This window comes from Rhamphochromis longiceps, linkage group LG4 (genome assembly GCF_057381845.1).
Source record: "Rhamphochromis longiceps isolate RC_006_pf linkage group LG4, R_longiceps_female_GT1.1, whole genome shotgun sequence".
In the NCBI taxonomy this organism is placed as follows: domain Eukaryota; kingdom Metazoa; phylum Chordata; class Actinopteri; order Cichliformes; family Cichlidae; genus Rhamphochromis; species Rhamphochromis longiceps.
In genome coordinates this window covers 20,230,079-20,374,257 of record NC_140560.1, presented here as the reverse complement: position 1 = coordinate 20,374,257, position 144,179 = coordinate 20,230,079, and the positions used below count along the sequence as shown (strand labels likewise).

At 40.5% G+C, this 144,179-nt stretch overlaps 7 protein-coding genes and 1 pseudogene across 16 annotated transcripts; 3 read left to right on the top strand and 5 right to left on the bottom strand.

The window, feature by feature from the left end:
* Positions 1–19,798: 19,798 nt before the first annotated feature.
* Positions 19,799–25,532, bottom strand: LOC146671468 (somatostatin receptor type 5-like). Of its 2 annotated transcripts, XM_085403672.1 has the most exons (5): positions 25,249–25,532; positions 23,161–23,640; positions 22,938–23,085; positions 22,486–22,824; positions 19,799–21,232 (listed from the first exon to the last, which is right to left on the bottom strand). In XM_085403672.1, exons 2-5 carry the CDS (start codon positions 23,601–23,603, stop codon positions 21,158–21,160), a joined length of 1,005 nt encoding a protein of 334 aa, XP_085259798.1. In that variant the 5' UTR covers positions 23,604–23,640; positions 25,249–25,532; the 3' UTR covers positions 19,799–21,157. The 2 variants fall into 2 exon arrangements, with proteins under 2 accessions (XP_085259798.1, XP_085259797.1); XM_085403671.1 differs by having other exon boundaries at positions 19,800–21,232; positions 22,938–23,640.
* Positions 25,533–34,427: 8,895 nt separating this feature from the next.
* Positions 34,428–37,292, bottom strand: LOC146671467 (myeloid-associated differentiation marker homolog). Its single transcript, XM_085405178.1, has one exon. It carries the CDS (start codon positions 37,134–37,136, stop codon positions 36,273–36,275), a length of 864 nt encoding a protein of 287 aa, XP_085261304.1. The 5' UTR covers positions 37,137–37,292; the 3' UTR covers positions 34,428–36,272.
* A 1,959-nt stretch (positions 37,293–39,251) lies between these two features.
* Positions 39,252–40,487, bottom strand: LOC146671466 (myeloid-associated differentiation marker). The gene is made up of 2 exons (XM_085405177.1): positions 40,221–40,487; positions 39,252–39,812 (listed from the first exon to the last, which is right to left on the bottom strand). The coding sequence occupies exons 1-2, from the start codon at positions 40,485–40,487 to the stop codon at positions 39,252–39,254; spliced, it is 828 nt and encodes a 275-aa protein (XP_085261303.1).
* Positions 40,488–53,941: 13,454 nt separating this feature from the next.
* Positions 53,942–59,740, top strand: LOC146671465 (lipopolysaccharide-induced tumor necrosis factor-alpha factor homolog). Of its 2 annotated transcripts, none has more exons than XM_085403670.1 (5): positions 53,942–54,192; positions 57,293–57,551; positions 57,770–57,811; positions 58,867–59,029; positions 59,125–59,204. In XM_085403670.1, the coding sequence occupies exons 2-4, from the start codon at positions 57,314–57,316 to the stop codon at positions 59,013–59,015; spliced, it is 429 nt and encodes a 142-aa protein (XP_085259796.1). In that variant the 5' UTR covers positions 53,942–54,192; positions 57,293–57,313; the 3' UTR covers positions 59,016–59,029; positions 59,125–59,204. The 2 variants fall into 2 exon arrangements, with proteins under 2 accessions (XP_085259796.1, XP_085259795.1); XM_085403669.1 differs by having other exon boundaries at positions 53,955–54,192; positions 58,867–59,011; positions 59,125–59,740.
* Positions 59,741–64,729: 4,989 nt separating this feature from the next.
* Positions 64,730–77,290, bottom strand: LOC146671464 (interferon-induced protein 44-like). The gene is made up of 7 exons (XM_085405345.1): positions 77,281–77,290; positions 76,867–76,897; positions 75,955–76,156; positions 75,686–75,829; positions 69,001–69,172; positions 65,433–65,533; positions 64,730–65,327 (listed from the first exon to the last, which is right to left on the bottom strand). Exons 1-7 carry the CDS (start codon positions 77,288–77,290, stop codon positions 65,160–65,162), a joined length of 828 nt encoding a protein of 275 aa, XP_085261471.1. The 3' UTR covers positions 64,730–65,159.
* Positions 77,291–80,691: 3,401 nt separating this feature from the next.
* Positions 80,692–82,741, top strand: LOC146671463 (interferon-induced protein 44-like; annotated as a pseudogene).
* Positions 82,742–102,446: 19,705 nt separating this feature from the next.
* On the bottom strand, positions 102,447–104,419 carry LOC146671462 (interferon-induced protein 44-like). Its single transcript, XM_085405175.1, has 6 exons — positions 104,392–104,419; positions 104,007–104,205; positions 103,473–103,619; positions 103,049–103,220; positions 102,848–102,948; positions 102,447–102,723 (listed from the first exon to the last, which is right to left on the bottom strand). The coding sequence occupies exons 1-6, from the start codon at positions 104,400–104,402 to the stop codon at positions 102,553–102,555; spliced, it is 801 nt and encodes a 266-aa protein (XP_085261301.1). The 5' UTR covers positions 104,403–104,419; the 3' UTR covers positions 102,447–102,552.
* A 5,756-nt stretch (positions 104,420–110,175) lies between these two features.
* On the top strand, positions 110,176–135,359 carry spag9a (sperm associated antigen 9a). 8 transcript variants are annotated; one of them, XM_085403664.1, is made up of 31 exons: positions 110,176–110,678; positions 114,134–114,254; positions 116,234–116,304; positions 116,401–116,489; positions 116,611–116,761; positions 118,805–118,891; positions 119,895–120,030; positions 120,155–120,248; positions 120,346–120,467; positions 121,434–121,448; positions 121,731–121,788; positions 123,698–123,850; positions 124,103–124,154; positions 124,255–124,385; positions 124,541–124,597; positions 126,164–126,325; positions 126,452–126,581; positions 126,838–126,927; positions 127,029–127,145; positions 127,255–127,441; positions 127,521–127,736; positions 127,816–128,035; positions 128,317–128,433; positions 128,674–128,754; positions 128,870–128,937; positions 129,120–129,271; positions 129,424–129,595; positions 129,855–129,968; positions 131,354–131,536; positions 131,854–131,991; positions 133,189–135,359. In XM_085403664.1, the coding sequence occupies exons 1-31, from the start codon at positions 110,379–110,381 to the stop codon at positions 133,305–133,307; spliced, it is 3,903 nt and encodes a 1,300-aa protein (XP_085259790.1). In that variant the 5' UTR covers positions 110,176–110,378; the 3' UTR covers positions 133,308–135,359. The 8 variants fall into 8 exon arrangements, with proteins under 8 accessions (XP_085259790.1, XP_085259788.1, XP_085259786.1 ...); XM_085403662.1 differs by having other exon boundaries at positions 118,802–118,891; positions 129,123–129,271; XM_085403660.1 differs by having other exon boundaries at positions 118,802–118,891.
* The last annotated feature ends 8,820 nt before the right edge of the window (positions 135,360–144,179 follow it).

Below are 144,179 nucleotides of genomic sequence, written 5' to 3'. Positions count from 1 at the left end.
CTTTTTATGCACATACTTTGCATTGTTAAAACCCAACATTGTAAAAAAGGCACTAAATGTCATGAAAAGAAAGTAGACATGCGTCATGCTGGTTAACAAACTATCCTGGGTTTTTTGCTTTACACGGAAGGATGTGCTTTCTCGCAAGGCCAGAGTCTTCCCCAGAATCGTGCTGTTAATGGAAATTAATGGTGCACCTCACTCGGTTCTGACTGGGCGAAATGAAATACCCCCACAAAAACCCGACCAGTGGACCTGCAGGTGTGTTCACTTAGTGAGAACCCCATGTGATTTCTGCTGTATTGCAGTGTCTTTTAGCGGTGCAAAATAATAGCGGAACAAACCATTCCTGTAATTCCTGTCAAAGTTTGGAAGGACCTCTGGGATTTGTCTGTTTCTGAGTATAGTTGAAGTTATGTGTGTATGAAAGATCACATTTACTTGTGCTTAGTCGTTCGTGGCTGATTTTTCTTAGAATCAGCAGAGAGCAAAAAACACTTCTAGTGTACTGTGCACTGTTTTCTGTTTAATAACAATACTGTTTAGCATATGACATTGAAGGAGCTAGAACAAAAGCTGCATGACTGCAAAACTTTTTGTGTGTGTTCACCCTCACAAGTTACCACAAAGCAAGTTGTCAGTAAAAACACAGCAGAATAAGGGCTAAGCAGTGAGGTAAAAAGTTTCTTAAAGAAGTGTCAAGTGTGGAGGCTGTGGAGCAGAAAAGAGTTAGACACTCATATGTATATCTTAGAGGAGGTTATGAAGTGGTCAAGCAATTTTTTTTATTAGATGTGTTACTTTAAAATCCTTAGATCATTGCCATAATGAGTTCATATTTTAAATGTAAAACAGACTATGGATAACAAAGGTGTTCTGTGGTGCAGTGGTTTGCAAGATCATGAAATTTGCATGATCTCTCTTTGCATGTGTGGGGGAAAAAAGTCTGAAGGCATGGCTTTTAGATTAATTGGTGACTGGCTGCTGATTTGAGTATGTTATCCCTGTGATGAACTGTTAACCTGTCCACGGGTGTACCCCGTCTCTCAATCTGTGAAAGCTGGGATAGGCTGAAGCTACCCAGTCCATTTAGAGCCCATCACTAAAATGCTGATTTTCTCCTTGAGGTACCTCGTTGGGCTTTATAACAACCTCATTCACTTTTGCATTTATAATTACTGAAATGTTTTTGGGTTGAGATCAGGTCACTGACTTGGCTGCTGAAGAATATCTGATTTATTAGCCCCGAGAAACTCTTTTGCAGTATATTTTGGGCCATTAACCGTTTCCATTGTTAAGCCCTGTCTGATCAGTTTTGCAGCTTTTGGCAGAATGTGACAGAGTATAGACGAGTAAACACGACTGTTCATCCTACTACTTCTGTCTGCAGTCACATCATCAATAAACACAAATGACACTAATGACCCAGTTCCAAAGGCAGTCATACATGTCCATGCAATAACATTACGAAGACCCAACTCATCCGCTGGATGGGCAGGTGGGGGGACGGGCGGGCAGCATGGACACCCAAGTTTGTGAATGTGAAAACCCGAGAACAAGGTGACGTAAGATTTTGAAATCCATATCATAGGTATATCTGCTAAAACCCCACATGTGTTTGAATCTCAGTGACCTCTAACTCAAGGTCAGAGGTCAAATTTTCTGAAAATCTTTTGAATGCAATAACTCAAGCAGGAAGTCACCTAGGATTTCAAATTGATATACAATGGTGTATATCAATGCCAATAACAAATCTGATATATAATATAAATGAACTGTGGTGTATTCAATTTTGAATACACGTAGACATTGAGGGCTAGCAGGAGGGACTATGCGCTTACCTGCTGCTCTCTGGCAGGTAGCTCCATGCCCTCCTGGGTTTTAAATGCACCTTAGAACACACATGCATCAACACTACAATGAGCGGGTGGAGGGAGGTTTGGAGTCTTCTCTCACCCCCGTTCTCTGCGGCCTGCTGGAGCGGGGGGGCTAGGAGGAGTTGGTCGTCCGACTGCGGTCTGGAGTGTGGGGCCTCCCTGCTGCTGCGGAGTCGGGGCGGTCTGCCTCTCCCCACCACAGGGAAAAGGGTAACACCACCTGGGTCTGGGTGCAGTTCCCCCCTCCAGGGGCAAGGGTACCTAGACCCGGTTCGTAGAGTACGCTTGGGGAGTGTGATCGTGTGTACAGCGTCTCTTTATGTCTGTCTCCACGTTGGTTGAGTGTGGAGTAAGTGCATATGAGAGCATGAGGGTGGGAATGGATGTTTGTGTCTGTGTGTGCCTGTATGTCTGTGTCTATATGTCAGGTTGGGTATCAGACGCCACCTCTCTGGGGACATCTCAGGCCCTCCAAGGTTTGGAGGCCTATCTCCACCCACCACCACTTCCCCTGCCAGTGGCGGACTTCCTCAGGTGTCGGTGTGTTGGTGGTTCTTTGTGTGTGAGGGTGGGCGTCCGGGTACACACCGGCTCACTCCTTGGCGGCCGCTTATCGGGGCCTGGAGCCTGGGGCTCGCTCGGGCCACTTCGGAGGTGGGGTGCCCCCGGCCTCTCGGCCTGGGGCTCGGTCACTCAGGCACAGCTGGCTGCCGGCGCGTCACTGCAACTCCCCCTGGCTTCTGCTCTGCGGCTGCTGAGTGAGCCCTCATCTGGGACTCTCTCCTCAGCTCTTACTGGGACAGTGGCGCGGCTGCCCCTCTGTTGGTCTTCCTTGGTCTCTTGTGTTCTGGGGGCCTCTGGATGTCTGGAGTTTTGATCTCCTCCATACCTGCTTCATACCCTGGAGGACGGGGCTGTGGCTCCCCACACTCCCTAGCAGATCGTTACATGGAGAAACCTTTGGAATGCAAGCATGCTGATCCACACAGGTATGCACACAGGTGTACACACGGGTATTCACAGACGTGGACTACAGCTTTCTTGGCTGCTGCCTCAAAGCACATTGTGCGCTGTCTATCTTGCGTGCTGCACAATATCGTTTATTACTTAGTATCTACTGATAGCTACTGCTAGCTAGTTTATTGTGATGGTGCCGTTTTTTTTTATTATGTTGCTCTTTGTTGTTTGCTTTCTCTTCTGTTTTTTTTCTCCATACAGGTGACCCAGGTGTTTTGTTTGTTTGTCTGTTTTTCTTTCTTTCTTCTCCCCCTTCTCACCGTCTCTTCTCCCCTTTGGTTTTCTTTCTCTCCCTCTCTTTCTTTCATTCTTTCTCCCTGTCCTATCCCCCAGTCATGTCTGTCCCGTTTGTAGCAACTGAAAATAAAATAAATTCATAATTATAATAAAGGTCAATCAAATGGACCAATATGGCAAGGCCATGATGATCCACTTGGTAAAATAAATCCGCTTGGCATCTTTCTTGGCCTTAAGACAACAATTCTGATGGCTAAAGATCCAAACGGGACACACAAAAAAATAAAAATAAAAATAAAAAAATAAAAAAATAAAAAAATAAATGAACTGTGGTGTATCACATCTTTGTTGGTAAGTTCAGTTTCTCTAGCCACACCCAGGTCTAATTACTGCCACACCTGTTCTCTATAACAAATTACTTAACTACGACCTGCCTGACAAAGTGGAGAAGACTAAAAGATCGTCAAAAGCCAGATGTCATGCAGTGATTCAAGGAAATTGAGGAACAAATAAGAAACAAATTAAATGAGCTCTCTCAGTATGGAAAAGGTTATAAAGCCATTTCTTAAGCTGTGGGACTCCAGTGAACCACAGTGAGAACCATTATCCACAAATGACAAAAACATGGAACAGTGGTGAACCTTCCCAGGAGTGGCAGGCCGACCAAAATTACCCCAAGAGTGCAGTGATGACTCATCCAGGAGGTCACAACAGAGCCCAGAACAACATCCAAAGAACTGCAGGCCTCACTTCCCTCAGTTAAGGTCAGAGTTCATGACGCTAACAAAAGAAAGACACTGGGGAAAAATGGCCTGTGTGACAGATTTCCAAGACGAAAACCGCTGCTGAGCAAAAGGAACATAACTTTTGGTAAAACAGTCTGTAGGCTGACAAGAGAAGAACTGAACTTTTGGAAGGTGTATGTCTCGTTATATCTGGCGTAAAAGTAAAACAGCATTTCAGAAAAGGAACAGCAAATATGGTGGTGGCAGTGGGATGGTCTGAGGCTGTTTAGCTGCCTCAGGACCTGGAAAATCATGAATTCTGCTGTCTACCAAAACATCCTGAAGGAGAATGGATCCGTTAGTGACCTCAAGCTGAAGCGCACTTGGGTTCTGCAATACAACAATGATCCAAAAAACACCAACAAGTCCAAGAAAAACTAAATGAAGAGTTTGGAGTGGCCTAGTCAAAGTCCTGACTTGAGTCTGATCGCGATGCTGTGGCACGGCCTTAAAAAGGTGGTTCATGTTGGAAACCCTCTAATGTGGCTGAATTACAACAATTCTACAAAGATGAGTGGACCAAAATTCCTCCACAGAGCTCTAAAAGAGTTAGCTGCTTGATTGCAGTTTTTGCTGCTAACGATGGCCCAACTAGTTATTAGGTTTCTTATTGAGAACAGGTGCCCCCTTTCCGACAGGAGATCAGAAAGGGGGCAAACACTTCTTCGCACGACAGTATGTGCATCTACTAGGGGGCTTAGGGGCAGCACTTGTGGCCGTCAGTGATTTTATTCTTTATTTTATTTTAATTATTCTCAGTAATTCAGGTCCCTGATCAGTTGGGAGCAGAGATGGGCAGTAAGTAACGCGTTACTTGTAACGTGTTACTGTAATCCGATTACTTTCTTCAGGTAACGAGTAAAGTAAGGGATTACTATTGCAAAAACGGTAATTAGATTACCGTTACTTCACCGTAGGAACGCTGCGTTACTGCGTTACTAAAACCGTGATTTTTTGTGAGAATGTCTCACGACAGTGACGTAAGCGAGTGGGACGTTCGTGGCAACAGCTGTGTGCAGATCAACAATGGATCATATACAGTGGGGCAAAAAAGTATTTAGTCAGCCACCGATTGTGCAAGTTCCCCCACCTAAAATGATGACAGAGGTCAGTAATTTGCACCAGAGGTACACTTCAACTGTGAGAGACAGAATGTGAAAAAAAAATCCATGAATCCACATGGTAGGATTTGTAAAGAATTTATTCGTAAATCAGGGTGGAAAATAAGTATTTGGTCAATAACAAAAATACAACTCAATACTTTGTAACATAACCTTTGTTGGCAATAACAGAGGTCAAACGTTTACTATAGGTCTTTACCAGGTTTGCACACACAGTAGCTGGTATTTTGGCCCATTCCTCCATGCAGATCTTCTCGAGAGCAGTGATGTTTTGGGGCTGTCGCCGAGCAACACGGACTTTCAACTCCCGCCACAGATTTTCTATGGGGTTGAGGTCTGGAGACTGGCTAGGCCACTCCAGGACTTTCAAATGCTTCTTACGGAGCCACTCCTTTGTTGCCCGGGCGGTGTGTTTTGGATCATTGTCATGTTGGAAGACCCAGCCTCGTTTCATCTTCAAAGTTCTCACTGATGGAAGGAGGTTTTGGCTCAAAATCTCACGATACATGGCCCCATTCATTCTGTCCTTAACACGGATCAGTCGTCCTGTCCCCTTGGCAGAAAAACAGCCCCATAGCATGATGTTTCCACCCCCATGCTTCACAGTAGGTATGGTGTTCTTGGGATGCAACTCAGTATTCTTCTTCCTCCAAACACGACGAGTTGAGTTTATACCGAAAAGTTCTACTTTGGTTCCATCTGACCACATGACATTCTCCCAATCCTCTGCTGTATCATCCATGTGCTCTCTGGCAAACTTCAGACGGGCCTGGACATGCACTGGCTTCAGCAGCGGAACACGTCTGGCACTGCGGGATTTGATTCCCTGCCGTTGTAGTGTGTTACTGATGGTGACCTTTGTTACTTTGGTCCCAGCTCTCTGCAGGTCATTCACCAGGTCCCCCCGTGTGGTTCTGGGATCTTTGCTCACCGTTCTCATGATCATTTTGACCCCACGGGATGAGATCTTGCGTGGAGCCCCAGATCGAGGGAGATTATCAGTGGTCTTGTATGTCTTCCATTTTCTGATGATTGCTCCCACAGTTGATTTTTTCACACCAAGCTGCTTGCCTATTGTAGATTCACTCTTCCCAGTCTGGTGCAGGTCTACAATACTTTTCCTGGTGTCCTTCGAAAGCTCTTTGGTCTTGGCCATGGCGGAGTTTGGAGTCTGACTGTTTGAGGCTGTGGACAGGTGTCTTTTATACAGATGATGAGTTCAAACAGGTGCCATTCATACAGGTAACGAGTGGGGGACAGAAAAGCTTCTTACAGAAGACGTTACAGGTCTGTGAGAGCCAGAGATTTTCCTTGTTTGAGGTGACCAAATACTTATTTTCCACCCTAATTTACGAATAAATTCTTTACAAATCCTACCATGTGAATTCATGGATTTTTTTTTCACATTCTGTCTCTCACAGTTGAAGTGTACCTCTGGTGCAAATTACTGACCTCTGTCATCATTTTAAGTGGGGGAACTTGCACAATCGGTGGCTGACTAAATACTTTTTTGCCCCACTGTATCGAGTGCAGGAGAGAGTATGAGCGTGCAGCGTTTAAAGCGTGGAAGTACTGACCTTACTTTGACTTTGATTCCATAAAAAGTGACAAAAACATTAGTGTCCGTTGTGCGTGGGAAGAAACCCCCTAAACTTCCAAGCAAGCTACCACGTAATGGGAAATTCACAGAGAAACTCGCGGATTCTTCCACTGACCGCTGCGGCACACCTGCACCAGAGCACACCTCCGCCTACCCCACTCCTGCTTTACAGGTGAAAATAGAGCAACAGGACCGCTGAGTCTTTGATTTTATTTATTTTCTGCTGTTTTTTACTTGCATCTATTTGAAATAGTGAGTGTAAACACAAAAGAATATTTTATTTTATGTGCTGGAATGTGCAGAAAATAGTTTTAAATGTTAAACTAATTTCTTCAGAGAGAGTTGCATATAATTAAATTTTTGCTTGATGCATAAAGTTAAAAGATTTTAAACAAGTTTAAAAAAAAGAGACCTTTCCATTTGATTACATTTTATATGATGGATTATGCAGAAAAAGTAGAATTGGGCTGAAAGATCTATCACTTTATCACCTATTCAGGTTGTAAATCATGTTTTAAAAAAGTAACTAAGTAACTAAGTAATTAATTACTTTTGAAAATAAGTAATCATTAAAGTAACGGAATTACTTTTTTGGGGAAGTAATCAGTAATTAGTTACTGATTACTTTTTTCAAGTAACTTGACCAACACTGGTCTGGAGGGAGGTCACTCACTAAGATTGTGCACCCTCTCTTGAAAAACAAGAGTGAACTGAGAGTGCAAATAGGTCACCCAAGTCATCCAGGTCTGCCAAACTCTGTGGGAGCTTTTTCTGTTTAACATAACGACACATCTTTTGGGAAAGATTTACACCGTGGACTTGGACTACATCAGTTTGGGACTGCGGCTGTTCAAACACCAACATGCGTCTAAAGAATATCTAAAACCTTATGATTACTAAGAAATTTTAATGATTCCAGGTACATTAAAATTTGTTTATGGATTTATACCTCCTCTTTCCGTGAAATGAAACTACCTGAACAGATAGCTGTAACAGATCCCTTTTATAGAGGCGATATGTAAACAGTGTAACGATGAAAACGTAGTCATTTATAGTTTCGAACCTATGAGGAATATCTTTCACATCTCTTTTATTGAGTTTCGGCTCACTTCTGGCCACCTTCATCTTTAATATTTTGGTCTATGTTCACTCTTACCACATTGTTTTTGACTACAAAATGCTACGATTGTAATAATAATAATAAAAAAAACCCTCAAAGAACAGCTGGAAGCTTAGCAATCATTGACCATTCAACCCCATGTTTTGTGTTGAAAGGCTCACTGTCAGCGGTGCTGAGATCCTTCAGCTGGAAACAAAAGCAGACACAATAACAGATTAGAAATTTAATTAATAAGGCAACACAAAACCCTGGTTTGTAAATGTTCTGGCCTCAGGACTGGCTTTGGGCTAGAGAACTGCGTAAAATATGTATTGATTATAATTTTAAGGTTTATCGACAATGCCAGAAACTGAAAGAGAGCACAAAACTGATATTTGCAATTCATGGACTGGAAAACATTTAACTGTGCTGCCAAAAGCACATGCCGTACTGAGCATTTGTATGCTGAGATTAAACTACTACTAAATGCTTGGACGTGTCCTTGTTTTGAACCATCTGTACACCTGTCAACATGGGCACATTTTCAGCAACCATGACTGCTGAATTCCACTGATAATTTGTGTTATGTATGCAGATGTTTGCTGGTATTCTCTGTTATTTTACTGTTATTTTAACTGCTGGTCTGTCTGGTAGCAGCTTTTGGGCTTTAGTAGACATACATACTTAGATTGGCATACCTTTTTTGACCCACATTTGAAAATTTTAGTATTCTTTACCTGATTGTGACACACAAACACCGACTGTGTTACTATACACCAAATTTTCTCCTGTGTGAAACTGGAAAATGACTCTAAGCTTAATTTTCTTTGGGAAAGTCTGCAAAATCTGCAAAGTGATAGATATTTTTATATCTTGTATTCTATGTGCACCATGCTTCTCTTTTGAATTCTTCTGCACACCTTTCTTTGTTGTCTTCCATCAAGGTCAAGGAAAGGTGTTTAGGAAAAGGAGATGGGAGGTGATTTTTTAGATACTGGCCTTTTTAACACATTTGCCAAGAAAAAAGCTGGACCAATAAAAGGAAAAGATTAAAATGAGCAAATAAACGCAAAGAAGGGAGAGAATGGAGACAATAAAAGTTCTTATGGCGGATAAATCTTTGTTTGATGTTGGGTTAAAAAAAAAAGGTAAGCGATAGAACAAATGAAGTGCTTGATGGTAACTTCCAAGCATGGCGAAGGAAGTGTGATGAGATTTCTTGGTGTTGAAGTTTTGATCCATTTTGCAAGCCACACCATACCCTGTAAACTCCACCGAATTTGACCCAGTGTGTTTCTATAACATCACAATGACTCAAGTGTAGCTCTAATGTGTTTAGAGAAGAAGCAGTCTATAACAGCGTTTCCATTTGATTTTGACCGAGCAGCTGCAGAAACATCTTGAAGTAGTGCCAAACAAATCCTACTTGTGGCAGGTCAGAGGTCTGCCAGACTGTTATTGCTGCAAACGGAATATTTAATGACAGGCGTAAGAATGTTGATGTGCATGGATCACATTACATCTGTGTGAAGTTTCGAAGCGAGGAAACATGATTGTGCTTTACTTTGGTAGTATTCTTTTTTACTTTGCAGCACCCCTGCAGCTCTGGCAACATTTGCTTTTGGAAAGGATCTTCTGGAAGCTCTCCTTGAAGTTTTTACTGAGGAAAGCATAAAGACCTGGTTTTGACAGGAGCTGACATACAGTGGAGCAAAAAAGTATTTGGCAGCCACCGACTGTGCAAGTTGTCCCACTATCCTCCACTCATTACCTGTATTAATGGATTCTGTTTGAACTTGATATCTGTATAAAGGAGACCTGTCCACAACCTCAAACAGTCAGACTTTATCCTCCATCATGGCCAAGACAGAGAGCTGTCTAAGGACACCAGGGACAAGATTGTACACCTGCACAAGACTCGGATGAGCCAGTCCACAACAGGCAAGCAGCTTGGTGAGAAGAGATCGACTGTTGGAGCAGTTATTAGAAAATGGAACAAACTCACAATCTCCCTCAACTTGGAGCTCCATGCAAGATGTCACCTCGTGGGGTACAAATGATCTTGAGAACGGTGAGGAAACAGCCCAAAATTACACAGGTGGGACTGGTCAATGACCTGAAGAGAGCTGGGAACACAGTAACAAAGTTTTCTATTAGTAACACACTATATTGTCATGGCATAAAATCCTGCAGCACTTGAAACGTTCCCGTGCTTAAGACACCACACGTCCAGGCCCATCTAAAGTTTACCAGAGACCATCTGGATGATTCAGAGGAGGACTGGGAGTATGTCACGTGGTCAGATAAAACTAAAATAAAAGTCTTTGGTATAAATGCCACTTGCTGTGTTTGGGAAGAATGCTGAGTTGCATCCCAAGAACACCATACCCACTGTGAAGCATAGGGGTGGAAACATGCTTTGGGGCTGCTTTTCTGCAAAGGCAGGAACACTGATCTGCAATAAGGAAAGGATGAATGAGGCCATGTATTGTAAGATTTTTGGTAAAATCCTCCTTCCATCAGTGAGAGCACTGAAGGTGAAAAGTGGCTGGATCTTCCAGTATGAGAATGATCCCAAACACACCACCCAGGCAACATAGGAGTGGCTACGTAAAAAGCATTTCTAGATTTTGGAGTGGCCTAGCTAGTATCCAGACGTCAACCCAATAGAGAACCTGTGGAGGGAGTTGAAAGTCCCTGTTGCCCAGCGACAGCCCACATCATGGCTCTTGAGCAGATCTGCATGACAGAATGGGCCAAAATACCAGCTGCAGTGTGTGCAAACCTGGTGAAGACCTACAGGAAATGTCTGACTGCCAACCAAGGTTATATTACAAAGTACTGAGGTCAACTTTTGTTATTGACCAAATACTTATTTTCTACACCATTATGCAAATAAATTCTTTAAAAATCATTCAATGTGATATCCTGGATTTCTTTTTAACATTCTGTCTCTCACTGTTGAAGTGAACCTATGCTGAAAATCGCAAACCTCTCTCATATTTTTAAGTGGGACAACTTGCACGATTGGCGGCTGTCAAATATTTTTTGTCCCACTGTAGGTGAGGATGGCCATGGAAAAGTTGATATCTATTCTTTTTTCAGGGATGATATGAATCATGTTGACAATGCTGAAAGTAAAAAAAAATACAAATCAAAAAAGTACAAACACCTGCACAAAAGTCACCACCAGGAGTGTCACCTTACACTTAGATCTAATCTGCCTAGTCAAGCCTGTATGTGCACATGCTGAGCTCACCTGAAAGTAAAATTTTAACACGAAAGTTTAATGAGGGCAGAATTTCAGTGGAAAAATCATTTTTGAACAACTCAGTCTATGCCACTTGTTATCTTCACCAACTTTGGTTTTAACACTGCGAAGAGGATAAATGATGAATAGGACGTGATCGATGCTCATCAGTGTCAGGGAAAAGGTGGAGGTGAACTGGCTCATAGCAGTCATGCTGATCTTGCAGATGCGACTCGAAATGGCCAATAGGAAAGCACGCTATTGGTCCTTATGAAGAGAATCCCCAGAATGTAGAGTTCAGGATGTAAATGTTGGTTGCTGTGTTCATTTTTGCATATCGGGCCATCACGTAGATGGCCAGTGTGTTACCCAGAAAACCCACGATGAAGACGATGGTGTGGATGATGATGATGACCTAAACGGTAGCAGCATACAGCAGGTGTTTGAGAAACTGTCAGGAGTAAAGCTGTAAGTGGAAGAGATGCTGACGTTCTCAGATATCCCACTGTAGTCCTCGATTTCACCTCCGCTGAGGTCATGCCAGAAAAAGTCTCAAAAGAGAAAATGACAGAGTTGTACAATTACTATACCACAAACGCAAATCATCCCATAAAATGTTTTCACAGCAGGAATTTATCTGCTGCAGATGCATTTGCAGTGCTGTTAACAGTCTGTGTGTCACGGCTGGGGCAGCAGTCGTGTGGTGGAATGAAGGAGGACCCAAGATGCAGATGGCAGTGGAGATGCGAGTGGAGATTTATTTACAGTGAAAATAACAAAGGTGGGGGCAGAACTGAACATAACCCTAAACTGGGAAAAACTAACAAACAAACCTGAAAAACATAAGGACAGCGGGAGATGTACAGAGGTGGCAGATGAAGAATGCTGGGCAGAGAGAGATGTGGAAAAATACAGAGTAAATGTTGAATAGCACAGAAGACTCACAGAGAAACACAGACGACACGACGAGGAGCACAGGCAGACACGCAATATAAATACACACACCAGGTAATTAGGAAATGGCACACAGGAGGGGACACAGCTGGAACTAATGGGCATAACGAGACACAGACCTATAAAGTAAAACAGGAAACTCACAAACTGTTTCACGAACAGAACACGGAGGAAGGACACAGGTAGGGATAATAGAACACTAAACACACAACTCAAACCCTAAGAACAAAAACAAAACAGCAGAAACTGGAAAATAATAACAATAAACTCAAAGCACTGGGTCAACGACCCGGGATCATGACACTGTGTGCTTTCTATGAGGGCATACATGAAGTCTGCATACATGACAGTCGCTCTCTAGCTGTAAATGTACCAGAATATTATTAATACTACTTGCACACTGGTGCACATGATAGAGAGTAAAGTTCTGTTTGTGCACCTCTGCTGCTGCAGTGCATATATGAAAAGAGCTATAGTTTATTATATTGTGGAGGATTTACTATTCTGTAAGTTTCTGCTTTAGGAACTCCATTTTTGCTGCCCTTTGGATCACAGAGAATTACCATATGTAGAGAGCGCTGATTTCCTCATATTTACCAGGAGAAACTCTCCTGTGAATTGTTTGGGCATGTGGCCAACATGCTATTTCTTTTAATGGGAGGCTGCGCTTTGGAAGAGGATGACATTAGTTGAGCAGGCTTTGTGTGCTGCTACTGTCACTGGATTAGATTTCCATAATGGAATAACAGAGAGAATAAGACAACTAAGTGGCAAGTAACCCCTGTTGAAAGATGAACCATCTGGCATCTCATTCTGCAATATTGAACACTGAACAAGAGGAAATGCACATGAAGAATCCTGAATGCGCTCAGGATCACTGCTGTTCACATCTTTTCCCTGCTGCCATAAAAAAATGACCACTTTATCATGTCCCGTGTAACTGAACAGGCAGCATTCACCGTATTCAGCACAAGTGTTAAGTCTTTTAACACAACTGTTCTGCATGCAAAAGGATGACAAAATAATCAAAACATTTTATTAAGAAGAGTTTATCATTTGCATTCTTTACTTCAGCTTATAAAAAACACTAGATGGAAAGTTCGTTTGAAGTCAAAGTAAGCGAGGGAACATAGATCTCTGCAGGAATATTCCGTCCAAGCATGTTTGAGGTGCAATACCCAAATCAAATAATTCAGACTCGGAGTACCAAATGTTAAAAATGAGCACATATTCTAGTCACAGACAAAGCAAAACAGATAAATAATTTAACCAATCTTTAAGATATATTTAGATTTGGAGTATTCTCTGGACAGAAGAGAGGAACATATTCAAAGAAGGTCAGGAGAGGTTGACAAAGAAAAAGTGGAAAAGTCAGGGAGACGAAAAAGTAGACAGGAGTAATGGGAGACTAGGTGGCAAATGGAAAGGAAAAGACTTGTAGTCATTTGTCTGTGAAGCTGGACACTAAGGCAGGACAGAAGGACTTGTACTGACTGGGTAGGCATAGAATGAGCTATGAAGGATGTGCAGCAGGTCAGGGTGATTAAGCACAGCGATGGAAATGTACTAATGAGTTAAGAGAGGCTGTTGAGAAGGTGGAAAGAGTGCTTTGATGAGCCTATGAATAAAGAAAATGTCAGAGAAAGGAAGATAGATGTAGGAAAGTTAGTGAATTAGGAAATGCAGAGCATTAGTGAGGAGGAAGTGAGGGCAGCTATGAAGAAGATGGAGAGTGGAAAGGTAGTTAGTCCAGATAACATACCAGGGGAAGTGTGGAAATGTTTAGGAGAGAAGAAAGTGGGACGTCAAACTACTTGTCAAACCAAATAGTTTGATTCCTGGAGAATCAGAGAGAATGCCTGAGGAATGGAGAAGAATTGCACCGGCACAGATTTTCAAGAATAAGAGTGGTGTGCAGAGCTGCTGACAAGACAGAAGGAAAGGTGATGAGCATGATGCTATGGGAAAGAGCTGCCAAGATATGTTTGAGGAGAACGGCTACAATTAGCAAGCAGCATGGCTTTATGCAGAGAAAGAGCACTGTAGATGTGATGTTTGCTTTGAGAGTGTTGATGGAGAGTTATAGAGAAGGTTAGAAGGAGCAGCACTGAGTCTGTGTGGATCTGGAGAAAGCTTAGGGTGCTAAGAGCTGTGGCACGGCATGATGTTGGAAAGGTGGCATGAGTTGTTCAAGGTGGGGGTGCGACTACATCACAGATTGGCTCCTTCCTGTTTGTTGTGGTGATGAAGAGGTTGACAGATGAGGTCAAGTAGGAGTCTGTCGATTAAGATGACATTGTGATTGGTAATGAGAGCAGATGGAAAAAGGCCTGGAGAGGTGCGGGCTTGTTCTTTAGAGAAGAGGAATATTTATGGACAGTGATTTCTGCACGTGTTCCTGAGCCTGTGCATTGATTTCCACAACAGAATTGTTGGGTCGAAAATTTTGAATCTAACATGATAACCTTATCCAGCCAATGATATAGAGATCCACCCTTTTAGATCCAATTAAAATCAAATCATTTAAAAAGATTCTCTGGAAAAGAGTAGAATCTTGAAACAGAGCTTATTAAACAGTCATATAAACAGCAAAACACCGAACAACAAGACGACACATAGCAAAGCAAGCAAAGACAGAGACAGAGACAGGAAAAAGCTGGTGGGGGTATATCTGACCTGTCTTTTATAGGGCCCGTACCCTCTTTTTATCGTTCTTCATCACCTTTTAGTACTTTTGACAGTTTCAGGGCCAAAGTGAGTTCAAAAGTTTAAACAGTAGAAGCGTCTCCCTTACCACTCATAAGAGATTTTTTTTTTCTCCCCATAGATCCTAAATCTTGCTAACGAGGTTTTTTTTTTACAACTTTGGGCTGTTTGGACTGTTATACCATGTGCATCGTCTGAGGGGCCAATGTCGACTATCTGTATGTCATAACCTGCCACCACGCTCCATAAAACTGTCAGAAGTTACATAGTAGCTTTACTTGTTAAATTCCAGAGCAAACAGTGTGCATCAACAGGCTCTCATGCAACATGTGGCACAGCCTCATGACTCATTCCACTAGTGGGCACACCTATGATACAAATGTGGATAATACTTTACCTAAATTAATGGGTCTTATGCACTTTGATAATACAAGTTAGATGCTTAGCATGGTAATCCTGTTATATAACACACTCCAGCATGGATATCCAGTGTGTACAAGCCTCATCAAAAACCGACATGATTTTATAATATGTATCCTGAAAAAAAATCCACAACGAAATCATGGCTGTTTTTAATAAAATGCTGTCTGAGTGCCCAAAGATCACAGAAATCTATACTGATTTTTGACCTTGTCTTGAATCTTTTCACGATATTATCCAATTCAACTCAATTGTATTTATACAGCATCAAATCACAACAGCAGTCACCTCAAGTGCTTTATATTGTAAATAATAATACACAGTGTTGGGAAGGTTACTTTTAAAATGTATCATACATCAGGTTACAGAACACACGGCCCAAAATGTAGCTTGTAACGTATTCCGTTAAGTTACTTAACAGTAACTTAAAGGTAACTATTAGCTGAGGTTAATTCATAGACCCCAGACTGTTAGACTTGTGGGGGCAAAAAAGTATTTAGTCAGCCACCGATTGTGCAAGTTCCCCCACCTAAAATGATGACAGAGGTCAGTAATTTGCACCAGAGGTACACTTCAACTGTGAGAGACAGAATGTGAAAAAAAAATCCATGAATCCACATGGTAGGATTTGTAAAGAATTTATTCGTAAATTAGGGTGGAAAATAAGTATTTGGTCACCTCAAACAAGGAAAATCTCTGGCTCTCACAGACCTGTAACGTCTTCTGTAAGACACTTTTCTGTCCCCCACTCGTTACCTGTATGAATGGCACCTGTTTGAACTCATCATCTGTATAAAAGACACCTGTCCACAGCCTCAAACAGTCAGACTCCAAACTCCGCCATGGCCAAGACCAAAGAGCTTTCGAAGGACACCAGGAAAAGTATTGTAGACCTGCACCAGACTGGGAAGAGTGAATCTACAATAGGCAAGCAGCTTGGTGTGAAAGAATCAACTGTGGGAGCAATCCTCAGAAAATGGAAGACATACAAGACCACTGATAATCTCCCTCGATCTGGGGCTCCACGCAAGATCTCATCCCGTGGGGTCAAAATGATCATGAGAACGGTGAGCAAAGATCCCAGAACCACACGGGGGGACCTGGTGAATGACCTGCAGAGAGCTGGGACCAAAGTAACAAAGGTCACCATCAGTAACACACTACAACGGCAGGGAATCAAATCCCGCAGTGCCAGACGTGTTCCGCTGCTGAAGCCAGTGCATGTCCAGGCCCGTCTGAAGTTTGCCAGAGAGCACATGGATGATACAGCAGAGGATTGGGAGAATGTCATGTGGTCAGATGAAACCAAAGTAGAACTTTTTGGTATAAACTCAACTCGTCGTGTTTGGAGGAAGAAGAATACTGAGTTGCATCCCAAGAACACCATACCTACTGTGAGGCATGGGGGTGGAAACATCATGCTATGGGGCTGTTTTTCTGCCAAGGGGACAGGACGACTGATCCGTGTTAAGGACAGAATGAATGGGGCCATGTATCGTGAGATTTTGAGCCAAAACCTACTTCCATCAGTGAGAACTTTGAAGATGAAACGAGGCTGGGTCTTCCAACATGACAATGATCCAAAACACACCGCCCGGGAAACAAAGGAGTGGCTCCGTAAGAAGCATTTGAAAGTCCTGGAGTGGCCTAGCCAGTCTCCAGACCTCAACCCCATAGAAAATCTGTGGCGGGAGTTGAAAGTCCGTGTTGCTCGGCGACAGCCCCAAAACATCACTGCTCTCGAGAAGATCTGCATGGAGGAATGGGCCAAAATACCAGCTACTGTGTGTGCAAACCTGGTAAAGACCTATAGTAAACGTTTGACCTCTGTTATTGCCAACAAAGGTTATGTTACAAAGTATTGAGTTGTATTTTTGTTATTGACCAAATACTTATTTTCCACCCTGATTTACGAATAAATTCTTTACAAATCCTACCATGTGGATTCATGGATTTTTTTTTCACATTCTGTCTCTCACAGTTGAAGTGTACCTCTGGTGCAAATTACTGACCTCTGTCATCATTTTAGGTGGGGGAACTTGCACAATCGGTGGCTGACTAAATACTTTTTTGCCCCACTGTATGTGTCATTCTGAAAGGTATTGCTTTCAGAACTGCAAATGATTATTTGCAGCTAGGAGGTTGTAATGCAGTCTTCAGTAATAGTAATAAATTGCACAGCAATAGTACATTGAAGAAACAAGGTAGTTGCAGTAGGTCAATGCTAGTTTCTTTTTTTTTTTTTTTTTTTTTTTTTTTTTAAAAGAACTGGCATCCAGATGTTTCTTTAGGTTGGAGTCTTTTGACACCGAGAGCAGCTTGATTGCTGGCAAACAGAGTTTGCATTGCACAGTCAGATTTCTTGACAGCGCCTCTTATTGCTTGTTTTGTTTGGGTTTCTAGCAATGCGTGGAATTACCAAAATTAGAGCGGGGATAGCCCAACACATGAAGCAGGAAAAGACCGCTGTGTAATCCATTTATTTCAACAAAGTAACTGGATTCTAATTATCACCTATTTAAACAGTAACTGTAACAGAATACAGTTACCCATATTTTGTATTTTGAATACATAATGCCGGTACATGTATTCCGTTACTCCCTAACACTGATAATACATACAGAGAAAAACATAACAATCATATGACCCTCTATGAGCAAGCTCAGGGAGGGGCGGGGCCATCTGCCACAACCGGTTGGGTTGGGGTGAGGAGAGGAAGACAGTGTTGTCAATTTTATGTTCAGGGACATTATTCTGAAATTTATTACGCAATTTAGAAATGAATTATTATTATTATTATTATTATTATTATTATTATTATTATTATTATTATTAATAATAATAATAATAATAATAATAGTAATAATAGTAATAATAGTAATAATAATAGTAATAATAATTCATTTTTTCAGATTGGTGACTGTTCATTTTTACATTTTCTCTGCCTCTCAAAGAAGCGCTTTTTATACCCCATCATATTCCTAAGTTGACATGTTATCAATTAACCCAACAACCTCCAGCTGTTTCTTTTTAGTACCTCTTAGAGGTCCAGTGTTTTTCAAAATGAGCTAATATTTCCACAAAATATGATAATGTCTCAAACTAAACATCTGATACATTTTCTATGCAAATCAATCCTCTCTGTTTGTATTTACACTTTAGTCAGAGTCTTAATTTTTTTTGGAACTGGGGTTTGATGCAAAGCTTCACTGAAACATGGTCCAAAACACAGAAGTGACATGCAGCCCGCAGTATGCTGTTGAGAAAACAAACACTTCCATCACCCATTCCCTTCAGGTTGCACTGGGACTGACATTTTTCCAAGTCTTAAAAACCACTTTAAATGTTCATATTAATGGCTGAATAATTAGAATTTAGAATATCAACCTTTCTGACATTATTTTTGCTTTTGCATGATTTTCTTACACTTCTTAGATTGACAGAGAATAAAATCCTTTCCTGAAATGATGAGACGGTTTTTTAGCACCTTTGACACCCTGTCAGTGTTAATGTGGGGATATTATGTGGTTGTTAATGTCATTGCGTCTTTGTATGTGAAAACCCTGCCCAACATTTGTATAATCCTCCTTCCTGTTAAACATAAAATACACTTTCAACAGGTTTAAGGTGCTGAAAACATTCTTAGGAGATTTTGGTCCATATTGACTTGACATCCAAAGGTGCTTATTGTCAACTTCAAGACACTGGTTTGAGGTGGTTTGATCTTTATGACACGGTGTGTCATCCTGCTGGAAGCAGCCATCAAAAGACTGGTACATTGCAGTCATGAAGTGGTCAGCATTAATACTCATGTAGGCTTCGGTGTTTAAAATTTCTCAGTGAGCTAATATCCCCTCTACTATTACACCACGACCACCACCAGCCTGAACTGTAAAAACAAGGTAGGATGGAACCATGTTTATTGTTTATGCCAAAAGTCGCAGTAGAAACTCATCAGACCAGACAACGTTCTTAAAATCTTCTGTTATCCAGTTTTGATGAGCCTGTTTCAACCTGTAGACTCAGTTTGCTGTTCTTAGCTGAAAAGACCTGGCACCTAGCATGGTCTTCTGCTGCTGTGGACCATCTGTTGATGCTGTTTTGCATACCTTTGGTGCAATGAGTTATTTGAGTTACCATTACCTCTCACAATAACAAGCCCGCTTTCTCTTTCTCTGACCATTCTCCGTTAAGCTTGGAGATGGTTATGTGGGAAAGTCCCAGCAGTTTCTGGAATACTCAGTTGGTGGCTGTCTGGTACCAACAACTGCGGTACATTCAAAGTCACCTTTCTTCCTCATTCTGATGCTCTGTTTGAACTTCAGCAGGTTATCTTGCATGTTTATGTGTCTAAATCCACTGAACTGCTGCAGTGTGATTGCCTAATTAGATAATTGTGTTAAGGAATTTAGCAGGTGAACAGGTGTGCCTGCCAAGAGGCCCAGTGAATGCACATATCACAACTGTGCACTTATAATACATCCTGCTGTGTGTCAGCCCCATTCCATATCTACAAATTAGAGAATATACAAACATGTTGCTACTTTAGAAATATTAGATACTTTGTTTTGATGTATGCATTTTATATGTCTAACAGCTCTCATACCAGTGTTTACTTACTATTTGACCATTTTCCTTCATAAGAAAAATGAGACAGCTACTCCCCTTTTACTACTCCTATGAATGGAAGGAATAATGCATAAAAATATTAACATTTACTATCAGATTCAATGGGAACGTGCTGAAACATACATCTGCTTTTATTTAAAAAAACATACAATCACAGTTAGTGGAATAAATGTACATATAATGCAACTTTGTAATATATATATATATATATATTACATATATATACAATTAATTTTGTTTAGTTAGTTACTGTTCTTACTGTCTTGGAGCAACTGTGACCATGGAGATGCAGAGTAACAGACGTCACCGTTTATTAATGGTCAAAGTAGCTTCACTATTTTTTTCCTTCGTATAGGTGACCCATATACAACACATTTAACTTTCATATGCATAACAAACTCAAATTCACTCGTCTTTTCATAATTCACAGTGCTTTGAACACAAAAAAATTCCCTTGTTCCATTCTCACCTGTAAGGCTTTCACAAGTCCACCTGGATTTTTAACCAAGCTCAAAGTCACGACTGGTCACATGCTTTTTGCTTGACTCATGTTACAAATATAAGACGGGTAAGTGCTGCTCAGCAGGTTTGTCCACCAGGTTGAGAATGCTGCTTTACTTCCCCGTGTTGTCCACTCCAGTCTGTCAGACTGACTTTAATATGTCCCAAAAAACCTGTCACATGAAAATCCACCGTAACAGTCATGACCATTCAGCCAGCTTTACATCAATCAACAAGACAGTCACAAGTCTAGTAACAGCAGTACAAACCGAATACTGTAAATTCACAAATTAAAGAACGAACAGTGTCTGAGATAAAGCGGTACAATAGGAGCCCGGGTCAAAGATGGCGTGAATGTAAGGCTAATACCTGATACATGAATATACGTTCAATCTAACGTCATTAAAATGTATACCGGTATTTCCACAGAACTGATTAACTACTTTGTTATACACAGTTTATTTCTAAAGGAATGCTTTCACTTTTCAAAAAAATTAACCTAATTTTCTTTTAAGCTGAGCACTAAAAGACCCCTCTTGTTTTTATCACAGTTACTTCAACACAGAAAAGAGTATGATAGTTGTTTAGTCCCAAATGCGCTCAGTAAGGTAAAGTCAGTACTTTCACTGAAATGCACATTTGACTGAATTAACAGGTAACAGCACCATGACAAGCTAATAGAGGTGAGAAAGCATGGGGTCTAATAATGCAAATTGAAAATTTTCAGCATTTTGTAATCTGATGACGTTTTCTACGTCATCATGACATAAACTTATGCCTTGTATAACACAGTCAGTCTAGTACAAAGTCCATAAAAAATATGCTGCAATGACTTCTTTTTACTCCTTTGAATGTTCCACTCAGGAAGAAATGATCATTAATAAAGGCAGGTTATTAAATGACAAGGGAGAAAGCATCCAGGTTCCATGTGGTATCAAAACAGTACATAGTGGATCAGCAGTCATTGGCCATTCACCACATTTTTTGTATTGAGAGGCTCACTGTGAGCGGTCCTGAGATCCTTCAGCTGGACGGACTATGGAGACAAAAGCAGGCACAATACTGGATTAGAGATGCAGTAAATGCAGCAATGGAAAACATATACATATAGATCTGGATCTGGGTAAGTATTATTACAATTTTCAGACTTATTCAAAAGTACAAGCTGATATTTGCAATTCAGAGACAGGAAGGCATTTAGTTGTGTTGACACATTCACATGCGCTAAAAAAAGTGCTCAGAAGTTTAGTGTTTCTAGGAAATGCCATTATCTTGAAAGATCTCAACACATATCTGGGCAGGAATGCAGAGGCATATTTTCAGAACTAATCTGTATTCCAGTGAAGGATTGCGTTACTCAATAATATTTCTACTTAATTTTAGCTTGTTTAAAGTGTAACTGATCATTAGACTAACCCTCAAATAAGCCTCTTCAACTTCTTCTTACTCAATGAAATAGAGATATAACGCTTGTTATGAGCTAGCTCTAACCAGACTAGAAATACAAGTGGAGGGTAAGGGTTCACGGGTAACCAAGAGAACAACATCAATATCTCCACTTTGAAGAAACATGCCTCACAAGTTCAGATGAAATGGTACCTGCATGAAAAATGCCCGAGTGTCAATGGTAAACATGTGTTTCTTGGCCTTTCTTGGATTCTGGCCTTCGAAGCAGAGTTGGCAGAAAAGCCACATCAATTAAAAGGAACCGCTTGAGACGCACAAATGTACACAATGTGCAGATGAAGACTGTAAAAATAGCTTGTTTCAGGGCTGTTGTGAGTGTTTTATATATGTTGAGAAAAGAAAAAAAAAGGAAAAGAAAATCTACCCATTTTTCTTTGCTAATCCAATTCATGGCTGCAAGTGCCATGGGAGGTAGACCCTGGATAGGTTGCAGGACCAATACAGAAAGACAGATAACCATTCATGTTCACATTTACACGTGCAGCCAATTTATAAAAGCCAATTGTCCTTGCATGCATGTTTTTGCACTGTGGGAGGAAGCTGGAGTATGTGGAGAGCAACCACGTAGGCACCGTGAGAACATGCACGGATTTAACACCCAGGACTGTCTAGTGCTAACCAGCCAATGCAACCTGTAAGCTGCGGACAATAACCTAAAATACAGCTGTAATCTATGCAAAAACTTTGCACCTAATTGGATCAATAAAAAGGGTTAGGTGACCCCCCGCCACCGCCACCACCACCCCTTCAAGTGTTAGTGTCTTACTGTTCCTATTAAAACTTTGCACAAATGCTGTATGAGAAAACAGGATATTGGTTTACCTTGGTATCATTCTGTCTACCCTGCAGCACCTGTGCAGCTCTGGCAACATTTGCTTTCTGAAAGCAGAGCACTTTCTGGAAGCTCTCTTTGAAGTTTTTGGAGAGGAAAGCATAAAGAAACGGGTTGGCACAGGAGTTGACGTAGGTGAGGATGACCACGGAAAAGTAGATGTCCATACTGTGCTCAGGGATGATATGAATCAGGTTGACAATGTTGGTGGTGTAAAAGGGAAGCCAACAAAATACAAAGACCAGCACGATGATGACCACCATGCGTGTCACCTTGCGCTCGGATTTGCGCCGCTTAGTCAGGCCTGCACGTTCACGTGCTGACCTCACCTGAAAAGGAAAATTAAAAGAAAGTTTTAATGAGAGCGTGAGAGCAGAATCTCAGCAGAATAACAAAAAAATATATTAGCTAAGTCACAGGGTGCTTTTATTTGTCACTTTACCTTAATGACAATGAAGAGGTAGCAGAGGCAGACAACAATCAGAGGACCAAAGAAGCTCAGGATAGAGGTGTAGAGGATGAAGACAGCAGACCACACATCATGTGGTTCAGGCCAGCTCATGTTGCAGGTCTTAAAGTCCTCCTGTACACTTGAGAAGATGATGACTGGCAGAACAATCAGGAATGACACAACCCAGACTATGCAACTAGTTATCTTCGCCAACCTTGGTTTCCGCCATTTAACACTGCGAACAGGATAAACCACGAAAAGGAAGCGATCGATGCTCATCAGTGTCAGGGAAAAGGTGGATGCAAACTGGCTCATAGCATCAGCAGTCATGCTGATCTTGCAGACAGCTTCTCCAAATGGCCAATAGGAAAGCACGCTGTTGGTCCCTATGAAGGGAATCCCCAGAATGTAGAGTTCATCCGCCACAGCTAAGTTCAGGATGTAAATGTTAGTTGCTGTGTTCATTTTTGCATAGCGGGCCATCACGTAGATGGCCAGTGTGTTACCCAGAAAACCCACGATGAAGACGATGGTGTGGATGATGACAATGACCTTGTTAAACGGTAGCAGCATGGTGGTGTTTGAGAAACTGTCCGCAGTAAAGTTGTAAGTGGAAGAGATGCTGACATTCTCAAATATCCCACTGTAGTCCTCCATCTTCAAGGAGGTAGAGCTGATGTCCACTGGAGTTATGCTAGAAAAAGTCACAAAAGAGAAAAAGACAGAGTTGTACAATTATTATACCACAAACCTAAATCACCCCGTAAATGTTTTCACTGCTGCAAATGCATTTGCAGTGCTGTTAACAATCTGTGTGCTTTCTATGAGGTTGTTATCTGGATAGAGAGTTCAGAAGTCTGCATACATGACAGTCACTCTCTAGCCATAAATGTACCAGAATATTATTAATGCTACTTGCACACTGGTGCACACTGACACGGTAGTGAGTAAAGTTCTGTTTGTGCACCTCTGCTGCTGCAGTGCATATGAAAAGAGCTATAGTTTATTATATTGTGGAGGATTTACTATTCTGTAGGTTTCTGCTTTAGGAACTCTATTTTTGCTGCCCTTTGGATCACAGAGAATCAGCAACATATGGGGAGAGCACCGATTTCTTCATATTTACCAGGAGAAACTCTCCAGTGAATACTCTGAGTGAGAGAGAGAGTAAAGAAAATGCCTCCCAAGGCTCTTGAGTTCACTTCTTCTCACATATGCTCACTGCTGCAATCAAAACAGTTGCCACTTCACCAGAACAGGCAGCCGTGATCATCATTTTATGTGTTGTGGCCAGCACAAGCATTACGTATTTGATTACATTCGCTTTTTATATTAAAGAAAAAGGACATGATAATCTATATTGCATTTTCACAGATCTAGGAGGATTCTTCCCTTTGGTTTAACCCCCCCCCCCCAACCTTTAAGTGAGATTTTTTAATGTATATTTGTTTGAGGCGCTAAACTAAACCAAAACGATGTAATTCAAATGAGAGATATTTTCAAAAGCTGGTACAGATGCAAAGCTCAAAGCAAAACTGCAGACTAACTTCAGCTGAACCAATTCATCAGACATAAAGAGAGTAAAAAGTGGCAAAAACAATCAACTTTCTTCTCCTATTTACAGCTTCTACCTTTTTTTTATGTTGTTGTTGCTGTTAAAAACACCCCAAAACCTTCAAACTGGTATTCTGTTTCATGTTGGCATCTCAAAGTTGCCCCCAGGCGCCATAAACGTGTCACACGATGTAAAACAACAAAGAGTAATGATGGCAACGACCAAAGCAGCCAGCATTCTAATAGTTAATAATCCGCGCACTTGTAGTAACTGCTCCTTCGGTAGCTCACTTAAATAATCTTATAACTGCCTGTTGTCGGGCGTTCCCAGCTGAAGCTGTGAAAATTTGTTGCACAAATAAATAGTGTGACGTAAATATTAACCGAAACACGCTGAAAAACAAAGGAGTGACGCGCAGCCCGCAGTATAATGTTGAGAAAACAAAATATGTCCAGCCCCTGAGCCTTCAGGCTGCTTTAAGCTTGCCATTTTTGTTTTCCACCATAGCCCCCAGTTAAGGGAGACAGTTTAACCGTTCATATTCATATTCAATAAACGAAATCAACTAAACTACTACTTTCATAAATAAAACTTTAAGGCTTCTTGAACATTTTTCTAAGCATGACAACGTATTTTTGCCCACTTTTGGTAAATATTAGTTAAACTATTAAAATACCTCTTCGAATATTCTTTAAACTCAGTCTAAGTTAACATGTAATTCATGTCCAAGCATTTGCTTCCACCAACCTGTGCGCTCCCGTGCGCCTCTCCACGACCCAGCGCGTCTTAGGCACTCATGCGCTTTTGGAAACGCCAACGCTCCTTTCACAATTTCTTTTAAACAGGAAGCATCTCACTTGACTTCTCATTTTGTGCCATCTTCCCGAAGTCTCCGTGGTCCAGTCTCCATAACCAGCCACGCCAAGACTGCTGTTATCTTCGCCTCCCCACGATTTTCCTCAAGCTTCTTCTAGAGAAGAAAACCCAGTGTGCGGAGAGATGCTCTCCTGCAATGATGAGAAGGTCTTGTAGTATCCACGACTCACTGTGAGTGTTAATGTGTGGGGAAACTTCGTCCCGCCTTCGGATGAGGAAGCCCCACCCACGAGGTCAGTTGTTGGTATAAAAGCATGCATTACAGCCCTCCTTTCCTTTAATTTTTTACTGCGACTTTTATTGCCGCCCTTTAGGTTAATGATAACATGACACTTTTACCATTATTGTGAAAATAGTGGAGGGAGATGGAGCAGTGCCAAGCTCCAGCCAGAGGAATAAATTACCTTGATGGTGGCCTTGGGCACCTGAGATATTAGAGCAAAAGGAAAAGGGAAGGAAAGTGGAAGGGAGGGTGAGGGTGCACTTTTGAGGAAGACATTTGATGATAATTGTGTGGGAAAGCTGCCTAATTTCAAGCAATTAGTTTCATGTTGTTGTCATCCAGGTCAGTGCAGCGTTAACACACACACACACACACACACACACACACACACACACACACACACACACACACACACACACACACACACACACACACACACCACATATGCAGGCAGAGTGCGCTTGCAGAGGCACACTCACACAATGCCCCGCTCATGTCATTAGTGTCGTGTCTGTATCAGGCTAAAACACCACACAGGGACATCAGTGACTTCTCACAGTTTGAAAGGTCCAGTTCACTGGTTCAAACCAGATCAACTGTTTATAAGTAAACACTGCCGGACAGGTGTGCACAGAGGCTTGCCCTGAAGGGACAGGTGGTGTGTAGGGGCATTTAGGATACCAGGATAATGATAAGGCTCATTTATACTAAGCTCTCACCAATGCAGGCTCATGGGTTCAAATTTTATACAGCCAACGTTTTTGTTTTTGTTTAGTTTTTCCAGAACTAAAGAGCTTCACAAATGCTTTTTACTTTATAGAAAACTAAACAAATGAAAAGTTGCTAAACTGGTCTGTAACTATTAACAGCAGGACTATTAAAGAGGAGCTCAAATACAGTTTAGATGTCTAAACTGTGGCTCCAGCCAAAATCTGGTGCAGTGAAGGTTAGAATAAAGTCAGCATACCAGACATTTCTAAACTTCTCCTCAGAGACTGCATTAGCTGCTAGAAGAAAACACCTGGATCTTTCATCCAGCTGCATTGTTCTTACTGAGGGATGCAGATTTATTCTGTCTTTTTGTCGAAGGAACGCTCTTTGCATTCCTTCTGTTCTTTATAAAACTGTGTAATAACTCTTCTTTCTGTTACAGGTGAACACGTAAGATTACACACACGTATTTCCGCATCATATGCAGACCAAATTTAATGCTAACCAAATAATCACACTATCATTTGAACTATGGCAAACTGTTGTCATGTATTGAAACAAACCAAATTAACCCAGTTTACTATATGTTAAACTTTGACTCTCTCCTTCAAGGTCAATAGATTTGAAGGTCAAAATTATTATGATGTCATACAGAGCTGTTATAAACTGTGTTTCTTACTGCCATATTTTGTATTGACAACATGTAAGCATGTAGAGAATGATATCTAGAGATTCTAAATATCACATTATAGGAGACATGATGTCACGTTTGACCTCTGACCTTCCAACATCTGTCATGCTATTCTTATATGTCACTACACTACAAACTTCTTAGTGTATGTTTAAAGAGCACACATACACACAATACAGTACTACTGCTCAAAGAGTGAGCTGCCTTGGCAGTGGTTTGCACTCTCGTAGTGCTTTCTTTTTCATTTAATTTAATTTAATTTAGTTTTTCTGTATTATACATGTCATTTACTCATGAAAGCATCTTTTTTCCCTTCATTAAACGATGAATGATCTATGAATTAGGGTTGATCTGATATCCTCGTGTTGGTGTTGTTCCCAGATCATCATACTAAATGTTGTTCCAGGATCAACATTGCAAGTGACCAATCAGAATGTTGTGACGTCATACTCTTGCGACTTCGGGAAAAAACGGCGTAAAACAAAAAACTGTACTAAAGCTGCGTGAAACCGCCTCTGTCCGCCGATCAACGGACCCTGACCCTGACCCTAACCGTAACCCTTTAATAAACGGTAAGCAAAATTGATATTGTCCTTGCAACATTGGAATTTCATAAATGCACGAATGGCTTGGCGCGCAAAAGAATAACGTCACAACAATGTGATTGGTCACTTGCAATGTTGAACCTGGAACAAAATTTTCATGATGGTCTGGGAACAACACCAACACGAGGATATCAGATCATCCATGAATAAGCCTGCATTAGAAACATGAGAAAGCATTTTCTTTCATGAGTAAATTCACGGTCCAATAACGGCTTCATGTAGAAAATATAAAAATGTTGAAATGCAGTTGGAAGTGAAGCATAACGGTTTCCTTTCTTCTTGATCTCTGCCTTTCTTTTCTCATACGAGTCACTGTGGCTTACAGCGGTTGTCATGCCCCCTGCCTTTCCATATCAAGCCTTCTCTCTGTGGGCACTGAGATGATATCAGAGCGGTGTCTGTCACTGACTTTGTCTGGCCGACGGCAAAAAGCTGGCAGAGATCGATGAGAGAACTACTTCTAGGTAAATGGAGCGATACTTATGTGCTTGGAACTGGAGGAGCTCTTGACCCAGCTAAATCAATACTGAACCTCTGGTTATAAAGAGGAGACAGAGGGGATGAGTGAAAGAAAGAGGAAGACAGAAGAGAGAGATTAATCAGATGATGTCCAAAGTGGGGATTGTGTGTCTATGTGTTGACAGATCTATGTGTTTAACTCCCTCTAAAATCACCTTGGCAGAGCTAAAAACAGCTAAAATTCACAGAATCTGAAGTGAGCTAGCTATTTAGAGTGACCTTCTTGACATACAGCACCCAGGGGTAAGAGTTTTGTTTATTATCTTGTGATCTGATTACATCACAGTGCAGTCATGTCATAAGCTTTTATGCAAGTTTAATTAAATTGTATTATAGAAACTGGCCTGTGCCTAGTGGTAGGAGACACGACAATCTTGATCCAACAAAAAAAGCCTGCATTTATTTACTTTCTGCTTCAACTTAAAAGTGATTTAAGAGTGATCACCAGGCCACCTGTGCGCATTTACCTTTGTTACAATGAAGGCAAATAATGAGGCTGTTTGCTTCTACACAGACTTCAAATGGAGCCGATGGCTGTGGTGACCTTAACGTGCACGGTGTTAGCATGTGGGGACAAGCATCGTGCTAAAAGCTAACAAGGTTTACCTGGATTCAAGCAACCCCTTTGTCAAATGTGTGCCAAGATGAGAGTTTTAACAAACATTTTATAATTTGGCACGTTCCCTGCTAGTTTAAAACCACCCGCAAGGCTAAAGTATCTCGCTAATGTGAAAAGCTGCAGTATTTGCAGTTATTACGGCACTTCCTGGACTTTACACTTCAATGAGGCAGTTCCTGATTTAAACAGATTTAGTGTAATTCAATGAAATGCCGAAGCTGTTTGTTATTGAAATATATATATATATATATATATATATATATATATATATATATATATATATATATTCAAAAAATATCTGAAAGGAGAAGTATTACACAACAGAGGAACAATTTGATTCAATTATTTTCTTTTATAAGACAGTGCTTAATGGCTCAGGGTGTTTGTGGAGTAACAGCTTCCCCTAGTGGGATTTCAATATTATTCTAATAACCATGCACACTTTTTTTAAGGCCATCAGATATCAGTCATTCATAAAGGCCTTTTCTTTTAATAAAATACTTCAACATATCTATGCAGAGATGGGTTCATCCACTCATCCAATTTATTAACAACTTTTCTACTGCAGGGTCATGGTTTGAAAGTGATCAGTGATTAAAAAGATAAAGATAGTTTAGTTAAATTATAATTTTTTTGACAAAACTGATGCATTTTTATGTTATACAATCAAAAGTACACCATCACTCTGAGGATTTATTACATGTTTTTGTCTGTATTTGCATGTCACATCACTGACAAAAAACAAGTTCATAAATCATTTGACATAAAGACAGAGTTAAGTTAAAGTAACTTTACCTTGAACTTAACTCAAGTTATGGCCTATTCAGTGTTATTTATACCTCGCCAAATCACAACAGCAGTCGCCTCAAGATGCTTTATATTGTAAGGTTGACCCTACAATAATACATACAGAGAAAAACCCAACAATCATATAGAATAGAATATAATTAAACTTTATTGTCATTGCACATGTCACAAGTACAAGGCAATGAAATGCAGTTTGCATCCATCCAGAAAGTGCTTTAGCAACAATATAGATATATTACAAAATATATATTAACAATAATTTAGATATATAAATATATTACAAAAATGGGTCTATTATTGTTACAATGTACATGGTATGAAGGTATATTATGAATATGCTATAACTATAAGTATGTACAGGCTGTAGTGAGTGTTCAAGCTATGTACAAGATATAAATGTGAAACTATAGAGAAATATGAAATATGAACTATACAAGTTATAAACAGTTGTGGGACTATAATTATTGTATTGTATAGAATGATTGTCTATACAGCATTGACAGTAGTGCAGTTTAGATCAGTGAGATATGTGGATAATTTCTACAGTGGTTATATAAAGTGCTAGTGGTTGTGAGTGGTGGTTCAGGCCATGTTATTATTGTGTGTATGAGGGTACAGTTGGCCATTTGTTTGTTTTTGCTCAAGTGTGTGTGTGTTCAGTTATTGGTGGTTGTTGGTGTGTGTATGTTCAGTCCATGAGTTTAATGTGGGTCCAATGTCAGGAAGCAGAGTGACCTCCTATGAGCAAGGACTTTGGTGAAAGTAGGAAGGAAAAACTCCCTTTTAACAGGAAGATACCTGCAGCAGAACCAGGCTCAGGGAGGGGCGGCCATCTCTCACAACCGGTTGGGGTGAGGGGAGGAAGACAGGATAACATTGTCTCTGTCCACGGTGCAGTGGGTTAGTAATAAAGTAGTTTTATATATGATATGAGCCAGAGCTGAAGTTTTGGGGAAGTTTGAATATTTTATGATCAAAGATAAGACCTGTTTTACTACTACTACTACCAGTTTAAGCACTAAAATTTACTACTGGTTTCACTTATTAAAATAAACATCTTCCATGAAGTGGACAGTGTAGTGATATTTATTAAATTCTGTAGCTCATAACATCACCTTCTTCCACTGCTTGTCAACCACTCAGGCGTCAAACCCTATATTTTTTCGAGCCTTTACAAATCGCATAGTTTGAGAGGATCTGAACACAGGTCCATGTTCCCTTTCTCATTATGCTAATAATAGCAGTGCTTAATATTCCTTCTAACAAAAGCCCCTTTATACTTTACCCTGAAGGGCAAATTAGAGGAGTTAATTAGGAAAGACTGAAAGGCTAGATTGTATTATCAAAATAAGCCAGTTTGACAATGATAATTATAACTTGTCGGGACACTAGTTTTGGATGCAACAACCAATTTCTAAAACGAGACATGTCTCTAAGCATTTAGGCATCGTTTGGCTTTTACTGGAGAGACAGTGTCAGCCTGCATTCATCTTTCCCCCTGGAGAATTGAAGGATCTACACAAAAAGGAAGCAGCTCAGAATAACCTCTGCAGAGAGGTGTGTATGTAAGAGAGAAATATTAAATGAATGAATAAGCCATGGCTAAACTGAACTGACTCAAGTTGTTTAACAAAATACACGAGTCTGTGTTCCCCGACATTTTAAAGACCTGCACAGAAGTGTCTCCAAATCTGCTTTAAAAAGAAGTAAATGACTTGCATTTGGTTTTTCTTTTATATAGAGATTGTTTTTTGTACACTTTAGTTGTGGTATTTGATTTACAGTCACCTGCCTTTAATTTGATGTACACATTAATTTGTTGTTTATCAAAAATATCTAATCAGCCAATCACATGGCAGCAAATCGGTACATTTAGAAATGCAGATGTGGTCAAGAAAGCCTTTCAAACTGAGCATCAGAATGGGGAAGAAAGGTGATTTAAGTGACTTTGAGTTTGATGTCCTGGGACTTTCTACACAACCATCTCTTGAGTTTGCTGAGAAGTCTGAAAAAGAGGAAATATCCAATGAGCTGCATTTCACTGCACAAAAAGGCCAAATTGATGCCAGAGGTCAAAGCAGAATGGGCAAACTGCTCTGAGCTCATAGGAAGGCAACAATAAGTTAAAAATCTAGTTGTATGCAGACGAGCAACTGTGAAGCATATAGGCTACAGCAGCAGAAGACCACACAAGGTGCCACACCTCGAAGGTAAGGGGTTTCATGTTGGTACAACCAACATGAGCCATCCCATGTTGCACCTATAATTCAGGTTGTTGTTGTTGGTGTAGTATAGAGGATATTAGCGCACTCTGGGCCATTTAGTACCAGTTGCAGATTGTTTAAATGCCACAAGTACCTGAGTATTATTGCTGATCATGTAGATCAGCATTCCAAGCCCTTTTGGGATGTGGTGGTGTGATTTTTATTATGTATGTACAGCTGACAAATCTGCAGCAACTATGTGATCCTGTCATGCTGGTATGGCAGCTTGTTGAATATGACATGTGTTGTAAAGGTACAAGCTGAAAGCACAACTAATAAAGCAGCAGGTGGGTGTAGTTATTATTCTCATGTTTCAGTCTTATTAAAGCTCTATGTTTTTGTGATTTCAAAAGTGCTGCAGAAATAGTATTTCTTTTATATTTGGTGATAATTATTAAGGAGGTAAACAATGATGTCTGAATTTAACTGTATAAATGAAGCAGCTTTGAAAGCAAGTTAAAGGGAACAATTGAGGTTGCGCCCGTGGAAAGGTTTTGCTTTTCAGTGTTTGATGAATGTACTGCAGGTTGGTATGAAAGGAAAGGAGCACGTGTCCCCTCTAACAAAACCCTTTAAAAAGCAGAGTCAGTTGACGTTAAGATGAGTAATTCCCAACAATAAAATTCAGTCATACTATCCACATGTTATCATTAGCAAACGTTCAGGCTGACTTTCTGCTTTGACTCTGGGGTGGTCTGCACGTTCATCCCTTTCCTCTCCAGGACAGGAAGCCTCTCATCTGCTGCTCTGATGGTCTTTCCTTTCTCTTTCCTGTCAGATGCACCTACCTCTGGCGCTTCTTACCTCTTTTTTCAAGGACCTCTTTTGAAACACAGATTACCGTGTTTTTTTCACATCTAGTTGGGAACATAATTCAATAAATCACATAACAATTCGGTCTAGAAAGTTCAGCATGGGGACAAATGAATTTCTGTGCTATTTTCTGAACAACACTGTGACGGCCGCATAGCAGTGATTGATCTGAATATTGCTCGGTGATGATGTGACGAAGAATATGCCTCACGCGAACACATACACACACACGGGTTTACACAAATTTGCCACAATCAAATCTACCAGCTGGGCCATGTTACTTGCACACGAATAACTGGGTTAGCATAATTTTATTGCTGACATGCTGACATAGAGTAGGCCTGGATTTTTTGCTTAAAATTAATGTACGGCCTAAACCCTGTGCGTAGATTAGTTTTCTCTGTGGCTGTACCAGTGCCTGTATTTATCACATACCATTTGGTTTGTGATGTGTGGTTCAGATTGTTCTGCCTTGTTAGTCCCAGAATGAAATATTCTTGCAATAGCATGCCCTACGAGATTAGCTGGACATACAGATCACCAGTTGCATTAAACATACATGCTGTGTTAACTCACACTGCTGACTTTCAGCCTTCTTTCACAGCCAGAATCCCTGATTTTGAACAGTCACATGCACGCTGACGGACGATCAGTCGACCTCTATCTCAAGCTGAATATACTCATCAAGCCTCCAGATGTTTTTTTTCAATCTGACTTTTTTAAACGTGTCTCCTCAGTGCTGATAAACAGAGAACATTTCTTGTGTTGTGTAGTTGGATTTTGGCTGTGCATGTGGTAAAATGACTGCATTTTGAATCTGCAGCTGCAGTCTCTTTGGACACATGAGACAAAAAAAATGAAGAAAGGAAAAAAAAAAAAATACCTGCATGAAGATACAGCAACTGCTTTTTTTAAGCATCAAATATGTGCCTTGAGTAGTCTTCAGTTCAATATTTTGGCCATAAATTTAAATATAATTTAATTCAGCTTCCATTCAGTTCACTTCGGTTGTATTTATTCATTTAGTTCTAATTCACAAAACACTGACTTTATAATGTGAGGTAAAGATCTTACAATATTAGGTCAAGGAGAAGTTTATTAGGAGAACTCAAATCCCTTAGCAGCTGCATTTGGTGAAACTAGAGAAGAAGAAGTCAAAGGAGCTTGCAAAGAAAAGCGTCTGGACTTCTTTAAGTTGCTTGAAGACGTTTCGCCTCTCATCCGAGAAGCTTCTTCAGTTCTAAGGTCAAATGGTGGAGAGTCCCAGATATAAACCTAGTGGGAGTGTCCCCCCACAGAGGGACAAAAGGACCCCCTGATGATCCTCTAATCGCCTGAGCCACACCCAGTTTCCCACCTTGGCTCAGGCGATTAGAGGATCATCAGGGGGTCCTATTTTTTATGTGTTCACTGTGCACTCTGCGCACTATAAGGCTTCTTAAACTGAAACTGTTTGTTTCATTTTTCAAAATAATAATTCAGCTTAAGATTGTGTTAAACTCTTTTGCATTATGTTTTCTATGGTAGTTTTGTACTTTAATAATTGAACAGTTGCTTTATGTTATCAACAATTCTTTGTTCTCTTCCGTATTACTTTAGTATTCCAACTAAAAGTTAGAACTAGTTAATGATTACCACTAACTCTGCTGGTATTTAATGAGCAAACACACAGGGAGAAAGCGTTGGTTGATTTAACCACACTAAACGTAACACCTCTTTACATAGATGCTTTGAATAGTAAATACAGTCACAAAATACATTTTACTGCAACTCCTTTTAATAAGGAAGGCACATTTTGGATGTATTGTACAGTGTACTTTTTCATACCTCTTTTCCCCCCTGAAGTGGAAGAAACTCGTGAACTGTTGATCGTGAGTTGTCCATTCGGTAATCTAAATCAAAGCACACCTTACAGAATCCAATTTACTGTCACGTCTGGCATATATAGACGATTTACTTAAATGTGGTCTTTCCTTCTGACAGACTGACATGAGAAGAAAAGCTAAATTTCCATGCTTCACTTACTCTATTTGACCCAAGCTCACTCACACAGATTGGTATACCGGGCAGCACAATACTTTTGGGATTACATGTAAGATCTGGATGAAGCTGTTTTAAAAGAATTAACTGAGGTTCTACTTTTTGCTTCCTGGCTTTCCAGGCCTGCCCAGCACATCTCTAAAGAAGAAAGAAAGGGGGGAAAAAAGAAAGAAAACACCTTCCAACAAATCCAACTTCATTTTCTTTTTTGGCTTTCCCACGTATCCCACCAAGGTCTGGAAATTTCTTGCCGTCTCACTGCTGTCTCTGCTTCATCTCCACCTTTAGAAAAAAAACAAATGTCCCTGTATTTCTCTCATTTCTTCCAGCCCCATCTCAGTGACAGGTCTGTTTGCCTTTCAGTGTTTATATTTTCCTGTTTGTGTTGCACACTAAGGATTTTGGTTTTATTATATATTTATCTGCAACACTGGCTTGACATTTAGGGAACAAAATGTGGTCTTTATTATATAATTCAGGTGACCACACCCGAATAGCAGAAAGTCTGGGAACATGGAAACAGTTGTTATTAACTGGATCTAAAAGATGAACATACATGTCAATGTCACGCATTGGTTTGTAGATTACTATTGTTGAAACTAGGACACGTTCATTTTTAGGTAGTTCAGCACAAACAAAATAATACTAGACTTTTGCTTTCACTTTTCAATGCAGGATACTTGGTTCTACATGAAGGTAGCAATATCGACCTTCACCTTCGAAGGAGATACCGTTATCTAAATGTCGATCTGACTGTACTGGCATTTATATTGGCCAGTAAATGAAAATTAAAAAGTAACCAAGGGACTGGAGAAGCACTCATGCAGCACGAGTCTTCATGCCGAGAACTTTGACCGGCAGAGGGCATTCAGTAACTTTCTTGTTGGCAACAGGAAAGTTGCCACAAACACAACAACCAGCTGACTGGCCAGAATGTAAACAAGTATATAAACTACAAACAGCAAATGTGCAGTTATTGGCTGAAATCTGTTTACATTTATTTCATCCAATGTTGGATATCAGACTTTTTAAATCAGCAGATATCGGTATCGGCCTAAACAAATAACATATCAGTCAGGCTTTACGCTAATACTCAAGAGTGCATCAATAACATTTTGCTCTTGGCCTTCTTTTTTTTTTTGAAAAATAACCACCGTGTTTATTATACAGCGAAATGTCAACTGTCAAACTCTTCCTTTCATCAGAAAGTTGTGACACCGTCAAGTAAAAAGATGAATGTGAACACACCCACCTTTATTTGGCATATAATTTGACTACACGACGCAGCAGAGCTATAGATGACCTCAACATTATTACCTGTACTGTTCGATCACCTGAGGATCCAAAGTTCCCCTCAGATATTTGTTTTGTTTTTAGATCTTACGACAGTGATACCACAGATCTAATCATTAACTGAGTATGTTTTGGTACTTTACATTTCTTTTATGCAGTTATTTAAGACAGCACTTTAGATTATAATAGACTATATTGGATTCGTTATTTGGTCAGCAGCTGTATAACACAAGTTTATAAAAAATTGAAACACTTTTATAACCTTGTTCTATTAAGAGTGATGCAAACACAGAGCATGTTTTGTTTCATATTAGTCTTCACGATTCATGATGCAGAACACAAGACGTATGGAGTACACAGCGTCCAGGGTGTAAACAATAAAGTTAAAGATTGTCATGAAGGTGACCACCACCAGCTTATCCCAGGGACAGAAGTGACCACAGTTAGGGGGTCTTTGTTTGTTGTTAGAGAAACTGTAGAGTGGCCAGATCACCATAGCTGTCGTGTACATCACTGCTGCCAAAATGTTATAGACAATCACCACCATGTCGAAGGAGATCGGCAAGTAGGAGGTCAGCTGTGCGAGGGTGAGCAGGATTATGATGATGGAAAAGATAAAACACAAGGAATACACAGCCACACACCACTGGATTCCTGAATTACCAGTGTACTGGCCTTGATCCAGGGATACAAAGATGAGACAGGCAATGAAGGTCTCCAGCATCTTCATTATCCCCGGCAGCGTGGAGAGGAACCCGCTGGTTTCCCCACGAGGATAAAGGCGTGTTAAGACCACCTCACCTGCATATGTGGCGAAACAAACCCAGGAGACCACGGAGGCACCGATAGCACGGTGGCAGGTTTTGCAAGTGAAAAAAGTGGGGTAGATGATGGAGACGATCAGGCACATGAGGCTCGCAAGCATTGCAAAAGCGGTAGTGAAGTCATCCCAGGCGAAAGGTACTTTGCTGTTGACGGTGGTGAACTCCAGGATGACAATCAGCAACGTGAAGAAGAAGCAGAAGCACCAAGTGAACATGCACCACGCCCAGTAGGAAGATGAATTAGCTCCTGCCGCTCCCGCCAGGCTAAAACACATGCAAGTGAGGATAGCTGCCATTATTCGCATGATCCCCACTGGCTGGGTAAGGGATCGGACATCTACATTCACCATGTCTGGACAGGATGAGTGTCTTTGACCTTAAAAAAAAAAAGTATTCTTTGATTTTCCAAGTCAGTTTACTGTACTCAGTGTACAGCAAGCCTTTGACTTTGAAACCAGCTTAAATGATAGCAGCTAAAGATGTCCATGAAGGCAAAGACCAGAGCAGGTGTGTTCTTTGAAACAGAAACGCAAGTGGTGGTGCACATTCACTCAGAGCATCCTGGGCTTATCTGAGCTGTTTATGACCCCTGTTTCACGCCATTGATTGGATACTCATGAGCGTTATCATGTTAGCCTCGCAACCCACACTGGACTCTGGTCTTTGGCACAAACCCAGCTCAGTACAGCATAGTGATGGGGTGTAGGTCATATCCTAGAAATAAATGCGTTTTTTCCTGTAGTTTTGTTGACTTGATTTATTGCTTCTGTGTAGTTAAAAGAGAGCAATTTGGGACACTAAATTATGTTATTGAGCTTTTAAATTTCAGGCACTGAAGACACTGACCTGAGTTCCCTCCATGGTGCATCCGTGTGAGTGTTAGCATGAAAGCTACAAAAGGTGCTATAGAATGAAGAGCTTGTACGAATGTGTGTGAAAGGTTGGATAAATGAGGGTTAGAATAGATAATAAGTACTGTTATATAAGTACTATTCCATTTACACTAACACATTGGACATCATATGATTCATTTCCTTAAACATTCATGGAATATTTAAAATGTAAGAAAACCTTAAACAAACCACAAAACAAAGAAGCAGAGAAAAGTGTACATTTATAAGAATACATTTAAAAGAACACACAATCACTACGGTACTTTAACACACATTAAATCTGCAGATGCAGAATGTGGATGTGACCCATGTGGTCTCTTCCTCTCCAGTTTTTCCATTTTGTAGCTTTTTCCTTTTTTAAAAAACAAAAACAAAATCTCTCATTGCTCACAAAACTACATGATGGGTGAAAGGTTACGCTTCAACCATATATGCTAGTGGTTATCAGTTTTATTACTTATACTCTGATAAGCAAACTGGGCTAACCTTGAGCAACTGCTTTTATGGTTCGAATGGTCTGTTAAAAGAAAACTAAAATGGAAAAGTACTTATCCTGTACTCTCCCTTTAAGTAATAGATTTACTAAGGAAAATTTTTATTTTGTGACACTGAGTGAAGGTGTGCTTCATCTTTAAAAACTTTAAAATATTTATAAAAATAATGTTTTATTACTGTTTGGACAAAATCCAAATACAACCAGTTTAAACTGTGCATTTTTCACTGTTTACTGAAAGAATAACCAGAACCATTGTAGACTAATCAAACAGCAAAGTCGTCACTGATTATTGTTCCAACTGGCTTTAGAGCTTTGGATTGAATAAATAAACCTAAATAAACCTGTTCTGGCAGTAAACGTCCAGTAATTCTTTTCCTGTGTAAACACACATGAGGAGCCGTTCGACAGCTCAGCTCATCATCAGCAGTTAAATCATTAGGACAAAACAAAGCAGCTTCTTTCTTTAACAGCTAAAGACTGCCTTTTAAAAAAACTACAAGAAGAAAAAACTTTCTTAAATCTGCTCTTTTTTTGTTCTCTTTCACTTACTCCATGCCCATAATCAAAAAAAGGGAGTGGAGTTGTTAGCTCAAAACCCATAGCTGTGTGTATTGCAGGATATGCACACTTGGACACACCTTTGCAAACATTCTCAAAGGGGAGTTCATTATTTAACCCTGAAACCATGAAAGTGGTATTTATTTAAGATTTACTTATCATACTTTATTACCGAGGTGCTAAAACAACCATATGGGTATGTAGGCTTGTTCAATAACGTTCAGTAACCACAATGACTGGATTTTAGTGTTCTTTATCAGGGTGAGATTTGTAAGAAACTATACTGAATGAGTTTCCTACTCGGTACTTTTACAGGCTCATAAACCTGAATAAAAAAAACCCTGAATCAACCACAGCTACGTTAACGCTTCAAAAAATGCAAAATCGTGTTTAAAAAAAGCTACTCTAATTAATATGAAATCTGCAGTAAAAGAATGACATAAACCATCATAAAAATAACTATCATACAATCAATCAATCAATCAATGAAAGATAAGTTCAAGCTGACTTTTTGCAACCTATGTTCTGCTGACGAAGAAGACGAGCTTAAACGAGTAAACTGTATCCACAATGTAAGCAATGAGGTTCAAGCAGGTCATCACAGTAATGACTATGTAAAAATCATTGGTGCGTAAATTGTTCCTAAAGCTGTAAAATGGCCAAATGACCACAGCTGTGAAGTACATCAGCACTGCCAGCACATTGCACACCGTCAAGACTTTGTCGAAGGGCGCAGGGAAGAGAGACAGCAGGCGGCCGATGGTAAAAATGATGACGAGGAGGGCAAAAATGAAGCAGATGGAGTAGACGGCAACGCACCACTGGAGCCCCGGGAAGATAGAGTAAAAGGTGAAGTCCAAACAGATGAAGATGATGCAGGCCACAAAGGCCTCTAAAACCTTGAGGAGGCCTGGGACTGTGGAAAGGAATCCACTGATCTCACCAGGTTTGGCCCGAGTTAGCCCCACCTCAACGGCGTAGAGGATGAAGGCCAAGCAGGTCGTGACACTGGCACCAATACCTCTGCCGCAGCTAGAGCAGACGAAGAAATATGGATAGATAACAGCTGCTGTGAACATCTGTGTGAAAGAAAGGGTGGAATTTTTTTTTACTCAGAGTTGATTTTGACTGATTTCTTGTGTGTCACTCCGTTTAACTAGTTATAGATTATTGATAAAGCTGCAAAAAAATAAAGCTCTACCATGGGACTTTTAAACTCATCATTTAGGGTGTTGATATGTCTATCTCTAAAAACATAGTTAATCTGCCTCTTATTTTTCATGAAGTAGTTTAATTGTACTTAAAGTAGTTTGAGCCGTATGAAACCTTTAAATTTAAGTTCAGCTTAAAACACTTTTATTTTCTTCAAGTCTCAGTGGCAGTGATCATGAAGAAAGCTGGCTAGTCCTTCATACAACCTGCAGCAATAGCTATAGCAAGAACAGACAAATGACATTAGAGTTTAAAAAATAAAAATCGACACATACCATCAGGGTAGCCAACATGGCAAATGCAGCAGTGAAGTCATCCCAGGAGATGGGCAGCTTTGTATTTAGAGTTGTCAGTTCCAGGAGGAGCACGAGGAAGGTGATGCAGAAGCAGAAACACCAGCTGAACATGCACCAGGCCCAGAAGGACACAGAAATGTGGCCCAGTGATGCCACCAGGCTGAAGGAGATGCAGGTTAAGACCACTGCCAGTATCCTTAAAATGCCCACCGGTGCTGTGAGTGTCTTGAAGTCCACCGTAACCATGCTGACTGTAAGCCGTTAGACAGATTACAGCTGGATCGATCGTTAATTTAGCACCTCTTCTATTTCTCTCACTTCAAAATTATTATTATGCTATGTAGAAGCTGTTTGGTTTCTGTCTCAGCAGAAATGCTGTCGAATGTAACTGAAGGTATGTGGAAACTGCGGCCGCTCCCTCATTGCATCCCATCCAAAGCTGCAGAAATGTATGACATTCACATTTCCTTATCACTGTAGAAGGGTTGGTTTATTGACTAAGCTGTTAGGTATAACAGGAACAACACCTGCTGACACAGGACTCAGACTTCTCTAGTCACCCTATTGTTCATCCATTACGAATTCTAAATTAGTGGCATGTTCAGGCCTTTACAGCTTAAATCTGTTAATATGTTACAAGAAGCTGAGGAAATGGTCCTTAGCAACATGGTATATTGTTTTATCTACAGATGTAAAGTAGGATTATTTCAAAGAAATATGAATTAGTTGCTTTATATTGTGAAAAAAAACTTCTGTTTATCTGAATAATTTAAAAAAAGATCCGAGTTACTATACAAATTATTTAACATTTTAACGTGGACAGTACTTATAGCCTGTGGATGCAGTCAGTGTTCAGTAATGTTGTTCATCGGTTAGTGAAGTCCCAGCTTGAAGCCTCGAGTTTTGCATCGGCATCTAAGGGTTTGGAAACAGAATGTTATGAATGGTCTGTACCAAAATCAGGAACAGAGGGACAGCACACTACAGTACAAAAAACCCCACCCCCCATAACACATGCAAGTCATTATCTAGCAACACTAAACAGGACCATAAGTCACTGAACAAACATCATGCTGCACCAGAAAAAGAACAGCAAGTAGAGACTGAGACCTCTTTCTACAATTGTAAGATAAATAACCCTTTAATGCCAAGTGCCCCCCCCCCCCCCCCCACCACCACCTTTTAAAGCAATAAATTGCATTAACTTCTGGATATAGCAAATATAATACAAGTTAAAACTCATATATGCAAATTAAAAAAAGTGGCTAGTCAAGAAAATGTTAATTAAAAGAAAAAGAACTTCCTGTCAATTCAAGTTTTACAGGGTTAAAGTTTAGATTGTTTTAATAGGGTTTATGAAGTGAGCTTCAACACAGTCAAACTTATTTCTATTATAAACTAGAGATGGACCGATCCGATATTACGTATCGGTATCGGTCCGATACTGACCTAAATTACTGGATCGGATATCGGAGAAAAATAAAAAATGTAATCCGATCCATTAAATATCACGAAAGCACCTCACAAAACTTGCAACACGCCGTAACTCACCTCAGAACGTTAGCACGTCGGAGCAGTATGCATCACGTGATAGAGCGGCTGTGGCATGCGGGACCTGTCAGTGGTCTGGATAGCATTTGGAGCTTCGCTAGCAACCCGGCATTTCATCTCCGACAAAGTTATCCCCGAGAGAAGTAAAGCAAGTGTGTAAGTCCATCTCTGAATGTTTGTAAAGCATTCCTGCGTTAAGCTTAACAAACGACTGCCTCTTCTTGCTGCTACTTCAATCATGAAACTGCTTAACGATCAGCTGATCGGCTTTTCTGTCTGGAGTACGTCTCTCTTGTTTGCTTTTGGCCCACTTTGCACCAGAAAGAGGAAACCAGCGGCTGAACAACAGCAGCACGTTTAAGCTTGATCAGCTGTTGTTAGAATTTATTTAATATTACTTTCTACTCCAGGATCTTTTTCTACGTAGCTGACGGCTGGTAACTGTGCAGGGGCGGATCTAGCAAAGTTTAGCCAGGGGGGCCGATAGGGCATTAACAGGGAAAAGGGGGCACAAAGACATACTTTTCTTTCTTATTCTCATTTAAAATGTCGAGCTTTTAATAAATAATTATCTGACAGCCAAAGTTTTAATTTGATGCAAAATGAATAGAAGTCCATTACTGTATATAGTAACTATTAAGTCTAATATATATATATATATATATATATACCCTAGTAAGCTATAGTACTTTTTCCTTTGTGAAGGTACCATCTGTGCAATCTGCAATTTTGTTGAAGAAAGATGTTGAATCTATTTAATATTTCTTGAAAAATAATTGATTTCTGTGCATTTTTTTTTCCACACTGCATCAAATTAAGGTTGATTACGTCGATTAAGCATCATGAGGTGGAGCGTGAGGGGTGGTTCCCTATTTTTTATTTATTTATTTTTGTTGTTGCTGGGAGTTGGAACCCTATTAGTTAGGTTGCTTAATATTAGGGGTGCAACGATATTCGTATCGATATTGAACCGTTCGATACAGTGCTTTCAGTTCGGTACGCATATGTATCGAACAATACAACATTTGTAATTTATTTTATCAACTTTCCTTCTGACGATGCTGTCTGTGTGGAGCACTCAGTGAATCTGCGTTCGACTACTCCGCCTAGGCTGCACTGTCGACCCTAGGCGGAGCAGTCGAACGCAGATTCACTGAGCGCTCAACACAGACAGCATCGTCAGAAGGAAGAGCGCAGGGCAAGCTAGCAAGACAGAAGTTAAGCTCTCCTTGCAACATGGACGTTCCCCACTTTCATTCAGATCTGGCGTTTGGAATTATTTTGGTTTTCATGTGACGTATGACCCTGAAGGTAAGCGAGTCATGGACTAAAGTAAAACAGTATGTTGGATGCGCCATGCAATGCTCAATTACATGGGTGGGAACTAGTGTGTTAGCGCAGTTAGCTCGTTAACGTGTTGGCCGTCTAGCCCCATGCACGGGGCGATCGGCGGTAGCTCGTTAACGGAGATTTGCCGTGTTGTGGCGTTAAGGTCATTTCAACGAGATTAACCTGAAAGCACTAGTGGGAACACGACGAATATGACTGCACATTTACGCCGACATCATCCTAGTGCAAAGACAAGTGGAAGCAGAAAAAAAACAAGCAAGCATGCTACTAACTTTAGCCGAGTCATTTAGACAGCTGTTAGCACATGATTCTCCTTATGCTGCTGAGAATATAGCCCAGAAGAAGCGGATAGTATAGCTTTTATTTTGGAAAGAGGCATTTCTCTGTAATAAACTCTCTTTTCCAAAGATGAGTGATTCCTCAATCAGATACAGGGCTCGCAAAATCGCTAGCCCGACGTCCTGGGGCTAGCGATTTTTTTCAGACGGGCTACCCTGCCCGTCGGGCTATTGTAGGAAGGAAAAATATATGTCAATGCTTTTGCATTCTTTCAGAAATGTAGCTGGGTAATTATGTCATTGGCATCGGTGAGCCACTGTCAATATGTGATATATTGAAATCGCGTTTGAATTTGCGCTTGTTTTTTTGCTTTCACTTTGCAATCGTGCGAACTGTGTATAGAGAGCGACAGCACTGATCTGTGAGTGATGATAATTTGTGCACCAATTCCTCTGACATCGTCTTATTAATCGTTAGCTTACTATGCAAACATGACAAGTGAAATCTCCTGCAGCAAGCTTAAACATGTGAGAGGTTGATCGCGCAGAGAATCGCTGAGCTTATGTGAGTGCGTGTGTAAAAGCAGCAGGATTTATATTTGACTACGATGACCTGGATGACTGAGAACCTTCACAGACAGATATATATTTTAGTTCTGCTGAGCCAAATAAGACAGGTCAGGGTGAAGAAGTGACAGCCAAAGAAAAGCTTACCACAAAACGGAGAAGTTATGACAAATCAGACTATAAGGCAAAAAGAAAGTGCAGCTTTATGGTTTCATGGACAAAAGAATTTCTGTGGCTGCAATATGACGAGCTAAATAACCAGGGGTGCACATAAGTGGTCCGCAGGTGCGCATTCGCTGTCAAAATAAAAAACGCGCACAAGGGTTAGAGTTAAATTTAAAAACTGTACTTTTGAGTTAAAATATATATTTATAATTTTAATAAATGACAAATTAAAAAGGCATGAACATTTTATTTTGTATCGAAAAAATATCGAACCGTGACACCAAAGTATCGAACCGAACCGAACCGTGAATTTTGTGTATCGTTGCACCCCTACTTAATATATATGCTAAGTACTCTTTAAAATACCAGAATAGGGAGGATGGTGTAGGTTTAAGTTTATTAGATTGATCAGTATTGCTGAACTATGAAATATTTTTTTTGGATACAGGTATAACAGAATAGCTTTAGTGTAGTTGTTGTTTTAAACTTGAGTATGAACTTATACAAAATGCAGCAAGATATTTAAAAAACAGTTTTGTTGATTAAAAAACACTATATCGGATTCATATCGGTATCGGCAGATATCCAAATTTATGATATTGGTATCGGTATCGGACATAAAAAAGTGGTATCGTGCCATCTCTATTATAAACACAGTCTCCCCCTGTTGGCACTGAGAAAGAGCTTAAGCCAATTTCATATAAGCTTCATTTTCCACAGCCAGAGAAAACATCCATCTTTATATACAGTCTATGGGTAAAACAGCGGAGACTTAAGTCTGTGAAGGTTCTCAGTCATCCAGGTCATCGTAGTCAGAGGAGCTTGCAAAGAAAAGCGTCTGGACTTCGTAATCACATGAGCCAAGGTGTGAAACTGGGTGTCGGTCCCAATCAGCCAGGGTTTCGGGTGAGCTCATTGTGAAACCTGGCCCCACCTTATCATGCGAATTCCTGAGGTCAGATGGCCCAGGATGTGAGTGGGCGTTAAGGCGTCTGGGGAGGGATCTCAGAACTGGATTATAGATGGCAGACAGTTGGTGTTGTAAACCACCGCCTCTGTTCAAAGATGGTCGCTCACAGTGGACGTAGATGGCTTAAGTGGAGACTTAACTAATCCTATAAAACCTTAATTATTTAACTGATAACAAAAATGTTAGAAGCTGATGTTGCTTATTTTGATTATTTTTGTGCTTTTGAATTCATTTGTGCTGCTTATGTAGCTCACAAGCAACTCAGTTTTCAGTAGAAATTAAGAGGATAAATAGAAACCCGGTGTGGATAATTAGATGCCTGTATTATCTGATCTCCAGATAGAGCACCTCTATAAAAGCAGAGATTTTGTTGCTAGTCTGGAGCAATGCCATATCACAGACTTCTCTGGACTAAATAGATATGAAAGGGTTTCCAGGAAAAAGCCTCTTCTCTCTAAAAACAACATGGCAGCTCAGATTAAGTCTGTAAAGTTTTAAATGAACAAACCATAAAGATACTGGTACAATGTCCTTTGGACAGATGTGACCAAAGTGGAGATGTATAGCCATGCACAGCGAAACATTTGGAAAAAGCAAACATAGCATATCAGCACTACAGCAGCTCCTCATACCAGCTGTTAGGCACGGTGGTGGAGCGGTCATGATTTTGGCTTGTTTTGTGGCTAAAGAACCTGGGCAGCTTGCATTCATTGAGTTGTGAGGTCATCTACCAACAGTTAAAACTTGCCCATAATGCAACAGGGCAATGATCACAAGCACAGCAGCAAATCTACAACAAAATGTCTGAAAAAGGAAAGAATCAAGGTTCTGCAATGGTCGAGTCAAAGACGAGACCTCAGCCTGACTGAAATGCTGCGGTGGGACCTTCAGAGAGCCGTGCCTGCAAAATTCAACAAAGTTGTAACGAAGAGAGGGGCAAAGTTCCTCCATGATGCGGGACACTAATTAGTCATACTGAAAGTGACTTAAATTTATTGCTGCTAAAGGTTGTTCTACAAGCTACTGGTTCATGGGGAGCTCAGGACTGCACAGAGTCCTGTGAAAAAACATGTTTTCACAGGATTGTAGATGAAAGATTTTATGGATCAACTTTTGTGTTGAAATAGTGTAGGATTGGCACAGAGCTATTATTTTAACTCTGACTCATCCCTTAAATATTTGGGAAAGTGTTCTGAATACTACATAACCCCATCGATTCAGTTCTCACTCCCTTATAATAATCTATTACAACAACTATACTTTATAACTAAGGTTACAGAGTATTTCACTTTACATGGGACAGCACTATTTTATGATTTTACCCCCCACTGATCATCCTGAGACACTGCTCCAAATTTCCATTGGCTCTAGTTTACAAAAGTCAACACATACAACTCTCACAAGAAATGTGTGGCTGAGAGAGAGATCCCTACTGATGACAGAACAGAACAGAGGCTACAATAACAGCTAATCGTTTTATCAGATACTGGAGCACACATTTAAAACAAATATCACATAACAACATAATAACAAACTTTAGCTTTGATTTTTCCATTAAACAATCAGTGTGTAAACTGGTCCCTCACACGATTGATATTAAACTTATAACTTACAAACTTCATTTGTTTATTTTAATGCCAGATATGTGAAAAGATGACCTCTTACTCTTGTAATGCGCACCAGACAGAATCCTGGCCCCACAATAAGCATCTTAGAAATGGGAGAAATGCTGAATACAAAGTTTATTCCTCTAAAAATAGAGGAAATAGAGCAATAGAAAACTATTTGAAATAAAAATAATTATATAATAATATGGAATTGTGCTGATAAGAGAGACTTTCCAAGCATGGCCACTTAGGCCCCAACAGGAAAGATAACTTGACTTCTTTGTCTTTATCAGGTCACTTTTGCTTAAAATTGCATACGCAGTAGTACAAGCTACTATGAACGCTGATTAAACTGAGACCTGAACTTGGCCTACATCCTTAAACCTGCGGCTTTTCCAATGCACAGCCGGAGTACTTTAGCGACAGCAAAAAAAGTGTGATTGTTTAAAAATGGATGTGGAAGCAACCCTGTGACTTGAGTGTATTTATCATTGTTCTCAATAAAAAAAAATCCCCCCAAAACCAGAACTCTGAATGACAGAGTAACTGAGCTAAAGACGACATCTGCACAAAATGATACATACACACCCAAATACATTACTCCAAGTAAACAGTTTCTCATTCACAGTTAGCCTACCCAGACTGCAGGAAGTTTCAGTCTGAGATGACAGCTCACAGCATGACAATAGAACAAAAACCAATGAAAATGAAGGCCAAACATGTAGCAACAAGAATGATCGCTGGGTCAAGTTAGGTCGCAGCATTCCCACTATTCACCACTTATCATTGAAAAGCACCCAGGGGTACGGTCATAGGCCACAAAGTCCTCAAATGTTCTCAAAATGGAAAAAGACACAAATCACTGGGGATTTTGTTAAATGTTAGTTTCTAGAGATGTTGGAGGAAACAATATCAAGCTCTGTGAAACTGTGTCAGTGTGGCTTTTGAAAAATGTGCAGCTTAAACCAATCACTGCCAGCCATGTACCAAGCGCAGGCAAATAAACCCCAACACCCACCCAGTGTGTGTTTGTATTAGACGTGTGAGTGAGGGGAAGGAAGAGGAACCACAAGCTCATTTGTTCTTAGAACAGAAACAAACACTTATGCTTGCCGTCCATTGAGTCCCATGGTTGGGCCTGAGTTCTGAGATCACAAACGTGGACACAAATCTGTGCAAACGTTCCCTGGGAGTTGCCTCCTGCCCTGCTCTGCTGTTGATGGATGCTGTAATCCTAAATTAACCTTGGTGTCAAGAGTGTTTGTCTGAACATATACTTAAGTAAAGGAACACAACACTATTTTTCTAATTTTGTTTGACATATTTTCCATTTATGTTTTTTGTATGTATGAAAGTATTTGGACTGTAATTGATCTTACTTTGTTTAAAACTGGAGCAATTTCCATCTGTAGCTCAATTTGATGACTAAACCTTTCCAACACTGTTTTATGATCTGTACACTATAATATTTTAATAGAGCTCTTATCTGCTTTTTTACCTGGGGAGATAAGTTAGTATTGTGAAAATATGCACTGAATGAAGTAACATAGTGGTTTACACATTCACCTAAAAAGAAAAAGATCACTGATTTAACCCCAGGGTGAGACATAAATACCTTCTGGGTTGAATCTGATGAAGAAAAGAAAATCACATTTAGTGAACAGGTTCACTTTGCAAGATTTCCTGTGTGATTATGACAGACACTATGAATCAGTTGTTGCAACACGGGTGGAAGTTAAAGGGGTTAAATTCACTTTTCCCTCAGAATAATATATACTATGCCCTAACTTTCAGTAAGTAAATTAAAATAAAATAAAGTAAAACAAGGCATTATTTTTTTGTCTTTATTTTCAATCACAAACAAGCTGCAGCTACTTGCTCATTGTTAAACTGTCCAGGATTTGATTTCAGTGCAAAAATGTGAAACACTTGCCACATTCAGTAGTGATGTGCGGATTGATCCTGAAATATCGATTCCTCCGATACCAGTCATTTACATATCGATATTTTAATGTGAGAATTGATTCTAGAACATACAGTGGCTTGCAAAAGTATTCGCCCCCCTTGAACTTTTCCACATTTTGTCACATTACAGCCACAAATATGAATCAATTTTATTGGAATTCCACGTGAAAGACCAACACAAAGTGGTGTACACGTGAGAAGTGGAACGAAAATCATACATGATTCCAAACATTTTTTACAAATAAATAACTGAAAAGTGGGGTGTGCTTAATTATTCAGCCCCCTGAGTCAATACTTTGTAGAACCACCTTTTGCTGCAATTACAGCTGCCAGTCTTTTAGGGCAGTGGTCCCCAACCCCCGGGCCTCGGACTGGTACCGGTCCGTGAGTCGTTTGGTACTGGGCCACGAGAGTTGAGGCTCAGGTGTGAAATGTATGGTTTTCAGGGTTTTTATCGGTTTTCAGCGTTATTTTGTTATCGTTTTTATTGTTAACTCGGTATTCCTGGGTCTTTTCATGTGTGTTATGAATAAATCTTCTTTTTTACGGTACCGGTACTAGTTTTATTTTGTTGTATTTATCTGCGACACCTTACAGGCCGGTCCGTGAAAATATTGTTGGGCATGAACCGGTCCGTGGCGCGAAAAAGGTTGGGGACCGCTGTTTCAGGGTATGTCTCTACCAGCTTTGCACAGAGTAGTGATGGGTCGTTCGCGAACGAAATGGCTCTTAGAGCCGACTCTTTGACGTGAACGACGCGAGCCGGCTCCTTATCGCGAGCCGTCACGTGGGTTTTTTTTTTTTTTTTTCTTTCTCTCAGCCTCTCTCTCGCACTTTTTTTCCGCTTCACTCTGCACGCGAGCCTTGTGCTTTACGCTGGGCAGAGGGGGGAGGGGCGGTAGTTACACTCAGTAGCACAGGAACAGAGCCAGAGAGAGAGAAAGAGAGGCAGGGACAACAACATTAGAAAGGTATAGTAATCATCCACAACTATTTTCGGTTGCAGATGATAAAGGATTGAGAAAGTTTATTCATGCAGGTCCATATGACAGAGAATATGCATGTTCTTTTAGTTTTCATATTATAATTTATATTTAATTGTGTTGTGGTTTGCAGTGTTTTGTGTTCTTTTCACTTTAAATTTGTGAAAGGAAAAAGCTGAAAATTTAAATAGTTAAAACTTGAAATGTGAATAGTTGATTTTTGTATTATATGATTTATTTATTACATTTTATGTGGAGTGAATAAATAAAAGTATATTTACGGTGGCCCCTAGAGACAAAGCACATACAAACTTCAAATCACGTACGAACTCTGAAGCATGTACAAACTCCAAAACACGTAAAAACACGTACAAACTCCAAAACACGTAAAAACTCCAAAACACGTAAAAACACGTACAAACTCCGAAGCACGTAAAAACTCAGAAGCATATAAAAACTCAGAAGCACATAAAAACTCAAAACACGTACAAAAGACAACAGAAGTGCTCCAGGATGCTGGGCGCAGTGTTGAGCCTTTGTTATCTTGTGGCTACACAAGCCAGCAAGTACCAACGACCGGATTTGGTGTGTGGTAATAACAGGTAAATGAACTTTTTTTTTAAATTATTTGAATATATATATGAGTGCCTGTGTATAAATACACAAACAATACACACATGCTTTCAATTGTGTAATTTAAGTGATCTAGTAGCTCTGCTTTGGAAGTTCAGTTCATGCTAGAAATGTGTTTTGGAGTTTGTACGTGTTTTGTCTCTAGGGGCCACCGCATATATTTATATATAAACATATATAAATAAAACCACTTTTTACGTTAGTAATTCCTTTTGTGCATAATTTTATATTATTGTTAATAATAAATTAATTAAAGCAACAAAACAACCTGAAGAGCCGGTTCGGAGCCGAAAGAGCCGGCTCTTTTTAGTGAGCCGAACCGAAAGAGCCGGCTCTCTAAAAAGAGCCGGAAATCCCATCACTAGCACAGAGACTGAAATCCTTGCCCATTCTTCTTTGCAAAACAGCTCCAGCTCAGTCAGATTAGATGGACAGCGTCTGTGAACAGCAGTTTTCAGATCTTGCCACAGATTCTCGATTGGATTTAGATCTGGACTTTGACTGGGCCATTCTAACACATGGATATGTTTTGTTTTAAACCATCCCACTGTTGCCCTGGCTTTACGTTTAGGGTCGTTGTCCTGCTGGAAGGTGAACCTCGGCCCCAGTCTCAAGTCTTTTGCAGACTCCAAGAGGTTTTCTTCCAAGATTGCCCTGTATTTGGCTCCATCCATCTTCTCATGAACTCTGACCAGCTTCCTTTCCCTGCTGAAGAGAAGCACCCCCAGAGCATGATGCTGCCACCACCATGTTTGACAGTGGGGATGGTGTGTTCAGAGTGATGTGCAGTGTTAGTTTTCCACCACACATAGCGTTTTGCATTTTGGCCAAAAAGTTCCATTTTGGTCTCATCTGACCAGAGCACCTTCTTCCACATGTTTGCTGTGTCCCCCACATGGCTTGTGGCAAACTGCAAACAGGACTTCTTATGGTTTTCTGTTAACAATGGCTTTCTTCTTGCCACTCTTCCATAAAGGCCAACTTTGTGCAGTGCCTGACTAATAGTTGTCCTATGGACAGATTCCCCCACCTGAGCTGTAGATCTCTGCAGCTCGTCCAGAGTCACCATGGGCCTCTTGGCTGCATGTCTGATCAGCGCTCTCCTTGTTCGGCCTGTGAGTTTAGGTGGACGGCCTTGTCTTGGTAGGTTTACAGTTGTGCCATACTCCTTCCATTTCTGAATGACCGCTTGAACAGTGTTCCGTGGGATGTTCAAGGCTTGGGAAATCTTTTTTTTTGTGTCATGTATAATTTTCGTTCCACTTCTCACGTGTACACCACTTTGTGTTGGTCTTTCACGTGGAAATCCAATAAAATTGATTCATATTTGTGGCTGTAATGTGACAAAATGTGGAAAAGTTCAAGGGGGGTGAATACTTTTGCAAGCCACTGTATGTTCTAGAATCGATTCTCACAGTAAAATATCGATATTTTAGTAATTTCGGGTAAATTTGTAGTTTATCATTAACAGGAACACAGTGGGAAGAACCTATTTCATTCGGATTGTCTACATTAGAAGGAACTACTACTACTAGTCATGTGCGAAATACGGCTGTATAAATGTGTCGCAGCCTCTGGCGTGCGCACTCAGAACAATGACTGAGCGTAACTGGAGTTATGTGCATATTTTACATCCACAGACGTGGTTTGCAAGAAAGTGAGGTGTTGTGGCAACACCACAAATTTGTCAAACACCTCAGAGTAAATCATATCACAGAACATGACGAGCGTATGTTGAGGCGAACTGAAGAGGAGGAGTGGACAGAGACAGGTGCTGCTAGGGTGAGACACACGTCTCTCACGGAGTCCTTTAGTGCTGCAGGCAGGCAAGGTGTTCAAATAGTGCACAAATTCAAGTTTTTTATTTCTATATGATGAATTCTGCATTATTAAGTGATAAGAACAAGTAATCTGATGTCCTGTAATCATTATGACGCTATAACTTGAGATACAATAAATAAAATAAGTTTTTGTACAAAGTATCGGTATCGGATCAGTATCGTCGATACCACCCTGAATTTTACTTGGTATCGGATCGGAAAGGAAATTAGTGGTGTTGCACATCACTAACATTCAGACCAGTAGCGCTAGATTAGATTGTCCTATACATGTCTGGCTCCTCGCACTTTTTTTCTTTTTTTAAAAAAGCAAATGTTTACTCCTTTGTTACTTTATGAATATATATTTGTATGACCATTGTAAATGGATCATATGTAAATGTGAGCTTGAAAGCTTGGCTGTCTCTATGTGTTAGCCCTGTAACAGACTGGTGCCCTGTGCAGGGTGTACCCCGCCTTTTACTCTCCAACAGCTAGGATAGGTTCCAGCTCACCTGTGGCCCTGAGTAATGAAGGAAATGAATGGATGGACTTCAAGATTAGCATATAATACAGTCTACAGTATGCAAACCTTTGTTTATGGTCAATGAACAATCATTGTTCTGCTTAAAGCAATCTAGTGCTGTCTGATGGCACGAAACAGGAACATTTCTTATATTAAAGCCTGATATCACACTAGTTTTAAGCCTGGAATTGATTCCCAAGAAATACCAATCTATGTTGCAATTACCGGATGCTTGAGATACTCTTTGTGTGCTGGCGCACTCTCCAGTCTGAAGGATGCTTGAACTGCTCCCTAAGTTTAGAGGAAATAAAAAACAGTGTTGCAACACTGGAATTACGCTGACCTCTAGTGGTCGTAAATTGAAAGCAGACACTGGTCAGGCCGGCTGCACTCATACTCGGACACTGCAGTGTCTTCCAGAAGTGATGAGTAATGGTATTGTAACAGTCCCGTGAACCTCTCAGTGTCCTTTCCTGAATATCGCAAGACCTTGGTGTGTCAAAGTGATGTGTTTAGAGGGCAAATGGAAGCAATCACAAAAATGTGGAAGTAAACGTACAACACTCATGCAGGAAATGAGAAACAAATATTCATGTAAAAGCACGTAGCACCTGAGAGGAAAGTGGATATATAATAGAATAGCAGGCATTTATATAGCTGCTATTCTATTATTCAGTACAACATTATTTCTTGTATTGTAAATCTGGTTGAGCACATTTTTGTCAGCACATTCAAACTGTTTTGGAAGACTGAGAATGTCCTTACGAAATTCAGTTTTCTCATTGTGCTTCTAAAGAGCAAGGCTGGATGTGAAAGAAAATATGGCCACATAAGTTTTCATTTACTGAGTTCACTGAGGAAGTCAAAACCACAGGAAACCACAGATGTAGGCAAAAAAAAACAAGAATACAGAAACCAAAAGCTGTACCATGCATTGATTGGTTTACGCTACCAAAGTCTAAGAAAATAACAAAACAAAAACGGTTCACATGAAAATAAATCTTGTTTCTTGATCTCCAGATGTTAAGTGAGATGATTCATGCTGTTATCGGACTCTATGCGTGCGTAGTTTTTTTAAACACGTAGGCAGGGCTGTAGACACAGGCTAAAACTGATAAGATGAATTGTGGTAAACAAGGAACACTTTATTCTCAGCAGCGGGACACACTCTCCCTGTCTTTTCATATTTGTGCTCACATATATCTTATGGCTGTGCTTTTTATGGGTTGTTTAAACAATAACTGAGCGAACAGGGAAATGCTTTTCTTCATTTCTTCTTCTTCTGACACACCCAGTTACATATGAGGGGAGGAGGGAGCGAACGGGGAAACAGAGAGTGAAGACTAACAGATCCACAGCTCAAAAGCCTTCCAAAGCTGACTGAGGAAATACGCTTCTTCTCCGTTGGTTTACAAGATTTTGTAGCAGTCGTGTCCATCGGTACTCTGTATGGACCTTCCTGTTGTGGTTTTACTGTGTTTCCTCTTCAGGCACTGACAGAGAGCTCCAGGAAAAAACTTTTTTTTGGTGAGATAAGAGGTAAGTTAATGTTGTTTTACGTTTGCTGTCAAATAAGGATGAGTTTCTTCCTGGTTCATAGTTAGACTGCCTGTTTTTTTATGTACTTTTGTAGAACAGAAATGGAAAAAAAGGTATTTCTTCTGTAGTTATGCTTCATAGCTTCATCAACACTAACGCTTATTCAGAAAGAACATTCAAACAAAACTGGATGAGGTGCACAGGGTGTGCTCAGGGGAATGACAGCGCCTCATTAGTTTATGTGGTTTGTAGCTCTCTGTAATTGATTTAGGATGGATTTAGAGCAAGATACAGAAAGGCTTGGTTGGACTGACTGGGCCTCTTTCCTACCACACTGACCAGCCCACGGTACACAATGTAGGCTCTGTATTATAAAAAGAGACTAAGACCAGTAATCTGTAGTCAATGTACAACAGGACTCAAACTGAGTAAAGTGCATTCAAACCAGATTGCATCATGTCTCACAAACTAAGTAAATGTGTTACACAGTAGCATAGCTTCGTTATTGTTACTTTCCTGTTTGGTACTTCAGTTCATTTCAGCTCTGTGTAGATGTGGATTAAGATTTAATTTTTAAAATACAAAACACTGTCGAAGTTAAAACCACAAAAAACAACAACAACAACAAAAAAACCCCACACCAACTATATGAGCAACCCGTCTTAGTTGAGTTTTTTTCATAGTATTTTATATAAAATTGTAACATTCAGGAAGAACATTTTTGGAGCCACTTTACTTGAACCCTTGAATAACACTTAGTAAATATTACTTTTTTATCATTAAGGTATTTGCTTATGTTGGAGAGAGTATTTCTTTGTTATTAGTACTTCAGATGACTGCGCTATATATACAGTGCTATGGAAAAGTATTTACCCACTTCCTGATTTCTTATTTTTGTGCATATTTGTCACATTTACATGTTTCAGATCATTAAACACATTTTAATATTAGACAGATATAACTTTTAAAGTAATGACTTTGTTTATAAAGGGAATAAAGTTCTTCAAAACTACCTGCGCCTGTATGAATAAGCTGTCTGATGATGTGAAATAGGCTAAAACCCCTCAAAAAGCAACACATCGTGCCATGAAACAGTCATCTTTCGGTCTGGGTTACAAAGCAATTTCTAAGGCTTGAAGACTTTGGAACCATTTTCCACAAACGGAGAAAACTTGGAACAGTGGTGAACCTTCCCAGGAGTGGTTGAGTGCATTGAAGACTCATCCAGGAGGTCACAAAATAACCTAGCACAGCATCTAAAGAACTGCTGGTCTCACTCATCTCAGTTAAAGTCAGAGTTCATGATTCAACAATAAGAAAGAGATAGGGTAAAAATGGCACCCATGGGAGAGTTCAAGGAGAAAACCTCTCCTGACCAAAAAGAACATGAAGTCTCGTCTCAGATTTGCCAAGAAACATGTTGATGATCCTCGAGACTTATGGGAAATATCATATTTCACACCAAGAGTCAAACTTGTTGGTGGTAGTGTGGTGGTGTGAGGCTGTTTTTCTGCATCAGAAGGACTTGCTGTAATTGATGGAAACACGAATTCTGCTCTCTACCAGAAAATCCTAAAGGAGAATTTCCAGTTCAGCTCATAGGCTGAAGCTCTAGACAATAAAGATTATTGCCCAGTCTAGTCAAAGTCCAGACTTTGTTGAGTTGAGATCCTTTGGTGTGGCCTAAACAGGCTATTCATTTTAGAAACCTTCCAATGAGGCTAAATTAAAACAATTGTGCTTAGAAGAGTGGGCCAAAATTTCTCCACAGTGCTGTAAAAGACTCAGTTCAGGTTATCTCAAATGCTTGATTGCAGTTCCTGCTGCCAAGGGCGGCACAACCATTTGTTAGGTTAATGGGGCAGTTACTTTTCATACAGAACCACAATTTTACTTAATCTTTTTTTCAGGAGTTACTATGATAAGTTTCAACTAGAGATGGACCGATCCGATATTACGTATCAGTCCGATACTGACCTACATTACTGGATCGGATATCGGAGAGAAATAAAGAATGTAATCCGATCCTTTAAATATCAAAAAAGCACCTCACAAAACTTGCAACACTGGCGTGACTCAGCTCATAACCGTAGCACGTGGGAGCAGTGTGCTCACGTGATAGAGGCTGTGTGTATTTGTAGCCTCACTACCAAACCAGCATTTCATCTCCGAGGAAGTGATCCCCGAGAGAAGTAGAGCAAGTGTGTAAGTTCATCTCTGAATGTTTGTAAAGCATTCCCGCGTTAAGCTTAACAACGATATATGGAGCGACTGCCTCTTCTCTCTCCCTCCCCTTCCTGCTGCTACCTCACTCATGAAACTGATCAATGATCAGCTGATCGGCTTTTCTGTCGCAAGTTCGTCTCTCTTGCTTGTTTTTGGCCCACTTCGTGCCAGAAAGAGGAAACCAGCGGCTGAACAACAGCAGCACGCTTAACCTTGATAAGCTGTAGTTCTAATTTATTTAATATTACTTTCTACACCAGGATCCTTTTCTACGTAGCTGACGGCTGGTAACTGTGCAGGGGCGGATCTAGCATTATATTAAATATTAAATATTTATAATATAAACTGCAGAAAAACTACAAACCCCCCCCCCCCCCCCCCCCCCCCCCCGCCCCCGCCCCCGCCCCCAAAAGAGTGTGAATCTTGGATTTCTGTCTACGTATCTAAGCCACTGCAATTGTGTTGAGTTGAGTTGAATACTTGTGGTTACAGATTGGAGGGCCTCTTAACATATTTTTTGTGCTACACTGGGTAATGAGCTCAGTATCTGAGCAATAGTCAGATACTAACCTCATAAACCATTAGAAGGATATCAACCACTGGAAATATTTATGTGATGCTGTGGTTAGCTTTTAAAAAGCTTTAGCTCACACCAACATCTGCTAATGTTTCCTCTGAAACCATATAACTGGTTGTCACACACAAACCTTTGAATAAACAAATGCAATTAATATTTTGCCTCCTGTTTGCATTGGACAAAGCAAATTACAAGTTCCTCGTCACTCATTGAAAGTGACACAAATCTCAAATACTGTGTTGCAGTGCCAGAAAACTTAGATCAATACGTCTTAAGTTTTTATTTGTACTTATTCAGTTTCAGTTTACATTTCTGAAGATGGAAAAAGGATATCCACCACAGGAATCAGCTCCACCTTACCCCGGCCCACCCTTGGACTATGGACAAGGAATGCCTCAGCCAGGGACGTATCCTCAGCCAGGGACGTATCCTCAGCCAGGGACGTATCCTCAACCAGGGACGTATCCTCAACCAGGGACGTACCCTCAACCAGGGACATACCCTCAACCAGGGATGTACCCTCAGCCAGCACCTTCTCCTCCAGGATATCAGCCAGGTCTGTGTCTGCACTCACAAATTATTCCTGCTTTTTATACCAAAATATTCTAATAAACCTTTGTTGTTATGTGTTTGCTTAAATACACAAATGAAAGAGATTAAAGATTAAAGAGATAAATTATAGAGTGACAGTTCTCTTCAAACAGTATAGTAAAGTACTTATTTACGTATGTATATTCGTCCCTGTTGTGATGACTTGTGTACTTTGTTTAACAGGCGGTGTCTTTGCTCCTGCACCGGGTGCACCTGTCACAACAGGTGAGGCAACCTGATCCTGTAAAGTACACCTACGTGTCTTTGTATGATTTCTCAGAACTCTTGCATGCAAATATGCATCATGGGAAAATAAAAACATTAAAAGGTTAAAGTGTAACTTCTCACAGCTGTTAAAAAGCTGTTAAAAAAAATGAATGTGCATCTGCTCCAGCGTGTAAAGTGAACAGAGCTGCCTCTGTAGACACTGGCTGAAATTCTTGGTCTCATATCAAACTGATCTGAAGAATAGGCTTGTTTGTAGCCTCTCTACAGGGAAAAGCAATTGTTCAGAGTTCACCCCATGTGCAGTCACATCCTGAGTCCTGCCTTTTGAAATAGATGCATAAGAATTCACTCCAAAGCCACATTTGTGTGTTAAACACATGTAAAACATTAACTATGTCACAGTTGTACAGTTATATACTACTACTAATACCAGTAGTCTTCTAGACTATATTACTGGTCTATGCTGTGCTGGACATCTGCTACTAGAAACCTTAGTGCTTGAATGGCTCATTACTTTAAAATACAAGACAACAGAAAGGCTTTGAAAAAAAAGCCCCTTTCCACCCACAACTTACTACTGCAACCACTACTGCTTGCTACTTGCACCCTCCAGTGGTGATGTCGAGTCTTAGCTGTTGATACAAGGCAAGGATGGGGAACACATTTCCACTGACTTAAGTAATGCAAGTGAAGGGTCACACACTTGACGAATGATTTGAAACCACACTGGGTTTGGTTATAGTTAAGTAATAGGAGCAGGCCAGCTGCAGGAAGTTGGCTTGAGATCAATCAACATAAGGTGGCTCCTTATGGAAGTTTTGAGGGTTGTTTGGTTTTCCTTTGCAGGAGAGTTCTGGTCATCAGCCTGCATCTTGCAAATGTCTGCTGCAAGATGCAACAGACATGAGATCCTCACTGCCAGTTTGATAGTCAGTTTAAAGCCAGTCTATGAAGCTCGACTGTGCTTTGAATTTTAAAATGGAAACAAAGGTTAATAGAAATAATAGGAATAAACACCTTTATTCTGTGTTTTACACATTTCTGTTCCTCAGTGACTAACATTGTAGTAACACCGAGGCTACAGGATGTTCCTGGACAAACTGTGTGTCCTCACTGCCACCAGGCAGTGATCACCAGGACACAACACACCCCGGGCCTGCTGACGTGGGCTATTTGTGGAGGCCTCGTCTTCTTTGGGTAAATACAACCATTTAGGTAGAGGATTTTCAAGCTAAAACTCTAAAAGAGCTGAGACACATATTTGATCTTAAGAAAACCTTAACATTACAAGTGCTTTTTTCCACCTACAGGTGCTTTCTTTGCTGCTGTATCCCATTCTGCGTTGATTCCTGTCAAGATGTGGAGCACCACTGTTCATCCTGTGGCAGAGTCATCTACGTTTATAAGCGAATGTGAATCTTTTGATGACTCTTACCCACTTGACTATGACAGAAATCAGTGGAAGATTTGTAAATCAAGAGATTCAAGCCAAACAACATACCAATAAATACTTTTATCAGGTGCATGTTGTAGTTATGAGTTTTTCTCCTTTGCTCAGATGTGAATCTGGGCAGTTGCTCATGCTGTAATTCTGTATTTAGACATGATATTATTTTGAGATAAATAAATATTGAGTTTATACACCAGATACATTTGTAACATTACAAATACAAAAATTAAATCTGTAAATACTAATAGATTATATTTTTTTCATAAACTTCTTTGTATGTTTTTATCATATAATTTTATGCCACTGATTACACGATATTTTATATGTATCATCTTTATTGTTTGTTTTCTCTTAGTATACCTAGTTTTGTATTGCAATACTTCTAATGCGCTTTGAATTACTTAGACACCCAAACTCTTAAACTTATTTCCAAATTATTTCTGTGTAACCAGCAAAACTCGGACAATAAAGGAATATCCTTGGAATATTGTTTTGTGGTAATTAAATGCACAGATAAATGAGTGTGGTTAGGAGGCTAATTTCATCATTGATCTGATGTTGGAATCATCCTGAAAAAACAACATGATTTTGTTTTGTTTGACTGCGGTTTGACTGTGTGATTAAGTGTCTGTCTGACACATAACACACACGATTAATGAATAAACAAACAGATTAACTAATTAACTGATTTTCAATTTTGCACTTTCGTTTGAAGGTATGTTAAATTTTTTAATTAACTTGTGAGAAAAGGGCTAGGGTTACAAAGCCAAGGAATTTTCATTTTGATTATGTTTTTTGTTGTTCTTCATGTAGTTCTTCAGCTTCTGACATATTTTTTTAAATGTTTATCCCCATGTCATCAACAAGCTTCTGGAATAATTCTGCTAATTTGACCAGAATTGGAGGAGTTCAGATAAACTTGTTCGTTTCTAAAAAGGTTGGCTTAGGTCGGGGCTTTGGGAAGAACATTCCAGAAGTTTAATGTCAGCCTTTTTTATCCATTTCAAAAACAATGTTGGCTTGTGTCTGGGATCAATGTCCTTGGAAGATCCAAGTTTCAACTGTTGATTTGAGGTGAAGTTGAGGTTGTCTTCCTTCTTTGTTAATCAATCTACTTTGTCTTCAATCTACAATGTATCACTACCACAGGCAGCAAAAAGCCTGAGCATGATGCTACCACCGCTGTGTTTGACAAACACTGTGGTAAACTTGTCCATGTGGGCAGCTGCAAATTTAAGTCGAGCTTGCAGTTATCAGTTTTTGTCTTGTTTTGTAAAGTCATTAAAGTAATTAATAACTTAAAAAATTCAAAGGTTTGTTATGTACAATCATTCCACCCCAGAGAAAACACCAGCTAGAACCATCTGAAGTAGTTCTAGTGGTAATATGAGCATTGCGAGCTGTAAGTCCTCCAATGGCTCCAGTAGATTCCAGGTACAACACTGGAGGTCTCTGTCCAGAAGAGTGCAGTCACAGAATAGCTAAGATACTGTGCAGAAATGTAGGGAGCTTAAGGTCGACACACTCACACACACACACACACACACACACACACACACACACACACACACACACACACACACACACACACACACACACACACACACACACACACACACAAAACCTTGTGAAAGTTTTAGATATAATCCCACGGCATGCTGGATGCTGTAGAGAGAGAATCCCAGGGTGTGTTGTGACAACATGTAAAGCACATGGAGGAAGATAAGGGAAAATACATTTTAAATAAAATGTGACATGAAAATAGAAAATCTTTCTGTGTAGTTGTCAACAAAAAAAGAGCAGCTCAAACATTTATTTTAGAGAGAAGCAAAAGGCATACACAGCTGAGTAGTTTCCCCTGGTACATTGTTTGAGGTAAGGAGGCTGAAAAATGTTCAGTACAACTTCCTGTTTTTTTCTTGAGCTTAATTAGTTTTAATTAATTAATTTTTATGACATTGAAACCATCTATAATGGTTGTAACTAGTTACTTCTCTTTAGTGTTGCATGTTTTTCTGCCTGGAGATGAGGGTTAGTAGCATTAGTTGGTCTACATGTTGTGGAGATGTTGCCAGCGGCCCTTTTCAAAAAGAATATTTGTGCCTATGTAGGTGTAGGTGCTGTAATATTGTGCTTTGTTGTAGCTATGGGAGGACAGAGCTCTCAACCTGATGACTCCTTGTCTTCTAAGAGTAAGACGTTTAAAACGGAGAATCAAGTTTAAGCTTTACAAAAACAACTGGGAAACATTGCACAGTTAATGTTCTTTATGTATTTTGTTAGATTTAGAAAATGAATGGCGGAAACTAGAATGAAGATGAATGTGTGCTGATGTTCAGTGTTTGCTTTTTGGCTTCATGGACTAAAACTACAAATGATTACCTTCTGCAATCAGTCACCATTACCCTTGTTCTGAACTGCGTCTGTACTGTAACTATAAAGTATCTGCATCACTAGCTTATTTGGCTTTAACACCGCAAATGTTCTTCCACAAATAGAAAAGAGAATGATCTACAGTACATAAATACATACCAGCCTCATAACAGTGAGATCCAGTATCTCAGAATTCTTCTTTATGGACCCACTGGTTCTGGAAAGTCCAGCCTCATCAACTCGGTTGATGATGCTTTACGAGGCAGAACGATCAGCCGAGCTCTGGCCAACGCAGCTCCTCAGGAAAACTTCCCGAAAACAGTACGTGCCAGTTTTGAACCAAGTTTGTATTTCATGCGCTGTAAGTGTTTAGCTAAGCTGTGATGAAACTAGTCAGCATATGGGTTTCTCTATCAGCCTTGGCTGGCCTTTTAGTAATAAGCAATGACTTTGCACAGTATAGGTGCTCAAATGTCATCCTAACAGATTTATTATCAACTGTATCATTGCAGACCTCACCCAGCCTATCAGAGCCTTCTCCCCTGTCATCAATCTACACTGTGCTAGAGACTAAAGGGAAATATGTTAAAAAAAAAGTGAGGAGGCAGTATTATTATTATTATTATTGTTGTTGTTGTTGTTGTTGTTATTATTGTAACTTCATTTATATGGCACTTTTCAAAACAGAATTACAGGTGCTTAACAGTTCAAATAAAAGCCAGAGATTGAAAATAAGTGTACATGTTAAAACATACAGACATGTAATCAGCCATAATGACAAACATTCATTCCAACATACATGCATACACACATGCATGACTGCAAACTAAGGCCAAAAATGATCAAATATATATAAAAATTAGTTTTTAGCAATTTCCTAAAACAAATAACAGAGTCGGCCTGATTGACTGAGAAAGGATGTTTCACAGTTTCAGTAAATAGGCCACAGGCTGACTGCAGGCAAGTGGAAACCAGAAGTGGTGGATGGAAGAGCTAAGTCGGGTTGGTGCGGCAACAGGGTGATCCAGCAGGAAGGAGCCGGAGATGGGACGATAAAGCAGGTTGTGGTTTTTAGAAGACATATAAACTTGAGAAACTCTGCTACAAGAGACTTATCTCCACTCCTGCAAATAAGCAGAAGCAACACACACACACACACACACACACACACACACACACACACACACACACACACACACACACACACACACACACACACACACAGTAGATGGTGACTGGGAGAGAGAGAGAGAACCACTCAAGGTCAAAGTGGAACAAGGTCATGCTGATTCAGGATCAGTTATTCAGGGCGAGTGAAGTGCTGGCGTGACACTGATTTTCAGTTTGGAGTTCAGTTTCACTGACTTATCTATTTGTACTTTTAGGAAACAGCCTTATTTAAGCCTCAGTTTATTGAATCACAATACCAACTGCCTTATGGTCTCCGCTGATAAGGTGACTTATTTACCGTAACAGCTAAACATTTCTCTTTTACAGTACACAACTTTCATCTAAATCTAACCATAAAATTCTGATTATTAGGCTTTAACATAATAATTCTTCTTCTCTGAACAGCGACAAAGAGAATAATCTCCAGTGCTCAAAGAATTACTTACCTGATAAAAATGAGCTCTAGAGCCTGAATTTTTCCTGGACCCGAGCTGGACCCAAGTCCAGCTTCACTGACTTGTTGACTCGTTGACCCTCTTTTATGAAGAAGAGCGACCACTCACTTCTTGGTGGATGCAACGTTTTGGGATATTGTCTCTTTTAAAGCATGTGTTAATTCTGAGTGTGATTTAATCAAGCGCGTGTATTTCATACATGAATAAAGTCTCACTGTGCCACATTATGGCAAAAATCGGTATATGTTTACCTATGAAACCTTCCAGTGCTTTTACCCTGTATGATTTTTCACTGATGAACTGTTTAAAAGTAGAATTTGTTCATTCCCACTAGACTCTCTCCTCTGTACACTATAAAATGACCCATTGCAGTGACGTCTCTGTAGATGAGCCTATCGGACGTGCTACGCAGCAATCTCTCCACCGTGTCCTGGTTCTGCCCCCAGGCTTCCTCCCAGTGGGACAAACCCAGAACACCCCCCCAGGAGACATCCTTGTGCCTGAACCACCTCTCTGGTTTCCCTGAAACCATATTCAGTCAGCTGAAGATAATTTAAGGGTTTTTGTTTCGGAGTCTTTATTTGACAAAAGTAGAGTTAAGCAGATAAGAGCATGGGGGGAGATGCAATCCCACACAAAAGGACTTCATTAAATTTGATGTATGATGTACTCAGTGAGTACTAAGGGAGTCCCATACATAATTTAGCTCAGCTAAATGTACAATTAGATTATGAACAGTCACACGAATGACTTAAAAAAAATCAAATGGAAAAACAAATTTTGTGTACAACTTTAACTTCTATAGGTTGTCTTTCTTCAGTGAAGGCTTGGAGAGTCCCGAATCAGAATATTGTAGTCTTTCTCTATAAATAACAAACTCAGACAAAAATACTTAACAAGTATTTTTACTTCAGAAGCTAGGATGATCTAATAGATGAGTAAAATAAAGGAAGTCCAACCTCAAACCCTACTGAAAGGCACCAACCAGATGGTGGACCTTCTTGCTGTGTGGCAACAGTGTTAACCACCATGCCACCGTGCTGGCCCAAGAGTGAAAATGTCATCCATATAGTTATTTCTTTCTTTCATTCTTTCTAATACAGTGAATGACTGTTGGAGATGACTCTATTGTAACTAATGTATGAAACTAATATAGATGCAAATCCATTATCTAACATGTTTGAAAAATTGGTATCAGGGAGCTAGTAGAGCTAGTGGCCATGCTCCCCGTTCATGTTGAAAGGATGCAGCTGACATGGAGCTATCTGATCAAATGGTTAAAGGTTTTTCCTGGCACACCCAGCAGGGAGCAGTGTGAGATCGCCTAGGAGGAACTGGAAAATATTTCTGGGAAAGATCTGGACTAAAGGTCACACCCACAATGTCCTGGAGTAAAGCCTAGTCCTGAAACACAATGACTCTATTCACACAATTTGAAAACTTTTCTTTTTTTTTTTAATCTGAGTTTTTAAGTTAGTAAAAAAAATACAAAAGAAGTGGAAACCGTAGTGGCAAAACAGACACAGATAAAAACAATTGAGACAATCACACTGGGGAGGAAGTAAAATCAAGCAGAAGACACTGGTGACTTGTGCTATGGGAAAAACATGACGAGGTCAAACACACAATACAGACTGAAAACAATACAGTTTTTGCATAAAAGCAGTGGTGTGATGTGTATGAGAGGAAAGGCACTGTAGACTAATGTATTATTAAAAGTTTGTGCATTAAGTCAGTGAGATAGGAAAAGAGTTGCTACATATTAATGAACTTTAGCCTATTTGAAGCCAGGAAAGAAAGCTGACTGTGAAAATTAACAGACAGTCTAGGTATAAAACGTGCGACTGAATAAATATTCAGTCTGATGTTTAAATGAAATGTTTCATTTTCTCATGTCTCAGTCATTCAAGTGGCTGAGATAGTCTTCTCCAAAGACAATCATCTGTTTCAGTGCACACAGGATGTGAGCATCAGTGGCATCATTTGTATTGATTTCTGAACTGTAGTTCTTCACAAGAAAGATGCTGTTCACTGGGAGGCCCAGAAGCTGGCTAAATTTGTAGACCTGAGTGTTGAAAAGATTTCAGTGATTCAGTAACTGTAAAAAGATTTCAGTGCTAAATTTAGAAAATATAACTGAAAAAGTGCATTCAAAATTGATAAAATTTACCTGTTCCTTCAGGTGGTCACTCTTGTAGATGTTGTTCACATTCTTTTTTGCCTTGGGACAGGCGTCATCAACTTTAGTGAGAATAGCCAGCTGGGGAATTTCTGTTAATGCAAAAACGTAATCACTTTATAAACATTTGTTTTTCTCCCTCTTTTTTGCTGCATATCCCATAAATTTATTTATATATATATATATATATATATATATATATATATATATATATATATATATATATATATATATATATATATATATATATATATAAACACCCAGCACCTAGTGCTCCGATTACCACGGGGACCACCGTTACCTTCACCCTCCACATCCTCTCGAGCTCTTCTCTGAGCCCTTGGTATTTCTCCAGCTTCTCGTGTTCCTTCTTCCTGATATTGCTGTCATTCGGAACCGCTACATCGATCACTACGGCCGTCTTCTTCTGTTTGTCTACCACCACTATGTCCGGTTGGTTAGCCACCACCATTTTGTCCGTCTGTATCTGGAAGTCCTTGGTGGTTGCAGCCTTTCTAGCGGCCTCTTCATGGTTCCCATTCGCCTGCGGGATCCCCAGGTACTTGTAACTGTCCTCTACGTCTGCAATGTTGCCTTCTGGTAGTTCAATCCCCTCAGTTCTGACTACCTTCCCTCTCTTTGTTACCATCCGACTACACTTTTCCAGTCCGAACGACATTCCAATGTCATTGCTGTATAGCCTGGTAGTGTGGATCAGTGAATCGATGTCTCGTTCACTCTTGGCATACAGCTTGATGTCATCCATGTACAGGAGGTGGCTGACAACTGCTCCGTTCTGTAGTCGGTATCCGTAGCCAGTCTTGTTAATGATCTCACTGAGGGGGTTCAGGCCTATGCAGAACAGCAGTGGGGACAGAGCATCTCCTTGGTAGATCCCACACTTGATGGTGACTTGTGCTATATATGTATATATATATATATATATATATATATATATATATATATATATATATATATATATATATATATATATATATATATACATATATATACATATATATACATATATATATATTGTTAAATTATAATATTATTTTATGCCATGTTAGACCCCTAATTAAAGATTGTGAATTATTATGTAGTCTTAGTTGGCATCATTCTCCTGAATTAGAAGAAGATGATAACTATTGCATTAGTTAAACTGATTTGCATTACATTAGACTGCTGATTTATTGTGGATGAATGATATTGTTTTATGATGTTATAAGAAATACTGTTTGCAGAAAGTCATCGCCTTATTTGTCTGATTAGAAGAGAACGGAACATGCTGGAGTTTTCTGCCCCATCTCAGCAGGAGCAGATAAACGGGGAGCCAAGGTCGTAGCTTAGGCGCCGTGTGAGAGACAAGCATGTGAATGTTTAGGCTTTTATGATAAGGTGGGGGCACCAGAGGCTATAAGAGTTTGATCAATGATCCATCATTTTGAGATCTGAGGCTGTCTGCATACAGTGTCCATCTCCCACGTGTGTGACTATTACAGTTTTTCTCAGTCGCTTTGGTGCGTTTCTCAGATCAGAATTGAAATTCTCATAACTATTAGTTCAACCTCCACAACACTCAGTCATTTGTGCACATCATAGTAGCAATTTCTCCTCTCTCTGAACAAACTGCAAATGATTTTGGACATGAATCAGTTGCTTCCATACATTTCCCTGCTGCTTTCTGACATTTCCATTTGCTTATGTCATGTCAGTCAAAAGTAATCATACCTATGGATGCTGAATAGTCGTTCCCAATAAAACTATTAGTCATACATCCATTGCTTGAGTCATCACACACAAAATTGTTGAACTAGTTATCACATGCCAAATATTGGCCATCTGTCAAGCAAATCCTATACCTTTCTGTATCATTGTTCCTGGAAATGTCTCCGAAATTGAACAATTGATCTCGGGTGAATTACAGCTGTCACTCATGAGGAGGCGTGTGAAAGTTTAGTTGTAACCAATGACAAACAACTTGTTCACTGTCAATTATGGATGAATCCTGTGAATCCCCAATTGGCAAGCATATATAAACTGCGCAGGAGCTAGTGTGTACCATTTCTACACTTCTGTGACACAAAATGGAAGGTCAGCACCGTGGAAGAGGGGTGAGGATGCGGGGAGGAAGGGGAAGGGGAAGAGGGAGAAGAGGCAGATATAGGCGGATTCCTAATGAAATAAGGGCTACAATTGTGGACCATGTTGTCAATCACGGCCTCACCATGGAGGAGGCTGGTTGAAGGGTGCAACCCAATATTGGAAGAACTACTGTCAGTAAATCATTCAAACATTCCGTAGGGAAAACAGGTATGCAAACAGTAATACACTGTACTGTACTGTGCCATCTCAGACACATCACATGTTACTGTACTGTATTTGCAATTTCACAAAAAGTTTACTCTGCACCACATAGGATTGTAAGACAACCTCGCGGAGGCGGAAGAGGGCCCCTTTTTACCCCACAGCAAGAAGAAGCCATTTGTGCAATGGTCATTGCAAACAATGCAATAAAGCTGAGAGACATACAAAGCGCTGTCATAGAGAATTACACGGTATTTGGCAATATTGAATCTGTTCCAATTTCAACAATTGACAGAGTACTCAAGAAAAATGAAATCCACATGAGCAAATGGCCCTGCTAGCAGCCATGGATGCAGCATGTGACGACATCACAGCAGGGTCCTGCAGAGGATGGATTCGCCACTCCAGGAGATACTTTCCTCGCTGCATTGCGAGGGATAACATCTGTTGTGATGTAGATGAAAATATGTGGCCAGACAGACAGGAACGTCTGGATGTGCCAGAATGATTTACTGTACTGTTACATGTGCTGTTTATTGTTCACATTAGTGCACAGCTCTACCAAATGGGTGATTTTATGTTTACATGTATTCTACAGTGCACAAGTGACTGTAGCATTTTTTTTTTTTGCACAATTCTGTAGGATTACAAACACTTCTACACAATGGAAATGTGAAACGTACGTATTCAGTGTCTCAGTTACTCCCAAGACTCCCATAACATCTACAGTGACTTTACTGCACATTTCAGATGGCTGTACAGGTAGGCCATAGTGCTGTCGTCAGCATTTTCAGGTGTCACCAATTGTTTTTGCAATGGGAAACACTGAAATTATAAACTGTCATAGTGGAAACATGACAATGCCATTTGACTATCTTGTTCATAAAGATGGTGTCAAGACTTTTCATTTTGATGGCACTGACAGTTTCATTGACATGGATACTTGCTTTTGAGGTATGGATAATCAATTCTGTGCATGTGACGTGCTTTTGCAGGCTATCCACTAGGTTTTGCAGTTTGCACTAATTGTTTTGGGAAATGCACTAACTGCTGTGCAAATGTTAATGGTGTTCTGAGAAACGCACCAAAGCGACTGAGAAAAACTGTAAAATCATCGTTTGACTTAACCCGGCCGGACCAGTGTTGTTATTGTGGTTTTTCTCTTGTCTCCATCCCCAATTTTGAACTCGTAACAATATATATAATTAGTCCAAATAATGTATTACAGAAACCTTTGCAACTGCTACCTTACCCAACGCAGTGGCTGCCAGTCTGATATCTCTCAGCTTTGCGATCATGTCCGGAGTTAGTAAAGACACTACGGCAGCAGGAACAACAGTGACCACAACATGAACTCTGTCACTCAGTTCAGGAGCAGCGTTGTATCCTAGATCTCCCTCTTCCAGCTTGTTTTCAGGATCAAACTAGAAAACAATGGAGTAAGAAGAGGTGTAAAGAAGATTACACCTCTTCTTACTGAAACTCATCTCAGTTAGTTTTTCTCCATTGGTTTGGCTCATTTCTTGAAACAGAAATTACATTCTCAAAATAACATGGACAAACCTCCAAACCTCTTGGCAAATGTTCACAACAGAATGGCATTTCTCATTCATTTTATCAAGTGGCAAATGCCTAAGTACATGTCTCAATTGTCTCAGCGCATCTTTGCAAATGAATAAGTACAAGTAGCCTACAGTTATACAGTTAGCCCACATTTAGCACATTTTCCAAATGAATAGATCTTGTAGATCTAAACTGATTAGTTGATTCTCAGTCTAATGATCATTCTCTCTAAAACATCAGCATGATTTCATTGTATAAGTACTCGCATGCACAACTGTCTGTTCAATTGTCAAAATTGGTCAAGAACATAATACCATGAATACCATATATGAATTTCTTTGAATATTTGATAAATTGATGACAGTCATTGACAGTCAGGTGAAACTAGACTAACGAAGGGGTAGTATCACACACAGGTGTGTTCCATGATTGTGTGCTGGCAAACACAGATATATAGAGCTTGACCAGAGCCAGTCCGATCTCTGAACATGGATAGACAAGGCTAAGCAAACGGACAAGGGGAAGTTCTTCCTCAAGGAAGAGGAGGAAGAAGAAGAAGAGGAGGACTGAGAATGCGTGGTGGAGGAATAGGGGGAAGAGGCCGCAAATAATGCCATCATATTGAGACAGATCCGTGATGCCATCCTTCAGGACAATCATATATTCCAGAATATAAACACAATAAGCATCTCCACAATAGACCGGGTTTTGAAGAAGCATCAGACGACAATGAAACAAATCTACAGGGTACCATTTGAGAGGAACTCTGACAGAGTGAAGGAGCTGCGCTACCAGTCTATAAATGTAAGACAGTTACTGGTTGTCTCTCATTATAACCTTACCTGTAATCACAGTAAGCAGTAGTTCACTTATTTGGTTTCAATATCTCCTTTACCTGATTTCAGAATCAGTATTTGCTTCATCTGACTTCAACAATTTCAACAGAAAACTGCAGTTTACTGTATGATACAATTCTCATCATAATCCTTATTTTATTGTCTCCCAATCAAATCTATCTACTACTGTAGGTTTTACTGTAACATCTCAGTAAGTCATCAGTATTTCCCACTCCCCTTTCTATCAAATACCCCTGCAGTACTTCGTAGGCCTATCACTAGTTTAGAACCACTGGAGTAGTGGCCTGTAGTATATTGAACCTGTGGGGGAGAACATGTAATTGTCTAACTGTAGTATATGACTCTTCTGTATGGCTGATTTTATGTTCTTTACTCTACTTTAGAGAATAATGGCATTGGAAGGACATGAGACCCCTCACATCCTGGTGTTCGTGGATGAAGCTGGCTTCAACCTGGCCAAGGGCCGAAGACGTGGCCGTAATATTATTGGCCACCGGGCCACAGTGGATGTCCCAGGTCAGTGAGGGGGCAATATCTGTGGGGCAATATATGTGCTGCCATTTCTGAGAATGGTGTGGCTCACACTGCCAAACCAATTCACCGGACAATTATATCCACGCTCTTTGGTTCTGTCCACCAGTTCAGAAGTTTTGGCGCGAGATATGTGAAGACTTATCAAAGTGTCTGAAATGTAACATTCCAGCTTCCCCCTTAGTGTGTTTGTTGGGCAGCTTAGATAATGTCACTTCAGAAAAGAATATCACCCATATGGTTTTCACTGCCCTATGCATAGCCAAGAAAACAGTCCTCATGAACTGGAAAAATAAAAATAATCTTAATTCTAACCAATATAGAAATTATCTATTAGATTACATTAGTCTTGATACAGCCTCTGCCACCACATCAGATCAATTGCTCTGGGCTCCTTTGATCAGCTCCATCACCTAATGGGGGTGGGGGGTCATAGTTTGGTCCCGCCTTCACTGTTGTGATTGGTGTGGGGGTAGGGACAGACTTAGGGCGTCGGGGGGTTCCCCGGAGGCATCTTCCTTGGGGGGCTCAACCCGGGGTAGCGGTCATGTCCGGTTAGGGGCTCTGTTGGCTCTCAGGTGACTGTTTCCTCGCGGCTGCGTGCAGCGGGGCTAGGGGAGGGTCTGTGCTGACGGACGTGGGTTAAAGACCTGGTAGCCTGGCTGCCCCTGGGTGGGTCCGGGATGGGCGTGAGGTTCTGGGGGCGCTCCGTCTCTGGGCTGGGACCCGGACCGGGCCTCGGGGGCTTGGGTCCTGGTTGGTGTGTTGCCGGGGTTGTGGGCGGGTGGGTGCATGGGGGCCCAGCCCTGGAGCGGGGTGCCGCCGGTGCATCGAGCCACCTGGGGGGCTCTTCAACTGGTGGGGGAGATTGTCACATCTTGCAGGAGCTTTCCTCTCCTCAGGAGCTCCCTCTGCAGGAGGGGGAGATACAGGAGAGGTGGAGGAAGATCTCAGCCTGGGTGTTTATTGTCTTATGTAGTCTGGAAGATGAGTGGATGGTGGGGTGGGTGCAGTTTTCTCTGTGGTGGGGTTGGGAGGACTGTCCCGGGCTCTGTGGGGCCGGGAGGCGCTGCTGCACTGGGCCCCAGTCTGGATGGGCCTGGGCCCCCTTTCCCTGGCGGGTCGCGGAGTATGGGGGTGCCTACTGGGGTCAGCGGGGGAGCTGGCCCCAGGGAAGGGTCACTTGCCCCTCCCTTCCTTCCCTCCCCATCTCCAGCTGCCTCCCTCTTCCCGCTCCACCACAACCACCCACACATGCAGGACCTTGGAGTAGGGGTATGTCACCAGGGTGCAGAGGAGGCTACCCCCCCCCCCCCCCCCCCCCCTGTCCCCTTCTGGCTGCCTCTGCCTCAATTTTATCCCACAACTTAGACATTCACATTACTCACACTCTCATTACACATACATATAGGATCTTGGGGGTGGGCACGATACACGGAGTCCAAAGTTCCATCAGGGTGTACACCCCACCCCTGGCATCGTTGCCCACCTCTCAATTTTAAATACACGTAGACATTGAGGGCTAGCAGGAGGGACCATGCGCTTACCTGCTGCTCTCTGGCAGGTAGCTCCATGCCCTCCTGGGTTTTAAATGCACCTTAGAACACACATGCATCAACACTACAATGAGCGGGTGGAGGGAGGTTTGGAGTCTTCTCTCACCCCCGTTCTCTGCGACCTGCTGGAGCGGGGGGGCTAGGAGGAGGAGTTGGCCGTCCGACTGCGGTCTGGAGTGTGGGGCCTTCCTGCTGCTGCAGAGTCGGGGCGGTCTGCCTCCCCCCACCGTAGGGAAAAGGGTAACACCACCTGGGTCTGGGTGCAGTTCCCCCCTCCAGGGGCAAGGGTACCTAGACCCGGTTCGTAGAGTACGCTTGGGGAGTGTGATCGTGTGTACAACGTCTCTTTATGTCTGTCTCCACGTTGGTTGAGTGTGGAGTAAGTGCATATGAGAGCATGAGGTTGGGAATGGATGTTTGTATCTGTGTGTGCCTGTATGTCTGTGTCTATATGTCAGGTTGGGTGTCAGGCGCCACCTCTCTGGGGACATCTCAGGCCCTCCAAGGTATGGAGGCCTATCTCCCCCTACCACCACTTCCCCTGCCAGTGGCGGACCCCCTCAGACATCGGTGCGTTGGTGGTTCTTTGTGTCCGGGGGTGGGCGTCCAGGTACACACCGGCTCTCTCCTTGGCGGCCGCTTATCGGGGCCTGGAGCCTGGGGCTCGCTCGGGCCACTTCGGAGGTGGGGTGCCCCCGGCCTCTCGGCCTGGGGCTCGGTCACTCAGGCGCGGCTGGCTGCCGGCGGAGCTCACGGGCGCGTCACTGCAACTCCCCCTGGCTTCTGCTCCGCGGCTGCTGGGTGAGCCCTCATCTGGGACTCTCCTCAGCTCTTTCTGGGACAGTGGCGCAGCTGCCCCTCTGTTGGTCTTCCTTGGTCTCTTGTGTTCTGGGGGCCTCTGGATGTCTGGAGTTTTGATCTCCTCCATACCTGCTTCATGCCCTGGAGGACGGGGCTGTGGCCCCCCCCACACCCTCTAGCAGATTATTACATGAAGGAACCTTTTAAAAAACAAAAAACAAGCGTGTCCATGCTCACAGGTGTACACACGGGTGATCACACCCACAAACTACACCCTTTTTGGCTCCTACCTCAAAGCACACTGTGTTCTGTTGATCTTATGTGCTGCACAATAATGTTTAACATTTAGTATTTACTGTCATATTCCCATATATCATTGTGATGTTGTTTATTCTATTACTCTTGTTTTCTTCTGCTTGTTTTCTTTTTTCTTTCTCAGCAGGTGATCCAGGTGATTGATATATGCATTTTTTTTCTCTGCCCGTTCTGTTGGTTTTTGTCTTTTGCCCTTCTCCCCCATCCCTCTTCTCAGCTGTTTCTCTTTCCCTCTTTCTTTCTCCCCTTCTTTTCCCCAGTCAAGTCTGTCCCGTATTCAGTAAGTGAAAATAAAATAAACAATAAAAGGTGAATCAAATGGACCATTACGGCAAGGCTGGGATGGTCAGTTTGGTAAAGTAAATCCGTTGGGCATCTTTCTTTGCCTTTAGACAACAATTCTGATGGCAAAAGAGCCAAACGGGACAGGCAAAAAAAAAAAAAAAAAAAAGAGAATGGTGTGGCCACTCACATCCCCAGTCTTGGCCCATACAACACACACAAGCTCCTCATCTTCTTGGATCGCCTTTATACCGATTTTATCCCTGAAAATGAGAGAGGTCTCATAGGGCCTCACCTACCCATTCATGTAATTGTGTGGGACAATGTCAATTTCCACCATAGCCCACTCATAAGGGGCTGGTTTGCAACGCATCCAAGGATGGTCATGGGGTTCCTACCACCTTACTCTCCTTTCCTCAATCCGATAGAGGAGTTTTTCTCTGCTTGGAGGTGGAGAGTGTATGAGCATCATGCTCAGGATCAGCCATCCCTGCTCCATGCTATGGACGCAGCATGTGACGACATTACAGCAGATCAATGCAGGGGATGGTGGCGGCATGCACGCCGTTTCTTCCCTCGTTGCATCGCAAGAGAAAGTATCCACTGTGATGTGGACGAGAATCTGTGGCCAGACGGACAACAGCATGTAAATAATCAGGAGGGTGAAGACAGTGAACAAGAGCGGGAGAATGAGTACAGCGACCACTGAATAAGTCCTTGTTTTTTGATTTTTTGTTCATACAATTTACTACTGTAATGTACATTTTCTTTTTACATATGTATAAAACTTTCTTTGCGTGTGAATAACAAATGGTTATAATTTCCTTGGTAGTGTGAGTGCAATCTGTGATGTCAAACCTTGGAGGCTACTCTTTTCTGTTGTATATTGTTGGTCCTCTGCCATAGTGACAAAACATCGAAACATTTTGTATGGCAGTGCTCACATAATGCCAAAGGGACGATGCATTTTGGGGGCACTGACTATTCAGATTAGAAAGAAATGTAGTTTTGACACATGACTGAACTGTTTTAGGGGAGATATGAGCTTTTGCAGGTGGACCATGTTGTTGTGATCAACCATCCAGGTTTATTTTGACAAAAGCAGCAAGAATGATGAGAATGTCCGATCTGTGTCGAGAAATGAGCCAAAGCTATTGAGAAGGATCTTTGCCATTTTGGAGACACTGACTGTTTAAATGAGAAAGGGATTTAGATTGAAGCCCGAGTGAACAGTTTTGGAAGAGATATGAACTTTTGCAGGTGAGCTATAGTGTTGTGCTAAATTGTAAGAGTGTTTTGCCAAATGATCTTAGAGTTTTGAGAATGTAATTTCTGTTTCAAGAAATGAGCCAAACCAATAGAGAAAAACTGTAATATCTCTTGTTTATTAAATAAACAAGAGTTTAAGTAATAATTGTGATTAATTATGATTATATTCAGAAGGCACAAACTAAACAGAGCCCTGAAAAGAGTAAGTCTTACGAAGTTTTGACTCTGGAGAAGATGAGATAGGATGAAAGACGGTAGAAGTCAGAATCAAGGGTCTTCAAAGTCAGAAAAGAATGAACTGACTATGCAATAAGGACTTAAAGGCTGCTGAAGTCCAGAAATTATCAGCCTGTGATAAATGCCTGAGGACATGGAGGGAGTGATGCTTGAAAGAAGAATAGCAGGCTCATGCTGAGACTGAGAATATCACTGCTAAAATTATTATGACTCAAAAGAAAGGTAGCACATCATAAACAGAACTTGTCACAAGATCTAAACCAAGACTACACACCATTACTCAACTCTGTACTCACACAGCTTATTTTTAAGATATTAACTTTTATCTTGCAGGCATATAAAATAATAATTTGTAAACATATATTCCCCTACTATATCCCATACATTTGAAATGAAAACATTGTAACACTAAAATGTAAATGCAAATCTAGTGATTTGCAAATCGTATGAACCCATATAAGAACACAAATAAACAAAACCAAAAAACTAGACATATGAAGCAAAGCCAAAGGTCAAAAGATTCTACCTCGTAACCATCTTTCACATGTCCTCGTAGGGCAAGCTTAATGTCTTCCACATGAACGCCTTTGTTCCTTTCCATGCCCATGATGTCATTAATAACAAATGAGTAATGACCTTCATTGGTTTTGGAGAATTTATATGTTTTGTACTGAAAACAGAAGATGGAGTTCATAAGTCTTTGTTTAAAGCAGCTACAGTCATTATTTGACAGTAAAAAAATGATAGATAGATAGATAGATAGATAGATAGATAGATAGATGGAAACATACATACCTTTTTGGTGAATGAATCTGCTGTAACGTGGTGATCTGTTGGAGCTCGACTAGCAACTCTGCCTTGTAAAACGCTGTCAACAGAGTTGATGAAGGTAGATTTCCCCTCACCAGTTGGTCCAATAAGCAGAATTCTGAGATGGGTAGCTTCATGATTTCGAGGACTGTACGATTTCAGAAAATCCAGCGTATCCTGGTTATTCCTGCAAACAATCAACCAAACAGACACTGAAACTTTACAAATAATTTGTTTTTGTTTTTAGAAATAAAAAGGTATCACTTTAATTTTTCTAAAAATTTAGCATAAATAATATTTCTTGAACTTTAGCCAAAACCTTCTTTTAGGCTATACCAGTTTTGTGTTTTACCAACAAAAACTGAGCTATCATGAGCAGGATAAACAACACCAAATATTATGTCAGTGATCTGGGGCATGTAGGTTTGGATCCCCCCCCTCAATCAGTAACGCCTTTGTTTAGAAAATGTAGTGTGTTTTTCCATATATTATCTTTGTCTAATATTTACATTTATTTGATAATCTGAAACATTTAATTGTGAAAAAAGAAAAACGAATACAAAAGGAAGAGGACAAACACATTTTCACACCACTGTAGTCTCAACAGAGTTATATATACTACATTCTTGTTCACTAGCTGGCCCGCTAAGAAGGGGTTTGAGAAGAATGGTTTCATTATTTTGATATTTTTGAAATTTCACAAAATCAAGAATTTTTTGTTTATTCTTGTTAATTAAAACAAAACAAAACATTGAAATAAGATATGGCTTGCACTGTTAGCATAACAGCGATGCTCTTCTATCACACACAACAGTCAGCTACCAAAACAAAAAATCTAAATTCTGTGTTAAGGAGCAGAACGAAGCCAAAACAATAATATATGTTTATCATACTCACTTTGGCAAAGGCCTCCATGACTGACTAAATACTGAAGAGGAAAATCACATATGTTAACATAATGGGAAGACAGGAACATAAACAAATAGTGTCACAATGCAAAATTTGAAAATTTATCAAGTGTTAACATCATTATCATTTAATAAAATTTGAGTGACACTAGGTGAAGCATCTATTGCTAATATTGTTACTGTTTTTTTTTATGTTCACCTTAATTACTTGGTTAGGTTGAAGAATAAAAGTTCTTTAAAAATGTTTCACATATAAGGATTTCACAGTTTTCAGTGTTTGTTGTAAAAATAAAATAAAAAACCCAATCATAAATGTTTTTAATTTTTTTTAAACTCTGGATCAATGGAACGATCATGCATTTTGCTCTGAGACTAGTGCGACATGTAACAGGCCAGGACTTACCTCCGCCCATATCTGTAAAACAAGACAATTATATGAAAAGGTCAGCAAACTGAAATAAAAAAAAGATGAAACTAGATATGATTTGCAATTCAGAGTCTTTCATGGTCCCTTCATCCTCACTATATGCGTTTGAGTCCATTCCAAGATTCAGAATCCTTCAATTGAGTCTCATAAACAAATATTTTATTGACAGTAAAACAGAAAATATAACAGGTATTTAAACTAAGATATTTTACTATTTCATGAAAAATATTAGTAATTACTATAAATATAAGTTATAATAAAAATATTAATAAAATATTAATTTAATAGTTAATTGTGAATATGATGACAGCAACATGCTACAAAAAAACTTTGGAGGTGAGCAACAAAATGCTGGAAAAATAAATGGTGCTAACAAGAAGCAGCCAGAGGAACACTTTACAGCTAAATAGGTTAATTTACAACAGCTCAGTGACATGATTGGGTATAAAAAGAGCATCTTAGGCAGAGTTTGTTAGAAATAAATATGGGCAGAAATTCATCAATCTACAAACATTATGCAAATTATGGAACAATTTCAGCAACATTGGGTGTTCAGGATCAGGCTGCACTGCATTAAAAACAGGCATGATTCTGTCATTGAAATCACTGCAGGGCCTCAGGAACACTGTCAGAAATCACCTTCTGTGCATACAGCTTGACATGCTATCCAAGCAGATTAAAGCTCTATCATGTAAATAAGAAGCTATATGTGAATATAATCCAGAATAATCACCGTCTTCTCAATTTAGATTTGCTTAGTCAAAGTTGAAAACTTCTATGTGTTCAAATGATTTGAAATGTAAACTAAAGACGAGAAGGCCATCTGGCGTTTTATCAGTGAAGATCTTGCAAGACAATGTTAAACTATTTTCTATTCTACTTTCTATTTTCTCTTTTCCAGTCAAGTCTCGGTGCTCAACTACATGCAGTTCAGACCTTTCACCAACCGAAAGCATTTGGTGCATCAAACCTCTCCTCTATAAAAGTCCAGCAGCTGTTAAAAGAGGAAAGGACGCTACACAGAGGTAAACATCCCTATGTCGAAATCCAGTATGAAAACAATAGAACGGAAGGTGTGTGTGCATAGTGGAAAGTAGATATGCTCCTGGAGAAGTTAGGGGAACTCACACGTTTTATCAGAGTTACTTTTTAACACACACACACACACACACTCTGAGAGCAGAATAAGCAAGGCTGTGATTGTGACTAACTACACAGTGAACTAATTGTCTTTCTTGTTGGTATTGTAACTGAATTTGAGTCAAAGCAGTATAATTGAAAAGGTCTTACCTTCGCCGATGTGGTTCTGGACACAATGACTGCAATGCTGACACGTGAGGCTATTCTGTTAGTTTCCTTACTGCTTTCACTTTCATATTCATCTATTTTTTTTTCAAGTAAGTCATGTGACTTTAAAGAAGCATAGTTTTCTTGTTCACATTACTTATTGAATTACTGACATGCAGGTCAGTGCGCTGTCAAAATAAAAGACGCACACCTGCAACGCGCGTTTGCGTACATACTGTATAACAGGCACTGTTTTTGTCCGCTAGAGTGGGATTTTCACTACATCTCTGTGCTTTCATCATTTGTTTGAAGCCAGTTCACCTCCTTCAACCACTTTTCCGAGAATACGTGCTTCTTTTGCGGTTCGGACTCCTTCTGACATTTATTTGGAGGTGGAGTAGGGGAGACTGGGGATAGTTGTAACGTGGGTCAGTTGTAACACTTCCAATTTCTCCAATCAGGGCTAAGTTTCAAATGATGTGATTCATCCTGTACATGCCCAATTCAGTTCTTCTATCACATGTGAAAAATCAGCACATTTTGTCAAACACAGACAATTTAAGAAGTTTTTTTTATTTTTTATTTTTACTTTATTTCATCTTCTAATAGCATTATCTGCTTTGCAGTTAAACTCATCAAATTAAATTATGTTATTGTATGTCTATGGGGATATATTCTGTGTAGGTCTTTAGTGCTAATGTTTTAGCCGTTGGCTGTAATGTTAGCTAGTTCATGGCTATAGTTGTAACAGCAACAGTCTGGGTTAGTTGTAACAATAATGCAGATGTTACAACTTACCACACTATTAATTTAACTTATATTAAACAAGTTGGGGCAATGACATCAGCAGAGAGATGTTCCCTGGTCACCTTTGGATATGCGGTTAATGCCATTGGCAACACAATTCCTCCACTGTTTGTGTTCCCACGCATACATTATGCAGACCACTGGGTCAGAGATGGACCAGTAGGAAGTATTGATAGTGGAAATAAATCAGAATGGGTGCAAGAAACAGATTTCCTTATCTTTCTGAAGCACTTTTTAAACCACACCAAGGTAAGCCATGAAAAAAAGTAATGGAATGAGCATGAGAGGCTTTGAAAGGACTGAGAGATTTCTGTTTTAAAGTTTTACATTTTATTTTTGTTTAGTTTTTGTGTCTGAAGGAGGGAAAGATTAAAATAAATCTTCAATGACATCAGTATGATGCATGGCCATTGCTTCATTGGCTCATTGTAAATTTCTTGTTGAACTTGGGATCATTGTCGTGTTTCATGATTCAAGCCGCACAAACTTTAGCTGTTGGGTTTCTACCCCCAAGTGCGCTGTGGATGTATTACAGGTGGAGCTATGGGAGGCCCATCTCAGCATAAAAAAAGACTTTCAGCATATTTGGTGTGTTCTAATTACAGATACATTTACATCTATACATGTTATGGGTCTTAAAATTAACTAAGAATCTTTGTTTAAAATATCTCCACAGGAGGAGATGATTGGCTTATTCTGAAAGAAAATCATGTACAGTGTAGACGGTGCTGTGCTCGCCAGTCAGAAGACAAAACAAGACTTGTAAAAATGAAAGTATGTGAACGTATTTCCCATATTTGTAGCTTGCAACACGGTGGCAGTCATTAGTTCCACTTCATGGTCTCAAAAGTTGTCGTTCCTTTTTAGTTCGACAGACACATACAACAGGAAAACGTTAATTAGGTACAAGTTTTCAAGGTAAGGATTATTTTTTATTTTATCAACAAAATGCTTCAACTAAAAGTAAAACTAAAGTGTGCATTCTTCTGCATTCATAAATGCAATCAAGGATGGATGATCATTGTGGCACTATGGGAATATTTTTAGCATGCTAAAACTGTATTACAAACATAATAAATTTAATATATTTTTTCAAAAACACATTTTCCTGTTATTTAATTTTTTAATCAATAAAAATACATTAGTGAATTGCATTTCCCCAGTTTGATTAATATAGCAATGAAAGCATTGGTACTTTCATTGTTCTAATAAATTTTGGGCAAAGAGTGTTATGTTCTAAATGTTTTAATGCATATGTATGGATGGACTATTGTGCTTCTTTTTTTTTTAGCAATGGGAGGACAAAAGTCTCGACCTGTAAACACTCCAACGAGTAAGATAAAACATAACACAATAAAGTCAAACAGATCAGAAAGAATTACATATTTTTAAGAAATGCTTTCTTAAAAAATATTTTCTGTTTTCTTTGTCAATTCTGTGCAATTTTTCAGCTTTAAGTGAAGAATGGAGGAAAATACAGTGGAAGTGAGTGTTTGATCCTGAATGGGCTTTTGTTGCCACGTAAATGTTGTAAATTAATTACTTGCAAAAATCGGTTGCTGTCAGCTGAATTTCCCATTCTCATTGGTGTTCATAGCATAGTCTCACCACTGTATCTGCACCACTATCAGTTTCACTTTCTTGACTTTAACTTCATAAATATTCTTCTTTGAACAGTGGCAAAACCAATGATCTCCAGAGCATAAATAATTACCAGCCTCATAACTCTGAGCTCCAGCACCTCAGAATTCTTCTTCATGGACCCGTTGGTGCCGGCAAGTCCAGCTTCATCAACTCAGTTGATGCTCTTTTACAAGGCAGAATGGCCACAAATGCTTTGGCAGATGGAATTTCTGGAAAGAACTTCACTAAAACAGTATGTTTTAATTCTAGTATGGTTTAGTCAAGATCATGCATTTTGTGCAATTTGTTAAACAAAAGTCATGCAATTTGTAACAAAACTAGTGGACTGAAACTAAACAGCTATAAAGCTGCACGTAGAACCAAGCTCACTTGTTTTTCCACTACAGCACAGTAAAGATTAGCACTTAGAGGTCTTAGGATGTGGTCTGCTCTTGCGTGACAGATGGGGTTTTTTATTTTTTGCTTCTTGAATCTTTGTCTGAAGTTTAGTTTCACTTTACTTTTCTCCATAGTTGTTCTCACAGATATCAGCCTTATACTAAACCAGAAACCAGCTTTGTAGTCTTCAGTGATTAGGTGACCCTGTTATCAGAATCGTTAAAACCTTCTGTTTTACAGTATGAAACTTTCAAAATCCACAAAGGAGGACCAGGAACTTTTTATCCTTTTGCCTTCACTGACATCATGGGCCTTGAGAAGGACACAGGAGTTATGCTGGAAGACATCATACTAGCCATGAATGGGCACGTGAAGGATGGTTACACGGTATCATGAAGTTTAAGGTATTTTTGCAGACACTATTTGATGGTGTATACAATGACACGATTTAATTATGCCTTTAAATAACACATACGGTGTATTTAAAAGTTAGATTTAAAAATCAGAGGAGGAGATACATTTGTTCCAACGGGGATCAAAGTCTGGCAGAGGCATGGACATGTAAACCAGGAGGGGGCAATCCCTCGTTACCCTTGGGAGAAATTACACTGTGCATGTATATACATGTGAAACATTTTTATATACTTGTTTAACTGATTTGATTGTTTTCCAGGTCAGTCCTGAATCTTCATTATCCGAACATGATCATAAGTACAACAAGGAGCCCACTCTAAATGACAAAGTTCATGTTTTAGTGTCTGTGATCGATGCCAACAAAATAAAACTCATGAGTGATGATATAATAAAAAAGATGAGGACTGTCAGACTTGCAGCCAGGGACATGGGTAAGAGCCAAGCGTGGTTATAGGATAAACCCAAAATGAATTAAATAAGCTGACAAACATCACTTCAGCTCTGATATTCTGTGTATTGACAGGAATTCCCCAAATGGCAATTCTCACCAAAATTGATGAAGCCTGTCCAGAAGTTAAAAAAACATATAAGAAATGTGTATAAGAGCACCTGGTTGAAGGAACAGGTACTTTTCTAGCGGTAAATTTTTTAAAACGTTTTAAATTTTCAGTATTTATAAGTATAAGTTTAATTCAAGTAAATTTTAAGTAAAATAAATGCTAACAAAGGTTAAACTGTTGAAATTTAGATGGAGATAGTGAGTGCGACATCAGGTATTCCACTGGACTGCATCTTTCCTGTCAAGAACTACCACTCTGAGATCCAAACAGATGATGACATCGACACACTGATACTGGCTGCTCTGAAGCAGATGATCAACTTTGGAGAGGACTACGTCAACAAATAGAATAGAATAACAGAAAACAGCAAAATAAATAAATAAAACACATAAAACATAAAATTAAAACAGCCCTATGTTAAAACAAAAACAAGATAAAACAGCATCGAATCACCTAAAAACAACTAAAATAAAAAACCAACATCTCACGTGGTGTCAAAGGCCAGGGTAAAGAGGTGGGTTTTCAAGAGTGACTTAAAAACAGATAAAGAACTGGCCTGTCTAATCTCTAAAGGAAGCTCGTTCCACAGTTTGGGAGCTGCTACAGCAAAAGCACGATCTCCTCTAAGTTTACGCCCAGTCCTGGGTATCTTCAGGAGCAGCTGATCAGCTGACCTGAGAGAGCGGGTGGGTGTATAAGGCTGTAGCAGCTCAGAGAGATAAGATGGAGCTAGGCCATGGAGAGCTTTAAAAGTAAATAAAAGAATTTTATGAATTTTAAGAATTTTATGGGATGTGCTCCTGAGCCCACATGGTGAGGACATAGAGGGGGCGACACACTGTCTTACAGACTACCTCAACTTTTGTGTGGACACAGTCGCCCCTGCTAAGACGGTACGGTGTTATCCTAATAACAAACCGTGGGTAACACAGGAAGTCAAAGCTGTCCTCAACATGAAGAAGAAGGCTTTCAGGAGCAAAGTGAAGGAGGAGATGAAGGCAGCACAGCGGGAGGTGAAACGCTGCCTGAGGGAAGCAAAGGACACCTACAGGAGGAAGGTGGAGCAGAAGTTGGAGAGGAACAATATGAGGGAGGTCTGGAATGGTGTGAAAACCATCACAGGCCACAACACCAAGAAAAGCACAGTGGGGGGGACTGTGGAGAAGGCAAACGAACTCAACAACTTCTTCAACAGGTTTGACCAGCCCACAACCCCCCCACCCTCACCTTCACTACAGAGTCCAATCCCCACTCTCCTGCCTCCCTCGCTTCCCCCCCTTCCTGACACCATGACACCCCCCTCCTCCAATCCCTCTCTCAGCAGCAAGACATCTCCCCCCCTCCCCTCTTCCCAAACATCTCCCAGTGTCACAGTGGATCAGGTCAGGAGGCAACTGAGGAAGCTTCGCCCCAGAAAGGCAGCAGGCCCAGACAAGGTGTGTCCTAGGATGCTTAAGGCGTGTGCTGCTGAACTTGGGGAGCCGCTACAACGAGTCTTCAACCTCAGTCTGCGACTGGGGAGAGTGCCCGCCCTATGGAAGACATCCTGCATCGTCCCGGTCCCTAAAAGGAACCGGCCCAATGAGCTGAATGACTTCCGACCGGTGGCACTGACGTCACATCTTATGAAGACTCTAGAGCGGCTCTTCCTCAACCTCCTCCGACCACAGGTACAACATGCCCAGGACCCACTACAGTTTGCATACAAGGCGGGTGTCGGAGTGGAGGATGCCATCCTGTACCTCCTACACAGAGCCCATTCACACCTGGATGGGGGAAAAGGCACGGTCAGGATCCTGTTTCTTGACTTTTCCAGTGCCTTTAATACCATCCGGCCCTGTATGCTTCAGGAAAAACTGAACAGGATGGAGGTGGACCCCTGCCTGGTGGCTTGGATCTCCGACTACCTCACCGACAGACCACAGTATGTCAGGCTGAAGGACATCACATCTGACACAGTGGTCAGCAGCACAGGAGCACCACAGGGAACTGTGCTGTCCCCTCTTCTCTTCACCCTGTACACCTCTGACTTCTGCTACAACTCTGAATTATGCCACATTCAGAAGTTTGCAGACGACACAGCCATCATGGGGTGTATCTGGGATGATCAGGAAGAGGAGTACAGAAGTCTGGTGAGGAACTTGTTGTGGACTTCGGGAGGTCCAGAGAAGGCCCACTGCCGGTTCAGATAGAGGGGGAGGAGGTGGAGGTGGTCAACAAGTACAAGTACCTCGGGCTGTGGGTGGACAATAAACTGGACTGGTCATGCAACACAGAGCACCTGTATAAAAAAGCCCAAAGCCGACTGTACTTCCTCAGGAGGCTGAGGTCTTTTAACATCTGCAGGAAGCTCCTGAGGATGTTTTACCAGTCGGTGGTTGCTGGAGTACTTTTCTATGCTGTGGTGTGCTGGGGGAGCAGCACAGCAAAGAAGGACTCATCCAGGCTGGAGAAACTGATCAGGAAGGCTAGCTCTGTGGTCGGCATGAAGCTGGACACTCTGGTGACAGTGGCAGAGAAAAGGACACTAAAGAAACTGCTGGACATTATGAACAATGCTGGGCATCCTCTGCACACGGCCATAAACAATCAGAAGAGTCTGTTCAGTGACAGGTTGCTTCTCCCAAAGACAAGAACTAACAGACTTAAAAACTCCTTTGTCCCACACGCCATCAAAGTGTTTAACTCCTCTCTGGAGGGGAGAGGGAGGGGAAACAGGAAACAGGAGGACAAAGGAGGGGGGAACAACTAAGCTGTAGTGCCTCTTCACCTCACTGTACAATACCTTGTGCAATACTTTTTGTAAATAGTCAACAGTGCAATAGACTCAATACTTGAAATGTGCAATTCACTTGTATTTTTATTTTTTATTCCTATTTATTCTATTTATCCCCTTTGTATATTTTATTTATATTTGTCTCTGTATTTATATATGTGTGTGTGTGTGTGTGTGTGTGTGTGTGTGTGTGTGTGTGTGTGTGTGTGTGTGTGTGTGTGTGTGTGTATATATATATAACAATTCTGTAACTGTAACTTCGGTCGTTGCTGTGCTTTTTTTGGAAGTCGAATTTCCCAGAGGAACCCACCCGAGGGATTAATAAAGTTCTATCTTATCTTATCTTATCTTATCTTATCTTATCTTATCTTATCTTAAAATGAATCCTAAAAGAAATGGGCAGCCAGTGAAGTGAAGCTAAAACAGGGGAAATGTGCTCAAACTTTCGAGTGCCTGTTAAAAGACGAGCTGCGGCATTTTGCACCCTCTGTAGATGACTAATATATAATGCACTGACCCCAATATAAACATACAACAGAGCAGCATGACGTTGAAGATAAGGACAGGGCATAAACAGGCAATAAGAGTGAGAGAACAAATACACAGAATATACAGTATATACACAGATTACACAGTTTTGAAATTAAAGTGACTGCACTGAAAAAAAGGGACTGGCCATCTCTTGGATTTATGTAAGCATCTTGCATGTATTTAACACAATTGCCACATGTTTTAAAGTTAAATGTAACTACATAGTGTAAAAACTACATGATGTGCAGAAAGGGTGTATTAAGTTGTTCATATCATGTTCAGGTGAAGTAAGTCAATAATATAGCAACGTTAAATCTTGTGAAACCACGCGTGATTTCATCTTGCGGGCTTTGGATCGTGGTTTAAAAAAGGCATCCTTCTCAGTCAAGTCGAGCAGCCAACTCTACGTTTTTTGGTATGTCTTGATTTTTTGAATTAATATTTACCATATTTCAGCCAAATGTACAGGGTGGGCCATTTATATGGATACACCGTAATAACATGGGAATGGTTGGTGATATTAAAGTCCTGTTTGTGGCACATTAGTATATGTGGGGGGGCAAACTCCTCAAGATGGGTGGTGACCATGGTGGCCATTTAGAAGTCGGCCATCTTGGATATTACTTTTGTTTTTTCAATAGGAAGAGGGCCATGTGACACATCAAACTTATTGGTAATGTCACAAGAAAAATAATGGTGTGCTTGGTTTCAACGTAACTTTATTCTTTCACGAGTTATTTACAAGTTTCTGACCACTTATAAAATGTGTTCAATGTGCTGCCCATTGTGTTGGATTGTCAATGCAACCCTCTTCTCCCACTCTTCACACACTGATAGCAACACGGCAGGAGAAATGCCAGCACAGACATCCAGTATCCGTAGTTTCAGGTGCTGCACATCTTGTATCTTCACACCATAGACAATTGCCTTCAGATGACCCCAAAGATAAAGGTCTAAGGTGGTCAGATCAGGAGACCTTGGGGGCCACTCAACTAGCCCACGACGACGACCGTGCATGTGTGCTGTCAGCCGGTGATCGGCTGTGATCAGCTGATCACGGGGCCAGGGTTAAAAGAGAGACGCCACCCACCTGTTCGCCGCTCAGACATCATTCTCTTCGTGTCAGGAGCTCCGAAACTCTGCCGACGTCAGTCTCCGCCTGATTCAGCAACCGTGAGTGATTATCCCTTTCAATCCTTTTTCTCTTCCCGGCTCCGCTCGCTCTCTGTCTGTAACGACAGTTCCGAAGCCACGCTTCGTGCACTGATCGTTACTAGAATAACTGCATGTCTGCTCCAAACCCACCGCTAGCCTTCGCCGCGCTTGGGTCTAGCCAGCACGCCACACGAGCACGCCGAATTACTGTGTGTGACCCGCCCAACCGTGACATGTGCATGCTTGCAGAAGGAAGGTCAAGGCAGGAGCTTTTTTTGAATGCTTTTACAATCAGCTTTCTTTTTCTTTCTTTTTTTCTTTTGACAAGAAGTGTAGCTCATACATTGCGATAAATGTATTCTGCTACATCTGCTAATGAGAGAACATGTTTTTCATCATAAAGACTGTGATATGCAGCATCGTTAAAGTGTCACTTCAGTAATGCTGGACGGCATCGTCTTGAGCCGTCTGTTGTAGTGATTTGACACATTATAAGTAAAATTGAAGCACACAATCCCGTCGCACAACATTAACATTTATTTATATACAAAATAAAAATGCTTTTTTTTTTTTTTTTTAAACAGAAAAGAATTGTAACTTCACAGTCACCGTTTACATGGGTACATAGGGTAAGTCCCCATCCTTATCCCATAGTGATTTGGGTAATTTCTCAGGGCCTTGGAAGGGTGGCCATATCAGGATACATGTTTTAAAAGTGTGCTTAAGTAGGATACATGTTTGAAAAAGGATACATGCTTTTAAAAATGTGGTAAAATGCAGGTTTTACCACATTTTAAGAAAGACAAATCTGGATGCATGTTTGAAAAAAATAAGCAGGGTAGCTGTTTGAAAGATACGGTACAATATGTTTTTTGTTTTTTGAAAAGAATCAGTGTTTCAGAGAAAACATTAGCAGCCTCCTTTGTCACTCTGTGACCAAGCGTAGCTGTCCGATTTTCACCACGTCCAACCTCACCAGATTGTCGTATGCCTCGGCGACGGCGTCAAAAACTTTCCTTACTGATTTCAGTTTGTGCCACCGTGCGGACTTTGACGTCGTCCATTTTGATGTTGCGGGCAATCAGCAGACGTTGAATGGAAGGAATGAAACGAGGGGTGAGGAGTCTTTTTCTGATGCTGTAATAATTGTCAGCGTAAAAGACATCCTCCAACACATCCTCCAGCAGACACTCGTGCTGTCTCTGGCTGGGCTGATCAAACTTACAGCCGCTGCATTCGTCAGTGAGGTACTTGTTGATTACTAGATTGATACACAGCGGTTTTCATGGTATCAAACTGACAATCACCTCTAAACAGGGGGCTTAGTTTATAGGTTTTTTGTTTGTTTGTTTTGTTTTTTATCAGGCACAACCACCAGACTAAGTTTGTAGTCTCACCTACTAATAATATTTTCTTATAGCACAATATTCAGCTTGGTTACTAATTTGACTTTCTTACTTTGAGCACATTTCTCAGGGTTCATACGCCTTTTTCAGGGTCAAATTCTCAAGCAATTTCAAGGTCCCTTTTCAAGCTTTTCCAGCACATTGATGCTTTTTTCCTGTGTGACAAAAAATAGGAGATGTTTGTTTGTTGTTGTTTTTTTTTTTTTTAAAGTTAATTCCCAATTAAACTGTTTTATTGCTAACTACATTGCTGTGTGTATTATTGCTGAAGTCCTAAATGATCACCTTTAAAGTGTTTGTACTAATAACATCATGTACAGTCAGACAGGCATGGAGAACAGCACTGACTGGGAGAGGCTTTGAATAGATCACATTGGTCAATTCAACATATAAGACTTTAAGAAAATTTACAAGTATCTACTTAAAATCTATTGAATTTATCATCCGTCATATTATCACGTACAATTCCAATGTATTTTGTTCATCTGCCTTAAATAAACAGGCAGCCTTAAAGTATGAAATATTCATATACAAATACACATAAATGTGTGTACTGTCTCAGTGGCTGATTGTGCCCCACAGGCCTCAGTGTGAGCTTGAAGACATTTATAATGTTTAAGTAGTTTAATGTGCAGGTGCTGACCAGAAACACATTTTGGTATCACAGAGTGGTACCAATAGTTCTTGTGGTATCACAAGTGGCTATTCTTTGTGACCATATGGATCGGTCCCTCATATTACCATTATTTCACACAAAGGCACCAAGTTAATACTCAAAAAAGTTGCAGCAATACACACAAATATAAACAGTACTTGGTGACAACTTTACTTTTAGCCTTTGACCCTCTGGGGTCCAGGGTATAATTGGCTGTTTTTGACTATATTTCACCTTTGTTATTTTTTTATTTTTTTTGAGATATACAATTTTTATTCGTTATCAAGAATAGCATAAAATATAACAACCAAGAAAGCAAAGGGGACCAAACATTGAGAAAGAGACCCTCATTTCCTCCTAAAATAGCAGCAGTTCTTTCGTGAGGAATAACTTTAAATAATTCTCTGTACCACAACGTCATTTTGTTATTTCGACATACTGTATCAGCACAATTTATCTAAATTCAGACAAAATTTAAAATACGAGTAGAAAGTGATATTTTTGACTGTAAAAACCACAAGCATGTTTAACGAATCATTTTCATAACTTCAAATGCAAATAGAAATTGTACATTTTTTAATAAATTGTACGTTTTGCAACCAACAAAGTTATATGGTGCTATTTACCTAAAAATGCAGCCAAGGCTCAGTTTTTTATATAACTACTTAAAACTACTTTACAGAAGAATCAGCTGTTCTGCATCAGATAAGAAGGCACACAAATTATTTATGCAACTCCAAAAAATAGTTTGTGTCCACTATAACACAGATGAGAACAGCACAGGGATAAACCTGCAGGTCTGACAGCAGGTGTGTCACTCAGCGTTTACACTGCAATCTGTCTTTGGTGGCTTTTTTGCAGCAACTGTGACGTTCACTAGTAGAACTGACACACAAAGCAAAACACGACTACACTACACACTAACTACACAAGACAACACACTAACTTGAGACACGGCAAACGTCACAAACCTCTCACATATCAAAACTCTCTCTCTCTCTTTCACTCACTCTCTCTCCCTCGCCGGTCACTCCTACTTCCCCCTCTTCCCAAACAACCAAATGCCACATGTTGCCATATCATTTTTTGATTGGTTGACATGGTACATTTTTCCACCAATAGGGAAGGAGTGTTTTTTCTTTTTGTTTTTTCACTCACAGGCAAAGCTGTTTGCTAGCGCTCTCCTTAGAAAATAGTTTTTACCGTTTCTTAGTTTTACCGAAAGCGCTTGGAACCATAAGCCAACAACAAACTGTGAGAAATAAACTCGGCTCTGCCTGTGAATCACTCCTTGCTTCTCTTCCTCCTTCATCTCCTCATCTCATATATCACTCTCCACTTGCTGTCCATCTGAGAACAAGGCACAACTTGCTATTGCAATAAACTATTATTTAATATTCCACACCTAATAATTCCTGCACTTAACCTATAATAAAACGATGCCGGAAAAATGTTATAGAAGCAAAACATTCCTGAATACCTCTCCAACATCTGGTACATGTGTTAATGTTACATGTGCTCTTTGTAATCCAGCTGCTGAGGGATCCACTGCCTTTAGTAGCCTCACACAGCTATTTCTGTCACTGTTTCGTCCTCGTGTCCTTACCAGCCATGTCTGGACAATGTTATATAATGAGTAATAATTTTAAAAAATCTATACACACACAAGCAAGTACATATAGTGACATTTTAGACCTTCTTCAGAATACTGTATATACTATGGCCACAAGTTTCCATCATGGTGATGATCCAGAATCCTTCCCTTATTATTTATAACCAGAGCTACAATATACAATATAGATGATTCCATTTGTTTCACTATCCACTGTGCAGGCAGAAAGTTTATTAAATGTTTAAACTGCAGAGATACAAGAATTTTACTGGCGTAAAATAAGCATTTTGTCATATTTAAAATATCAATCTAATATTATCTATTTCCTAATTTATGTTCTTTAAGATACAGCGTGTGTTTTTTAAATATCACAATTTTAATAATCCATAATTATGTGGACATGCATATTACATCGTTTTTAGTGCAATATAATCCCCCCAGAAAGGCAGGAAAAGCCCGCTAACTTACTTTAAAACTAAATATGTTCCCTAAAATGGTGATAGAGCTACAGACATGTGAGTGAAGTTGGCCCCCCCACCTTCTTCAAATCCAACAAAAGTGGTATCAAACGTTTGTGCTGGTTTGTGCTGCTAAAATTGTCATTTGTGCTGCTTCTGTTTTAAAGATATTAATGAAAATGTAAAGGTCAAAAGGTCAACCAGCCCCCCCACATCACCCAAATCAAACAAAACTGATGTCAAACGAAACAAACGAGTGTGTGTGCAACAGCGCGACGAACATTACCTGTCCTTCTATTAACTGCACAAGTAGTGCTGGTCATAGCTGCTGGCTGACTGGTTAAGGCTGCCATGGGTCTGTAGCATGTGAGTGAAGTTGGCCCCCCCACCTTCTTCAAATCCAACAAAAGTGGTATCAAATGTTTGTGCTACGTTTGTGCTGGTTTGTGCTGCAAATATTTTCGTTTGTGCTGCTTCTGTTTTAAAGATATTAATAAAAATTTCTAGAGGTCATCAGAGGTCAACCAGCCCCCCCACATTACCCAAATCAAACAAAATTGATGTTAAACGTTTGTGCTACATTTGTGCTGGTTTGTGCTGCAAAAAATTTTGTGTGTGCCGCGATCATTTTAAAAATATTAATAAAATAACGTCTTGATGCGTGCTTAATCATCCAGGTAAGTAAATCCCAAAAGGTTGATTCTGTTCATCTGGACATTTTCAGTGGGAGAAACGTTTTGTCACTCATCCAAGTGACTTCTTCAGTCTCAGCTGACTGCAGGTTTCTCCAGCCTTATAAACAGTACATTTGCATAGTGAAGGAAACTAGCGCCACTGAATGAACAATGTGCTGGGGGGTTAGTTCCATGATAGGATGCAAATTCTTATGACCATTGATCAATGACAACTAATCAAAGCCTACTGATCAATGGCCATGAGTACCATTCACAGAAAGTGGGGAATGGCTACAATCACAGCACTGTAAGATGGCGAAAGATGTACCCTTGGGCCCCCCTTCTCAATTCAGAGATGGTCAGCATCCTGACAACCCAATGGACGAAGCTGTCTCTCAGTCTGCGTGTTCTGGCCCGGAGGCTCTTCAGTATCTTTCCTGATGGCAGCAAACTGAAGACACTGTTGAAGGGATGAGTGGAGTCACCTGTAATGGAGAGGACCTTCCAGATGAGGCAGGTGCAGTAGATCTCCTGGGGAGGGAGGCAAGAGAGGTCCCCACAATACTCTCGGCTGCTCTCACTACCCGTTGTCAATTTTTCCTGCAGAACCCAGTGCAGGAGTCATACCACACAGTGATGCAGCTGGTGAGGAAACTCTCAACTGTGCCTCTGTAGAAGGTGCTCATAATGGGGGTTGAATCTCTTGTGCTTCTCAGTTTGCAGAGGAAGTAGAGTCGCTGTTGGTCTTCTCCACATTCAGGGACAGGTTGTTGTTGCTGTACCACTCTGCCAGATGGTTAACTTCACCCCTGTAGTAGATCTCGTCGTGGGTCAGCAGAGTAAAGAGAAGGGGGCTCAACACACATCCATGGGTAGCCCCCGTATTCAGTGTTCTTGGGCTGGAGGTGTTGCTGTTGACTCGTACTATCTGCTGTCTTCCTGTCAAGAAATCTAGCAGCCAGTTATACAGCAAGGTGCTGATCCCCAGCAGATCCAGTTTGTGAATGAGTTGCTGGGGAATGATAATGCTGAACGCTGAACTGAAGTCTATGAACAGCACTCTGACATATGAGTCTCTAGTGTTGAGATGTGTGAGGGCTGAGTGAGGGGCAGTTGAAATTCCATCATCACTTGAGCGTTTTGACGAAAGCGATAATTTGATTTGATGCATGACTAACCGTTCAAAGCACTTCATAATGATGGAGGTGAGTTTGACAGGACGGTAGTCCTTAAAGCAGGAGGTAGATGACTTCTTGGGTACAGTAATGATGGTGGAGGCTTTGAGGCATGTGGGAACGGCGGTACTGATTTTGGCATCGGATCTCCACACACTGTCTAGGGATTGTGTCACCACGGTCTGCAGAGTGGGCTTGTAGTCTGTGATGGTTTGTATTCCTTGCCACTGCCTCCAAGTATCTCTGCTGTCGCTGAAGCTTTGCTGTAGCTGATGCCACGTGACAGGTTTGGCCTTGCTGTTCTTTGGCTCACCTAATTCCCGGCTCTGAAGGCTTGCATTTTTCAACCTTAGGAGCATTTAAACCTGACCTGTGAGCCATGGTTTCTGATTGGCCCGGACAGTGATAGTCCTGGTGTCACGACCTGCAGGATCGGCAAGGTGCTGATCAGAATCTCTCCACTCCTAGCCCTCCTTCTCTTCTCTTTTTCCCTCTCTCTCCCCCCTCTCTTCTTCTCTGCCCTGTTTTGCAGGGGCGGAACTCATGGCGGCTTCACGCCCTCGGTCCACGCTTTCCTGGATTGGGAACACCTGGGCCTCATCAGACCAGCTGGTATATTAGAAGGAGGAGATCAGCTGTTCAACGCTGGATTGTTGTGAAGGCTCTAGTCAGTACACGTCTAGCTCAAGTTTCCTGTGCCGCCATCTCAGAGACTTAACGAGTGTTTCTTTGTTCCTAGATTCCCGTGTTTCCCCGTGTGGAGTGTGGAAGGAGTGACTGGTCGCTAGCGGAGAAGAGAGAAGTTGAACTGAGCGCGTGTGTGATTTTCCCTGGAGCCCTGCCCCTCACGTCTTGTATATAGCACTAACCCCGCACTGTCTGTACATACACTTGGTGAAGATCTGTAAATAAACCGTCTCTGTTTAAACGCTACTCATGAGTCCTGCGAGTGGATCCTCTAAGCAACCCGTGACACCTGGTCTCTGTGACATCATCGATGCATTTTGGGATGTAGGCAGTAACAGTTTCTGTATATTCCTGAAAGTCTGTGGTGTTGTCGTGTGTGGCAGCCTGTGGTGGAAAAGCAGTCTTGCAGTGCCTCTGAGGACCCTTCTGGCTACACCTGTACCTGCTTACGAACTGGTTTGGTGACTTTGACCAGGGGCCTGTGGGAACCCATGGCACACCTAGGTTTCTGCCTGTACTGACCCTTATGGAAAATAGGTGGAATTAAGACACAGTTCCAAAAGCAAACACAACTGATCAGTGCTGAGAGTGGTCCTGTTGCTGAGGTTGGCGTGATCCTGTAATCTCTCATGAACGACCTCCAACGCTTCTATGACTGGGATGCAAGTGAAGACAGATGTAACATCTCTCTCTCACTGTACATGTACTGTTTATAAAATTAGGGAAACATAATCTGCACAAACAAAATAATTTGCAGGACAAATGTTTGACATCAATTTTGTTCGATTTGAAGAAGGTAGGGGGGCCAACTTCACTCACATGTGTTTATAAGGTTGGAGAAACCTTTCTAATCCAAGTCACTTGGATGAGTGACGAAACGTTTCTCCAACTGAAAATGTCCAGATGAACAGAATCAACCTTTTGGGATTTACTTACCTGGATGATTAAGCACGCATCAAGACGTTATTTTATTAAAATTTTTAAAATGATAGCAGCACAAATGAAAATTTTTGCAGCACAAATCAGCACAAACGTTTGACATTAATTTTGTTTGATTTGGGTAATGTGGGGGGGCTGGTTGACCTTTTGACCTTTACATTTTCATTAATATCTTTAAAACAGAAGCAGCACAAACGACAATTTTAGCAGCACAAACCAGCACAAACGTAGCACAAACGTTTGATACTACTTTTGTTGGATTTGAAGAAGGTGGGGGGGCCAACTTCACTCACATGCTACAGACCCATGGCAGCCTTAACCAGTCAGCTAGCAGCTATGAGAAGGACAGGTAATGTTCGTCGCGCTGTTGCACACACGCTCGTTTGTTTCGTCAGTTGCCACAAGACAACTTAACCAACGTGTACATAATAAGCTAATACTCCTGTGTGCTATAGACTACAGTGTATGCTGTACACCTACTTACTGGTTTTGTCGCACCAGTCTGTCCGTCAGTTCATTTGCATTTCTCCTACAGCTCCGGACCAGAAACAATGCGCGTGCTCTTTGTGAGCTTGTTCCCGGTGTCGTGCCAAACTAGGTATCCCCGACAGAATTTGTTTCCCCTGCGTCGGGAGCACACGCTGGACTGTCCAAATCACGGACAAACAGTATCCCACATTGTTAATTTTTAGTTTACAAACACTTCTTATAATGACTAACTACTCCTGACGTTTTTGAGATGTTAGCTCTTTATACAACGAAGTTATAGTGGGATACAAATAATATCAGGCTGATCCTGCCACAATTTGTTCCCCCTGTGTAAATCACGGACAAACAGTATCCCACATTGCTGATTTTTCGTTCACAAACACTTCTTATTATGAGGCATTACTCCTGAAACTTTGGAGGATTTAGCTCTTTATATAGTAAAGTTACAGGAGAATAAAAATAGTTATCAGCCAAAATGTTAATGGTTTATTAAAATAATCCCATCTGATACCCTGTGAGCAATAAATATATAATTTTCTGTTGTAACCCTCAAACTGAATGGTAATGTAACGATACTAATTTTTCACTTTTTCACAAAATGAAAACATCAGTACTTCCTGCGTGCTCCCAGCACAAATTCTGTCGGGGATACCTACTTTGGCACAACGCCGGCTCGTAATCAGCGCCGTCAAGGGGGATTATTGGTTAATGGTCATCATGTGACTGATGCAAGCCAGGTCCTTTTATTTAGTAAAATGTGATTAATAGTAAAATATTATTGTGGAGGGCAACAGACAGGACTCCTCAAACACACACATTAAAAAACAACATTTAAAAAGAAAAAAAAATTGCCTCAACAAAATGGCACTTTGGGCACCCACCAGGAAAGGGGCGGGTGCTCAAACCCCTCCCGTTTTGAAGAAAGACTGGGTTTGTGCTGCTGGATTATCATCTTTAGGTTGGTGTTTAAGTGGATCAGAAAGTGTGGAACAACCTTTAAGACTTCAGTGAGAGAATTTTGTTTTTAAAGCACAAAAAAACAACAAATGTTCAAGTTACATCAACCCAACAAAACCATTCTCTGGCATTAACATCAGCACAATAACTGTTTGCTGCGAGCTTCATGCCTCCAGTAGGTGTAAAGTGCGGGTGGCTCATTTTAGTCCACTAGTAATCTTAGCTGTAAGTTTGTGTGGAGAACAAAGGAGTGGTATCCTTTGTTCTATTGGTACTATATGAAGTATAAAGTAACCCCTGAATATCACCAGAAGTCCCCAAAATACTGACCATTTCCAGGTTTGCAAATTGCAAATCCAAACAATGCAAAATTGTTCATTATCACAAAATATACAAAGTGTAAAGTACAAAAACTATGCAGTACAAATCTGTGAAGCAGAACTGTCGGCTTGCACACTTTTCCTCAGTTCAAAACCGCTTATATACTGTGTTTAATACTGTATGAACTGCATAACGCTGTTTGATAGTCCCAGCCAGCATGAAAAGCATTAGCATCTCTTTAGGTCTGAACCTGGTGGCTTTCCTGGTGATTGTATTCTCCTACTCCAGTATGTTCTGCTCCATCTTTAAAACCGGCATCAATGCCACCGACTGGAGGAGCAGACTGCACAGAGATGTAGCTGTGGCCAGCAGGTTTTTCTTCATCGTGTTCTCTGATGCCCTCTGCTGGATTCCTATATTTTTGGTGAAAGTCCTCCCACTGCTGGAGGTGGAGATACCTGGTAAGAAGTGAAACAGCTGCCTTATAGTATCTTAGAGGTTTTACATGGATTTTTAATATAGGTCACTGTGTTACTTTATAGAATAGTTTGCTGAAAAGCATCAGCAGTTATATTTCTCTAAATGTCAATCGCTTGTGAAATGTTTCCTTCCTCAGGATACCATCTCCAGCTGGGTTGTCATCTTCATCCTCCCCATCAACAGTGCCTTCAACCCCATCCTGTACACCTTGACCACCAGAGAGCAGGTGGACGTTTTACTCTGTCACTGGCAGAGGAGACATACATTAAAGAAAGACGGCAAAAGCCTTACCTCGTCCAGATCTTTATGGCGACGTCACAGGGTCTGTGCTACCAGCCACCCGTTTACCTCCAGCAGGTGTCACTTATAAGCACAGAACCTCGCTATGCCTTATGATGTATTTGTAGAGATACAGCATTTTGTAAGCTACTTTTTATTGTTTTACTCCATCTTTAAGAACAAAGTGTGCTTCAACAAGACTTTAACAGACGTTTGCTTGGAAATAATTAGCAGTCACTGTGCCGTCTCATCGCGCTCTGACATTTATAAAATGTGATGACAACCCCAGAAACAAACACCAACCACCCTCAGCAGATGACTGTCTCATCATACCGTTCAAGCTACGTGTTGACTTTATATTTGCAATGAAATTTGAAATGAAACCATTTCCATTTATTCACTTACGTTCCTCCTTCTTCATAAGGTGATACAGGTACATCCTGGAGAGTCATGTAGAGGCAGACATCCACCACTGTTCACATTCACACTCACATCCAGGGTAGAATCACCAAATATCCTAAAATCAATATATTTGGTCCCAGATAGTGGTTTTACAGCTTTTTTTCTACTGATAAAGACCTGCCCCCCCCCCCCCCCCCCCCCCCCCCCAATTTCCAGTGAAAACATAACTTTTCCTGGAAATTAACAAAAACCATCTTTTTTAATGTGGGCAATGACCTACCTAAGCTTTTTATGTAATTTTACACATTTATTTCTTACTATCGAAGCCCCAAAAGTCATTCTGTCAGATTTCTTTTATTTATTAGCATTTCTTTATCATGTAGAAAGAGATGCACAATTTAAATTGCACTTCTTAGTAATCTGTTAAGATATAGGAGGGAATAAATGTGCAGTTAACTTCTTTAAACCGATAGAAAAGGGAGTTTCAGTTAAGATGAAAGTGAGCTATATGTGGCCCATGATGTAAAATGTGTTTTTCATCCCTGCCTTAAAATTCCTTAAGTCAATCAAGAAAAGTGTTTAGATGACTCTTGTAAAATGCACACATAGATCCTAACCCATCACTGTGGTGAACTTTTTATGAAATTTAGAAGCTGTGGGACAAACACAGAGGGACTGGCAAATACCAGTGACACAATATTAATGAATCACATATTTTTATATACAGATAAGCTTTCCAATTAATCTCTCCCCACCTACTGGTTTCTTTGTCTTCTTGCCCTTTAATTCCTCCATCCCCATCACTTTTTGGGTGTTTATCAGCTTGTTTAACTGTCCTCATTATTCTTGCTTTCATGTCATATTCTTCCATTTACATGTACTGTATCTGCTTTGACTAGACTAATGTTGAAACTGAACCAATATGCTGCAGACTCTTTGTGCTATAGTCATGCTGAGAACTGCTCTGAACTCCTCATTTGACTGACTGCAACTGGATGAAAGCATTTTGTAATTAACTAACTGACCAATGAGGAGACTGAATTGTGACACTCAAGACGTTGCAGCTGGACTTTTGCAGCTTTCTTTCATGTTTTGATGACTCTGATTTTTTCTATACCAGTCCACCAATGTACCTTTAAACAGCTGCTTTAACTTAGTGACAATCATTAAAGGTGGAGGAGTTTACACACTGAGGACATGAAAAAGGAAAGCTGCACAGATAAATAAAAATGGTTGTTTAATGTTTGCATACATTTCTCATTAATATGCCAAGCAATGGAATCCCAACAAGGCCCTTTTTTCCTGTTATGCTGTTTTGATGTGCATATGTTTACGTTTAGTGTATAAAATTCGGCACGGATCCTCCCGGTGTGAGTTGTGTGCTTTTATCAAGAATCCCTATTACCTGAATACTGCAGCAGCTTTATTCCTGGGGTCACAAATCTTTACGTTTTGATGGTTTGCTGTAAAATACACACACACACACACACACACACACACACACACACACACACACACACACACACACACACACACACACACACACACACACACACACATCAAAAAACAGCTCCTCAAAGCACAAATTATGACTCATATAACTTTTGCAGATCCAGGCTCACGTTAACAGTTTCTAACCGCATTCAAAAGTGTTTCTCTCTATCTGCAGTGACACCAAATTCTATTCCTTAATAGCGCCATATAAAAGACTTCTTATAACTACATTGGTTCTCACTATGGGTAATACAAATTGTCCTCCTTGCAGATTTTTTTTTGTATTAAAAAATATTAATAAAAAGTATACGTGTTTAATACAAAATATTATAAAAAATATTTAAAATAAATTGATTAGAAAAAAATTTGTAATCAATTTAAATGAAGAATGAAGTAATACATTTATTCAATTTAAAAGCATAATAAGTAATGTTTTTTGTGTCGTATGTTGAGGACTTTGTATTTTTTGTATTTCTAGCTTCATTTTTGTTTTAGATGTTTTAGGTTGTATGGTTGATAGTGTAGCAAGATTACTTTTGTAAAAGACACTCTGTTATCAATGGGAGTTCTTGGTGGAAAAAAAAAGGGTAATAATAATCATGATCCAAAAATGAAGGTGTTTCACCTCCATATTACAGGGAGTGCAATATTATTAGGCAAATGAGTATTTTGTCCACATCATCCTCTTCATGCATGTTGTCCTACTCCAAGCTGTATAGGCTCGAAAGCCTACTACCAATTAAGCATATTAGGTGATGTGCATCTCTGTAATGAGAAGGGGTGTGGTCTAATGATATCAACACCCTATATCAGGTGTGCATAATTATTAGGCAAAGTCCTTTCCTTTGGCAAAATGGGTCAAAAGAAGGACTTGACAGGCTCAGAAAAGTCAAAAATAGTGAGATATCTTGCAGAGGGATGCAGCAGTCTCAAAATTGCAAAGCTTCTGAAGCGTGATCATCGAACAATCAAGCGTTTCATTCAAAATAGTCAACAGGGTCGCAAGAAGCGTGTGGAAAAACCAAGGCGCAAAATAACTGCCCATGAACTGAGAAAAGTCAAGCGTGCAGCTGCCAAGATGCCACTTGCCACCAGTTTGGCCATATTTCAGAGCTGCAACATCACTGGAGTGCCCAAAAGCACAAGGTGTGCAATACTCAGAGACATGGCCAAGGTAAGAAAGGCTGAAAGACGACCACCACTGAACAAGACACACAAGCTGAAACGTCAAGACTGGGCCAAGAAATATCTCAAGACTGGTTTTTCTAAGGTTTTATGGACTGATGAAATGAGAGTGAGTCTTGATGGGCCAGATGGATGGGCCCGTGGCTGGATTGGTAAAGGGCAGAGAGCTCCAGTCCGACTCAGACGCCAGCAAGGTGGAGGTGGAGTACTGGTTTGGGCTGGTATCATCAAAGATGAGCTTGTGGGGCCTTTTCGGGTTGAGGATGGAGTCAAGCTCAACTCCCAGTCCTACTGCCAGTTTCTGGAAGACACCTTCTTCAAGCAGTGGTACAGGAAGAAGTCTGCATCCTTCAAGAAAAACATGATTTTCATGCAGGACAATGCTCCATCACACGCGTCCAAGTACTCCACAGCGTGGCTGGCAAGAAAGGGTATAAAAGAAGAAAAACTAATGACATGGCCACCTTGTTCACCTGATCTGAACCCCATTGAGAACCTGTGGTCCACCATCAAATGTGAGATTTACAAGGAGGGAAAACAGTACACCTCTCTGAACAGTGTCTGGGAGGCTGTGGTTGCTGCTGCACGCAATGTTGATGGTGAACAGATCAAAACACTGACAGAATCCATGGATGGCAGGCTTTTGAGTGTCCTTGCAAAGAAAGGTGGCTATATTGGTCGCTGGTTTGTTTTTGTTTTGTTTTTGAATGTCAGAAATGTATATTTGTGAATGGGTATGGGTATATATTTGTTTTTTGTTAAGTTGCCTAATAATTATGCACAGTAATAGTCACCTGCACGCACAGATATCCCCCTAAAATAGCTAAAACTAAAAACAAACTAAAAACTACTTCCAAAAACATTCAGCTTTGATATTAATGAGTTTTTTGGGTTCATTGAGAACATGGTTGTTGTTCAATAATAAAATTATTCCTCAAAAATACAACTTGCCTAATAAGTCTGCACTCCCTGTAAAATCACACTTCGTGCACAGCTCTCTCTCTCTCTGTACTTCAACAACAGTTTCCCGTCTAAAAATCTGTTTTCTTCATTATTCGCTTGCTTGTTACGCACAAGTCTACCGTTGTTTACAGCGCTGTCGGCCACTGGTTTTTTCCCCTTTTACTTACTTCCAAAAAGAAAACCTAATTTCTGCCGTTCAATAGGCTTCTGAACAAATTTAAACTTTTTAAAATTATGCAAAATGCAAAAAGCTTAACTGTGTCTCTAATAAAACTGCTGTAACTTCAGAGATGATGTTCATATGTTGATTAATGGTTTTCTTTCGTTTTTGATGTACTGCAGAATATTTTTTATAAAATCCCAGGCCAGGAAAACCTTCATGTTTTTCTGTGTTTTATCCTCAGCTACTTTGACACAAAGGCATCTGCTGTGATGCTCACACCTTTGATAAAGTCTTGCGAGTGTCAGCTTCCTTTTTATAGATACAAAAATATGTTAATGTACTGATCTGAATTATAATATTTCTGACTGTCTGACGCAAAATTTCCCAGATTCAAATCAAATTGAATCGAATCGTGGATCAAATCGATTCGAGACCTTGTGAAATCGATTCGAGAAATCAGTGACGATACCCAGCCCTAATTTAAATAACCTTTATCAGATTTGATGGTTTTGTTACAGACTTCTCAAAAAAGTGTTTTGCTTTTCTTTCACAAATGTGGGGATTCAATTGTGTTAAAATGTACAAAACAGTGATGTCATGTTCTGTGACGAGGACGCAGGCACAGAGAGACTTGATGCATTTGAGAATCTTATGATTTAATAAAGAAATTTGCAGACTTGCACAGAGATGGTAAAATTATGATGACTGATAACGGAGACGAAGACAACAGACGATGAGGACAGGGAGGAACAGGGGTTTAAATGCACCAAAGTGACAGTCAGACAGAACTCGGGACAACATTTAAGGATGCAGGGACTGACAGAGACAGGTTTATCTTGCCTGGCTGGGCAGCTCTCTGGGTGCTCAGCACCCCCAAAGCTCTGATCCAAGAATCGCCCCTGAATTTCAGTACCGTCCCGGTGCTGGTAATTTTTCTTATACAGTTGAGGCCTTTTCTCTGTACCATTATTTAATTCCAGAGGTTTTCAAGTTATTTTCTTTTGCCCTTTAAGCAAACAGTATTATTAAAGTACTTCATGACTGGGCCAAGTGTCCTCTTTTTGGAAATCAAAATATGGTCATCCTAGTATAATATGAAAGCAGTATAATTTTCTTACACAATTACATGTCTGTTCAAAGGTTGATAGATACAAGAGCAAAACACAAAAACTGAAAGCCAAGTCTACAAAGCAATCACAGAAACTTTGTCATGCAAGCAAAAAAAAAAAAAGGCCAGAAGAGTTTCTAGTCTAAGGGTAAATGCTTTAGCCAAGGAAATGAGAATCAGCATGCAAAGAATTACTCTGACATTCTTGTTCAGACCCAAAAGTCATTTTAACACAACAATAAACAAGGTTCAGCAGGTCTGCAGTTTGTTAACGTAGTCCTCTCCAAAGTCGATCATCTGCTTCAGAGCAGCCAGTATCAGTGTGTCGATGTCATCATCTGTTTGGATCTCAGAGTGGTAGTTCTTGACAGGAAAGATGCAGTACAGTGGAATACCTGATGTCACACTCACTATCTCCATCTAAATTTCAACAGTTTAATATTTGTTAGCATTTATTTTACTTAAAATTTACTTGAATTAAACTGTTGGTAAAAAATAAATAAATATTCCAGCTAAATACTGAAAATTACCGCTAGAAAAGTACCTGTTCCTTCAACCAGGTGCTCTTATACACATTTCGTATATTTTTTTTGACTTCTGGACAGGCTTCATCAATTTTGGTGAGAATTGCCATTTGGGGAATTCCTGTCAATACACAGAATATTAAAGAATATCAGAGTTGGTGATGTTTGTCAGCTTATTTAATTCATTTTGGGTTTATCCTATAACCACGCTTGGCTCTTACCCATGTCCCTGGCTGCAAGTCTGACAGTCCTCATCTGTTTTATTATATCATCACTCATGAGTTTTATTTTGTTGGCATCGAGCACAGACACTAAAACATGAACTTTGTCATTTAGAGTGGGCTCCTTGTTGTACTTATGATCGTGTTCGGATAATGAAGATTGAGGATTGAACTGGAAAACAATGAAGTTAATTAAACTAAACAAGTATACGCAAATGTTTCACACACACATATACACATATGTATGTATATACATATGTGTATGTATGTATATATATATATATATATATCTATATACACACACGTGTTTTTGGAAATCTAACTTTTAAATACACCGTATGTGTTATTTAAAGGCATAATTAAATCGTGTCATTGGATACACCATCAAATAGTGTCTGCAAAAATGCCTTAAACTTCATGATACCGTGTAACCATCCTTCACGTGCCCATTCATGGCCAGTATGATGTCTTCCACCATAACTCCTGTGTCCTTCTCAAGGCCCATGATGTCAGTGAAGGCAAAAGGATAAAAAGTTCCTGGTCCTCCTTTTTGGATTTTGAAAGTTTCATACTGTAAAACAAAAGGTTTTAACGGTTCTGATAACAGGGTCACCTAATCACTGAAGACTACAAAGCTGGTTTCTGGTTTAGTATAAGGCTGATATCTGTGAGAACAACTATGGAGAAAAGTAAAGTGAAACTAAACTTCAGACAAAGATTCAAGAAGCAAAAAATAAAAAAACCCCATCTGTCACGCAAGAGCAGACCAAATCCTAAGACCTCTAAGTGCTAATCTTTACTGTGCTCTAGTGGAAAAACAAGTGAGCTTGGTTCTACGTGCAGCTTTATAGCTGTTTAGTTTCAGTCCCCTAGTTTTGTTACAAATTGCATGACTTTTGTTTAACAAATTGCACAAAATACATGAGCTTGACTAAACCATACTAGGATTAAAACATACTTTTTTAGTGAAGCTCTTTCCAGAAATTCCATCTGCCAAAGCATTTGTGGCCATTCTGCCTTGTAAAAGAGCATCAACTGAGTTGATGAAGCTGGACTTGCCGGCACCAATGGGTCCATGAAGAAGAATTCTGAGGTGCTGGAGCTCAGAGTTATAAGGCTGGTAATTATTTATGCTCTGGAGATCACTGGTTTTGCCACTGTTCAAAGAAGAATATTTATGAAGTTAAAGTCAAGAAAGTGAAACTGATAGTGGTGCAGATACAGTGGTGAGACTATGCTATGAACACCAATGAGAATGGGAAATTCAGCTGACAGCTTTTTGCAAGTAGATGATTTAAGACGTTTACGTGGCAACAAAAGCACATTAAGAGTCAAATACTCACGTCCACCCCATTTTCCTCCATTCTTCACTTAAAGCTGAAAACATGCACAGAATTGACAAAAAAACTGAAAATACATTTTAAAGAAAGCAATGACTGATAATACGTAATTCTTTCTGATCTGTTTGACTTTATTGTGTTATGTATTATCTTACTCAGAGTGTTTACAGGTCGAGACTTTTGTCCTCCCATTGCTGTAAAACATTATAGCACAATAATACATCCATACATATGCATTGAAACATTTTTGCCCAAAATCATTTGTGTTGTATTGTACTGTGTTGTGCTGCTCTACTCCCATGTTCTGGACCAGAAAACAGGGTTTGATCTTTCGTTTCACTCTATAATACTGAAGTCATTTTTGTACGAAGGTTTGAACTTTGAGAGCGTTTAAACAAGAGAGAAACGTGAAAATGTTGATGCCTGTCTGATAAAAGTGTATAAAGCATGGACTGAGGGAATTTTACAGCCTTAAAACATCTATAATAATTGTAAAAAATAAAGTTCGCTACTTCGCGGATTTCACCTATCGTGGGTTATTATTAGAACGTAACACCTGCGATAAACGAGGGAACACTGTAATTTCATAAAATCATTACTCACCTACAAAGAAAGTCTAATATTGTTTTCTTTTGTCTTTAAAATTTCACTGGAAAATAGAAAATAGAAATAAAAGGTTGAGAGAGAAAGAAAGGAAGCAATTTTAGGTAGCACCACCAAATATAACTAAATAACAATAATAAATTACACTGTTGTGAAAAAATTACAAATACGACAGAGGTGCTCATCACTGTTATATGTTCAAGTGCATAGTGTGGAGCATGTCATAAGGCCTTGAGGCAATTAGATGTAAAACACAATATTTATGAATTTTTTAATTTGTAAATTGGTCATATTTGACCCGAATAGGACAGAATATTTGGTATACATATTCAGTAATGCGCATACATTCTTACATATATTTATTCTTATAATTCTCATATTCCTATTCTTATATTTTGCCTTGTTCTTGTGTTTCTTGTATTTTGCACACGTCTGTTGCTGTTGAAAAATGAAACATTTTTAGGTAGCACCACCAATTGTAACTGAATAACAATAATCAATTACATTGTTATGAAAAAAAATACAAATGTATAAAAAGGAATAGAAAGACTAGAAAGAAAATGTAACTTCATTGAAATGCAAAGAATAATGTCAAAGTTATTCTGAAAGTCATTACCTTCTCCTGTGTGGCTCTGGACTGTCTGACTGCAGTGGGGGCAGACAGAGCTCATTTATACTGTTCTTGCTACTGTCACCTTTCTTATCATAATTTTACTTTTACTTTCTTTTTTATTGATGTTGACTCTATATACAACGGTAGCATACACAGAATGTGATTATTGATAGAGGGTTGTGGAAATATGCAAGACATAAATAAAAGTATTCTACCACTGCTATTACTATGTAAGTAATAGATGTCTACAAATATCTATAAGTATAGACATGTGCATGCACACAAGACGTCCATACTTAGGGGCAGGGATAGCTCAGTAGGTAAAGCGGTCGCCCCATGATCGGAAGGTCGGCGGTTCGAATCCACTTAACGGCTACCCTGAGGTACCCCTGAGCAAGGTACCGTCCCTACACACTGCTCCCCGGGCGCCTGCTTAGTGGACTGCCCACTGCTTCACTGAGTGAATGGGTCAAATGCAGAGAAAAACAAGTAATTTCCCCATGGGGATCAATAAAGTATCCATTATTATTATTAAATATGCATACATACACATACACATATATCTATACCTGCACACGTCCATACATATAAAAGGTGCATGTGCATGAAGTATCACCATGGATATGCAAGGGAGCGGTCTCTTCGCTGTAACTTCCTTTTGCACGTTTAGAAACCACAAGTTTCTGCTCTTCTGCTCTTTTGCACCTATAGAGCAACTTGAGAAGAGGTTGCGCCATGTATGGTGTGACAGGAGATGACACACACACAGACACACTTGCTCACATACGCTTGCCTTGTCACGTATTTAGCTGAACTGTGTGTAAGCCAGTGGTTTGGACGTGCTTGACAGGCTGTCATACATGGTTTACCAACCTGTTCTCACTCCCGACGCATAAAATACTGACGATTTGTCACGTCCCTTAACTTCTCAACGGAACAGGGTGCTCGCCTGGTACCCTATCAGCCCATCCGGGGAGCCGTCACGGTCCCAGCTCCAAACCCAGGCCCCGACTTGGTCTCGGAGACGGCTGGGGGACCCGTAACACATATTTGACGACAGTGTCGCCTTCTCCAACGCCTCATAGGCCTTGTTATGGACACACAGGTTGCTGAGGAAAGCTAACCACTCAGGTGGGGGCTGTGCGGCATGTTGGGAGCGGCTAGTTGTCTCCCATCATGTCTCGGGAGCACGTGTTGCCAGTTAAGATGTAAAACTGTGTATCTGCCAGAGGTGGGTCGAGTATTCAAAAATTGTACTCAAGTAAGAGTAGCATTACTGTAAAATATTATTACTCAAGTAAAAGTGAAAAGTAGTCATCAAAAAAGTCACTCAAGTAAGAGTAAAAAAGTAGTTGCTGAAAAGACTACTCAAGTAGTGAGTAACTAATGTCCAATTTTTTTTTTAAATAAATGCTATCAGACAAACAAAAATAAAAAAATATACACATTTTAGTATTTTCAAATAGAATATGTGTAAAAACATCAACAAAATAAGGCACAACAATTCTAATTTCAGTTTTTCACAACATAAAGCCTTTTTAACCAATATCTACAGTCAATAATATAAATATAAACAGTGCAAACCATTTCCAGTGACAAGATATGCTGTAAACTTTATATTCATTTTTGCTCCAAATGGCACAGCAGCCTTAGAAAAAACATTAGAACAAGGCAATTTCAACATATGTAAATACAAGGCAGCTCAGTTTACCATAAATTGTATGGGTGTGCGTCTATTTCTGCATATTTAGCAAAAATGTGCCATTTCTTCACTCAGTGAAGTGATGGTTAAGCTTCAGCAGCAGTTTACTCTCAAGGTTCTTTCTGTGAAGCTGTAACTATTTACTGTTTAACTGTTTGTGCAAAACACATTGCTAGTATTAACTGAACTCCCAAAACAGAGCTACCCAAATCACTTAAATTACACAGTTGAAAGCACATGTTTATTGTTTGTGTATTTATACACAACTACTCATATATATTCAAATAATCAAAAAATAAAAAAAGTTCATTTTCCTTTTACTACCACACACCAAATCCGGTCCGTGGTACTTCCTGGCTTGTTCAGCCACTAGGTAACAAAAGCTCAACACTGCCAATAGCATCCTGGAGCACTTCCGTTGTGTTTTGGAGTTTGTACATGTTTTTGTTAGGATGCCTGGGTCGTTGACCCAGGGTATTTGAGTTTCTTATATTATTTATACTTTCTAGTCTTTGGTTTCTTTGAGTTCTGTCTTATGGTTTATGTCTCTGTCTTCTTTAGTTGCTCTGTCTCCCCTATCACCTGTATCCCCTTGTCTAGTTCACGTCTCTGTGTATCCTTAGTTCCTATATCCCCGTGTTCAGTCAGTGTTTGTGTCTGCCCTGGTCCCACGTCTCTGTTCCCTCTGTGGTGCCTGCCTGGGAGTCTGTGTTATGTTTCCTGTTTTACTTTGAAAGTCCATGTCTGATGTTAATGTGTCTGGTTTTGCTTCCCCTTGTCTCGTTAGGCCTGATTTGCCCCAGCTGTGTTTCCCTCCTGTTACCCATTCCCTGATTGCTCCTTCTGTGTATTTAAGCCCTGTGTTTCTCTGTGTCCGTGTCGCGATCTACTGTTTACGTTGCTGTGTGTTTTGTCACTCCGCCAGTGTTAGTTTATTTTTGACCTTTTTCCCAGTTATGTTATGTTTGAGTTCAGCATTAAAGCTGTTTTGGTTTAAGTTCTGTCTCTGGAGTCTGCACCTTGGGTCCTATTCCTGCCTGCACACAGCCACACCTAACAGTTTTGGATGTTTCACGTGCTTCTGTATTTGTACGTGCTTCTGTATTTGTACGTGCTTTGTCTCTAGGGGCCACTGTAAATATACTTTTATTTATTCACTCCAGGTAAAATGTAATAAACAAATTATATAATACAAAAAAACAACTATTCACATTTCAACTTTTAACTATTTAAATTTTAAGCTTTTTCCTTTTAAGCAAATTTAAAGTGAAACAACACAAAACACTGCAAACCACAACACAATTAAATATAAATTAAAATATGAAAACAAAAAGAACATGCATATTCTCTGTCATATGGGCCCGCATGAATAAACTTTCTGAATCCTTTATCATCTGCAACTGATAATAGTTGTGGATGATTACTATACCTTTCTAATGTGACGTTGTTGTCCCTGGCTCTCTTTCTCTCTGCTCTGTTCCTGTGCTACTGCCAGTGTAACTACCGCCCCTCCCCCCGCTGCTCGCTCATGTGCGAAGTGAAGCCAAAATAAGTGTCATAGAGAGGGTGAGAGAGTAAAAAAAAAAATACATGGCTCCCAATAAGGAGCCGGCTCGCGTCGTTCACTTCAAAGATTCGGCTCTAAGAGCCGATTCGTTCGCGACCGACACATCACTAGTTGATAACTTTTTCATTAAGTTAAGACCTGATTTGTTTGAAATTCATAGCCAGTGCTCTGACACAGAGCCATCAACCTCCGAACGCAGAAAGAGCATAGAGTATCCAGAAAACACATTATATGCTGCGATAAATGCACTGCTCTAGTGTCCCCTCTCAGTGCCTTTCAGCGGCACGCAGCAGCAAACAGGTTGTCAGAGGCCGAGATGATGATTAAGTTTAACATTGTCTACAATATTGCCAAAGAGTGCCACTTTAAGCACTGTAAGCCCACGCACTTTTCCAGTAACTCACCTTTCTTGTAGAACTGTGCTTTAAATACAGAACTTTGTGTTGATAAGATTGTTAGTTAATCGTTTACAAATAAATATTGTCTGTATGGACAGCAATTAAAAAAAAGTGAACATGTAAAACTTTTGTGCTGGTGCAGCTAAGAAAAAAAGCGCACCAGTGTAACCCTGGCAAAAAGTTAGTCTAGAGCCCTGGCATTTGTAACCCTTTTCTGGAAAATTTCTCTCCATAGTACTTTGCATGGTATGTCACTCATCTTTTATGTGTATGTAGAAACGTATATAGGCAGACCTATGTTTTTTATTTTACTAATGCACAGCTGGGGAATTACCCAGAATCTTATAATATATTTATTTACTTTTCACTATCTAAATAGTTGCACACAAATCACTTTGCACATTTTTTAAACCTCAGTTATTTTTAATCATATTATTTAGAAAACTTTCGAGGCGACTTTTTCTCCATAAAACTGCCAACAATTTTACGCCGGTAGCATGATGTGACGTCATCACGTGATATGTCTGGTCAACAACTCAGCTGTTGGATAGTTGCTTCACGTACTATGAGAATTGTTGGAATTACAAGTTGTATTGGACGAAATAAAATGCCTGGATTTGTTTGTCTCCTTCCATGTTCAAGATAAACGTGTCATTATCGTGCAGTGTAACAATACGTCTACATTTCTAAATTCAATCAGCTACAGGAAAAAAACATTTTGTTGTTTACATTTAATGTGAAAAAATACAGTGTTGTGTGTCTATATAATATTGTTTGTGCTATATTTTCAAAAGATAAACAGTATCTTTCGCTACTTCTGGGTCTTCAAGGGCTGGAAACTGATCCTTGTGGTTTTGTTCTCATGGTGATTGAGGAATTTGGGAGCTTCGGGGGAGCATTTGAACGCAGCACGGGACAGGCGAGGAAAAAATAGGAAGAAATCCACGTAGCCTGTCTTGCATCGTAATAGTACATTCGTACGCTGTTCTCAATGTGTCCGTTTGATTAAAGAAAAGCTGTCTTTATTTAAGGAACACGGGCGTTCATAGTGGCGGGGTAAGGCGGAGAAAAAACTGGTCCTGTTAGTTGAAAGGAAGAGGACTAAAAATGGAGCTGGAAGACGGAGTTGTGTACCAGGACGACCCGGGGACATCAGCGATGATGTCTGAGCGGGTGTCGGGCCTGGCCAACTCAATTTACCGCGAGTTCGAGAGGCTTATCGGTAAATACGACGAGGACGTGGTGAAAGAGCTGATGCCGCTTGTGGTGGCCGTGCTGGAGAACCTGGACTCCGTGTTCGCGGAGAACCAGGAGCACGAAGTGGAGCTGGAGCTGCTGAAGGAGGACAACGAGCAGCTCATCACCCAGTACGAGCGGGAGAAAGCGCTGAGGAAACACGCAGAGGAGGTGAGCTGAATGGATCTAAGAGAGGGGGAAGGAAAATATCAACATTCAGCATCCTTTTTTTTTTCTTAAAGGAGGGCAATGAAGCCTGCCTCAGGTGCTTTCTCCTCCCAGCATCCCTGAGCGATGAATTAACCTATACACGTGGCCTGGCAGCATCCATGGTGTTCAGTGGGGATGTAAACAAGGCAGAGTCATGCTAACGGCTCACTGAAATGGCCCTGTCTCCTTGTTGGCTCTGTTTTCTTGCGGGATGATCTGTCATATAACTGTGTCTATCTATGAAACAACGCATCAAAGCCACATCCCTGGCAAATGCACATATGATGTCCTATTGCATCAGATAGTGAAGTCAGAAACAGCAGGTGAAGTGACTCAGCGTTTTGGGCCATCACTGTAACTGTAAAATACATATATGACGTTTATAAAACACATCAGTGTGAAGAGGATGGAGCTTGTGGAATAACAGTGAGGCATAAAATGTCACAGAAAATCCCACCACGGCTTTAACCAAACTACTCTTAGTGATGTTTACATCACTAAACAGCATAATTTCCATCATTCATGCATGTGCAAAGCCAAACATCCTGCACAACAGTGTTACTTCTTTAAGCTCTTATCTTCATATGCAGAAAATACTGTGTGCACAGATAGATGACCACAGTTCAGATATCTAACACCTGGAAAATATCAGAAATATACATTTATATTTACTTAAAGGAGATTTCCAGTAATTTAGCTATAAACATACTTTTGGGTAAGTTTGGGTAATTTGTAAGAGACAAAAAATAAAGTCTAAATTGACATTACAGTCCTTCCGAACTTAAAAGTTTTTATTTAGAGCTGGAAAACACCTGCAACCTACATTTCCTGTAATGCTCTCGGATCTCATTATTTACAACAGACTCTCACAGCTGGGGAATGTTCACATCTTCCAAAGCGGTCAGGTTATAACACTGTTGTTGTGCAATAATTACTTACTTTGTAGGCCCATGCCTATGAAGACACAGCTTCTAAAGTTTAGGATGTGATATCTGAGTGGGTGCACATTGGCAGCAAAAGTGGAGCCCTGGATTTCGTGTTTCTGGCAGGGTGTGTGTGTTTGTGTGTGGTCAATCTGCCCTGAGCCCTCAATATGAAGGGTGAAGCGATGTGACTCGGACCTTCTGTCACAGCTGGCCTCTGTGGCTCAGGGGCAGTGGAAAAGCAGCCCAGTATGCTGTGGAACCTCCATCCAGTGGGTGATGCTGCACCTTGGTCACAGCAGCCACAAACACTCGTATACACAGTGACAATACTGCTGTATCCTGCATTGTTTTGCAGTATAATGTGTTTTAAATAGACACAGAAACAATAAGCCGGTTTCCTGGGTAGGACTCTTTATCTAAAGCCCCGAGGAGGAGTGAGCAGGGGTACGCTGAGCCTCCTGGGAAGGCACAGTGTTACTTCCAGGTCATGTGATCCTTTGTGAGAAGAGGGGAACATCCTTCAGCTTTCATTTCTGCTTTTCTTTTGTTTTTGTCTTGGGTTTCAGTGTCAACAGACTGCCCTCCTTCCCACCCATTTTATCAGACCGATGAAGGGTGTGACATTTCTGTTTTTGGAAGTCGTTTTTAATGACACCTTTTACCCGCTCCTTCATTGTTTCATAACAGGTAAAAAAGGATAGCAGCACATTCCTGTCTGCTGTGATGTGTTTGCGAGCCTGTTTCCACTAAACTCGGATTTAAATTGAAGATAATCTTGAAAAATGAAGCAGAATAAAGCAGACGGCTGTGAGAATATCTTTAACTTTAATTACATCTAAGGCAGCAGTTCAGCCCATTAAAACTTATTTGCATCATCTTTAAATTTCTTGGGTGTGTCTGATCTGCACTGTTGATGTTGTTTGCTGCGGGAATACTTTCTATCATATCTTCACAAACAGGAAGCTGGTGTTTTAATTGTCTCACACATAGTTACTGCTTTATCTTAGGTCCAGCGTGACTGATTATTTCTATTATTCCTTATTAGTTACTAGCTAATTTCCTTCTGCCATCCCTGGGCAGTATTAACTAAACTAATTTTATTGGTTGTTTCTGGAGTTCTGGTGTTGATGTAATGTAAAGACTGGACAATAATACAGAGTAAACCCTGACAATGAAATTAATGCCTTTTGAGCAAGCACTTGGCGACAGTGGGAAGGAAAAACTTCCTTTATACAGGAATAATCCTGGAAGAAACAGGCCTTCTATGGTACTACTGTACTGCTAATATGGAAGACTGAGAATGTCAGCAAATGTTCATGCTTGAAACTTTTCATGATTCCTCATATTTCTACCACTTTCTTTTACTTTTATTTTATTTTAATTTACTAGTAGATTTCCAGTTTAAGATCCATAGTAATTACCTTAAATTTCACTTCTATGTAATTCATACCTTCAAAAACACAGTAGCGACTCCCTTAAAACCACGGCAAGCAGGCTGCTACTGATGAAAAAGAGTGTCATTTGGGTCGATCACTGAGTATAAGCTAAATTATGTCTTTGCAAGGAAGTTTCCTGCATCTGCTTGTACATCAAAGTAGGGTAAGATTCCTGTGCCCACAGGAAGGAAGAGAGCCACGTCAGGGCCTTGGCTTGCTAAGCTGGACAGGATGTGGACGTTGATACACACACATAAACAAAAGTGCATTTTCAGAGGCCGGCCTATAAGGAAACTGGGAGGAAGCGGCACTGCAGATCAGACTCAAGACACATTTGATAATCTGTCACAGTCGTGGGACCATTAATACTTTTAGGGATCCAGAGATATGTCCTTCATTTTCAGAAGCCACAGTTATATTTGTACGCGTCACATCAGTTTTCCTAAATGTTAATACTGTAAAACAGCGGTCCCCAACCTTTTTTGCGCCACAGACCGGTTTATGCCCGACAATATTTTCACGGACCGGCCTTTAAGGTGTCGCGGATAAATACAACAAAATAAAACAAGTACCGGTACCGAAAAAAAGATTTATTCATAACACACGTGAAAAGACCAAGGAAAACCGAGTAAACGATAAAAACGATAACAAAATAACGCTGAAAACCGATAAAAACCCTGAAAACCATACATTTCACACCTGAGCCTCAACTCTCGCGGCCCGGTACCAAACGACTCACGGACCGGTACCGGTCCGAGGCGGTTGGGGACCGCTGCTGTAAAACAACTAAATTGTATTTATAATAGAGTTTTTATTCTAAATACAGTGACCAAATTACTATTTCAAACATGCATTTTGCAGTGGGGCAGAATTCCTCATTTGGTTTCATTACTGTCATGTAAAAATAGAACGCCCAAATTTAGGAACGGCGTCTTTTTTTTTCGTATTGCAAAACAAGCATCAAACAAGATCAGACTGCTGACAAACCAGCTTTGTTATGTTTTGCATTAAGTGTCAGTGAGTCCAACAAAACTGTGTTTGTGTGTGTGTGTAGAAGTTCATCGAATTTGAAGACACTCATGAGCAGGAGAAGAAGGACCTGCAGAGCCATGTGGACCGGATGGAGTCCCACTCCCGCCAACTGGAGCTCAAAATCAAGAACTATGCAGACCAGAGTGAGCAAAAACACACATTCATGCACATGCGCTTATATTATTGTGTACGTGCTTTCAAAAAAAACTTCCATGTCTGTCAGCATCCATGCGCTGAGATGAAATCTCATCGCTATTATAAATAATTCTGTCTGTTTCAGTTCCTGCAGTTAGTCTATTTTTCACTCCCTTACTATCTCCTTCCTCTCATGGCTTGATATGTATGCACACATTAACTATGCAGACTCTCACGCTCTCTTTCTTCATCTTTGCGGGGGTAACAGTAATGGGATTAAAGGATTTCTGTTATTCCCATCCTCCTAATGCGGCAGTACATTACCCGCCCATCTTATGGGTGGATTAAGAGGTAGAGGGGAAGCGATTGGTTCATACATTCTGTCTTGTCAGAAAAAAAGAGGGGATTCACACAATGACTGGTCCAGTATCTGGTGACTAAGTAGCTGGCTGGTTAAAGCAAATCATTCATTCACACAAAGCTGCGAGTGGGAAGAAAACAGGAATTTCTTTCCGAATCTGACTTACAGCAGAAGCTTTAACAAGGCAAACATAAGTATCCCAGTGGCTGGTGTGATGTGGAAAATCAAAAGTGAATTATTTATCGGTTATTGCTTTGTTGTGATTGCTGTTTGAGAGAATGATTCCTGCTCAGTAGGTTCAGCTAATTTGCTGCCACTCCCAGTAAATGGTAAATCATTCATTCATTGAGGTGCTTTAAATCCGAGTCCACTGAGTTAAACGGCCGCAGTTGCAGCAAGAAGTTAGGCAACAGGAGTATAGCTTAGATAATGTTAGTGCTTTAGTTTCACTGGCCTGACACGGAAAAGATCAATAATTAAGAGATTGGAGCTGAGTTTGGGGAATTCAGATTTAATTGATTAATAAAGCATCCAGCAGAGTAACAGCCTGATGAGGAAGTTTTAAACAAGTCATGCTTTATACTTAAAAAAAGATTTTTAACTTTCAGTCAACATGAAGCAATATTTTGAATAAAAGCAGCTGAAACAAATAAAATCAAAGGTTTACCTATTCAAATAATTCAACATTAATATGGAATCACTAAGAAGAATGTGCTTGGTATAAACTGAATGTTTACCAATCAAGCAAATTTAATCAGACCAGATTTGTTAAATTTAACCTTTTAAATTGTTCATATGTAACAAAATTAAGTTAGTTAAAATGAGCATTTCGGCCAAAACGTTTTTTGAGTGTAGAGCTTCACAGTGGATGATGCTGTTTGCTTTTTGACATGTAAACTGTTCATTTGGTATGCATTTCAGGATTTTAGGCTAAATGACTCATAAATCCAGTCAGGCTTATGGCCTTACATTCAGCTTCTTCTCCACCCAGTGATTACTTTATAAAACAACACACACACACACACACACACACACACACACACACACACACACACACACACACACACACACACACACACACACACACACACACTCATCAAGGATTGCGAGAAGCTTCAGCTGTCCCCCTGCACAGCTTTTCTTTCTTCATTTTATTACTGGGATCTAGGAATGTGATGACTCATGACTGCAGAATAAAATTACTCGATAGTGTCAAAGTACACACTGGCAAGGCATCATCGCACAACACACAGAAGCTTTAGCTGTTGTAATTGATAGTATCCGATAGCTTTAAACCCGTCTGTTGCAGCAGCTCGCTGCGTGGCTTAGGCTAAACCTGATGTGCTAATAAGGGATTAGATGTTTTTGTCACTTCGTAAGGCGCCCAGTGCTGAAAACTATTTGGGTGCGATTACCCCCCCACCCCCAGCCCCCCTATACTGCATAGCAGAGAAAAACTGCACGCCTTTTTACGTACGACTGTCATACACATGCAAAAACCTAATGATCACGGAGAAGAATTACAGTAATGTGACAGTGAGGTTCTGAAGTATTTAACAAGTGATTTAAAGTCTATAAGCTGGTTGTAAAGTAGCTGAGACTGATGAGGGCCTTCCTTTGTTTCAGTTGGCAGGTTAGAAGAACGAGAGCTGGACCTGAAGAAGGAATACAACTCCCTCCATCAGCGGCACACAGAGGTAGGTTAGAGAGAAAGGGAGGAGCGGAGCGTAACTCTGAACAGTGGTCATGACTAACTAGCTCCCTTTTGGGTGTTTTTGCTTTGAATTCTGCAGATGATCCATAATTACATGGAGCACGTGGAGAGGATCAAAATGCAACAGATCAGCGAGACCTCCGAGTCGAGCGCAGTCGGCCGAGTCAGGTGAGAGCGCATAAGTTTGTTTGCCAAGCCACTTTCATATCACACGTCATCGACAGGCAGCGTTTGTGGTCTGTTCTCCAATAAAAAGGGACGTTTTATAATTTTTTTTTAATCTCCCAAGGAGAGAGCGACCTCTTTCTTTGGGAATCTTCCCATCATCTGGCGGAGCGTCTCTGCTCATCCCAGATCCTCAGGCCAGAGCAGAGACACTGGGCACAGAGAGCTGGAGGTTCACTGACTCATCGCAGCCTCGCTCCAACACAAGTCTCAAGGTGGGTGTGTGGGTCGTACCCACCTTGTGATCTATCCTTAGAGAATAAACCTGTGTCTGGTTCAGGCCACGTTATGTCAGCCAGAAAACCGATGTGTAGAAGACACATTCATGCCTCGTCTATGAAGTCTGGATGTAAAAGGCCAACATATCTAATTTCTGCTTCTTAAAGCATCTTTTCCATAAATAAGCTGAAGGCTGTCGTCCAGGTCATGTTAAATAAAAGAAAAGCAAGTGAAATGAAAAATCTTAAATAATGACATCACTTGATTCAAATTGAAAATTAATAATTGATTATTTAATTAGTGCTTTTGCTGTATTATTAAAAAACACTGGCATTATGGAGAATGATATGATCGCTCTAATTGGATTTCCTGTTTGTGGTGGTTTTGCCAGAGGTCGAAAATAGAAGATAGAATAGGGTTTTTAAGCTTCGAGTCCATTTATAAATAGAGAGCCTTTGATAAGGCTCGGGTGTGCTTATGTGTTTTTTATGCAGGCATCTAACAAGGCGCCCTCTGTTTCTAGACTCTTCTTTAGCCATTGATGAATATGCAGACTTCCCCTGGTGTAGCAATCAGAGGAGATCATTAAATGTGTCACATGAATATTTATAAACGTTTTCTGCAGGTACAAATAACACATTTTTATGTGTTATTTTATTCAGTATTTACAGTTCATTTAATTCGTGTTTTAAGTGGGGAAACAAAAATATATTTTTTATATATATCCACAATATAATGGTGTTGATGCTCCTTAAAGTCACTTGGGTACTTGATGGGCATGTCAGCGGTGTTTGTATCTGTGGCAGTCAGAACCTGCAGGGTGACAATGTTATTACATTGCACTGCTGCGTTTTTGTTAAAACTGGGACACCAGCTCTGCGGCGCAGTGCATTCTGGGAATGATGCCGCTGTATGGCGTGCAGCCAGTCACTGAGAGAGGGAGGAAAAAAGAGGCTGGCTGGATTGTGATGGGGCCTTATGTAATCAGAGCTACAGGGCGGTTATTGCTAAGCCACCGCCTTTTGAACATGGGTGTCTTTGATATGCAAACATGGCGTCAGAGTTCAGGAGCGATGTCATGTTTATTTATGGGAGCGCGAGGTGCTGCAGAGGTGAGCGAAAAGCAAACGACAGGTTAATGACCTGCATGTGCTGGCCATGATCTAGTTTCCACATTAGTCATTTAAGTAAAACCATTTCATCTTAGCTCTGAAACTGGCATAATTATGTTTCTGCGTCATTGCATTTTACTTCATTCAAGGGGAGCGCTTAAATAAACAAAAGAATTAAAATGATTCATATGTAATATTACTGTAATGTAATATGTAAGTGCTGAAATTATAAAATACAAAAACTGAAAAAAATTGAATCAATATAAATATATTTGTGTACTTTTCATAACTAAACAATTGTTTTACTATTACTATTTCTGACTTCCTGCACAAATAGTTTTAGCTTTGCAACATGTCATTAGTCAAAACCTATTTTGATTCTATACAGAAAGTACAGTGGCCCTGAGAGGTCAAATGCACTGCACTTCAAGAACTCTAACACTGAAAATGACAAAAGCACACATAACACAACGGAAGAACAAAAGCTCACAAAAGTGACAAGCTAACAGTTAGCGGTTAATAGTGAACATGTATCTGCAGCATTATAAGAATCACACAATTACGTTATTGTGTCCCCAGAAACACTTCAGTTTTGTTTCATTTAACTTCTGTTGTGTTTTTTGTCCTTCTGCAACATTTTTTCTATTGGACGATATTTGCTTAAGTGCATTTGACCTCTCAGGGCCACCGTAGGAAAGAGATTTACAAAACAATAAACGCTGATTTGACTTGACTAAAGACTCATCTGTTGCTTGTTGATGATCTATAAACTATAATCACACATGCACTCACACACACATGCTTATTTGTATGTATGAACTGTCCCATTCACTTCACAGACATGCACACTATGAGGTGTTTGCATTTCTGTTGAACTGCTTCTGCACTTGTGAGCTGCATTCTTACTCTTCCCCCTCCCCCAAGCAGTTGGACTATGGTGACCCCCCAAAGGAAAGGGAGGGTAAGAGTGCGCAGGACTCTACTTGGGGGAATTCACTGGCAGACGACTGCAAGGTAGTTGGATGAGTGGCGGCTGGTACGAGCAGCAGCGCTCCTGCACTGGCCGTGCGCAGCACAGTTTATGTTTGCGTGTGTGTGGGCTTCTGTAGTTTGCTCCACTATGCTGTTTCATCTTTTCAAACACGTTGCTTTGTGCATTTGTAGACTCTCACGTCACAGACCAGCTGTGCTATATGCAACCATGTCTGAAGGCCTCATTGGGATCTTTCAAAATAAAAGTGCACATATGGAGCTGGTTAATTATTAATGTGCAAAAGTCAATAGCAGCTTGGTTGCATCTGGCCTCCAGTTTGTTTTTGATTTTGGGTAAAATGCATGAGTTGTATATATTTGACTTTATTTTTGCTGTATTTATGTAGCTCTTCAAACATTACTAATCACTCATTTTACATTAGCGTACATTTCATCTGTCACTTACTGCTGTAGTTATGTATTATTAGTTTTTGGATTTTCGTGGGATTTGTGTAGTTTACTAGAGTTTAGTAAACTAGCAGTAGCTCCTGTTGTTGTCCTTATTTATGTTCAGTAAATGTTGTTTGAAGCCTTCTGCAGTCTGTGTCGTGTTTTTTGGACGTTGTGTTTGCGTGCCACTTTCTGTGTTGCTCATATTGTCTCTTTGCATCCAGCCAGAAAGCTCTCCTCAGTCCATTCGCAACGTTTAGTGTTTCCAGTATATTTCATTTATATGTGATTATCTGTGTTTTGTTGTGCTCCAATTTCACTAATATAATCTCATATAGGATAGTGTGTCAGATCTTTGTGGTGTAAGTGTGATTTTTTTCTTTCACCTTATAAGAAGTTGGTAAAAAAAAAGCTCGATAGTTGAGGATTTTTACTTTGTGAAAAGTGCCCTCTACATAATGTAAGAGCGGAGAGAAATTGGACTCTTGCTGCTTCTGTTTCTGTGTCAGCTCTATCTTTGGTTTATTTTCTATTTTGGTACAGCTTCAGTTAAGGCATCGCTTTGTTGTTGTAAATGAATCACTTTTCATTACAGGATGAGCTATCAGACTTCACCGGCTCCAAGTCGGCCACACCGATGTCAACCACTGCCTCGGACATGGAGAGGGAAGATGGGAACAGTAAGAGCACAGAGGTGCAAGCTGCTCCAGGGACCAGAAGCATATCAGTAGGTAGGGTCACATATTCTAATACTCTTATGTTCAGGTTTACAAAACAACACCACAAAAACATTATGATGTTTACTTGCATATCCTTCCTTCTGATCTATATCATCTATGCTTGTGTGCTTTGCAGGTCAGCCTGAAAATGAAGACAGCTCAGATGTGAAGGACATCATTGAGTCCACCCCTGAGCTGGACATGGATCTCATTGGGTACAGACCCTGCAGGTAATACAAAGAGGACCTTTTGGGGGTGTTTTTCTTTTTTAAATGAAAGATCCATCAGGCAAAAAACATGACCTCCTATTGTTCTTTCTTTTGTCAGCACTCCTACTAAAGGCATTGAAAACATGGCATTTGACCGCAATACAGACTCCCTGTTTGAGGAGCTGTCCTCTGCAGGCACCGGGCTCATCGGGGACGTGGACGAAGGAGCTGATCTTTTAGGTGAGTGAAAACTTTACATAAAAGTGACTGAAAAAAAGTGGATTGGTTAGTCCGAGAGTATTATGTAGAAAAGGTCACATAAAAGCTACATTTTTGATGTTTTTCAGATGTTTGACAGATATACTATGTAAAGGTGTACATTTCAATGTCAGATATGTAAAGAAAAAATACTGAAATCTTAAAAGCCAGAGGTGAAATACATGCTGAATGATTCTGTAAGAAGCCTGAATACTTCTTTATAATCACTGCTTATTTTCTTTCTAAAAGGTCTTAAAGGTGATCTGCTGAATTCCCACTTCGATACTTTACTAGCAGATGTTGTTCTACTTTCTTTAAATTCATTGTAACTTCAACACCAGCTACACCGCTTGCTTTGGTCCAGCTGTTGTACAAAGTGTTAGCCATCTACCCATGTTAACATCACCTCTCTCTCTCCCGTGTCTCATTCTCTGGCTTTTGTCCATAATCCAAGTGGAGTACTCTGGTGTGTATGACCTCCAACCTTTCCTTAGCTTAACATTTTTCTGTAAAGTTCCTTTGACCTTTACCCATTACTCATTCTTTCCACATCCACCATTGTTAAAGGTTCTTCTTCATTGCGTCTTATATTAGGGTACATTAATATATTTTCGTCTGCCTACTACTTCAAAAAGATTTTGGTGCATGAATGATGAAGTGTAGTGCTTCCTTTTTTGGCCTAATTGATCTTTATACAGCTTTTATTTTTTTCATTTATTTTTTTGCTCTTGTACTTTTCTTCTCTTGAGTGCCGAAAATGTCAAATGTATGTTATCTTTAGAGATTTTACAGCATCTCTTCCTTTTTGCTTGTGGAGTCAGCAGCTACACATTCAGCTCTGGCTCCTTCATCATTTTGGTCATTTCACTGTCTCAAACTATATCCGCATTTCTCTCTCTCTCTTCCCTACTCTTTTTCCGCCTGGCTTGGATTGCATGGTATTCTCAGACCTTAGTTTGATTGGTAAGACCTCACCCACTCTTTCCATTCTTCTCATGTCTGTCATGTGACATGTTGTGCTGTGGGTTTGTGCGTTGCGGTAGTTTCATGTGCTGTGAGACCTACAGTAACAAATATCTCACTAGGAGATATTTCATGTCCAACGTCATGCCTGGTTGGATTTATTCTTAGTGTGAATAGTGTACTTCTTTATATGTAGTGTTAAAGTAGTGACAAATCCAGTTTGTGTTCAATTCAGATTTGTTAGGTGATAAAATTATAATGTTGTTCTTTAATTCTGTTCAGGAATGGGCCGGGAAGTTGAAAATCTAATTATGGAGAATTCACAACTGCTTGAGACCAAGTAAGTAGAATTTAATATCCACTTCTTCATCCTTTGTAGGGCTGTAATGACTCTCTCTAAATTTGGTTTGTTTTAGTTTTTTAAATGTTTTTGTTTTATTGTTGGAGATCATTAAGAGGAAAAAAGCAATGTTGAAAATATTGCACCCACAAACATCCATTGATTAGTATCTAATACTGTCGTTTAACATATTGATGTATTCTCATAACGTAGAATTAAGCCTTAAAAAATACATAGGAGTGAGTGCCACATTTTAGTGGTCACCATGTTCCCCCCACCATCTTGAATACAATGGTGGAAATGGACTTCTCTCTTCTGCCTAATCGCTGAGTTGTGTATGTTGCTAGAGACCAGCCACAAACAAAGAAAAAGGTGAAGGAGAACTCTTAGATGTTCGAGTGCCATGGAGTCAGATTTTTAATTCATGTCTGCACATTCACACGAAAGGTACAAAGAGTCCTTTCGTGTGAATTTGTACACGAAAGGTACAAAGAGTCAGGGCAGCACGGTGGCACGGTGGTTAGCACTGTTGCCGCACAGCAAGAAGGTCCTGAGTTCAATTCCAACATCAGGCCAGGGGTCTTTCTGTGTGGAGTTTGCATGTTCTCCCCGTGTTTGCGTGGGTTCCCTCCGGGTACTCCGGCTTCCTCCCACCGTCCAAAGACATGCAGCTTGTGGGGATAGGTTAATTGGATAATACAAATTGTCACTAGGTGTGAATGTGCAAATGAATGTGAGTGTGAATGGTTGTTTGTCCCTGTGTGTTAGCCTTGCGACAGACTGGCGACCTGTCCAGGGTGTACCCCGCCTCTCGCCCTATGACAGCTGGGATAGGCTCCAGCACCCCCCACGACCCTGAAAAGGATAAGCGGAAGTGAATGGATGGATGGTACAAAGAGTCATGAACTGAAGTCAGAGCCCTAACACATGAAAATGTGCATGCCTGTTTAATTATTACTGTCAGCAGATTAGACTCTCTCTTCTCTAGAAGAGCAGCAGCTGTTTATAAGCTATCATTATGTCAGATAATATTAGGCTTAATAAACACTTCCTTTGATAAACAGTCTGATGACATTTTCACATTGTATGAGAGTTTACTCGCTAGGTGTCCGAGTTCAACAATGTGAGATCTTGTTTAAGGAATGTTTCACTAACAGCTGCTAACAGATTTTAACAGCTGCTAACAGAGGCTAACAGCTGCTAACAGAGGCTAACAGCAGAGCTTACTGACAGAAAAGTGAAGGAAATTTAGCTAACAAGGTAACAGTGGACAGCCTACCCAAAATAGCAAAAAGGTCCCAGAGTCACTTTGCTATCAGAGTACACTGACGATAGATTAACAGTGGCAAGAGTTTTTGAGGTGACTCAGGCATAACAGCATAGAATACCTAGAATAGAAGTATTTACCAACACATATCCACTTTTGAATTTCCTAATTTATTGGTAAGTGTTGATCAAATTCAAATATATTAAAAGAAATAATGACTATTAAAGAGGATTTTTTTTCTTACACAAACAGTAGTAGAAACACGCTGGCAGGCCACGGCTATTATGGCATACAGCCTAGATTTAATGTTTTTGATCTCTCTTGGCTGACTAAAACATGTCTGCCCTACAGTAGCTGTCCTAGCTAGGATTATGCACTTCAATTGGGATAATTAAAAAAACAGAATTTAGTTGACTGCAACCCACTGACATCTATGGGGTGAAATTTTACACACTGTACCTTTAAGAACTGTTTTTTGGTTTTTGGATCACTGTGTCCTGATTGGACATGCAGCACTATATTACTGACTTTTGAAATTCATGATTTCAGTGTAAGTTTTAGAATCACTGAATCCTTTGTTTAAGCTGCCTTTTGTCTTGAAAACAGAGATTAAAAAACAAACGTACTAAAATGTCCTTCCAGGAACGCCTTGAATGTGGTGAATAAAGACTTGATTCAGAAAGTCGACGAACTGACAAGTGAGAAGGAGATGTTGGAGGGAGATCTGGAGGCTTTGCTGCAGGCAAAATCCAAGCTGGAGGAAAAGAACAAAGAGCTGGAGGAGGAACTCAAAAAGTAAGAGCTATGAGAGGAATCTGTGATGTTTAGTTTCTGTCTTTAGTCACAAGGACGATGAAGCACGCTGCTGCAGGTAATTCACTGTCGGTCGCAAAGTATAAATCCTCGCTGACACACTTTACTACTGTGCTATTGGAGCTAAGTAGCAGGAGTCTCTGCTTGGCGAGTGCCTAATGGTATCTCTCCAAATAGAAACTCTGGCTACGCCCATTTCCTATAGACATTTGTGTAAAAACTTATATTTTCCAGAGTACGCCTGGAGATGGAGGAAGCAAAACATAAAGCTAACGAAGAAGAAGAGGTGAGTCCTGTATCCTGTGTCTGTTGAGTGGCTCATTTATGTAGTAGAATTCATGCATTTCTGTGTGGTCATGTTTGGGTTTAATTGTGTGCCGGTACAGAGTGATTTACCTACGGCTCAGAAGAAGCGTTTCACCAGAGTGGAGATGGCCCGAGTGCTGATGGAGAGGAACCAGTACAAAGAGCGACTTATGGAGCTGCAGGAAGCTGTGCGGTGGACTGAGATGATCAGGTGATGAAGCAATGAGTGGTGGACGGATGGAGCAAAGTGCATTTGATGTTTTGTTAGGGTTATAACTTTGTGTTATACATATAAAAAAACATATATCAACATATCCGGACACATAAACTAAAGATTGTTAAAGATTGTCGTCTTCTCTTCTTTAGGGCTTCAAGGGAAAATCCAACTATCTCAGAAAAAAAGAAATCCAGCATCTGGCAGTTGTGAGTCTTTTTGGATTTACTGCATTATTTACTGTTTGTCTTTTAGTTTTGATAGGGCTGCCACGTTGCCTTCCAAGTTGAATCCTGACTTTTTTTGTCATTCAAATATTCAAATACATCTTTTTTCTTATCTTTTCCGGGATGTGCCATTGAATTGGCAGCATTAGGTAAAGATGATTTGACAGACCTCCCCACTAAACCTCTCTCCTACCCTACCGCCGTTTAACACAGAAGTGCTCCTCCATTCTGAAAGGATCCAACTTTGATGTGTCTTTATCCATAATCTTTGCTCTCAGTGCAGTGCATCAGTTGTTGTTATGACAAACTGCTCAGATGTTACTCTCCTTTTGCCCCCGGACTTTCCTGTCTCCTGCCTGCTGTGTGCCTTTTGATGTTTTCCTTACTCTGTCTGCTCATAGCGAGCAAAGGGAAACTACATATACGAGTATATGTACATGTTGTGTTGCTTATGTCTACCACGTCAGACTGCACATGCAAGTCGGTAGATTTGATTTCTATTATTGCGGAATTTTAATATCTAAATTGCCATCCTTAGCCTTGGTAAGCTCACCTCTGTAGCTTTTTAACATATTCTCAAAAATCAGAAAGAAAAATCAAAAAGCAGTACGATATCGTTCTGCAGTAATAAAACAGGCTTTAAGCATGTATCTTTGTCTTATATATTGTACAAATTCACACTCACTGGTCACTTTATTAGGTATACCCTACTAGTATCGATTTGGACCACTTTTTGCCTTCAGATCCAACAAGATTGTATCAATGCTTCAGCAGCCTGAAGCATTGATACAAGGCAGGATGGCTTTGTGCTTTCATGGTGTTTAGCCAAATTGTGACCCTACTATCTAAATATAGCAGCACAGCTCGAGACATCAGACCAGGCAACTTTTTTCCATTATTTCATTGTCCAGTTTTGTTGAGCCTTTCCTGTTTTTCACTGACAGAGGTGGTACCCGATGTGGTTTCTGCTGCTGCTGTTCTTGCCTATCTGCTTCAAGGTTGAACATCTTGTGCATTCACAGATGCTCTTCTGCATACCTCGGTTATAATGAGTTGTTATTTGAGTTCACCATAGAAATGGTTGTTGGGAAAATTTCAGTAGATCAGCAGTTTCTCAAATACTCAGACCAACTTGTGTGACACCAACAACCACAACAGCCACATTCACAGTCACTTGAATTACTTTCTTCTGCATCCTGATGCTCAGTTTGAAGTTCAGCGGGTCATCTTGACCACATCTACATGCCTAAATGCACTGACCTGCTGCGATGTGATTGGCTGATTAGATGGTTTTGTTTACAAGCAGTTGAACAGACATGCCTTATAAAGTAGCTGGTGAGTGTATAGTAGTTAAAGTTTTAGTTAGATATAATAGGGGAGTGCTTAGCTCTACTTTGACTCCCAGCATGCTTTATGTCACTGTACAGTAAATGTTGGTGGTAGTTCCTTGATTGTCTGGTTTGTTGGTGACACCCCTGCCTTGCTCTTTCCCTGCGCTCCTGTCGGCTCTGTTTCCCTCTTGGCTTTCTGTAACTTCGCCACGTGCAGCTTCAGCAGACTGTTTAGCTCCTCCTCCAGTGCCCCTGCCGTAAAGTTTGAATCCCAGTCCAATACGAAGTACAGCACTCCGGGCAGCACGGTGAAGAGGAGCAGCACTTTCTCCCAGTTCCCCACGGAGAAGTCCAAGACATTTGACTTCCTCAATGAAGAGTAAGTAATGAGGACGTGTGACTTTGAGTTCTGTGGATTTTACCAAGTTGGAAATTCATTAATGCACCTGTCTATAAAATGTATTATCAGCTGATGGCTTTGTGTCTCTCGTGGTTCTCCCTTTAGTAAGGAACAGTGCAGTTCTCCATCACGTAAAGAGCAGAAGAGAAGCCAGTACAGACAGGTCAAGGCTCACGTGCAGAAGGAGGACGGACGAGTCATTGCGCATGGCTGGAGCCTGCCCAGCAAATACAAGGTGGGAAATGAAAAAATTGCTTTGCATTAGGTCAGAGATGCGATCGGCACTTTTTATTTTGCTTTGTTCGCTTTAGAAGAAGAAATCGTTTATTTTAAATGGCCAGCATATCCTGTGCAGCATAATAAGGTGTATCCTTTGTCTGTTCCAGCCCTGTGTTCATGTTCACCTGAGAAAATTTAAAAGTAGTGGTTTTAAAAGTCTTAAAATAAACTTTATTTACAATATTTAAGTTTTGACTGTTCTACCATCACAGGTAGCAAACGGTGGACAAGTGGAAAACAAAATGAACTTACCTGTGCCGGTTTACTTGAGACCTCTGGACCAGAAAGATGCTTCTATGAAGGTGCTTAAATGAATGAATAGACAACTCTAAGCATACATGCAGGATATTGTTGTTATATTTTAACATTTTGATGTTTCTAACAAGCTCTTTCTGTCCCACAGCTGTGGTGCGCTGCCGGGGTCAACCTGTCCGGGGGTCGGGCATTTTCCTCATCAGAGCTTTCTAAGCAGACAAAGGGTTCTCAGAGCAGCTTGGATCAGCTGGAGCAGGAGAGTAAGGTGAGTAGTTTAAGGAAGGAAGAAGCTCTTTGGAGGCAGTTGTGACTTCTGATAGTTCTTTATGTTTTATACTTTGAGTCGATTCGCTAATGTGTTACGTTGCTGTAAGGATCGGGAAAAAGGGGAGAAAGAGAAGGAGCTGATTGTTCAGGATGAGATGTCCAGTCGTGTGTGGGTGTGCACTAGCACCCACTCCTCCACCAAGGTTATGGTTCTGGATGCCACTCAGCCCTCTGACCTGCTCGACAGCTTCTACGCCTGCAACACTCACATTGTCTGCATCGCCAGTGTGCCAGGTAGGTCCAGTGGTCACGCTTTGTGCTTGTTGGGGTAAAAATTATTTTTCTTACTGGGTCATTTGTGGTGTTTTGTCAGGTGTGTTGGAAACTGATTATCCAGCAGGTGAAGCTGTACCCCAAGACCTGGAGTCCAGCCAAGGGGATGCGGCGTCACTGGCTGGCAGCGTGGCCAGTGTAGGCTCAGCAGGCAGCGATAGCGCCTCTGCAGCCGAGGGCACCACTGCCATTCCCCAGACAGCTAGTGCAGGTGTTGCCGACCAGCCAGCTGAGCACAGCGCCACCTCAGCCTCTGGTAGTTCTCTACTAAAAAAAATGTTTAGATAGAGTACAGTATGTGTGGTTTGACAGCTGTGCTGTGCTGTGATCCACAGCTCCCACTGTTGAGTTGTCCAGAGAGACCAGTCCAGCAGAAGATGGGGTTCCCACAGCGGAAGAGGCAACAGAAGCAACGGAGGCTAATGCTGGCGTGGGCGAAGAAGGAGAGGAAGATCAGGGGGCTGACCAAAACCAGCCAGGAATCTACACGGAGCACGTGTTCACCGACCCACTCGGGGTGGAACCCACTGACTCCTTAGTTGCTGAATCACAGAGGTGAGAGTGAATATTGGTAGATGCTTTAGTCAATTCTTAAGATTTTTAAGGCATATATGACAATTGCAAATTTAAAATCTTGAAATGTATGAACCCTAGAAGAATTATGTCCAGACATTAATTTACACACCTTAAAAATAAAACAGCCTAAACTTGCTGTTGCAAAATAAAAGCACTGGTATTTTTAGCTTACAGAGGAAACCATAAGAGCAGCTGTGGAAACTCGGCTGCACGTGTTTACTCCATGTTTTCTTAATGAAGGACTGTTTTCCATTATCCAGGGGATCCAGACAGGATGGGGTGACTTCTCTGGCAGAAGACTCGGACCCATCAGAGACTGAGGTCCTGAGGATGAGCAGTGCACTTCCCACCATGTGGCTCGGTGCTCAGAATGGGTGGTAAGTGAGGCAGCAGCCACTAGAGGGAGCTATTAGTTCAGGGGAAAAAGGAGGAGAAAATTTGATGAGGTTGTAACTTCATGGAGAAAATTTGCTTTTGGTTATCATGCTGATTTTGGTGTTTATTTATTTATCAGCGGCTGTGTTTTTGTCATAGTGTTTAATCATTCGGATACATTTTCATGTCTTTATTTAGTTGATAATCAGGAGTTTTCCTCTGCTCGACTTTCCTGTCTTTAGTCTGTACGTCCACTCGTCTGTGGCTCGGTGGAGGAAATGTCTTCATGCCATCAAACTGAAAGACTCGATCCTCAGCATAGTGTGAGTAAAAAGTTGGTTGTGTTTTTATTTAAGGACTTGCACACACACAACAAATGAACATTTAAAAATAGACTAATAAACATACTTTTAAAAGTGTCTTCATAACCTGTTGCAGGCATGTTAAAGGGAGGGTCCTGGTAGCACTGGCTGATGGGACATTAGCAATTTTCCACAGAGGCATTGGTAAGTCTGTAACTTAGACTGCTTGCAGTCGGTCTCCGACAGCAAAAAGTCCGGTTCATCAGCAGCCAACCAGTGGTTTTTGCTAGTCACAGGGTGGTTGCCGTCTTATTTTCACTGTAGTGTGACTGAGCCACGACTAATTTTATGCCACAAATTGCCAAAGTCTTCTTGTTTCTTCCAAGCAGACGGACAGTGGGATCTAACCAACTACCATCTGCTGGATCTGGGCCGGCCCCACCACTCTATCCGCTGTATGACCGTAGTCCACGATAACGTTTGGTGCGGCTACAGAAACAAGATCTACGTCATCCAGCCAAAGGCCATGAGGATAGAGGTACAGCTGTCATTGAAAGTTAATAAACCATATGTTGTGCAAGTTATTTTTCTGTTCCAGTCAACTTCAACCAATTAAACCTTATTGTTGTCATGGGAACATCCCAATTTACTTCTAACATTACGCAATTGCAATCTATCGCGCCCTTGCAGAAATCCTTTGACGCTCATCCTCGGAAGGAGAGCCAGGTACGGCAGCTGGCCTGGGTTGGAGACGGCATCTGGGTGTCCATCCGACTGGATTCAACTCTACGCTTGTTTCACGCCCACACCTACCAGCACCTCCAGGATGTGGACATTGAGCCCTATGTCAGCAAGATGCTGGGTATACAAACTGTTTGTTGCCTAGCAGTTAATCAGCACTTTTGTAAATCATCTCAACAGACTTCTGGTTTTATGCTCACTCATTTATAGGAAATAATCCCTAGATAGAGTTGATGTATGAACGCTAAGGCAACATACATGTATAATTCAGCGCTTACTTTCTGTACACACACGTAGTAGAGTGATATTTTGAACAGTTTAGGAGGTCGCAACGTTTCTTCTTCAGATCTTGGATCGAACATCTTCTGTGTGTGTTGCAGGTACAGGTAAATTGGGTTTCTCATTTGTGAGAATCACCGCTCTCGTCGTATCCTGCAACCGACTGTGGGTGGGTACAGGAAATGGCGTAATCATCTCCATCCCGCTCTCTGAAGGTACAGCACAATCTCATCAGCTGCCTGCTTAAATGTCCACTTTTGTTTCATAAAGCAATGCATCATCAAAATGTTCTTTTAGCAGTGTTTATTCACTGAACTCAACTCATTACTGCATTAGGAATAAATACATACTGTTAGCTTTTATGCTCTATTTGCATTGCAGAACATTAGTTTCATCATTTTAAAGTGTCCAAGTCTTTATGATTTAAATATTCTGTGGGAAAACTGAGATGTTGTGAGGTTAAACTGTTTATTTTTGAGTATTCCTGAGTACAAATATATTCATATTTGGCATATGGTTGAATTGAAGCATGCTATTAGTTACGTAAACGCGCGGCGTGTTCTTAATATCAAATCCCTCACTGCTACCTCCACCGTCTCCTTTTATTCTTCTTTCATATTTCAACTCATCTCCCAGATGGCCATTCTGATGCCTCAGGGACCGTCATTGTGTAGCATCACCTTCTCTCTTAAAATCCATAAATCCTCAGTCTCTTCTCGCTGCGTATCTGTGCTGTAAAAGACAGTGGCATTGCCATGGATACAAGTCTCACATAGCTTACATAGTGCAGTTTGATGGGTTTATGCTTCAAAGCTGGGCTCTCAGTAGATATTGGGGAGTGCTGCTCTCTTTAAATATTAAAACTTTTCCAAGGGTGTACCTGCGTTTCCTGTCACCATCTTCTTTCTTTTATATCAGTGTCTGTGTGAAGGCTGTACAGTTCTCTGTGTTTTTATAATCAGGGTCTGTTCTTATGTCTGCTTTAACCTCTAACTTTAGGTTTTACTTAGAGGTCAGAGAATAAAGCGTTCTTCCAGAATTTAGCAGACAGGCTCCTCTGCGCTCTGACTCACTTGATCTACATACAGTTCGACTGCCTGTGTCACAGACTGGTTTCAGACCAGGCCATAACTGCGATAACTGGTTTTTGCAGATAATCCTAGCTTCTTTCTTTTTGCTCCCTGTATGCTCAGACCTGATTTTATTATTTTGATTATCACCTTTAAAGCACATCTGGGTCTGGCCCCACGCTACATAGCAGAAATATGAGCCCTTTGACCTTGGAATAACTGGTGTGAGGATTTATTTAAATCCCTTCTTAAATACACTTCTGCCGACTTCCTTTCTGTGATATTGTATCTACATAGTTTTTCTGGTATTAATTGTTGTAACTACTTTTATCTTTTGGTAGTTTGTCTTGCATTTTTGTTTTTTTGATTGGCGTTTTACCTGTTTCCTAACTTCACCTGTTTTTGTTTGACCTCGTTTGTTTTTCCGTTTTCATTTACCTTCCAACTTTCCTGCTTTCGTTTATCCATGAAAGCACTTTTTTCAAAGAAGCACATAAAGTGGGCAGATGACACTTTACTGTATTCTTCAGCTAACAGAACAACAGGAACAGTGCCAAATCGCCCGGGCAGTGCTGTACGGGTCTATGGTGATGACAGCTCTGTGACAGACTGTGCAATGCCAGGCAGCTTTGTGCCATACTGCTCCATGGCTCACGCCCAACTATGTTTCCACGGACACCGGGATGCTGTCAAGTTTTTTGTGACAGTGCCAGGTAAGAGACAAGTGCAGAGAATCTGTGGGAACATGTTAGGTAATGTTAGCCATTATCAAAGGAAAATTAGCAGCCATGTTGAAGTTGATGTGAAGTTTTCTATGATTGTAAAGAGAATATGAGTGTGAGTGTTTGTTGAACTAAAGAGCACAGTTGAATCAGTGATATGAATTGTACGATCTAGTTTGTCATAGATTAAATAAACAAACCATTAAATGAGAACGTAATCGGTAGCTAAAGTAACAAGAGAATGAAAGAGTCCCTAAAACACTATCTTTTGTTCTCAGTTTCTTCATACTTTAAATTAACTGTCACAGGTCAGGCGATGCCACCTCCAGGTGGTGCAGATTCAGGCTCTGATGACCCTGCATCTGAATCCTCTGACACAGCAACTTCTGAGACCAAAACCTACCTGGTCATCAGTGGAGGGGAAGGCTACATTGACTTCAGGATGGGTGGGTGTAACACAATCCATGTACAAGTGTATATTTATACACAGCAGAGGTTTTTATTCTGAAAAGAAACAGCTGTTTACTAGACTTTTTGGAGTAAAAGGCTTGAATGTGTCCCTTCTGGTATGATGTTTGCTTTAGGCCTTAATCACACAGGCTTAAAGACTGGTTGGCAAACCTCTGGCAACCTCAAGTCCCCAGGAAAAATGTATGATCTCTGTTAGGCAAGTGGTTGCTGGAGGTTGAAGGCTGTCGCCATGTGAAATTGATCTCAAAGCGGGTGCCGAATAAAAAACTTCTTTATGATTGCGATGGTCGCTAGCAGATTGCAGCAGTTACTTAAAGTGCTAAAGCATTAAAACAAAAAGTTTTACGTTTTGAAAAGACAAGTAAACAATAAATTACACTAATCCAGACATGAAGAAAAAATGGCATGAATAATCATTTTCCAATTTAGAACTCAACAATATTTCTGGAGTGATTTAAGAAAGAGTGAACCAGAGATTCAAAATGAGCATGAGCATTTGTGTAAGATTTATATCTTAGAAATAAGTTGTGCTTAAAAAACATATACAGCCAAATGTCATCTGCATAGCAGTAAGAAGAAATGCTCAGGAAGTTCTCAAAATGTGTTAAACACAAAGCAAATATTACAGAAACATTAAGGGCCCCAAAACAGAACCTTGTGGTACACCGTGAGCAAGAGAAGTGGAAGAGAACCTGACAGACATGATGAGAATCACTTCTTTTTACTCTGTAGAAACTGTGATGCAAATTAAAAATGGACAACGTTTCCCTTTGAAATCAAAATTATGCCAGGCTGCTTAAACCAACACATTTAAAAAGTTCCAAATGTCTCCGGTTCTGGTTTGTGTTGTACTTTTTACAGTTTCACTGCCACTTGGTGAGTAGTTTGTGGACAACTCAGGAAACATGGAAACTACTGGCAACCATGGTGATCTTTTAGTAATGAAACCAATGGCAATGAGATTTTCACTACAGCAGCATACAGCTCTTTGTAAACAATTTCACACTAGCAACTTCAAGTAACCTCTAACAGCCAGTCAGCAACTGTTTCTTTCATCCAGCAACCCCCTTTACCCTCGGGTCCCTGACCACTTTCTAGACCTGTACAAATGTGGCTTTTGCAATTGATTCCACAACTACATCCAGCAACCTTACTCATCATCTTCTCCACAGGTGATGAAGTAGGCGAGTTGGATGGTTTATCCGAATCGACAGCCAGCCTGCAGTCGGCGCCTGCCAAGAACGAGCGGAGTCACCTCATCGTCTGGCAGGTCACGACTTCTCACGATTGAAAAACTTCATAGACTCTTGTGTTTATGCCAGGGGTGCCCACCAACCCCTGCATGCCATTCTGGAAGTTTTTAATTTGTTCTTAATACCTGAGTAGTTTACTACTTTGTAAAGAAATCAAAAAGAAAACAAACAAAGAAAAAAAAACAATTATTTTTAGTCCATGTTTTGTAAATTTTATTGTTTATGAATCTGAAATAGGTAAAATGAAGTATATGTTAACTTTAAGAATACGTCCAGGCGTTCCCTTCTGCATGTTGAAGAAGCTGGTGCGCACACAGGGGAAAGGCTACCTTTTAGCACATCGTGTGGGATGGGCAGTTTGATCAGGTAATTGTCTGTTGCTTTGTATCTCAAACGTTAAAAAGGCTTTCGTTGTAAACAAAAAAAAGGCACTTACCTGAAGTTGAAGTCATCTAAATAAAGAGCAGGCAGTTTTGAGTTAAACTGAAGTATATTTTATAGTAATCAGACTATAGCACTACATGTGTTAACCAGCACCGACGTCTTTCCTGTGTTGAACATTTTAAGACCTGAGCATCAAAAACCTGCAAGTTATAAACGTATAAAAAGGTATCGAATTTCTTGTCACCGGCGATATCAGGCTGATTACTCGACTGTATTGTTTGTTTGGTATTAGAGACATAGCTTGCAGCAAGTGGTGCACATTAAACACACTGTTGCATATTTAAATGTGCTTTTATGCAGGAAAAGCTGTAGGCTACAACATTGTTTGGGAGTTCGAATGTCCCACCAGTTGCAACAGGCTGATGTTTTGTTCTATGAATCATGTCTAAGCACTTTGGGTACTTCAAGGTTTCCTGTGGTTAGAAGAACTAGTTTACTGTAGGTTAGCAGTAGCCTGCATGAAGAAACCCCTCGTGCCGTAGGTGAGGAAAATCTTCCTGTGCCGCCAGCTCAGTGCTTCCTGTTTGCTTCAGCTCGTCGGCACTTTAAATTGTTAGATGTTAGTCGCTTTGGAGGAAAACTGCTGTGTCCTGTTTGTATGAAGGGAACAAAATGTACAAATATTTTTTAGGAAGATGGTCCCAGTAACCAAAGGATGTACGAAGAAGTATCTCAAAACTATTTCATTTGTAACTCAAATATTTGGGAGCGCGTGCGCGCATATATTCAGGATTTAAGCTCAAATGATGCAAATTTAACTAACAGCAACATTTCTGTGTGGCACCTTGAATCGGACGGCACTAAAGAGAGACTCTCCTGATTCCTTCATCATTCCATGTTTCATTGTTACACACACAGATTTCAGGCCTATAAGGCACATTTTCTTTATTCTTTTGTTGTTATTTTGGGCATTGTGTGTGTTTTGTATCCATTTGTGAGACACTTTGATTAAGAGATGAGTATTTTCATGATTTGACTGTAACCTGACAGCAGGATGCCAACATTAAGAAGATGTTGTAATTTGTTTTTATATGTGAAGCCTTGGTCTTCAGTCCATTTCAAAACAGTAACTTTATATTGTGTTTTTGCCATTCCAGTATTTATTTCCTTTGCTATCGAGCCTATCTTGGTTCAGAATGTAACTTTCTACACGGGCAGAGTATCATAGGCGGCTATTGTGAACAGAATAGTCTAACGAGTTTACATGATTGTTAATAATGGTTAAATAAAATGGATTAATGTCATTATGTTGGAAATTTTTCACAAACCATGAGATCAAATTGTGCAGAGAAAAACTTTCATTCATGTACTAAGCTATGCATGTTTTTTTTAGAGAACACTGCTATATTATCGGCTAAATCTCAGTTTATTGCCACCGTTTTGGGTGGGGTGGATGTCAGTGTATGTATGTGCGTGTTTTGTGTTTAGAGTACACATGTACACTTAGGAGTGTCTGCCAGTGTGTGTTTGATTTTCCAAGTGTGTGGTGTGTGTCTGCTTAGTGTATGTTCATCCTTAAAAACAAAACCCAGAGGCTGGTCCCATTTATTTCTCTGGGCGCCATAAATGGTGGTCAATGTTTGCTAAAACAGTATCATAGCCTTATTTTTAACAATCTATTAAACTCAGTTTCATGGATAATGTGCTGGTATTGGTGTCTGTGTTTTTCCCCAGTGGGAGGCATGGTGAAGGCATAGACTGTTTATAAAAAACCAACATGATGTGACCTGTTGGTTACTGAGGTCCACTGTAAAAACCTCAAGCTGAGTAATTTCACTGTTTCTGTGATGAAACCAGATGTGTGAGGAGCACATGTGTCTGACAGAGAAACCAAAGAACACTGTACACTCATGAGAGGAGTGATTTTCAATCACAAAATCAGCCTTCCTTAAAAACCCCCACATTTTTCAGTCTGATGGGAGCTTTGCGCTCATTGGCAACTTCATGGGTCTAATCAACCAATCACGTTGCAGGAACACATTACAGGATGTTCTGACGTTTAAACTCAGCATAAGAATGATGTTACGGCCCGTCTAGGCGCAACCAGACCACAACATAAAGGGTGATCCATCCCCGTCCAACCCCGAGCAGCACGTCACACAATGAATACTTTGTGACAGTAAATACAACTTACCTAGTCAAAAGAACTAAACCAAACAACAATTACTTCCCTCCCTACCTAACAAAAACAGGAGAAAACTAATCAAACAAAAAGGCGGTCCACACCTACATGCTCCTACATTAAACCAACATAGTGAAACAGTGAACACACGGTCGGGGTTGGGCCGAGGATGAATTAACTGGCAGTCCCTGGAGGTGTCTTCTTATGCGCTGCCTCCCGGTCGTTAGCCAATCGGTAGGATCCATCCACCCTGGATGCACCAATCATGGAGGAGCACCTGCACACTCAAATTTACATATTATAATTACGACAACAGTCGTAACAATGAGGAAGAAAGGTGATTTAATTCATTTTAAACAAAACATAGTTGTTGGTGGTAGACAGGTTGGTCTGATCGTTTCAGAAACTGTTAATCCGCTTGGGCTTGGCCTCACAACCATCTCTAGAGTTTATAGAGAATGTGCAAAATAGAGATTTCTGGCGAGCTGTGGTTCTTTTGACAAAAATGCCTTGTTGATATCAGAGGAGAATGGCCAGAATGCTTCAAATAACAAGAGTAATTCAAGTAACCACTCATTACAACCAATGTATGCAGAAGAGCATCTTTGAAAGGAAAAAAAGAGGAACCTTGAAGCAGATGGTCTACAGTAGCAGGAGACCAGACCAGCTGTTGTCAGCAGAGCTGGAAACTGAGGCTACAACTTACAGGGAATCATCAAAAATGGACAACAGAAGATGGAAAAAATGTTGCCTGGTCATATGAGTCTCGATTTCTGCTGCATCATTCAGATGGCAATTTCAGAAATCTTTGTAAAGCACATGAAAGCATGGATTAATTTTGTGTCCCCGTGATTCAGGCTGCTGGCGTAATGGTGCGGGCAATATTTTCCTGTTCTCTTTTTTATCAGCTGAGCATCTTTTGAATGTCACTGCCTGACTGTGTCAGACCCTTATGATTTCTGGATGCTTCCGGTTGGATAATGCGTAATCGCAAAGCATTATCCTGAACATAGCAATGAGTTTACTATTCAGTACTCAAATGGTCTCCACAGTCCAATCCAGTAAAGAAACTTTGGGATGTGGCGGCCCATTCCATGATCCTATCATGTCAATATGAACCAGAATCACAGCAATGTTTCCAGCGCCTAGTTGAATCTATTCGACAGACAATGCAGTTCTGAAGGTAAAAAAAAAAGGGGGTCCAACCCAGTACAAGCAAAGTGCCTGATTTGACCTCCTAATAAAGTGAATGTACACAACAAAAAGAAGTTGATTTTGTATTTGGTAAGATTTGATATTAGCAATAAAGCTCATAAAAGTATGAGCAAAGTGACTTTTAGACTTGCTCCAACAGGCAGTTGGCAGTTGGTAAAAGAGAAACTGCTTGTGTGTTTAAGGCACGTCTGAATTTGCTAATGCTTACAGGTAAAGTACCACACCCGCACAGTCCTGATGAAGCATACCAGTTTAACAGAAATAAATCAGCCAATTAATGAGTATTACCTTTAGGTGTTTTTGTGGTTTGTTTTAGGGTTGGAAAATTTGACAGCAGCATTTAAAAACAAACAAACTGTTTAACACTGTGATTTGAACAGACCTCAGATGTAAATCTTTCACCGTTGTTTTCCCCTTTCTGTCCTTTACTAATATCCTTTTATGCCCTCTGCAGAAATGAATAAGCAAAAGTCACCCCATGACTAAAGAAACACATCATTGAGGTCAACATCTGTGTAGAATGAAAGATAATCAGGTTTTTTCAGTTATATTTGAGCTTTTAACACAACTGAAATGTAAATCTTTGAAATCTATGACTTCTGCTGCCACCAGATGGTGCTGTATGTTTAATTCTAAAACGGACTGATGCATCACCTCAGTTTAACATTAATCGTAATGTCATTTGAAAACATGGCACCCTCTTTAAACGGCACCATGGTGCAGCTCCATGATTGTTATGATGGGTGGACTTGTGCGAGCATGCTAACACATCCAGGTTAGGCACACAGGTTAGGTTAACCGGCACACAGGTGTGACCACAAGTCTCTTTGCATCCCTTCACTGACCTTTCCAAAAATGTACTTTGCGTCAGATGAGCACACACCACCTCAATAATAAGCTGAGAAAGACCATGCTCGAACCTTCCACCAGCCTTCCTGTGGTTCATGTAAATGTTGCATGTGATTTTATGGTCATACATATCAACTAGCATAATGAAAAACAAACAAACCGTGAGCTCAATTGTTCTCTTACCCGGCCAGTAGGGGGCCTTGGTGTTCACATCTCCTGTAAGATGCAGCATCACCACATAACAACTTCCATGAAATTACATCACAACATAAAGCCCACCTCCCACCTCCGTCTTTCCCATCCTCCCTCCTTTTTTCCACCCCCCTTCTCCTTGTAAGCCATGCGGGGGCTGGCATCGAGGGCCGCGCGTACATACAAAGAGGTTTCTGACGTCAGTGGGTTGCAGCCCAGACAGGGGATTCTGAGGATGTAACACGCCAGGCTGCTGCTGCTGCATTACAGCTGAGATGCTGATAAAAAGGCACTGATCCCAACTTTGTGGTAAAAAAAAAAAATCAAAATACCGTGTACACAATTTCAGGATTGCAAAACAGACTCATGATTTAATATCCGAGTAATTTATGCATCAAAACATGAAAATACACAAAGCAATTTCATCATTGTTATCAACAATTGAAATGTTCAGACCGAGCAGCGGTGCAGGAACAGCCTGCAGGTAAAAGCTTTGCTAAAAATGTGAGGCACTTAAGGGATTTCAATCCTGTTTGGGGATTTTCCTTCACTTAGCAGGGATGAAAGTGAGATGTCGGTTGTTGTGCTCTCTGGGCTCATTGTTTATGGTGTAGCTCGGGTAGAACACAGATTACAGTAAAGTGAACCCAGCGCCCCTCGGTATGCTAAAACAGGGACCGACTGATATGTAACATCTCCATCTGCCTGCTCTGCTTCATGAAAATCAATCCTTGAGTTGAGTCAAGGTTGAATCTTTTGAAGTGCTTTGTTTGCAGTTAGTTACAGGGATGAGTAACACTATACAGTGAAGATATCTGCAGGGGTTCACACATGGAAAAGTACTCATCATTTCTTTATAATAACTACAAATTGTACATTGAATAATGAAACAACTATAGCATTTTAATCATGATCCATATGAGTTAATGTTGTTCTTGTCAAGTCTGCAAGTGGGGGCTAAACAACTGAGCAGTGATGGCAGTGAACGTATATGTCTGTAAGTGTTGAAATTATGATTAAGTAAGAATAATTGCTTCATGATTTCATGCTTTTATCTGCAGTCCTGCAGACCTGACTGAGAAATCATGAATGTTATTAACAGCTCATGAATCATGATGACTGAAAAAAAGTCATTTATGTGTGGTGTCTGGCCATATTATTTAAAGGTCTTGTATTCTGAAGAAACGGAATTCTTTTCAAACAGTAATTAAATCCCTAGAATGAAAACATTTCTCTAACCGAGCGCATCAACAGTTATGGCAGCTGGTCTTCCTGTTTAAATCAGAATACAAAAGCTGCATTAATTAGATGAAAACTATTATGTTATAATACCTGACAAGAGAAACAAAACAAGAATACATAATTTTCATTCATAGGACAGTAAAACATGAAATAACCTGATAAAATTCATTACAAATACAATAAACACGCAAGGAAAACCTGCAGCCATCATCCCCTTATGTCTGCAAGGTCATTCAGCCTTCAGCTACACCGGCCAGCCTAAAAGCTCTGGCTTGCTCGAAATGTCTCAGGTCTAACTGTCTAAATGCCTAAATACCTCTTCCTTGTCCTGACTGAGAGGAACAAAAGGACTTCCTGTTTCCTGTCCAGGCATTTGTAGTTTTTGTCCCCCTTCAGCTGTTGTCTACTACAACCAGGCAAGATGCTCAAAACATGTCACGTCATTAATTCTTAAAAAAACAACTAATTTTCTACCAGTACATTTTCCATTTGTTTTGTTTGTTTGTTTGTTGGTTTGTTTTTTTAAATGCATTTCCCTAAATGGTATATGGCAAAAAACCAAACCAATCTGTGGTTTAACAGTTAAGGGAAAAATATGCAAAAAACATAAAAACAAGCAAAAGTTGTTTTTTTTTCTTTAAATGTATGGCCAAAAATCAGAGCAATTCTCTGCTAGTGTTGGTGGGGGAGGCTGGATGAAAACAAATTCAGGAAATGAGAAGTCAAGAAAACAGAGGAGCCAAAAGGATGGGGAGGGCGTCAACAAAGAGAGGCGAGAGGAGAGGCTCGGCTGCATCTGCTACTACTAGTTTGTAAACAAGGAGGGAAGTGTGTATCTCGTGCATGAGCATGCGCAGCATCCATCTTGAATCTCTCTGTGAATACTAATTTTTATCATAAAACCAGTTTCCGGGGGCATCCACATTAGTGTTTTTTTTCTTTTGTAGTCTCCTAATTTACCATGAATCACTTCTGGTCTTTTTCAGCAGATGCCCGAAATGCAAAAGCCTTCATTTGTTTTGTGTCACAGAATTTCTCTTAGTAACACCAACCCGATACACGTGCCTCTAACACATACTGCTGCAGACCTGCAAGCGTGTTTTTCTCTGAGCTTCAGGTTCACAGGCGATGCTCTGCTGCTTGTGCTGGGCATCACAAATTCATATTACCATGCCGTCGGAAAAAGCTTTTTAATCGAGGCCTCAACAATAAAAAAATGGTAACATAAAGAGGGAGCATGACCTTGAATAAAACTCCTCAGAAATGACTGAAGAAAAAAAGAAATCTAGTCTTAAAAGATTTAAATGTTTTATGTACTGTATATTTTGTGGATGCCGCTAAGGTCGCAGTGCTCTAAACTATTCACCTGACTGATGTGTTGTGGACATAAAGCACAGGAGCGTGGTGTGCTCCTACGTCTGTGATTTAAAAGCCTCCTTTGGTTGCAGTGAGAATGCCCTTGGCCTCCCGTTGAAGTGTGCAGTATTTTTACTGTGATGGGCTAAGCATTTTCTAATCCAATACTGCACAGCATGACTGCTTCCTGAGAGTGTTCACGGCATGAAGGAGCCTGCAGGTGAGACTTCATCACAGCTGAAGCTGTTTAGCTTAAAAATAAAAGCAGACGGTTGATATGGTGGCTGTGGTGTGTGTTGCTGCATGTATGCCTATTTATAGCAAATGACTACAGTGCTTAGGGGACTGAACCGGGGTTGAAAGCTGTGGCAGGGCTTAGTGTGACACTAAAAATGAGACAGAGGTTATATATGGGTGCAAATAGGATCCTCGTCCCAGTTTTTCTTTTTTTTTCTCCTCCTTCCATTTTATATTTAGGAAGTGTATGCAAGTGTGAAGTTTAGCCCTGTGAAATTCTTCCAGAATCTACCAACTCTTTCGCCTCATTCCTCCATTCCTGAATATTCTGAACAGCTGGAATCAGACAATCCACTGATCATGCGCAAGAATGTTGTTGTAATTTGGGCTTTTTACTGAGTTCTCTAAACTGTTCTTTTTCCGGAGTGGAATGATTGTGTCTAATAAATCATTAAAGACTTTTAAAAACACAATAATTTTCAGCCCAGTTCATGGCAGGCTTGAGCCTTGGTGGTTCCTGGGTTGTTCTTGAACATCCTAACTAATTTCTTCAAATCTGAGGGGAACAGTTTAGGTCTTCTTCCAGACCTTAGAAACGTTGTGCTACATGACAATATCTTGCACTTAGGTACAGTTGTTTTAAGTGATGATCTTGGGCTCTGCAGTTGTTATGAAACGGCTCAAAGAGACCCTCCCAACTTGTGTAAATCTACAATTCTCCTTCTTAGATCTTGAGTTTCCTGGACTTCCCCGTTGTACTGAGTATTGCTTAATCCAGGCAGTGCTGTCAAATAAATTCCCTTTTATGCTGGTCGAAATCAGTCATACCAGTCATGATCACTAACGGGAAGTTAATACGTCTTGGCTTTGTCAAGTTAAAAGACAATGTAAAATTTTCGGCATCACTGTTTTTGTTAAACTATTAAGCATTAAACACCACTTATTAACTGACTTAAGTAAGTGTATCGCTACATTTGAGTCTGTATGTATATTTTTTAAACCCTGCGTTGATTAGAGAAAATCGATGCCCATAAGAGTGGATGGTGGTGAAGTTAAGATGGATGAAAAGAAGAAAACTAGCAGAGAATAAGAATCGCCTGTCCAGTGTTTGTGGAAGGCAGTCACTGCACTGAAAGAGAACTTTAAATTATTGACCACTTTTGACAATGTTGAATCATGTGTTGTGTGTGTATGAATATATATATATGCTGCCTGTTTAATCATTAAAACTCTGCTGTGTGTGTGCAGATGCGTGTGCTTTTGAAAATGTGTTTGTGTGGGTCCGTGAGGGGCAGCACCAGCAAGCCTCCCTGCAGCCTGAGTGACATCACTGCCCAGCAGAGCATGACAGGCGCCAAAGCCACAAGCAAGCAGGGATATGTGGAGAATATTATCCACCTTCCTGCTCCTTTATTTATCCTCTCCACCCAGAGGGTCTGGTTACTCTTTCATAAGTGACGTAGACATACTGCTGTTATCACTTCCCATTGTTCACCCCATCCTTTTTGCGCTGTTTGGCTTTTGCATGCAGGCAGCGACTGGAAGAGTTTGTTATCATGAGTCACTCTTTTTTTAGTTTTGAATTGTGTGATTCATGAGGCCAGTAGTGGGTTTCTCTCGAGAGAGGCACTTAAGGCTTTAAGGCAACTGTACACTTTCTGACATCCACTTCTGTGCGTCAGCGTTTTATCTTTTGTAATCATGCATGTAAAAGAGACCAGAGTGACTGCAGCCAGTGAGAAAAGGTCTTAGCAGATAAGGCTGCCTGCACCACACTTTACAAATGTTATATATCTTGAAACACAATAATTAAAGATGATTAGCATACATTTCTTTTCCGACAAGAAGAAGTTGAGTAGAAATTGGGATCAATCAGTCGATGGGAACTAGGCCCATTTTATGCACTTCAGTCAACTAAAAGCAACCAGCCTTCAACATGTTACACACCTGTATAAAATTCAGACAGACAAGAGAGAAAGTGTGTTTATGCTTCAGTGAATGACAAACACAATCTGCCCACAATGCATCTGTATACACCAATAAGGAATAATGTTATCTCCATTTTGCTGCCAAACCAGCCCCAATCAATCGAGGCATCGACTCCACCAAAGCCCTGAAGCTGAGCTGTGGTATCTGGCACCAAGAAGACAGCAACACATCCTCTGAGGTGTGAGGTGAGGCCTCCATGAATCAGCCACATCCCACAGATGCTCAGTTAAATTGAGATCTGGGGGGTTTTGAGGCCAAGTCAGCAGCTCAAAGTCGTTGTTCTGCTCCTCAAACCATTCCTGAACCATTTTTGCTTTGTGGCAGAGCACATCATCCTGCTGAAAGAGTCCACAGCCATGAGGGAGTACCGTTTCAATAAAAGAGTGTACATGATGGTCTGCAGCAATGCTTAGGTAGGTGCTACATGTCAACAACCACATGAATGTCAGGACCCAAGGTCTCACAGTAGAACTTTGCCTGAAACATCACACTGCCTCTGCCAGCCTGCCTTCTTCCCATAGTGCATCCTGGTGCCAGGTGTTCCCCAGGCAAGTGATGCAGATGCACTCGGCCAGCCACGTGATGTAAAAGAAAACATGGTTCAGCAGACCGGGCCAACTTCTTCCATTGCTCCATGATCCAGTTCTGATGCTTAATGCCCATGTTTGGAGCTTTTAGAAGTAGACAGGAGTTAGCATGAGCCCCCTGACCATGCGGATATGGATACACAACAAACTGTGGTGCACTGTGTATTCTGACATCTTTCCATCAGAACCAGCAGGAAAATCTGCAACAATTTGAGCTGTGGTAGCTCATCTGTCGGAGTGGACCACTCCTGCCTGTTACATCCCACCCACTAACAGGTGCTGCAGTGAAGAGATAATCAGTATTATTCAGTCCATCTGTCAGTGGTCATAATGTTATTCCTGATTAGTGTTTAAAAGAGGGAATTTGCTACGGTGATGTCACCCATTTGAATGTGTGGTCCCGTCGTGAAGACTCATAGTCATCATTTTGTCTGTCGCTATCTTGATGTTTTGAAACTGGAGATGAAAAATGATGAACCTGACTATCTAATAAAGGAAATCATGAACACATCAGGAAAGTGTTTACTGAAAGGGTTATGAGTCTGTTATATATTATTTTAGGTAATCGTTAACACTTTTGTTATTTATTTATTATCTGGGGATATTTAGTTAGCACTCTGCACTTTGGTAAAAAAATAAAAATAAATTGTACATTAAGAAGCAAAAGTTTGCACATG

Coding starts and splice junctions, on each gene's coding strand:
- spag9a (XM_085403660.1), top strand. CDS start 110,379: ATGGAGCTGGAAGACGGAGTTGTGTACCAGGACGACCCGGGGACATCA. Junction 116,762..118,801: donor GCTCCAACACAAGTCTCAAG/GTGGGTGTGTGG, acceptor CCCTCCCCCAAG/CAGTTGGACTATGGTGACCC. Junction 126,582..126,837: donor GCCTGCCCAGCAAATACAAG/GTGGGAAATGAA, acceptor CTACCATCACAG/GTAGCAAACGGTGGACAAGT.
- LOC146671465 (XM_085403669.1), top strand. CDS start 57,314: ATGGAAAAAGGATATCCACCACAGGAATCAGCTCCACCTTACCCCGGC. Junction 57,812..58,866: donor GGGTGCACCTGTCACAACAG/GTGAGGCAACCT, acceptor TCTGTTCCTCAG/TGACTAACATTGTAGTAACA. Junction 59,012..59,124: donor GGAGGCCTCGTCTTCTTTGG/GTAAATACAACC, acceptor TTCCACCTACAG/GTGCTTTCTTTGCTGCTGTA.
- LOC146671466 (XM_085405177.1), bottom strand. CDS start 40,487: ATGGTTACGGTGGACTTCAAGACACTCACAGCACCGGTGGGCATTTTA. Junction 39,813..40,220: donor CCATGTTGGCTACCCTGATG/GTATGTGTCGAT, acceptor TCTTTCACACAG/ATGTTCACAGCAGCTGTTAT.
- LOC146671464 (XM_085405345.1), bottom strand. Junction 69,173..75,685: donor ATGTGAAAGATGGTTACGAG/GTAGAATCTTTT, acceptor ATTGTTTTCTAG/TTTGATCCTGAAAACAAGCT. Junction 65,534..69,000: donor ACTGGCAGCCACTGCGTTGG/GTAAGGTAGCAG, acceptor TTGCATTAACAG/AAATTCCCCAGCTGGCTATT.
- LOC146671462 (XM_085405175.1), bottom strand. Junction 103,620..104,006: donor GAAAGAGCTTCACTAAAAAA/GTATGTTTTAAT, acceptor TTTGTTTTACAG/TATGAAACTTTCAAAATCCA. Junction 102,949..103,048: donor ACTTGCAGCCAGGGACATGG/GTAAGAGCCAAG, acceptor GTGTATTGACAG/GAATTCCCCAAATGGCAATT.
- LOC146671468 (XM_085403671.1), bottom strand. CDS start 23,603: ATGGAGGACTACAGTGGGATATTTGAGAATGTCAGCATCTCTTCCACT. Junction 22,825..22,937: donor ACCTCTTCATTGTCATTAAG/GTAAAGTGACAA, acceptor TTTCCTTTTCAG/GTGAGGTCAGCACGTGAACG. Junction 21,233..22,485: donor GTAGACAGAATGATACCAAG/GTAAACCAATAT, acceptor TTGTCTCCATAG/TCCGTCCAGCTGAAGGATCT.
- LOC146671467 (XM_085405178.1), bottom strand. CDS start 37,136: ATGGTGAATGTAGATGTCCGATCCCTTACCCAGCCAGTGGGGATCATG.